Source organism: Cricetulus griseus, chromosome 3 (genome assembly GCF_003668045.3).
Source record: "Cricetulus griseus strain 17A/GY chromosome 3, alternate assembly CriGri-PICRH-1.0, whole genome shotgun sequence".
In the NCBI taxonomy this organism is placed as follows: domain Eukaryota; kingdom Metazoa; phylum Chordata; class Mammalia; order Rodentia; family Cricetidae; genus Cricetulus; species Cricetulus griseus.
Window position 1 is genome coordinate 261,401,647 of NC_048596.1, and position 144,179 is coordinate 261,545,825.

Genomic DNA, 144,179 nt, shown 5'->3' on the forward strand with positions numbered 1-144,179 from the left:
AGATTACTACCATTGCTCCTGGTTACCCCAGAACTTGACAGTAAGACTCTATTGCTGAAGTCAGGTGGTGGTGGCTCATGCCTTTAATGGCAGCCCTTGGCAGGCAGAGGAAGCTGACTTCTGAGTTCAGGCAAGCCAGGTCTACAGAGTGAGTTCCAGGACTACCATGACTACATAGAGAAACCCTGTCTCAAACAAAAGAAACAGACAGACAAACAAAAAGACTATTGCTGAAAATCATTTGTAGTTTTCATGAAACTTTGAGCTCCATGAAGGGCACATATGAAAGCTTGCCGTCGAATCACAAAAAGCTCAGAAGGAGATTTCATTAGAATCAAACACAGCTAAGTCGGTAGATAAAATAGGCTTTAAAAAGTCATAGATTTGGCTTTTCAAAGTCACTAGTTAAAATTTAGGATCCTCTTTGCCAACTCTCTGTGAACCATGTGATTTTGCAGTTGTCCTTTCTGTTTCTAGAAACTGACCCCAAAGTTCAAATCAATTTATTCAGATGTTAAGCATCATCTCATGGAGACAAATGTGGGTGATTAAATGTTGAAGGATATGTTTGTAATGACTGATAACATAAAAATTTATAGTGAATCCTATGGCTGCTTTTGTCTACAAAGTGAACCACTCCTTCAGTCTGGGAATCAAAGTATGTACTTTGAACTTCTGTAACAGATAGGTGCATATTTCCAAACTAGGCAACTTCTGTTATCCTTCTGCTTATAGCAGCTCTGGTGCGCTCATTGGCTACATACTTAATGTCTTCCATTACCTGGTATGTGATTACTATGGAAACTGAGATGGTCACTGTCCCTGTCCCTGTAAATTTCCTGTAGGATGTGAAACAATATACAAACACATAGTCATGTAATTGTCAACTGTAGGAAGAAGAAACTGTAGGGATGGCAGGGTCTGCCGGGGTGATGAGGTCTACAAGGATGGTAGGGTTTGTGGGGGGATGAGGTCTACAAGGATGGCAGGGTCTGCTGGGGTGATGAGGTCTACAAGGATGGCAGGGTTTGTGGGGGGATGAGGTCTTCAAGGATGGCAGGGTATAAAAGTAGAGCAGTGACTCCAGGGAGATGTGCAGAACAGTAGAGCCACTAAGTCATTACCATGGTGACAATGTGAATATACAGGTGTGATGACATGGGACTCTATATTCACTTTGCAACATCGAATACCTGGCTTTGATATCTGTGGTGGTTTGAATAGGAATGGCCCCCATAGGCTCATGTATTTAAGTGCTTGCCCATTAGGGAGTGGAACTACTTGAGAGGTATTAGGAGGTGAGGCCTTATTGGAGGAAGAATGTCACCGAGAGTGGGATTTGAAGTTTCAAAGGCTCAAACCAGGCCCAGTGGCTTTCTATCTCTTCCTGCTGCCTGCAGATGCAGATGTAGAACTCTCAGCTCCTTCCCAGCACCATGTCTGCCTGTGTGCTGCCATGCTTCCTACCGTGCTAATAATGAACTAAACCTCTGAACTGTAAGAGAACTCCAATTAAATGCTTTCCTTTATAAGAGTTGCCATGGTCATGATGTCTCTTCATAGCAATAGAACAATGACTAAGGCAACATCCTACTGTAATGATGATGGGGGTGAGGGGCTAGCTAGATTCAGGACATGAAGATCCTCTCTGTACTGTCTTTGTAATGTCCCAAAGATCTGTAATGACTTCTAAACAGAAAGTATTTTAGAAAGGCCATTCTGGACTTAGGAACAGAAAGAGGCTGGAGGGAGGCAGGAAGACACGTGTGTTAAGGCAATGACAGGAATCAGAGAGACTCTATCCTCAGGGTTACATCTTTCACTGCAAGAAAGCGTAATGCATATAGAAACAGAAAGTATTCCCTATCTTTCTTTCTATCTATCTATCTATCTATCTATCTATCTATCTATCTATCTATCTATCTATGTGCATTGCTGTTTACCTTGCATAAGTAAGGTATCCTCCAGAACTGGAGTTACAGACAATTGTGCCATGTGGGTGCTGGGAATTGAACCTGGGTGCTCTTCACTACTGAACCATCTCTCTCCCCAGCCCTGGTATTTCTTTGGTAATGGTGGATATATCAGTTGCATTTTTATTTGTCAGAATCCTTACCTGACAAGAGGCACTTTAGAGAAGAAGGCTGTATTATTTTGTCTCACAGTTGTGGGTGGAAAAAAAATCACAGGGCAGGAGTGTGAGCAGCTATCCTATTGCTCCCACAGTCCAGTAGCAGAGAGGGGTGGTGCTCAACTCATTCTTTCCTTTTTATTTGTCAGTCCAAGCCCCTAACCCATGGACTGGAGCCTGTATTTAAGGATGATTTTCCACCTCAATTAATTGTTCCTGGAAATACCTTGCCTTGTAGTTGATTCCTGATCTAACCAATTCGACCATCAACTATTGGGGAGTTGGAACAGGATAAGGGATAGAGATAATTATAATATATTCTGTACATGTGTAACATTCTCAAAGAATAAATTACAAATATTTTTAAATTATCATCGCAGTTATATGTGGGGAAAAGGGAAAATTGCCAGGAATAACTCAATTTTAAGAAGGTCATCTGGAGCTGGAGAGATAGCTCAGAGGTTAAGAGCACCGATTGCTCTTCCAAAGGTCCTGAGTTCAATTCCCAGCAACCACATGGTGGCTCACAACCATCCGTTATGAGATCTGGTGCCCTCTTCTGATGTGCAGATATACATGGAAGCAGAATGTTGTATACATAATAAATAAAATAAAATCTTTAAAAAAAAAGGTCATCTGGAAGCATGGTGGCACCACTCCACACGCTGGAGAACCAGGTTAAATAGCAAGACAGAAAGGATAAGGATTTGGAGGTGGAGAGTGGACTTCTTTTAAACACATTGAATTTTAGATGCTATGTTGGTTTGAACCTGAGATAATCCCCACAGGATCATGTTTTGAATGCTTGGTCCCTGGTTTGTGGTTCCATTTGGAATGCTGTGCAGTAGCAGCCAGAGCCTCTCTGTCAGAAGTATGTCACTACGATGAGCCTTTGAAGATCATTCCAGATCTTGGTTCCGGTCTAGCTCACTGTGCTCCCTGTCTGTCACCATGGGAACAGACACCACTCCTACTGCCATGGGCTGAGCCCTCCCACCACTATGCCTTCTATTCCATGGAGTCCATGATCTAAAAGAAGCCCCTCCTTCCTTAAGCTGTTTCTGCTGTATATTTAGGTCAGAGAGGTACAAACTAAGACAGGTGCTTTGGGGCTGGCTAAACACAGCTGGTGAACTGACAGCCCAAAGCTCAGACTTCAAAATTGAAAGTACAGAAAACACATGCTTAAAGCCATTGGAGGAGCCTGAGTGAGGAGAAGAGCTGGGGCCCTAGGATCTAGTATGAACAACTCCCTACACTTACTAGCTGGGAAGGAGAGGACCAGTAGTGAACATCCAGGAGGAGTTGTCAGAGAACCCTGAGAGAAGCTGGGTGTGCATCGTATCAGAGGAAAGAAGCATTTGGAGGGAAGTGTGGCTCCAGACCTAGATGTCTAAGGCCAATGGCAACCGAAAATGACTGTTGGGTGTAGCTCTATAAAGTTATTGGTGGCCTCGTGTGTCTCTCCATACCCCATGCAATGGTGCAAGAGATTAGAGGGACACCAGAAGAGAAGACAAAGAGAGAAAACAAATGCATCAAATTTCTCCCGACATTTGGATATGAAGGGATAGAGGAAGCTGTTCCTCTTGTTTGTTGTCCTTAACTAAAAAAGGCATCAATATGAGGGAAAAAAAAAAAAAAAACACCAAAGGAAAGGCTGTCCTACTGTAACTGAGAAGCAAAGAGGCCACAAGGTTCAGAGCACACAGACAAGAGACACGGCAGGTGATTTTTCTCCAACTGGAGAGAAAAGTGCCTCTCATCTGGCAATGCCCCAATTTTTGTTGCAATGGTAATTTGCGGCAATTGCTTTTAGTCTGTGTTCTTCATGTGAATAACTTCTGTCACTGAATTACAGCTTGTTAAAGTTATCCGAGATGTTGGAATTGCTTATCTCATCTGTCTACTGCAAATTACAAAAGCAGGGGCTGGAGAGGATGGGGCTGCATTTGTTATGGACTTGGATGCCTGGGCCCCTTTCATCAGCGGATCACCAAGCATCCTTGAGCCTAAGTTTCTACATGTAAAAGGTGCGCCATAGTTATCAAGGAAAAGAATTGCCTACTTTTATTATTGTTGGCACTGAACCTCTCTGGCCACCCACTTTTCGGCCTACAGCTTACAACAAGGCAAATAATTTGCTTTATTTATGTTACAGCAGTTGAGGCACCAATGCTGTATTTAAAAATATATGCATATAGAGGGCTTTTAGATGGCCATTTTTAAAAGGCAGACCAGGGACTGGGGAGATGGCTCAGTGGTCAAGAATGCTTGCTGTGCAAGTATGAAGTGAAGACTTGAGTTCAAATCCCAGAACCTATGGAAAATGCTAGACATGGTGGTATGTACCTGTAACTTCGGCTCTTGGAGGCAGGGCAAAGACAAAAGGATAGCTAAGACTTACTAGCCTAGACAAAACAAATGGAGTTCTGGGTTCTATGAGAGACCCTGACTCAAGAGTATAGAGTGGAGAGTGTTAGAAGCTGAGACCTTCCATCTGCATGGGCATGCGCATCTGCTCTCTCGTGTATACAGACACCATGCACCATGCACACAGACACATAGGCACAGACAGACAGACAGACATTGCAGACCACAGCCTGGATATCCAAATATAGATCTTCCCCTAATTGGCTCCATGAGCCCAGGGCCTCTGAGTCCCTGTGTAGGTCAATGCACGTTCTGTGCTTGCTGCTGTACCATTCACCAAGTGGTGACAGATTCTAGCTCATTATATAAAGGAGAAACTGGTTTCCATGAGGAACCATAGGTCAACAAATCGATGCTATTTTCTTTTTGCGATATAAATCATCTCCTCTTTTAATTGGCTTACCTATTTTCTGCTTACTTATTGTATAGTATAGATGTTTTAAACATTTGTTATAAGATAATTTCAGTGGCTTGGAGACCTTCTATATAGCAAGGCATACTACCCTCATCCTAACTTCCACAAAGAAACCACCTCAAAACAACAGACTGCTTTCAAACATGGCCAGGTATTCTTCCTGTAGTTTAGGATCCAAATCAGTCCTGGGGCTCACATTTAGTTGGGACTCGAACCTGGGAATCACTCTTTCTTTTCCTTAGTCAGTTTGCACTTGTCTATCCTGCTTCATAGCTGAATTCAGCTTACACGTCCCTTCTTTTGTAAACATTGTGTCTTGGGAGTTTGGGAGCTGCATTCTCACCACCAGCCTGGATTCTTTTTGCAAAGCATATTTCTTTACAGAAGAAAACCTGCTCCTTGCCCATTCCTGAAGTGGTAACATGTCCTTTAAGCGACTAATGCAATGTTAGGATTCTGCTTCAGGGCTCTCATGGAATGATTTTATAACACGGTGGACTTAAGTATTATATTATTTAAGATACAGTCCTAAACTGCTATGTACCTACAAGTGTCAGGCCTAAGTTCTTCTCATCTGTCATTGTTAATTAACTAGGAACAGACCTACACCATCAAAAGTTCATTGTTAGATCAAGTACTGAATCAATCATAATTCCTCAAGACTAGAGTCACCCATAAATAACTTCACCATATAACATTTCCATATGGCAAATGACTGAGCAGTCGATTTACTCCTCAGAAGACAGCAGAGCGAGGACCATCACTAACACCCACAACAGGCAGCACAAACCATCACCCCTCAAAATGTCTCTTCTAGCTTTGATTCGTAGCCACATGGAGACTCTAACTGGCATCAGAAACATGACTTCAATCTCCCAATGTGTCACATATTACAGCATCACCGTCATTGGGGGACTTACCTGCTCATTTGTTTATTTATCCATTTATAGGATGTATTCTAAGAGATCAAAAGAATGTCACATGCAGGGTATTTTATAGTGAGTCAAAGTAGGTGCTGTTTGCTGTAGGTCAGAAGAAAAACATGACTAAGAGTCATCAGACAGAGGAGCAGGGAGAAAGAGAGAGAGAGAGAGAGAGAGAGAGAGAGAGAGAGAGAGAGAGAGAGAGAGAGAGACCCTGTGGCTTCATGGGAGAAAAGGGATAAGTAGAATGGAAACGACGCAGGAAAGTGTCCATGGTGAGCCTACTGGTATGTTCCAGAGAATGCCACTAAACACAAGGGAGAGAACATCAAATTGCAGCTTCACAGCAACAAAGAGATGCCTTGGAGGTAGACATACCATTTTCTCAGGCCAGGTTGAAACAAGACTGACCTAGCATGGTGCGGTAGAGACACTGGGACACTGGAAGAAGGAAGAACATATTAGAGGAGGCGGCTGGCAGTGTTCGCATAGGAGCTGGTTCAGACTGCCAGTTTTCACCCTTTTAGCCTAACTGTAAAAGGTGTTTTTTCTCCTCAGTGTACCTCATTTCCTCACCTTTAAAATGTGATAGAATAATGAATCCCATCTCATGGGGCTGTTAAAACGACTATGATGGGTTCATAGAACTGAAGTACTTAGAGAAGTACTTGGGGGAGTGAGACCAGACAGTTGTGAGTTGCCATGTTGATACTGGGAATTGAACCTGGGTCTTCTAGAAGAATAGCCAGTGCTTTTAACCACTGAGCCACCTTAGGCCCCAACAAAAATATTTCTAACACTATATCTGCTGTAAGTCCTCTTATCTTCTTCAGTCCAGGAGTGTTGAGCGCCACTTGACAGGCAGAAATTCTACCACCTATTTGAACAACTTATTGAGGGTGGTCACAAATCCCGGGACGAGCCCCCAAATGTAAGTCTGAGACTTTCTGCCCAGGGATGTTTTCTAAGATGTCCCATGTAGTTCTTAATGGTAACCATTGTTCTCTCACTTAAAGGTGATTCTTGTAGAGTGAACTAGTGTCTTAGTTTGGGCTCCCCTCAAAGCAGTTGCAAAGATTCAGTGTTGAGTTCAATAAATTTGTCTGAGAGTTTCTTTCCTCTGACAGTGAAAACTGTCTTCTGGATTCAGTAATGGCTGTTATTGTTGCACAATTGGTCAGGAAAGAAATGCTCTATTGCCAAACAATAATTATTTGTAGCATATTAAACAGAAATAATAAATTTTCAGTGTGAATGCTTCTCTTAGAAAATTGCCCCCAAGCGTACAATGAAAGCAGTGGGAAAGCGAGGATGAAAAACAAGTGAACCCAACCCAAAGGGGGTTATCCAGTGAGCTCCTGCCTCCCAGGTCCTGTAACCGGCACCTTGGACCTGTCCCAGGAGCTGGATGTGATGTCCTGTGCCTACAATCCCCACAATTGGGAGACTGTGGTGGGAAGATTGCCACAAGTTGAGACCACAAGTTGACTGGTCTAGACTACACAGTGAGTTCTAGACCAGTCAATCCTATGGGATGAGACCCGATGTCAAATAAGAAAATATAACAACCACAGCAATAAACTGTCCCAGAAAAGACAAGGCAAGGGAGAATGCATCCTAGGGCTCCCATCTCTCATCCCTTGTCCCTGGTACTTTCAGGCTCCTCTGAACAGGGGTGAGGGCCAGACACAATGCAAAGTCCTTCTTTAAGATTAGAAGACACACCTTTAATCCCAACACTCGGGAGGCAGAGGCAGGTGGATCTCTGTGAGTTCGAGGCCAGCCTGGTCTCCATAGAGAGTGCCAGGATAGGCTCCAAAGCTACACAGAGAAACCGTGTCTCTAAAAAAAAACCAAAAAAAAAAAAAAAAAAAAAAAAAAAAAAAAGATTAGAAGACACAGGGCTGGAGAAATGGCTTGTTGGGTAAAGCACTTATAGGTGAGCATGGAGATTTAAGTTAAAATCCCCAGCATGTACATAGAGCCTGCTGTGGTAGACACATCTCTAATCCCTGTTTTCCTACACAGAGAGGCAGAGATCAGAGGCTCGCTGAAGCTTTCAGACCAGCCAACCCAACATGCACAGTTGCAAACAAAGGAAGCCTGTCTCAAATAATGTGGGAGATGAGGACCAACATCTGAGGTTATCTGCTAACCTATACCTCAGTGCCATGGCAAGGGTGTGCCCGGAAATAGATCATATGCATACACACATCACACACACATACCACCACCGCCACCACCAAGATCTGAAGAAAAATAAAGTCTAGATGACAGGGTGAGCCCTTAGGTGGGACACTAGGGCATATAGGAGCCCAGCAGTCAGCAGTATCTGTCACCACTGGAAAGACAGACACACTTGTCAATTTTGCTATTGGTAATTTTTAATTTCATCACACTATGAGGTACATTTTCACTGAAACTTCAGAGCTGCAGGTTTTCTTTACTTACTTGTAAAACTACCCTTTCTCTATAGAAAAACTCTTGCCTTTGTCAAATATATCAACAACGAAACCGCTTTCAAACAAAATAGCCCAACTTCATTTTTAATTCAAATAAATATGTTAATGCAAGATTAAGAAATGTCATCAAGTATCTCTTGAATTTAATTTGCATTTAATATTGAATAAATATCAAACATTACTAAAACTACTGAGAAATACATGTGAGAATGTATATTGCAAAGAAATTTAAATTATGTATTCCAATAGAATGAATGTATTCACTTTTTAATAAGTTATAAAAGAAGAAAGTAGGTCATGTGACTTTATATTATCTAATTTATAAAAGAAGAGGTGCAATTTAGCTGAAATTTAAAGCTATCGCTGATGTGAGGTCTGTGATGGAAACCATGGTATTTCTTTGGTGAATGTGTGTGTGTATTGATTATGCTCTGCCTTGGGACAAAATAAATTAGAACCAAGTGTAAATATAATCAATAATGTACTATTTTCTCATCCTCAGCATAAAACTGTCCCCTGTTGTTTAAAGAGAAGGCCATGGAATGCTAAAATTGATCACTATAAATGCATGCCTGTATTTGTACTTTTTTGTTGTTGTTGTCCCTAGGACTAGAAAGCATTGAGCATGTTACAAATAAAATCAGATGATGACTAATTTCAATGAGGTTATTCACAATGCACTTTATTAATGAGCATTTTCAGTCTTTTTTTAAAGGTCACAAAACAAGTTAGAGAGAAACTATAAAGAAATCTCTGTCGTAGATTTTTGTCAAACTTTAGGAAGCTGGACAGCCCTGGATACCATTTCAATGGTGTGCAGAAAGACTGCCAGTGATGCTGCTTCAAGCCACTAGTATCTTCCAGGCACAACACTAAGAAGACTCTAGAGGAGACCCACAGGTACCTTCAAAACCCACAGCTAGATTCACTCTTATGAGCTCCGCCTCCTGTCTCCTGACTATTAGAGTGTTACTTCATCTGCCTCTCTTTGCAGTACAGCTCAATATCCCAGTGTGCAGCTTGGAAAGAACTAGAAGACTAAGGGCTTCCTTCATCCCAAACAGTCACTGAGGGAGGTGCTTCTCTTGTCATTAGCTAGAGGGTTTTCAAACTCAGAAACAATATTGTGGTGATATATTATTTATGGTTTACTAAAGCTTGCCTGAGGGTACAGAAAGCAAAGCCAGCCACACTTGTTAGCTATAGCAGCCAGGTGGTGGTGGTACACACCTTTAATCCCACCATTTGGGAGGTTGATGTGGGGGGATGTCCTTCTGTATGTACGTTGGTTGATGAATAAAACACTGATTGTCCAGTAGAGGCAGGAAGATAGGCAGGGCTAGGAGACCAAGACAATTCTGGGGAGAGAAGGCAGAAAGAGGCCGTGGAAGGAGATGCCATGTAGAGACCTGAAAGATAGGATGTACCAGGCATTCTCTGGTAAGATAAGGCCATGTAGAAATACATAGATTAGTAGTTTTGGGTTAATAATTAGACAGAGCTAGCCAATAAGAAGCCCTAGCCATTGGCCAACAATTTTATAATTAATATAGTGTCCGTGTGTTTATTTGGGGCTGAAGGGTAGTGGGACCTGGCAGGACAGAAACCTCTATCTTCAAATGGTGCCACCAATGTGGGTTGCAAGAATTTCCACGTAAAACCTGACAAAAGCTTAAAAAGGGATTCTAAAAACAAAAGAACAAAGTCAAACATGGCTTCTTGGTAGCAGCATTTTCTCAGATGGGCTCTGTTTGGATGATCACTGGCAGTACAGAGAAAGACTCACTACGAACACTACACTCTAGTTCCAGAATACTTATTCTTACTGCTACAGAGCCTTATAACTTATAATTTTAGTACAATATGAATCAAATTGCAATTTTTAAAAACTTCATTTGGTTACATAATAGTACAAGGCACTGAGTTTTATAACTAAAATCTATGGTCCACATCACTTTAGTTGTTGACATTAAGTTCCAATGGTGGATTCTGTAAGACTAGTTTGTTAAAAATAAAAATAAGATAACCCCAAACAGAGAGAAAACCCACAGTCTCTACCCTCAAGACGCTTACAATGCAGCAAAGAAGGTACAGAGCCACACTGCTGTCTGATAAGCATGATGACCAGTGTGATAAGATTCAACCAAGGATATTGACAAAGTCTATAGAAAGGCTCCCTGACCCACAGTTTTATGAGAAGATATAGACTGTCATTTCACAGGAATTGTAGTTTTTACTTAGAACCTTTAGTCACGAAAAATGGCCAACTTTCATCACCATGTGTGTCAATCCTCGTCCTCCTGCATGTTAGTTTCAATCCAGGGCTTCTAACTAGTCTCTTCCGTCTTCCTGCTGAGAATTTGGGCCCCTGGCTTTACCCCTTGGATGCTTTTGCATTCTGACACTTACCGTTTGCTTAACACCGTATGGCTGTTCATTATTAGATGGGGTGGGCTGGGTGGCATGGGGTAGGGATGGTGTGGGGTGGGAGCTAAATGGTAACTGTTAGTTCTTTTCTTTTTCTCCTTGTTATTTTCTTCTCCAACAAAAGCTGTGTAATGTTCTTCAAGAAATAAATGAAGCTTTAAGATGCTGCTTTGTGTCGAAAATGACAAGATGTTGCATAGCTGCTTTCACCTTACTGTCTTTCTCTTGAAAATTAAAAAATAATGCCATGGGTCAAGAGAAGGTAATGCTGGCCACTAAATGAAAGATTCTTTCACCTCTCAGTGCTTTAGAGGGAAGAAAGACTAGGAAATGCAGGTGATTGTCTTGCTTTCAATGCTTGTGATACAGCCAGGAGAAAAACCTCAGTGACAGTGACCTCACACTGAGAAAGCGTGGTCTTATCTGGATTTTTCCCATGATGTCATTCCATACTGGTTATTTTTAAGCATGTGGATGAAAACATTTACTTCTTGGCTGCTAGCGTTCTGTCTCACCTCAGTTGCTATTTTAGCAATTGTCCTATAAATGGACAGTGCTGTGATCTCATGGTGCCGGAAGGACAGAGAAGAGAGACCAGAGATACACCTGACTGATGACATGGGAAGGGGACAGAGCCTACCAGCACGCTGCTTGCAGGACAGGGACAGAGGCAAACTAGTGAAAACATTGGACTATTTGCCATAACATTCTCACCAAGGAGCTTATTTTTCTGTATGTTGCTTTTAGTTAATTCCTGAAATATCCCACATTACCAGTTCCAAGAAGTCACTGTAATGAATGGCTGTAGACCCCTCTGGTTAGGCTTACTGTATGTACTCTGGAGTCCCTTCCTCAAGGAATTCTAATCTCTTCAACCAAAGGGGTCCGGGTCTATGAATTAACTGAGCCATTCATTATATAAAGATTTGGGTCTAACTCTCAGACCTGGAGTTTGTTTCTTGGATTGGAAATTGGGGACATCATAGTCTATGGCCTTTTCTTTTCTTTTCTACCCTTTTTTAAAGTTTTTTTTTTTTTAAATTTCATTTTGCATTCCAAACACAGTTCTCCTTTCCACCCCTCTTTCCAGCCCCCTACCCCTCCACCTTCAGCCCACCCCGACCCATTCTTCCCATATAGTAAGGGCTCCCATGGGGAGTAGGCAAAGTCTGGCCCATTAAGTTGAGATAGGACCAAGCTCCTCTCCCTTGCATTAAGGCTGAGCATGGCATCCCACCCTAGGGAATGGGCTCTAACAAGCTAGCTCACATACCAGGGGTAGATCCTGGTTCTGTGGTCAGGGCCCCCTCAGGTATATCTAGCCACACAATTGTTGCCACATGTAGAGGGCCTAGTTCAGTCCCATGGAAGCTCCATGGCTGTCAGTCTAGAGTTCGTGAGTTCCCATGAGTTTGGTTCAGCTGTCTCTATAGATTTCTCAAGGCCATTACTATCTACCATCTGTCTGTGAACTAACTATCTATGGCTTGTATATGCTTAGTGATTGGGAAAACCCAAAAAGAAAACTGGATGGCAAATGAAAATGTTATGAACAATAATCCACAAAGTTTTATTAGAGAACTTCATAGTCAGTGTGTTTGGTCTATGTGATTTCATGACACCATAACATCACTGAGTGGATTAACAGAGATCAGACACAGTGTTTTATACTTACAAGGTAAGTATACAAGCTGAACATGTTGCAAATTATGGGAATACATCCATGCTATACCTGCAACTCAACAGAGTTTTTAGTATCATACATATCCCTATATTGTATTTTTACTGATACTTAATATATTCATGTCATGAGGAGAAAACAGGATAAAAGTGGAATTTGTGTATATGTCTTTAAGGCATGACAAAGGACATGTGAAAAACTCAGATCCTCAGGTGTATGACCTTGTCATGTTTTCAGGTCATTAGGCCAACTTGGCCATTAGCAATTTTCTGCTCTAACCTTCTAGTCTGGGGTGAGATGAGGTGGTAGCTCAGCAGGTGTCAGTGTCTTCTACTCATGTGTAGAAGGGGGAGCTTCTAAAGTCAGCTGGACATAAGCTGACTTTAGGGACTTTTCTTCTGAAAATTAACCGCTGGGTTTATTTATTACAGAACATATTATATTTTTTATCAGATGAGATGATGCAAGACTCCATTAATTATGCAAGGACACTGTAGCTTCCAAGCGGCTCATTTGCCAGCCAAGCAAGCAAGAACATCCACATACTGGTGGTGAATTAATTAAATCATGCTTGATCTTAGCAGTTAAAGGAAGGTTTCTTGAGAAATAAACTTAAGATTATTAGCATTTTAGCAGGAAGACTTTTTTTTCAACAGTTCAGAACACTGAGAACAAAATCAATAGTCAATTTAAAAACAAGGCAAGTGATTTTGAGTGGTTTTCTTTGGCTCTGGATGAGCTGACAAATGTTTATGGTACTGTTCAATTTTTTCTTCAGGGAGTCAATTCTTGACTGGTTTGAAATGACAAAAGATACAGTCTGTGGTTCAATATGGAACAATTGCAGGTCAGCATATGCTCAGAGAAGGTGAGAAATCACTAATTCAATATTACGAAGTAGAATCTGCTATGGTGTGTTGCAACTGAGACTAGTTAAAATACACACAGAGGTGAAAAGCCTTAGACAAATTTACAATGCATGTGAAAGCCTAAAACATTTAAACTTTCCTTGTTGCATTATCCCTCAGTAGGTTCTCTGCAGAATATTTGAGTTTGTCATTTGCTAGCAAACCAGGGAAAGCAACAAATTCCATATCGTAGACTCACCTGCTGGCAGCTTAATGAATTTCTCTGTCAAAAATACAGATATCTGTGAACATTTTTGTTGCTAAGAATCCCTCCCTTGAGATGTAAATAATGTCTACCTCTCCTCCCTCGATTCCAACAACAAAGCAAGGTGCAATTCCACCAAAGTTCATTTTGGGGAACCTGTGAGTTTCTTAGGCTTACAGAGCGTGGGTGAGCGGTTCAGGTCAGAAGTGTGGGTGGCTGTAAAGCAGCCATAGTGGAAGATCTACGACCAATGTGGATGATGGCTCTCCACTGGCTGCGCAGGGCTCCCTCCCCCTAATCCTTCTCCACTTACATCTTCTGAGTATAGCCCTTCCCAGAGCCCCTGAAGCCATGTGCAATTAGAGCAGAATTTCATACATCTGGTTGGGAGGAGTGGCTGGATACTCAGGTGAGGGTCCCTTCCTCCTCTCTCTTTCCAAGTCAACAGCCGATAAAGCCAGCTATGATGATCATCAGCAAGCAGGTGCCGCCAAATTCCTGAAGAGGGCTATAGCGTCTCTGAGGATTATACCGAAGCTGCGAAAGCTAGTGATGCTGTAGCCATGGTGACATCATAGCACAAAGCATTCCTGACACATCTGTGGTGATGCTGGTGTGGAGAAACCTGCTGTGTTAAAGCAGATCGCACACAGTTATGAACAGTGCGTAATGTGGTTGTGGAAAAAAAAAACAATATCAAATGTCCTTTTTATACGTATTAAAATAAACCATTTGCTATAAAAAATACTGTGTCATGCTTACGGCAACCTCATCATCTCCTCTTTGCTGTGTCTCTTGATTACACGAATAGGCTACATCAGTGTGTACTGTGCACTCTGGATTTACACAACTACAAAAGTGTCTAGTAGCACATTGCTCAAAACATGTCCTTGCTACGACACCATGAGTGGTTGGCTATATAAGAGAAGAAGCTGAGTTATATAAATAACTTCTGAGTAATGAATATGCTTAGAATGATATGTTCCTGGTCTCAATGCTAATATTTGGCAATACTTACCTTTGTGAAAAAAGGTTTCCAATATTAGGTTACATCACAAAGTTTATTAAAAATCAGCTTTAACAGGTAACGTTGGCAAGCAGTTTTGGTGATAGAAAGCACTAACTCAGAGCCTGAATTAAGTGAGATGTCATACTCTCCCTTTTGTTCTGCTCACCTGCAGGCAGAGTTTTCCATCTAGATTGCTGATCAGCTCTGTCCCGCCAGCTGCTGCCCAGTAACCACACAGAGACTCAATGTTAATTATACATGCTCTGCCAATGCTTAGGTTTGATTTTAGTTAGTTCTTATAACTTAAATTAACCCATTTCTATGCTTCTATGTGCTGCCCTGAGGCTCCTTTACCTCATATGCATACTTTCCATCCTGCTCTCTCTGCATTTCATTGAGTCTCCCTTGACTCCATCCCTCTTCTCCCCAGCATTCTCTCTGCCCCCAAAATACCACCTACCCATTGGCCAATCAGCTTTTTATTAACAATGAGAGCAACACATCTTCACAGTGTACAGAAGCATTATTCTACAGCATTTCCACCTTTTTGTCTAATTAAAAAGAAAGGTTTTAACTTCAATATAGTAAAACTATATGCAACAAAAGAGTTATCAAGTAAGAATTACAATTACAATATCCAGTCAATTTGAATTTGGCAAAATCAGAGAAAATACTCTATTATTTATCTTATTTTGTGGGTTTAAAGCTTTATATCTAATTTACCTTTTATCACAAATAAGGAAAACTTTAAGTCTAATTGTTTGGTCTTTAACTTCATCAAACACCCCAGAATGGGGTAATGTTGCCTAATGGCCAGGACTTCTGGCTGCCTGAACAGTCACTCAAAGTTCTTCTGTAACATTAGGACATCCATCTTTGGCCTATACACCTAGTATATTTGACAGACTTCTGAGAAGCAGGAGATTTTGAATGACTCTCCTTCCTTGACTTGGCAAAGTTTGGCAGTCACTTTCTTTTGTGTCCTGCTTGTCCAGTTTGGACAGTGTACTATCAGCAATTGAGGGAAGGGCAGTTATTTGCACAAATGGTTAGCTTTTGCCATAAAGACAGCAAATTCCATATGGAGGTTCTTCGAGGCCCATCATCTTCTTTTGAAATAAATTGTTGCTGTCTAGCAGATGGGTTTCACAAAAGCCTTATGTTATTCAACATATTAAGTGCCATATTCTGTAGGTCTTTGAAGACCATCAATCTGTATAAATTTATCTGTTTAACCTTGAAAGCATACTTAATATGACAACAAGTTGGATTATTATAGATGACTAACTACTAACCTGTATTTTAAAATTATATATTACATTTTTAATAAGTTGCATAAGCACAATACCCCAAACAAGAGTAGAAACATAGATATTGTATAAAAAAAACCCTTGTATTTGAATCAATAAACCAAAAATCCATACCAATGTAAAACATTTTGAGATTAATAGTTGTTTTTTGAATTAAAGTAGATTCAATATCCTACTCCTTTTTCCTATCATTCCAATATCATATCCCCCGTTTTTCCTTTAGAAAGAGACCTTTGAATTTAACACTTTATTTAGCTTTTTTCCTATGACCAATAACAACTTGTAACCCACCTCCCTTAAATGATGACAAACATCCATAATCCAGCTTTTGAGAATGTGGGTGTTATTTCTTCTAGACTGCTTTCTGTTGTCTGGGGGTGCTGGAATTTTGGGGGGAACCTTGAGAAAATCAGGATAATTGTTAAGTATTGGCTGGATTAGTTTGTGAGGGTAGGGCTATCTCAGCCTTTAAGCTTTTGGATGCAGAATTCTGAGGAGACTGTCACAGAGGCATTTTGAGATTCTAGATCACCTGGGCCATTTGTTTTCATTGGTGTCTGGTTCCCTTGCTCTGAAAACACATAAGCTTTTAGAGGCAACATACATTCTGTATTAACACAAGTATAGACTGTGTGTTGTACACAGGTTAGCCAAATATGAATTTTTGTTTTATGTTTGAGCAGGCAAAATATATGTTATATTTTGTAGTTTTTCCATGTTTAATTCTTTGTGTCTATAGGCAAGATTTTCAGGGGGTCTTCCCTGATCAAACATGATCTATATCAGCCTGGAATGAATTAACAGCCTCTTATTTCCTGTGGAAATAAAAGAATAACCTCTTCCCCAAAACAACACATATTTTGACTTCCACTTTGAAGTCAAGATATTTTTAACATATATAGGTTGGTTAATCCAGCAGTTTTCACAATCCAATGTGTTTTAGTGGCTATCACTTGTTCATCAGCAGTTAGAAAATTCAAAGACAACACAGTAACATACAGAATCCAGACTCTTTGTGTACGTCCCATCTTTACATGGCTTATTGTTTTTTTCATTACTTTATTCCTTTTCTAAGGACTTTAATTTTTTTTTTTTTTGGTTTTTCGAGACAGGGTTTCTCTGTGTAGCTTTGGAGCCTATCCTGGCACTTACTCTGGAGACCAGGCTGGCCTCAAACTCACAGAGATCCACCTGCCTCTGCCTCCCGAATGCTGGGATTAAAGGCATGCGCCACCAACGCCCAGCTGGACAAATATTTTAAACTATTGTTTATTCTATGACTGTATATACCCTTTCTCTCCCAAGCCTATGTATATTTTTAAACACACTGTAATCTGTTTAGAGGGTGTTTTTCCCATCTGTATCTGTCTTTACTGAGCATGTATATTGTTTGTTGATCACATGATGCAAATTTTAAATTGTTATGTCAGCTGCCTACACTGCTCAGCTTAGTGAATGGCGCTAGTGCATGGTGGTTGGTGACTGACTCTACCCCTCAGGCAGTTGCTGGAAGATACATCTCTGTTCTGTGGCCCACATGAGAAACACAAGACTAGGATGACACATTTGTCTCTGTTTTGTGTGTTTAGAACCTTTGAAAAGCTTTCTCGGGTCTTCTGTGGATGTAGGTGTCCCATGTTGAAACATCTGTAGGTGGACCTTCTCTGTGTCCTGGCAGTCAGCTCTGCCCCATCAGATGCTCCCAAACAACCACACAGAGATTTAATATTACTTATAAATATTCACCTGATAGCTTATGCTTGTTTTTTTAGCTAGCTTTATAAGTTAAATTAACCCATTTCTATTAATCTATGTGGCAGCCGGAGCCTCATTTACCTCATATATGTACTTTCCAACCTTCTCTCTCTGCATCTCATTGAGTCTCCCTTGACTCCACCCTTCTCCCCAGCATTCTCTCTGCCCCCAAAATGCTGCCTACCCATTGGAAAATAAGCTTTTTTATTAACAGTGAGAGCAACATATCTTCACAGTATCCAAAACGATTACTCCACAGCACTCACCAGACTATATTTATTACAAGGAAATTACCCTCAGTTCATAGTGCTTTACTTTTACTTTTCCATTTCACCAACAAACACTTATTCTTTGAAGTTTTGTTATCTCTTTTATGTAACCTCTGGAAAATCTTCCTTTTTGCCTCTTGGCTTGCAAAGGTCAAGATATTCCTGTATCTATCTTTATAGGGAAAGTTAGCAAACCCCAGCAGAGGCCCAGCAGGAAGTCCATGGGTAGCCCATGATAGGGACACTTGGACTGTAAATTAGAAATGTTTTAATGACTGCCTCACCTCTTTGTGCTTCTCTATGAATACACTTCATATTGTTAGCAATCAACACCCCAAATTACCTGTGCTATGCTAGGCCCTCATAGTCTCACTAAATCCTTAATGGCAGGATTAGTCTACAGAGGACAATCGTCACAGTACTGCTCAAGGATGCTGATGCCTCCATCACCAATGAATGTCTCAGTGCTTTTATAAGACAAGTGTCCTCCATTGGTATGGGAATGTAGACTATAGGCAATAAATTCAGGTAGCACATTGTGAATATGTTCCAACATTCAACAGCCTTGTATTCCTAAGAAGAATTAGACAGATTCCTCATACTTTACCATGGCCAAAGACATCTTTATTTCAGTAAACATGAGCCATGGTTTTAAAGCTGCCAGAAAACTATTAAAGCCAAATCTAGTTACAGGAGATATAGCTTCAAATCCAGACTATGTTAACTTCATGCATTTCGCTATGTTCAATAAAATCCAGTCTGTTCTACATCCTATTCATTTTGTCCTTGATTTGATATTTCAGGAAGAAGCCCTCACATTTATTTTTCAGATTCTGCCATTGCACATTTAATTTACACTATATTACAGTTATCTTGGTGTGTACTCAATTTTCTTCTGGGTCATTTAGTACTTGCCTACAATAGGAAGTGCCAGATCTTGTGATAGTTTGGTTTGAAAGTGATGTCCTCCATAGTCTCAGGAATTTGAACATTTGGTCCCCAATTGATACTGTTGGGGATGTTTGGGAGGTGTAGCCTGTTGGAGGAAGTATGTCACTGAAGTTAGACTCAGAGAATTTAAAGACAAGTCTCTCTCTGTTCTGTGCTTGTGGTTTGTTCAAAAGTTTGCTGTCCCGAGCTATGGCCTCGCCAGCAAGAACCACACAGGACATTCGGATCCTTCTGCAGGAAAGCTTTAATGCGTCTTGAGAGGAGAGCATAAGCTTACCAGAGCGGAGACCCCGAGCCAAGAATCCCGTCCCCTAATAAAGGCTGGCAGCCGCCGCCTGGGACGTGTCACCCTATGATTGGCTGCAGCTCCTCAGGCCATATGACGCCACGGAATAGGCAGAGATCAAGGAAATGGAAAATTACCCAGTGCCTGCAGGCGCCATCATTGTAATGGAGAATGCAGGGACGGCTCCCTACAGTTTGCCATCCTTAAGCTTCCTGTTCAAGTCACCATGCTCAATGCCTGCTGCCTCCACTCAGCCCTTCATGGACTTTAACCATAAGCCATAAGCCCAAATAAATTCTCTCTTCTATAACTTACGTTGGTCACAATGTTTTATCACAGCAATAGAAAAGAAACTAATACAGATCAGGTCCAAAGTATGGGTGTTGCAGCAAAGGAACCAATGGGAAAGGTCTTAAGGGGAAGAAGTATTTTATAGCAAAGGCTCTGCCCAGTTACTAAAATTGATGTCAGCAGAGAGGCCAGGATTTCCAGTAATACAGGAAACTTGACTGGCAAGGGGGGATCCTGGGCCCCCTCTGAACCTAATTCTAATTAGGTTCATTTTAATCCCAAGGCACTTCTGAGACTAGAAACCATCACCTGAGAACTTGTGAATTTGACCTCAGTTTTCATTCTGCAATCTGCACTTTGGTGACTTATTTTCAGCAAGAAAATAAGCAAGTCTCTTACAGAAAACTTGGAAGCTTCCTGACTTTCAGTGGTTTGATCTGGGAATCTACAGAAAATAACTTGTCTCCTGTAAGTGTCCCCTGCATTCAGGAGAAGCCAACCCAAGTTGTAGTCAATGAAGTCATCTATTCTTATGTCATTGACAAGTGCAGTGGGTCTGTGCTCCTCCCAAGGCTCTTGTTTTAGTATTACACTCAATAAAAGGTATAATATCATTAACTGTGTGCTGTTCTATGCCATTAGTCATTAGAAGTCTAGTGACCAATGAGAGGGAGCACACCCCTATACTGTAAAGCTAGGAGGCAACCAAAATAATCCCCAGATTCCATTGTTAAAGGAATTGAGCAGTGTGTTTCCTTGGATATGTTCTGGTATAAATATCTATGTAAGTCAGGGTCCAATTAAGACTGAAAACAAGGACTGGGACATAACTCTATTGGTAAAATGACTTCTATGCAATCATGAGGACCTGCTTCGAGCCCAATAACCTATGTGAAAAGCCAGGCATGTAGGACACAGTTGTAGGCATAGCCGTAGGAAGATTGAGAAAGGCAAAGCCCTGGAGATTGATGGTCAGTGAGCGTAGCCTAGTCAGTGAGACCCAGGTACCAGTAAGAGATCCTGCAGCAGCAGGCAAAGTCGATGCCTCCTGAGGAAAGACATCCTAGGTTAACCTCTGACTTCCACATGCTTCCACACACATGCACATACATGTATCACACACACACACACACACACACACACACACACACACACACACACACACACGCACGCACTCACGCAGGCGCTCGGGGTGGGGGATATTCTATTAATACAGGCCATCAGGGTACGTAACTATTAACTTAAGAATATGAAATCCCAGAAGCAGAACTGCATGGAGCAGCTCCATTTCCTAACATTTTGAGAAAGAAAGATCAGGTAGGAATTTTTTAAGCTTTTAAGTTTGGGGAAAGTTCCCTCAGACCTCTGAGATGGAACTTCCTTGTCTGGCACTGTTGCCTTTGGACTTGTAGGAAGGGCCCCACCGATCTGGGTTCTACACCCCCAAGACAAAAACATCATGTAGCTGGTATTTCTGAGGGGTAAATTTACAATCTGTGTCACTTTTACCCACTGCCACTGCCAAGGCGGACAAGTGCTTCACGCACCATAGACAACAATGACAAGCAAAGGGGGAGACATGGCTGTCTCCTTAGAGGCTGTGTCTTCCCTCTTCCTCATCACTGGCTAGTGGAAGAGGCAGACTTGGAAGGAGCTGTCTGAGCCATGATGGGGCTTGCGCTGCTATCTCCCCACCCCACGCCTATTCAAGAAGGCAATGCAGAAGCAGGAGTTCGAAGCTGAGAACACAGCTTAACTGCAGGCCCACTAACAAAGCCCATGGGGATTTTGTGTTTGCCACATTTTCACTTAGTAAATTTCAAAGCTATGATCAGAGTCAGGACAGTCATTAAGAAGAGGGAGAAGAACCTGTATTTTTCCCTAGTGAATGCAACATTATTGGTTTCGTGTTAAAGCAGCCCCCATGAGGACAGTCGTTTATGCTGTGAACTCCATTTATTTAACATATGTCAGGATGTACCTTCTAGGCCCCCAACATTGCTGCCTAGGGATTCTTTAGATGGAAGAGCAAGCTCATTTAAAGAGAAGTTGGGTTTTTCCACCATACCAGAAGCAAATTTATCTGAAGCCAGCCAGGGTCCTAGACAATTTTATGTTACCACAGGCTGTACTTATTATTGGAAAACTGTGTTACAGAGACTGGGGAAGGAGGCAGAGGCAGACATAAGTTAAAAGTATCAAAGCATCTTCCTGTATCTAATCCATCTTCACAATCTTCCAGGGATTTGGGGAAGAGGGAAGAATCAGCGTCCCTCTCCTCAGGCATTGTTTCTATATAGTGAGGGAAATTTTGTTACGTGATGAACGGGATCCATGTCCTTGCTTTGCCACCTCTTTCTGCCACACTTAGCATATTTGCACTTTGCTGGGCTCACAGAGGAAGGAACTGGGCAGGGGAGGAGTGGGTAGCAGAGAATTTTACCATTCCAAACTTCTTGGAAACATCACAGAATGGTGACTGGGGAAATGATATGGCCAGCTTAAGGCATGTTCCTGATTTTTCTGTAACAGAAAAGGAAAGTGAGGGGTGGGGAGGGAGAAGGGAGCTGGCAACACCAGTCATATGGAGATGAACTGATACTCTCAAAGTGTTTAAGATATCAGGGAACAGAAACAGACCAAATGGAGCCTATAAATGGAGGGTCTCCTAGCCTTAAGTATAATTAAATGATTCCCCAGGGGAGCAATATGGCAGGAAAGAGGTGCTTTAAAAAATAAATGAAGGAAATAACAGATCCAGTTTGGTCATTAGGAGATGGCTATTGGATCTAGTGTTGGTGGCCATGGCTAAGGCCAACTGTGTGTGTGGTGGGCAGGAATGGTGTTTTTCCCATTCCCCTATCCTCTGATGCTGTTCCCCTTTGCCACTTAGGTTAGTATGCCTTGTGTGAGTGTGTGTGTGTGTGTGTGTGTGTGTGTGTGTGTGTGTGTGTGTGTATGTTTCACACTGATGTCTCTAGGCAGCTATTTCTCTGAATATGAGACATAGATACACATTATGCTAATACTATAAATAGACCTGTCTTATTTCTTGAGATGGGGTCTTTAATTGGTCTGAAGATTGCTGATTAGGTTAGTCTGACTGGCCGGCAACCCCCAGAGATCTACTTGTCTCTGGCTCCCTGGTGCTGGAATTGCTATCATGTACCACGTGTCTCGCTTGTTTCAGGAATTGAATTCAGCTCCTCTTGCTTGCTCAGCAAACATTTTGCTGATTCAGCTCTCTGAAAGGATGGACACACAATTTCAGAAACTTAGAGGTTAAGTTCAAGGCACAGTGACAGGAGGGGCCAATGCTTAGTAGAAGATAGCGACTGATACGGCTTTTAGATACTATGCGACTATGGCATGGCCTTTTCATGTCACATGAAACAGCCTCCCTGAGCTCCTGACTGTGCATGCATGCTCCAATCACTACGGGAATGCTGGGAACTATGTACTCCTTTGCAGCTCACATATTCCTAATCCAGGTATCCAGGATGGCTTCTTTTATTTGCCACTAAGAACGTGGACTACTGTAGATCAGATATGGGAGCGTGTTTTGTAACTTGTGACAGGTACTATAAGCATAGTGTATCGTTTCACTTTGCTTTCACTCTGCTTCACTACATATCCTCATGTCCATCCCTAGATCCTTCTTCCCTAGCTGTTCATTCCCAGTGTCACTGTCCATGCTGGCACTCCTAGATAAATGTGTATATGTAAACAAATAGAAACAGCTTGCAGATCTGTGTGAAAGTGAAAACTCATTAGTGACCAGATGAGTCAGAACGTTTAGAGCTCAGCGGAGGACTCATTTCCTGGAACACTAAAGGGCATATTATATTCAAAATGCTTGTCTTTTTAGTTGAACTCATAGGTCAAATGGAGAAACCCCTGTGACACTTCCAACTCACACATCTGCTCCCGGGTGTCTCTCTCCAGGGACGATGGCTCTCTGACCACTCTTTGTGACGAACTGGAGTCCCAGGGATGTGCATTCTGATACTTGAAGAGTCACATCTTCACCTGGAATAATCATGCACCGAGGTCAGCATGTGTATTCACAGACTCCTGCATTGCTGCTGTGGAAGGCACAGGCTGGGGATGAGCAGCAAGGGAAGCATTGTCAAGCATTGCTTTTTAAGAATCCCATTGTGTTTGTCTGAACCATCACAGGGATTAAGTGGGGGGAAGGGTATAGAGCTTTAGACAAGTAACCATGCCCAGTACTCATTGTTATGCTCCTAGATTTTTATGTTGAGGTTTTATAAACATAAAAGTTTGGCAGCAGATCTATTGGTTTTGCTTTGAATCAATGAGACCTTGTAACTTTTGTAACTTCCAATAAAAAAACGAGGCTTCTGGTGAAGGATTATGTAATTTCAGTATTTAGGGGCATAAATGATAACAAAAGGTAGCTAAGCAGAGTTCAAATTCTCCTCTCTTGTTAATGTAAAAATGATATGACTACATGTAAGGCTTACAAAAGTTGATCAGTTTATAAAAGTGGTTTATTAATTCATGGCACTGGAAAGCCAATGCTATAATGTCTAAACTGGAGTTTTAAGGTTACAAGTGGGGGAACGGATGCTAGCATTTGACTTATTGCTGGAACCTAAAGGGATTGCTGCCAGGGGTTTCTGTGATGGACATTGCCGTGGCTTTACTCAAATGTGGTTGAGAGAAGGATCCTGAAGTCTGATGAAGGAGAATCACTCATCTTACCCAGAGGTTACCAGTAAACCAGGGTGCTGGCTACTGATCATTGCCAACTTGAAACACCAGGGAGACTAGCCTCTGGGCAGACTGTCGGGAATTATCTTAATTTAGGAAGGGAGGTGGGAAGACCTCCCCATCCCATCCTATCTGGGACCCTGGACCACACAAGCGGAGAAAGAGCCGCGTGCACGCATCGCCCTCTGCTTCCTGACTGTGGATGCAATGTGACCGACTGTCTCAGGCTCCTGTCTCTTTCACTTCCTCACCTTCAGAGACTGAGTCTTGAACCGTGAGGCAGAATAAACTCTTTTTCCCTTAAGTTGCTTTTGCCAGAGTACTTTATCATAGCAACAGGGAGAGAAGCTCAGACAGCCAGGAATGAAAAAACAAACAAGCACCAAGTCTTGACTGCAGTGACTCTGTATTGAACTTTGGTTTACTGCTCACGACTCAGTAGATTTTCATCCTCAGAATAACGTAGAAGAGCACTCCACTGCCCACGTTCATAGTAAACTACTCAAGGCCACACATAAGTGGCCAAATGATAATTGATGCTAACTGATGGTGTTGATGATGATGGTGGTGATAGCGATGACCACACTCACGAGATACCACCTTGAACCAGGCTTTTCTGTTAACAGAATAAATTAAAACCAATAACTACATATGTGAGAGATGTGAGTACTGCTATTGCTGCTTTCATCCTTGGTGTGGGGAAACTTGGAGTGAAAACTGCATTCAAAAGTAACGCTTATTAAAATAAAACCTCCAAGTTCCTTCTCCATATCCACTATATAGGTACACCAGCTTTTACTTAGTATGCGTTTGTGTGCACCATGTGTTCAGGAGCCCCTGGAGGCTGGTGAAGGGCATTGGATTTCCTGGGGCTGGAGTTGCAGGCAGTTATGAGATGCTGTATGGGTGATAGGAGTCAAGCACTGTCCTCTGCAAGAGTAGTAAACACTTTTAGACACTGTGTTATCTTTCTGGATGCATCAAGACCTTTAAAAACCTACACTGTACTTATCTGCTTTAAGACATTGTCATATATTGATAACTCAGGATACAAGGAATGAATGCAGTGATCATTAAAATAGTTCCATACTATTAGGATTCTATAAATACTAGCCAATCTTAGTATTATTGTAAGAGTTCACATTTTCTTAAGCATTTTCCTGTTCTTATATTATTTTTATTTTATATCATATTGTATTATATGAGACAACTTAGGTACTACAGGCTGACTTCACACTCTTAATAGTGTGTACCGCAAGGCCTGGCCTTTCATAACAACTTTATATAATTGTAAAAATTAGCATGTTTTCTTGAAGTATTACCAGATATAACCAAGAACAAACTGAATCAAACATGTATTGTATGCTTTTTCCTTTAAAAATATTTATCCTAACTATAGTGGCTTAACTCATGTATACTGTTGCTTTTGTGTTCATTTTACTATGTAAGACATCAGAAATGAACTGATGACCCACACCTGGTCCTTATTTCCAAATACTGACAGTCCAATGGGTTACCACTTACGTGGATGATTCAATATTGTGGTAAGTGTAATTTGACCCATTGTTTCATCTCCAGGTACATCTAGGAAAAAAATCCATCTGCGAGGCACAGAAAAGTTCACAGCAACATTATTTATAATAGGCTGAACTGAAATTGACCCGAATATCTACCAAGAACATAGTTTGTGATGTACTCGTAATAAAAATGATGGCATGTGGATGGGTGAACATCGGGAACATCAGGCCTGTTCCAAGACAAAGAAACCAGAAAGCCCATGTGCATCTGCAGTGATGTAACTCATATCTGTCCCCATCTGCAGGAAAGCAAATCAGAACAAAGTCTGCCTGGGGCTGGAGGTGAGCCCTACGAGGAGCATGAGGAGGCCTTCTGGAGTAGCGTACTGTAGATGACTGAAGGTTTTATGTCTTGACTAGGAAGAGGAGATGGGGTTAGAACATAGGGCATATGCTGTTGCAGATCATCAAACTGAACATTCAAGATCTAGGCATTTATTGCATATAAATTCTATCACAAAAATGCTAAGGATTTTGTGTTTTTATACTATTACAAATTGCTTTTAATAATTTTATCTTTTAGATGTTTATATTAACATACAACAATACATTTGATTTTAAGTATTGACTATGCATTTCTAACACTGATAAGTTCACTAATCAGTGAACACACACATGGTTCTAAACACATGTACCCCCTCAGTTTTCTATTTTAATTATATTTTCTACCTTTGGTCTCCTCTCTCTGTCCATCCTGCAGTTGGAATCATTCCTTTGGCTCAGTCTTTTAGTTCTCAATGATTTTATCTGTTCTCCCCTTACAAACACCTGCAGGGCTTTTAACTGTTGTTTCTTTTAGTTCTGATTCTAGAAGTGCCACTCTGTTATTTTTTATTCCAGCAAGGTCTTTTCTTCTTTTTCTCCTTTCCTGTTCATTGAGACAGTTTTCAGTCTTTGTTTCTATAAAGGCAGTTTTCTGGATCTCATCAGTTTACCTCCATACTGAAGTCTTCAGGGTCTGTTTGTGGTATCTGTTATTGCTTTTGTTTCTCTGTCCCAATCACTCACTTCCTTACAGCAGTATGATTGTGTGCTAACCACATACTGCTCACTCTCTGTGAAGCATGCATTTGGTGAAGCCTTGTGGGAAGGTGTCCCTCTCTAGATAACTGTCCTTGCCAGATATTTAAAGTCATTACTTTTTTGTAATCAGTTTAATTACAGAATTTAATAAATTTAATACCTGGCTTAGAGTTTTCTGGACCTTCTCTGGCTTTTTTCAACTCAGGCTGTAATTCTATAGAAAGGTTAATTGCTAAGTAAAAGTATTTAGGGGTAGGTGTGTGTGTGTGTGTGTTCATTTTGTCCCTTTACTCAGTATCAAAACACCTCTATCTTGAGCCCATTTTATTAGGGAATTAGCACTTTCCCCTTTGTGATTCTATTTCAATGCAAAGGGAATCTAACATTGCCCTACCAACCTGCCTGTACTCTGAGCCTGACTTCTGTTCCTCTTACTTGTAGCACTTTCGAAACTATTAACACTCTTGTCTCTTCATACACCCTCACTACAAAAGCTCCCATTGCTTTTCTTGCCTTTCTGAGACCCTGGAGCCTCTGGGAACATGCTTCAGTAATTTAGATATAAATTCAACACAAACCTAGACTCACCTTGGAAAGGGAATGTCAACTAAAGAATTGTCTAGGTCAGACTGACCTGTAGTCATGTCTATGAGGCATTTTCTTGATTGCTAATTGAAGTAAGAAGGTCTAGCCTACTGTGGGTGGTTCAGTCCCTAGGCAGTTGTGTCTGGGCTGTGTAAGAATGACAGTTGAGCTGGCCAGAGGGAGTAAGCAGAAAGCAGCATCCCTCTGTAGTTTCTGTTTCAAGGCCCTACCCTAGCTTCCCTCAGTGATTGAATATATAATCTGTAAGATGAATAAGTCCCTTTTCTCCTCCAACTTGGTATTGTTTAGTATTTTATCACAGCAACAAAAGACAAACAAGAGTACATACTATCTTGTCTTATGATTTTTTCCTATTATTTTTAGTTTATTTTTTAGCAGGAACGTTGTCTCAATTGGCCTGATCCTTTATTCTTGGAAGTGGGGAAATTTTGGAATAGTTTTTACAAGTATTATTTTCATCATTTCTAAGTAGAAGGATAATCCCAAATTGATGTTTTATTATATACAAAGTAAATAAAGGTCTTTGGGGCAGGCAAGGAAGGAAAAAGAAGAAATATGTACAAAGGAAACCAGTAATCACTCAACAGAAAAAGTATTCCAAAGTTTCATCAGTAAGCTGAAGCGTAAGACAAAGGAGTCTATGCTGACATTAGCTGTTATGTATTGAGAACTCTATGCTGACATTGGCTGTTATATAAAAAAAACTAAGAACCATGAAACCTAGCAGTCAAGATCAGCACATGTTCTTATCTCACAGGACTGAGGGCTGGGAATCTGGATGCAGCATGGCTTGGACGGCTCTAGGTCTAGAGGTTGTGTAGAGACATGAGCCAGAGTCACAATGCCGAGGCTTGCCAGAGCCTAGAGGACCACTTCTGGGGTCATCTGTGTGAGTCGTGGCTGGAGGCCTCTGTCCATCACTGGAGACTTCAGTTACTTCTCATATGGCTCCTCATCTGTCTTCTGCTCAGGACCTGCCTACTGAGTCCCCAAAGCAGTGGGGCTGAAGACAGCCACCAAGACATAGCTGAACACTTTCTATAAGCTAATCTTGAAAGTTATATACTATCCTTCGTCTATGTTTTATTGGTTACACATCATGGTTTAATGTGGGAGTGTATTACATATGTGTGTCACTACCAGGATCTGGGGATCATCTGAGCTCATCTTGGATGCTACCTGATAGAAGATTCTGGAGGACATTGTGAGAGAGACAGAGGTGGGGGAGAGAGAGAATCATTTCTGTTGCTGCAATAAAACATCCTGGTCAAAAGTGACTTAGGGGATAAAAAGAATTGATTCAGCTTACAGTTCTAGACCCTAGTCTACCACTGTGGGGAATTTAGTCCACCAGGTAGAAATTTAAAGTATCATGTTCACAGTCAAGAGCAGATAGAGAATAAATACATGAATATTATCTTGCCTGCATAGTTCTCAGCTAGTCCTTTCTGTTCTGATACAGTCCAGAGGTCAGAGCCCAGCCATGAAATGGTGCAGGCTTGCATTCAGAGTGGATCTTCCCATCTCAATCAGCAATCAAGACAACTCCCTGCAGACATGCACACAGGACAATACAATCAAGATAATTTCCCATTAAGACTCTGTCCCCGGGTGACTCTGGGGTATGTTGAGTTTACTGTAGCGACTCTTCCATGCCCCACCAACCAGATCCCAAATCACAAGACACAGAGACTTATTAATTATGGAAACTTGGCCTATAGCTTAGGCTTGTTTCAAACTAGTTCTTAAATCTTAAATTAATCCATTTATATTAATTTGCATCCTGTCATGTGGCTTGTGGCTATTACCTCTCTTCCTGTGTGTCCTGCTTCCTCTGTGTCTGGCTGGCAACTCTCATCTTCCCAGTGTCTTCTCTGCCCTGAAAATCCTGCCTAGCTATTGGCCATTCAGCTTTTTATTAAACCAATCCCAGTGACACATCTTCACAATGTACAAAAAGATTATTTCACAACAGTTGACAGTTAAAACTAATGAGCTAGAGAAGGAGAGTGGGAGAATATAGAAAGTCTGTTTGTAGAAAATTTGTATATGTCTGGTGGTGTATGTAACTCAATGGCAGAGAACTTGCCTTGTATCTGTAAAGCCCTGGGTTACTTTTCCAACACTGCCAAAAATGATTATAAATAAATACGAAGATATAGCTTAATACTTTAAAAATGTTCTTATGTGATATTTAACTTCACCCAAAATAAGAATAATCTAACTTAAAACTCTATTGAGATTCCATTTCCTCCCATAGGATTGGGAGAGATAAAACACAAAGTTATAACTCACTATATTGCTGAAGATTTTGAAAAACAGAACCTCATATTCTGTCAGGGAGGATAGACTTTGATAAAGCCTCTCTGAAGGGTAATTTGGCAGTGACTGTCAAAAGCAAAAATATACATATCCCTCTGATCCAGTAATCCCACTTCTAGGAATTATTCTAAGTATATTCTGGCATGTGTACAAAATGATGTCTGGTATGAAGATATTCGCTGCAGTGCCAACTTGTAATAGTAAACTGAAGATGGTCTGAATTTCCATCAACAGGGAACTGATTAGATAAATTATGATAGTATATAATAGACTTCTCTGTATTTCTTTAAGGACAGAACAGCCTGCTTTACACTGAGTTGCAATTTTCAGCAATGTTCACTGAAAAAGTAAGAGCAACCAGACAGCACACTATTAGTTTTTAAGAGCCTACTCATATCTCCATAAGTACTATCAGGCAATGTGGACTTATACCTGCTTGGAAGAAGGGAACTGGGTGGACTAGGGTTTGGGGAGGTAAAGGCAACAAAAGCCTTTTGAATGCCGTCACTATTATGTATTCTGAGTCTGTAGGATGCACCTATATGTACAGTGGGACAATATTACCACTACCTGAGTCTGTTGTGGCGCTGTAGTAAATGTGCTGGGTGATTCCTGAGTGAAAGAATTTCCTTTGGGTTCATGGTTTGTTTTGGGGGGTGAAGAAGCATAGTGTCAGGGTCTGCTCAGCTTCCAGCCAGGCTATTTGCTGCATCACAATGTGGAAGAAGGGTGGCTAGGCAAGCAAGCCTGTGCCAAGAAGCCATGCCCGCAGGAAAGACCAGAAGGAGGCTGAGCACTTCAGACAGGAGCTAGTATAGTTCCCAAGAGAACTAACTCAGTCTCTACACAAGGACACCAATCCTTTTTTTGTTTTTGTTTCTATTTATTTATTTAGGTTTTTCAAGACAGGGTTTCTCTGTGTAGTTTTGGAGCCTATCCTGGCACTAGCTATGTAGATCAGGCTGGCCTTGAACTCACAGAGATACCAATCCATTTTTGAGCATCTTATTCCCATGGTTTCACTTCCCAGCAGGTCCCACATTTTTACAGCCCTGTTACATCTCAGTGTCATTGGACAAAGGACCACACTTCCGACACATGACTCTCAGGGAAAGTCTGTTGCAGATACTCAAAACTAATGTCAAAAGCCAGAAGTTTAAAGTGTATATTGGAAAGATCTGAAGTGATGGTGCCCTGAGTTAATTAAGCTTATGTCAACAGGAATTCAAGTAAGGGGAGTTAGTTATAAATTGTGTGTAATGAAATTGGAGAGTAGAATGATGGAAGGCAGGGAGCCTGGGAGCATACCTCTGATGAGAACATTTACTCATGACAGAAGAGGTTGATTTTATAGGGAAAACACATCTTTAAAAGCCATTCTTGCCAGGCATTGGTGGCACATGCCTTTAATCCCAGCACTCGGGAGGCAGAGGTAGGCAGATCTCTGTGAGTTTGAGGCCAGCCTGGTCTCCAGAGTGAGTGCCAGGATAGGCTCCAAAGCTACACAGAGAAACCCTGTCTCAAAAAACAAAACAAAACAACAACAACAAAAAGCCATTCTTTCTGTCCTATACCACAAGCTTCTCATGGTCAGAGGTGACTTATGAAAGACCCCCAGTGGCTCAGGCCCCCAGGATCTCTGCCCAGGACTGAGGCAACCCCAATCACCAGGCAGAGGCAAATGCTTGATGCAAACAGCACGAGGCTTTATTGCAGTTGTTTAATGAGCTAACCCCATGTTAGCTGGGGCCTTTCATCCACCCACCATGGCAGATGGCTGGGGAAAGACGCTGAGAAACCATGGGACAAAGATCTTATAGGGCAGTGTAAGGGGAGTATCTAGGGGTATGTACAGGCTTGGGATTGGTGTGCCTCCAGGCTTGGAGGACTTGCCCTGTGTTGATTGGCCAACTGGCCCATAGGCACTTGTCCATGAAGCACACCCAGAGCCATAAAGCATAGTACCACCAGCTAACTTCTGATTGGTTCCTTGCCACGAGGCAGACATCTGACCTCCTAGTGACCAAGGCAAGATCAGGCAAGCACGTGGTGTTAGGCTTTATGGCTGCCAAAATGGGAAGCTGGTCCCTTCACTTAAATTTCCTCATGTTTTTTCTTATACCTAGTATGGTATTAGACATTCTATAGATACCCAATCAATATTGTTAGATAAACATCTGGGAATTAAAATACTGAAGTGGTGTTTTTAGAAGGTGCCTTGACTATTTGCCTTAATGCAGAGGATGGGCACCAAAGAAATCGAAGGTGAGACACCACATTGCCTTTACAAAGTAGAAAGCTGCTAATCAAAACATGGCATAGGAATATCACATAAGATAATGTATTTCAATGTCTCTAAGAAATGGAGGGTTGCTAGGTATCTTAGCAGGGGTCATTCTTATGGATTCCTGAGAATTTCTCTAGCACCAGGTTTCTCCCTAACCCCATAATAGCTCCCTCTAGCAAGATATCTCTTTCATTGCTCCCCCTTCTGTCCTTCCCACAACTTGGTCTTCTTGATCCCTCATGTTCTCATCCCTCATTCCCTCCCTTTTACCTAGTTTACCCAGGAAATCTCAACTATTTTCCCTTCCTGGGGCCCTCCATGTGTGTCCCTCTTAGGGTCCCCCCTTTTACCTAGCTTCTCTGGGGCTGTGGATTGCATCCTGGTTATACTTTGCTTTACATCTACTATCCACTTAGGATTGAGTACATACCATGTTTGCCTTTCTAGGTTTGTGTTACCTCACTCAGGATAGTTTTTTCTAGTGCCATCAATTTGTCTGTGTATTTTTTTTTTTCTGTTGAGTAATGCTCCATTGTGTAAATGTACCACATTTTCTTTATCAGTTCTTTGGTTGATTGACATCTAGGTTGTTTTCAGGTTCTGGCTATTACAAATAATGCTGCTATGAACATGGTTTGAACAGATGTCTTTGTGGTATGATTGTGCACCCTTTGGGTATATGACCAAGAGGGGTATTGCTGGATCTTGAGGTAGATTGATTTCTGATTTTCTGAGAGACCACCATACTGATTTCCAAAGTGACTATACTGAGTTTGCACTCCCGCCAACAATGAAGGAGTGTTCCTCTTTCTTCACATCCTCTCCAGCATAAGCTGCCACCAGTGTTTTTGATCTTAGCCATCCTGACAGGTATAACATAGTGTCTCAGAGTCATTTTGAATGGAGAGGGTTATGAATGGGCCTTCCCCTTTAATCAGATTAGTGACTGCCTGTGGGGGACCCCTGAGAGTCTGCTTTTCTTCTCTTATCTGGGGTTGATCTGCAGTACCCTTGGGGAGCTACTGGCTGCCTCACTGCTAGGTGCTATTTCCTTATTTTCCCTCCTGCTGACAAGACCTGTTTCCAAATATGCAGATTATCTCCATATTGCCAGGGGCTTAAGAGCCTGGACTTTCATCTGAGTTACTTCCTAGGGCACTGCTGAAGGAAGTCAACTCCCCTCTAAATAAAATGGGCATTCTTCTTTCAAGAGTGACCGGCTGTCTAGTCTTTATTAATCCGCAGATCCCCCACTGGAACCCGTAAGAAGTAGTAGTGCTGGACACTACAACTGCCCTAATTGTCATCATAGAACCTACACCCAGTAACTGATAGAAGCAGATCCAGTGATCCACAGCCAAGCACTAGGCTGAGCTCCTGGAATTCAGTTGAAGAGAGGGAGAAGGGATCATATGAGCAAGAGGAGTCAAGGCCATGATGGGGAAAATCAGAGACAGCTGGCCCTACCTAGTGGGAGCTCATGGACTCTGGACAGACAGTTGGGGAACTTGCATGGACCAAACTAGACCCTCTGAATGTGCGTGACAGTCATGTGACTTGATCTATTGCTGGGGCTGGCAGTGGTACCAGGACCTAACCCAAGGGCATGAACTGGGTTTTTGGAGCCCATCCCCTATGGTGGGATACCTTGTTCAGCCTTGATACAGGGTAGGGGTGGAGGGCTTGGTCCTGCCTTAACTTGGTATGCCAGACTTACTGTGGACTCCCCAAGGAAGGCCTTATCCCCTCTGAGGAGAGGATGGGGGTGAAAAGGGGAAGGTAAGGAGGTAGGGAAGGGGTGGGAGGGGGAACTGGGGTTGGTATGTAAAATGAATAAATGGACCCCAGGAATGGGAAGTGGCATGAACTCCTGAGCTAATTGGGAGCATGAGGGTAGGGGAGAGGGTGCTGCCACAATAAGAGCACAAGAAGAGGAGTAGAGGAGAGGAAATGGAGGAGCAGAGATATTGAGTAGGGGGAAGAATAGAGGAGAGAGAGCAGGATGAGAGATACCATATTAGAGGGAGCCACTATAGGTCTGAGAAGAGATCTGGAACTAGGGAGATCTCCAGAGACCTACAAGGATGACACGATCTGACAATCCAGGCAATGGTGGAGAGGATAACCTAAAAGCCCTTCCCCTAAAATGAGATTGATGACTACTCTTTATGCCATCCTAGAGCCCTCATCCAGTGGCTGATGGAAGCAGAGACAGACATCCACAGATATACACTGAGCTGAAATTGGGAATTTAGTTGAAGAGGGGGAGGAATGAAGATCAAAGGGGTCTGTACCAGGTTGGAAAAACCCACAGAAAGAGTTGGCCTGAACAAGGGAGAGCACATCGACCCCAGATGCTGTCTGGGAGGCCAGTACAGGACTGATCCAGACCCCTGAACATGGATGCCAAAAAGGAGGCCTCTGCACTCCAGGGTGCCTCTGGAAGTGGATTAGCATTTTTCCCTGGTGCTTTGAGAGCCCATCCCACGTGAAGGGATGAACTCTTGCCCTGGACACATGGGGAAGGGCCCAGGCCCAGCACTTTGCAAAGCCCCTGTGGAGGGCCCTACCCTGCCTGGGGAGTGGTGGGTGGATGGGGTGGGGGGTAGGTTGGGGGTGGGGGAGGAGGGATGGGTGAGAGGAGGGAGAAGGAGAAGGGACTTACATGTGAAACAAGCCTAATTCAAGCCTAACTTGAATTAAAAAAAAAAAAAAAAAAAAAAGGAATGAAGAGTTAATTCAGCCACCAGAGGGCTCTCATCTTCTCATTTAATGGTAGGCTTAAACCTAAATGAAGAGACAAATACAACTGAAGCCCAGAAGGGCGCGCGCACACACACACACACACACACACACACACACACACACACACACACACACACACACACACACACACACGGGGAGGGGGGTAACTTCTCTCCTCACTGTTAAATTTATGCAACCATTGTAAAGACATCTTGCCAAGCCATCTTAATATAAAATGAGAGATTAAAGCTGAACAAATGTGCTCTAAATGCTCCACCTCCCAATGCTGGGGACGGCCTCTCCCTTGTACGTTGTTATTGCCGTTTGCGTTTATTTCTGGTGCACTGGGAAGCTGGAGCTGCCTGGAAACTTTGTCCATCTGTTGGGTGGGAAGAGGGAGGATGTGGCAATGAGCTGCTTCCCTTTAGGTGACTCAATTGAAGCTGTGTTAATTACTGGACATTTAGTGCTCCATGAAAACCCACTAAAATCTAAGATTGCTCGAGTTCATCGTATTCATAGTATTTGTTGTCTTCATCAGTCCTTTTTCTTATTCTATTTGGATATATAATGTGGTGTGATTTGGGAGCCTCTTACTGATTTGGTGAATGTGTGCTGATACTAAGTGAGTTTTCCTCCCACCCACATCTTACTCCTGAGTCAACATTGCTCCTTTGTGTGCCAGGATACACCAAATCCACCAGGCTTGCAAATTATAACACACACACACACACACACACACACACACACACACACACACACACACTCCTCATTGGATTGATGGAGCCCTGGGGTCGGGGGAACAGAGAAGGAAATGAATGTTATTGAGTGAGTGCTGAGAGTGGGTTCATTATTGCTGTTATCTATCCTCACTGTAACCAGCAGAAAGCAGGCATCACTCTCTGAATTTGCATAAAAGGAAACCAAGCTCTGCAAGGTTGAGTCACCCATGACTGTAAGTGCTGTAGAGACGGGACTAATTGAATTTTGAGTACCCAGAGAGTCTACATTCTTTCACCTTGATGTTTTAGGAGCCTGCATAAAGTGAAATTAACAATTCTACCTCTCATTCTTTTTGAACATCAGTCTTCCCTCAAGCCATTCAGGGTGTCTGGGACAGTGGCTCCTCAGAAGAGCCCCCAAGGCACATTGCAGCATGTTAATAACTACTGGGAATGTGCTTCTTTGATGGTTGCTGCACTATAAGGGCTCCTCCTGATATTTGAGAGGAAGAGGAGTATGGGGGTGGCAATGAAAAGCTTGGCCACCTTTTGTAGTAACTGCAGTGTTCTGGCCATAGCAACTCTTCTTCCTCCACCTACTAGTGAGTGGCCTCTGAGCTGAGCTGCCTGATGATAAACACAGATGAGGTTCACAGAGCCCCAGAGACAATTGTACTCCTTGCTGCGGATGCTATGAAGTGCTCTCAGTGAGCTTATCATAAGACCCAGATCCCAAGGCAAAGCCTGCATGATGGTGACCCACCATTAAGAGGATGTGCCTTTCTTAGGAATTTTCCCTGAGTCTTTCAGGCCTACTCACCCACAAATAAACAGTGCTATGAGCAGGATGGTAACAGAAGCTTGTTTTTGCAGCCCATCATTGGTCAGAACAATGGCTTTTAGCACCCATTCAGGAAGCAATGCCCAGCACCATAGCCTTATGAGAGCCATTAGCCATTTGAGTAGATAAGATTAACACAAGGCTTGTGAAGCAAGCAGTCCCTTGTGGCTTCTGAGAACATCAAATTCTCTTGTGGTCATATGTAGAACAGTCTCAGAAATTAATTTTCAACTAGAACTCATCTATTCACTTTCTCCTTGCTAACTCCGTTCCACTGATTGGGTTCATTCTAGGAAGGACAGGCTGTTGTTCCCTTGATTGGATGATGTGGGATTTGGGGAGACTCTTGAATGAAGACAGGAGCTAGAGAACCTGGCAAACAGAAGCCGGAAGATTATTATAGACCTATGAGTCACAGGGACTGCAGGCAAATGATACTGAGTGGGATGAGGGAGGGAGTGTGAACACAGAGCTGGGTTGAGGCAGACTGAGAGAAAGGAGCAAAGCTACAGGAGTGTGTTAGTCAGGGCTCTGCAGAGAAACTGGACCAATCAGATTCGTCTGCATGCTGAGCAGATTTCATTCAAGGAATAGGCTCATGTGATGATGGCGTCTGGCAAATCTCAAATGTGCAGGCTGGAGGCCCAGGGAAGTGCTGATGCTGAATGCCAGAAGTGTTCCCACAGGTGCCACAACCATGGCACCCTCAGCCTGGCACTCACTGCTAGGAAAGCACATTGGCTCATGTCTATTAGGAGGTATGAGATGTCTTGACCAGGAATCTCTATAGAGGCTTCCAAACCCTGCCAGAGCTTGGCCCCATACTCTGCCTCAAATTCACCTCTGCTGTGTACCCAGCTAGGCCACAAGTCACTTATCTGACTTGGCACTAGCCCCTTGAGGCAACTAGGAAAGCAGTCAGTGGCATGATGACTGAGTTGTCTTTCCATAGACAGTTAAAGCAGGATTCTCATACATCAAGGGGATTCCAATCTTGACTGTGTATTAGAACACTCTAGAAGGGTTTAAAACACTTAGTGCAGGATTCATATTGCAGACAAATTCTGAATCTCTGGAGAGGCATCTGGCAATTGTATTCTTGTAAGCTCCTTAGCGACTGCTCCTATGCATGGAAGGCAGGATGGAAGTTTGCACTACACAGCTGTCATAATAGAACAACAAAGTGGATCGATAGAAAGGAGAAGAACTTATTTGGCTCAAGGTTCTAGAGTCTGGGAAGTCTAGAAATGTGGTGTTGGTACCTGGTCAGCCTCTGGGGAAGGTCCTGTCCTATATCTTAATATGGTGGAGGACATCAAATAGTGAGTCCACAGGCATGGAATCTTCAGTTTTCATCCTTCTAGAAAGTTACATGAAGGCCTCTACCTCATGACCTCATCCAGCCTAGTTACCTCCCAAAGGACTTCTATCAACATGTGAATTTGGGGATTCATTTTCTCACACACGAACTCTTGAGGGATACAATCAAACCATAGCCACCTTCAACAGCTCTCTGTGTTTCCCTTTCCACACTGTCCTCTGTGTCTGTTTAGCCCATCTTTTCTCTTTGATGATGGTGAGGTCTTATCCATGTACACACACAAGCGTGTGCCTTGTGGAGTTGTATCACTGGCCTTAACTCACTTTGGGCTTATACCTTAACAAGCTTGAGTTCAGAAAAGTGGATGTTTCCCCAGTCACACCAATTTATCTAACCCGCATCCATCACATACTGGCTTAAAAGACTTGGAAGGAAAAATGTCTAATGTGGTATCCTTGAAGACACAGAGGAAGGGTTAGATTTTCCAGTCATCATGAAGGAGGCAGAAACAGGATTTGGTAAAAAAAAATCATATGGTGCCCAGGAAAGCTTTATCTGCCATTTTTCTTGGGTAATTCTTCATTGAGAAAAATCCATAGATGCTACTGAGTGTAAGGGATTTTTTTTTGCTGCCAGCATAATGATGTCTGTCTGTGCTCTGGTGCAGAATTTTGGGCACAATGAATAGCAAATGCCCCCTTGAAGGTGAGCACACACAACATATTTTGAATCATCACTAGGACATACCAATGAGAAGAGTTAGAGGTAGTGTTTGGTTTCTACCACTTCTGAATCTTAATTCTCTCATTTATCACGTCAAAATAATTTGTGGATATCACCAGAATGTTTAGGGTACAACCCTGAGGCCTTGTAACTCTAACAGGAAAAGCATCTCCACTCGCCTTCAATAAACCAATGCAACAGATATACTAGCGAAGAGCAGGGAGGGAAATATATTAAGTGTGGCTCCTGGTTCCTGCTATCCAGAAAAATGGTCAACATGATGAAAAACAAAAATCTCTTTCTGGAAGACAAGCTCCCCTTGTACCTGGCATTAGGGCCTCAGTCTTTGCTCACCTCCCCCTTTCTTCTCCTGTGGAAATTCCAATTCCGTGAGGCCCATTGTCTCGATAGTCTGATAGCTGAAGGGAGAAGTACACCTACCTGACAGTCTTTAGGATGTCTGCCTCCTGCTGAGGTGATTATGTCAAGGTGAATAACATCCTCTGAGTTCACAGTCTTCTAGACCATCAGACAGGGAACTAAGTTGAAACCAGGACCTTCACAATTGTGAAGTGCTAACCATCTGGAAATGAATTCCAATGGGCTTGGCGTGGACACTCCATCCATCCAATGACAGGGTCTTACGAGGCTCCCCAGTGGACTGAGAGTTATCTATATGTTCCAACGCCATTTTGTGTAGTATATTCTTTTACATTGTGTGAATATGTGTCACTGTCATTGGTTTAATAAAGAAAGGACTGGCTAATAGCTGGTAGAATCAGACTAAGGACACTGGGAAGAAGGGCAGAGTCAGGAGTCTCAAAGCAGATGCAGAGAGAAGCAGGATGGACATGCTGTACTAAGAAGAGGTACCAAGCCATAAGGCAAAAATATGAGTTAATTGAAAATGTAAGAATTATCTACTAACAAGCCTGAGCTATTGGCCAAGCATTTGTAATTAAGTATCCATGTTGGTTATTTGGAAATTGGCAGGTGGGAAAAAAAGTCTGTGTACAGTTTTGCCATGGTTCTTTCCTTTCTCTTGATTTGATGATTACATGGCAATGAATACTTCTAAGTGGGGAAAACTATGACAGTCTTGGTGGCCAATGATTCTCTTGGCCTCTTCCTTTTCAGTCTGATGACATATAGGGACAGTCAAAGGTCGCAGTGGTAGAAAGCACATGGCAGAGACAAACACCAATGTAATCTATTGTACAACAAAGAGAATTCGATTTAACTAAGTGATTTTGTAAATTGGCCAAGCTAAGTTAATGCTATATATAAAAATGACAGCATAATTGCCTTTTAGGTATACTTAGAACTTTTCACATGCAAAAGCACATCTCAATTGTTGTTTTTCTTTCCCTTAGACTTATGTAGCAGATTCCCAACCAGGTAAAACCCCAGGCAGTTTGTTTTCCTAACTCAACATCATGCAATTTCATCATTCAATTCTTAGCAAAATTTAGCGCTGAATGTGAACAAATCCCTGAAGTGTAACCATATCTGTCTGCTCAGGCCAAGCCAAGGCTTGGCGGACAGGCCGGAGGTGCTTGTGTGGAAGCAGTCAGGGAGAGTCTGTCGACATCTGGAAGGTGCAGGAGAGGTGGCACAGCTGCAAGTTCGAGGTGGGAAACCCAACATGTGCTCTACATTTCCTAAGGGGCCACTGGAGGAAATGATGAGAACATTCCACCCTATTGCAAAAGGCCCGACAATGAGAGGCAGACATCCATGGCCATACATAGAATAGGCACTTCATAATTATTTGTTGAATGAATGAGTAGAAGAGATAGTAGTAGAGCACTGAACCAAATTGAACCCTATCATTACTGTTATTATTAGATTACAAGATACATTGTTTCCATAACACTGATTGGTTTAGAGAATTGGTAATAGTTACAGAGTTTACATGGCAGAAGATATAAGACTGATGGAAAATAAAGGGAACTCACATATATTTTAAAGTGAATACGGTTTTATGAAAGTTTTATTTCAGTTATGCCCAGAAGTGTACACTTTTGTTGCATGTGTATTACTTGATGAAAAAATTATTTCTGAGAGCAACTGTCAGGTGAAATTGAAGGATGTTGGTGTCGAGGAGACTACTGGAGCACGTGGGCCAGATGGAACTGGAATTGAATTTTCGTGCCTCCATGAGTCATTGAGCCTGCTACTTAAATCTGACTGGGGACTAAACATGTATTTGATGTGTGCCATACATGAGGTTCTGTGCTGTAAAGGGGGGTGTGGTGATAAAAATGACATCTTGCTGCCCATCCCCATGGGAAGTGCAGTGTCCATCCTTCAAGCACGCGAGGACCTCTGACTGGTGGAGATTTGGGAAGAAGAACCTTAGGAAAGCCCAGTGCTGTCTCAGCAACCACAGAAACCCATGGGATCCAGCTTTATTTTGTCTGTCTCTCCTCCCTAAGAATGGTGATAACCCAACACCGATCCTTTCTCCAGGCATGATGCACGTTTAAATTTCCTGTAGTCTAAGCCAGACCATCAAGACTGGAGACTCCAACAGCCTAAGACAGCTTTGTCTTCTCCATCTATACTTCTTCGGGCATGCACCATTCTGTTGACCTGGCTGCCAAGGTTGCTATCAGCTCCATTTTGGGTACTGTAAATAACACTCAGCTCTTTTAGGGAGGGGATGCACATACTCCACCATATCTTGGCAATTTCTACGGTGGAAAGTTGTACTTAGGTGAGGTTTGCCCTTGGAATCTGCAGCTTATTTCTTCCATATCCCATCCCCCTACCCCACCTCACAAATGGCCATTTTCATTCTCTGAAGCTTGGCTTCTCCATGCTAAAACTTACTTGTAAGCCACCGAACAATTAAACATGCATGGTTTTAAATCAATAGGGCATAGTTATAAACTCAAATGGATTCTCTCCAAAGAATGGAAGGCTTTATTCTTGGTAAAAGCTCTTATCTTCCTCCCTTAACATTAGCAAGATACATGGTCTGACAGTAAGAACAGAGGCCTTTTACCCTCGACTCCTGTAGAATCAGACCAATGGGGCTAGTTGAGGAGATCATGATGGAAATGATGTAATTGAATCAGACTAGATAAGGCCTCAACATTAGCAGACAGCCACCTACATACAGTGAAATGAGCTTTTTTGTGTGTTTGCCTGTATATGTGTATCTGTGTGCATGTGTGTGAAGTATTGTGTGTGTATATATGTGTATGTGTGTGCATGTGTGTGGAGTGTTTGTGTGTGTATATATGTGTATGTGTGTGCATGTGTGTGGAGTGTTTGTATGTGTATATATGTGTATTTGTGTGTATGTGTGTGTGTACATATGTGTGTCTGTTTGCATGTGTGTGGAGTATTTGTGTGTGTGTGTGTGTGTGTGCATATGTGGAGTGTTTGTGTGTGTATATGTGTATATCAGTGTGCATGTATGTGGAGTGTTTGTGTGTGTATATGTGTATATCAGTGTGCATGTGTGTGGAGTGTTTGTGTGTGTATATGTGTGTATGTGTGTGCATGTGTGTGGAGTATGTGTGTGTGTGTGTGTATATATGTGTATCTGTGTGCCTGTGTGTGGAGTATTTGTGTGTATATATGTGTGTGCATATGTGTGGTGTGTGGAGTGTTTGTGTGTATGTGTGTGTGTGATGTGTGTGTGTGTGTGTGCATATGTGGAGTGTTTGTGTGTATATATATGTGTGTGTGCATGTGTGTGTGTGTATATGTGGAGTGTTTGTGTGTATATATATGTGTGTGTGCGTGTGTGTGTGTGCATATGTGGAGTGTTTGTGTGTATATATATGTGTGTGTGCATATGTGGAGTGATTGTGTGTGTATATGTGTGTGTGTGTGTGTGTGTGTGTGTGTGTGTGTGCATATGTGGAGTGATTGTGTGTGTGTATGTGTGTATCTGTGTGCATGTGTATGGAGGCCAGAGGTTGACATGAAGGGTCTCCCTCAATCACTCTCTGCCTTCTTTTGAGACAGTCTCTCACTGACTGTGGAACTGTGGATTTGGCTAGCTGGATTGGCCAGCATGCTCTGGGATCTTCCTGTTTCCCTGTCCCCTGGGCTGTGACTCCAGACTTGTGCTGTCCATGCCCTCTCCCACTTGTAGCCAGGTCACAAGAAATTATAATTTACCCATGGATTTGCAAGGAATTCTGGGAGGTTACTGGTGAAAAGTATCTTACATAGGGTAATTCATCTGTATGTCAGGAAGTGGTCTCAGCTTTTGGGGAAGAGTTGGGTAGAGAAGACAATGAGATGAAGAAACTGTATAACCCTCAATCTGTTTACATTTTTTTCTATTTTCTTTTTTTACATTCCAATCCCAGTTCCCCCTCCCTCCTCTCCCCCTCCCACCACTCCCCTCCTCCTCCCATCTGCTCCTCAGAGAGGGTAAGGCCTCCCCTAAGAAGTCTACTAAGTCTGTCCCATCATCTTATTGAGGCAGGTGTGGCCCATGTTTTATACTAGTATACAACTAGGCTTTGTTGGGGACAAAGGTAGACATGAGCCTTTGCCTTGGGTATTTGCAATCAGCAGGGCAGGATGGGGCTTTGGAGATCAGGTACTTGGACCCACTATTAAAAGCTAACTAATCAGGGTGTGTGTGTGTGTGTGTGTGTGTGTGTGTGTGTGTGTGTGTGTGTGTGTGTGTGTGTGTGTGTGTGTTTAAAGTTTTTGAGAGAGGGTCTCACTATGTCGCCCCAGATGGCCAGGAACTCCCTATGTAGATCAGGCTAACCTCGAACTCACAGAGACCTGCCTATTTATATCTCCAGTGCTGGGATTAAAGGTGTGTGAGAGATATTACAACTTTATTTTATCTAATCTTGGAAGGCATTACAATCTTAACTGCACAGACAAGGAATAAAGGCTCTGAAAAGCAAACTACTTTCCTCAGCTTCAATATAGACTGTGATCATGTAGTCAGAATCTAAACTCAGTTCTTGTCAGGGCCTGAGGTTGTATTCAGTACCCTCTCCTTTTGTGGAAACCCAAGCCGACACATGCAGAGAGCTATAGAACATGGAATGTTACTGATTGGGACTATGGGTTTTCAGAGGACCAGAAGCCCTGAGGTGTTAATCCAAAAAGACTTTTCAGGAGCGAGCTTGGAAGTGGTCCTCTGAGAGAGCAATGGTGGCTCCAGATAAACTAGCTAAAGTGAAGGTCTGGGAAGAGACAACTGGAGACTCCAGGCTGAAGAGAAGGAGGTAGCTGTGACCAAACACCAGGCAAAAATTTGACTTCACGGAGGGAGGTTTATTTTGTCTCAGAGGATAAGAAGGTATACAGTTCATTATGTCGGGGAAATGACTGTGACCAGAGCGTGGTGGTGTATCTGCAGTTGAGAAACTGATTTCCAACCGGAAGTGGGACCAGGCCACCAAACTCCAAAGTCTCCCCCTAATGACTCACTTCCTCCAGTAACACCCCCCCCCCCGCCGTGTATAGATTTCACAGCCTTCCAAAACAGAACCAGCACATGGGGTCAAGTATTGAACTGTTCAAATGCAGGAGCTTATGGGGACAGTACACATGCAAACCAAACAGAAGTGGTCTCTTTGGGCTCTCTTGGACTTCATCACTGTTTCGGTCATTGTCAGAGAGAGTCAAATGCAGGACAAGGCTCCCTAAAGGGACAGGAGTAAACCCAGTCTCCCCACAGTCTTCAGGGATTGGTTGCTCCCTGGTCCAGGGGTCTTTCCTCAGAAATCCCCAGTAACACAGCTGCTTGCAGGCCTCTGGGGCCTGAGGGAAGCCCTGGAGCCAGGTGGCTCTCTCTTCCCAGTTTTAGAATCCTGGCCAGCTTCAATTTACATAACACAGCTTAATCCCCGAAACAGGAGCTGCAAGGCAGGTTCTCTCTCTCTCTCTCTTCCTCTCCAAGACACGGAAACCTTTATTTTCTCCGTACACCACAAACCGGTGCTGTTAAATAATATTGGATAATTGCACCTGTCGTACCTCCCGTATTGTGCCGAGGAAAAATAATTGCTGGTTTTCTGCTTTGCCGTTTAGCTGTGACTCCGTCATTTGACTTGGAGCATGTCATTTTCTCCCATTTTAGACTGTACAGTCAAACTGTGTGAAAGGACTCACAGATAGGGGCCCTGCGTGTGTGAGTGGGCGCGGGCCTCATTCAGCAATGATTTCTAATTTATACAGCATTGAAAATCTGCAGCTATAAATAAACAGCTGACTGGCTTAGCTGCCTACTCAAAATCCTTTATTAAAAAAAAAAAAAAAAAAGGCACCACCGACTACATGAGGAAGGAAAACAAGGCTGCCTGACTATGGGATAAATTGGGTTTCTGAGTCTCTAGGCCTGGGAGGGAGGTTGATAGAGCCTGGAATGGGACCAGAGCTCAGGTCTCAGGGTTTGGGGGAGGGGCGACCTCATCCCCACTTCTCCCTCAGCCCACTCAAGCTCCCCACATGCACCTCAACGTGTCTGAGGAATACTGTATATGAAACTGGCTTCCTGTTATGACAAATACTTCAGGCGAGTAGGTGCAGAGTTGCCTAAAATAGCCTGTGGAACGTATGAGCCTTTGGTTGGAAGAAAAGGTGAATGTCTTGCTTTTGACTGCAGGGGAAGTATTTACTCAAAACTGGTTTCACTTGTGAGAGTGACCTGGGGTATGGGGATGAGAGGCATTGCTGCTTCCCCAGCCTGGGTAAGGGCCTGCAACCACTCAGGGGCGCTTGACCACTTTATCCTGTATAGCATTGCAAGATGGGATCAGTTTTGTTAACAGCGTTGCCATTTTGCTCTGCGATAAAAAGGGAAGGAAATGGGCTGGGGAATCAATTATCTGTGTGAACTTGGACCTGTCATCCACCCCGCCTGTCCTACCCAACCCCCCCTTGATCCAGCAGTCTGCTACAAACAGGCTCTCTGGGACCAAAGGGTTGGGCATATCTCTTGCCAATTCTAGTAGCATCTTGATAGCTTATAAACGATCGGGGAAGGGGTTTACACCATGGAAAGGAGCCAACAGCATGAATCAGGAACTTAATTTGTTAGTCATTAAACATTCACCAGCACACCACTATCAGAAGGTCGGTCTAAGTCACTGTAAAACGGGAACCCAATTCAGTTTCCACACACCTACTATTGTGAGGCTAAAATGGGAGTGATTAGGAATTACACTATTCCAATATGACTGCTGGCATCATCATTTGGCTCCTTTTATTATCATATTCTTACCACGAAGGCCCCTAACACAGCTCATGCAGGCAGCAAATGCTGTATGTTTTCATGAATGTGTAATCAGCATTCATTATAAGTGTCTTGTTGCTTCTAATTTAACTACACCCGCCCCAAGAAGCACCTGTCTGCTTATTACGCATGTGCCCAGTGGGACAGAACAGAATTGCACAGTGGCCAGCCACGCTGACATCAAGGTTTAATTTGGTGTCAGGATAGTAAAGCCACAAATAGAAATGGGGCTCATCTGGGACCGGAGTGTACTATGCCTATGAGAAGAATGCAGCACAGGTCATCTTCAGGGTGTGGAAAATTGGGGTGATCCCCTGTGAGCTTCACATTCGGGGAGTTTCCACGCTGACAACTGCTTCTGGGCCTCTACTGAGACCAGGTGCTCCAGGCAGTTAGGAGCAGCAGCAGGTGTGTGTGTGTGGGGGGGGGGGGCTCCTGGTTCAATGGAAAAAAAATCTGGAGGCTCATATTCCCACTGCTGTTAGGAGAAAACAAAACAAAACAAAACCAAAAAAACAAAACAGGACTCTTGGTACTTGCCCTAGTCTGGTAGTCTTTCCTTGGGATGTGTGTGCAAAATATCAGACTATTTCACTCTTCTATACATTTATAACTCCTTAAGGATCTTTTTTTGGTGTCCACTTTTACCCAGCCTCTCCTTTATAACATTAGATTGGGAAGCCAGGGTAACTCCACCGTGGTGCCCACTCCACCACGGTGACCACCCCACTGTGGTGCCCACTCACTCCACCGTCGTGTCCATTCCACCATGGTGTCTACTCCACCATGGTGCCCATCTGTCATGGTGTCCACATCCCAACCCACATGAGCCTAGAGGACTCAATCATTCTTTCCCATCACCAGGCACTGGTCGCTGTGTTCTCAGGAAGTGACCCTAGTAGGACTGTGGCAGACAATACTCACAGCTGGAAACTTCAGCAGTTCAATGGGGGATAATGGAGAGAGCAAACATGGAATGAGACGGGTGCTGTCAGGAAAAACTCAAAAGCACGAATTTCAGCAATGATGAAAGAAACCAGAATGGAGGGAGAGAACCCAGCATCTGTTCGGGAGGACTCTCCTCCAAGTGTGAGGGCAACACACAGCGTGGTGACCATGGCTTGAAACAGAGAGGACAGCCAGGAGATGGCTCAGTGGTTAAGAACATGTACTCCCTCGCAGAGGACTCGGGTTCAGTCTGCAGTACCCAAGTTAGGTGACTTATAACCACCTGTAACTCCAGGAAAGTTCACATCCTCTTCAGGCCTCCCTCTGTTGGCACTTAACTGACTCTCTCTCTCTCTCTCTCTCTCTCTCTCTCTCTCTCTCTCTCTCTCTCTGCATTAAAAAGAGAGAACCTCTGAAATTCTGAAATTCCTACCACACTATCTACAACAGCTAATTTAAAGACATGGGGGAAAATAGTTGCTGACAAAACCATCTCTTGGTAACCAAACAGGAGCTGAGGCAAAAAGCCATTTTAAAAAGAGTTACTTGGCAGCTAGAGGCAAAGGTCCCTTCCTGCATGCCTCACCCTGGGAAACCCAAAGCAAGTATCACAGATCTACTGTGACCCGGCCTTCAGGATACCTATGCAGAAGACTGCTTGAGGCAGAAATCTTTTCTTGGCCATAGTATGGAACAGTCTGCATAGAGACAAGCCTACACCTTCAGCCTACTCACAAAAGGGATAGTAGCACCCACATACCCACAAAAGACAGCACAGAGGCAGGTTTTGCACCCACTCCCTGCCCTCCTGATGGATTTCAGTGGCAGACTCGACACATTTTCTTGATTGGTTGTTGTTGGATTTTCCTATAACCTTGTCTGTCAGTTGCGGCTACTTCTTCTACTGGTGTCTTAGTTGGGTTTCTATTGCTGTGATAAAACACCATGACCAAAAGCAACTTGGGGAGGAAAGGGTTATTTTGCTTATACTTCTAGGTAACAGTCCATTACTGAGGGAAATCAGGGTAGAATTCAAGGCAGGGCAGGAACCTGGAAGCAGGAACTCAAGAAAAGGCCATGGAGGCATGCTGTTTATGGGTTTCTTCTCCATAGATTGCTCAACCTGCTTTCTTACACAGCCCAGGACAACTACCCATGGATGGCACCATTCACAATGGACTGTGCCCTCCCACATCAATCCCTAATTAAGAAAATGCCTGTAGGTCTTCCCAGATATGTATAGGTTTGTGTTGAGAAAAAAAAAGTTGAAAAAGTCAACCATCATAGCCAGGGATAGAACTTGACGCCCCAAGCACAGGGCTGATGGCCTAACTACTAAGATTAGTGAGAAAGAACAGCACTGCCATGCGAGCAGAACTTAGTCCCACCTGAGCATAACAAATACGTCCGCTTAAAGAGTGTGGGTGATTAAAGCCAAATTCAACCAAGGGCCTCAATCCCAGATGTGCAAACCGTAAAACAGAAACACAAGCAACATGAGACATCTTTATATAAATACAGTTTAATTTACTCATGAAGAATGAAATTATGTCCTTTGCTGGAAAATGGATGTACGTTGGAGATCATCAAATTAAGGAAATAAGCCAATTTTTTTCTCATATGTGGATCCTAAATTTTATATAGATAGGTAGAACTATGCATTTACATATGTGTATGTTGGGGAGGGCATGACCTGAAAAGGGAAGCTAAGGGAAGGAGCAGGAGTTGGGCAAGAGAGAGAATGGGGAGATTCTTAAAATGCATGTCATACTCTTTCCTTTCCGTTTGTCTTTTTGAGACCGGGGTTCTCTGTGTAGTCTTGCTGTCCAGGAACTCATTCTGTAGACCAGGCTAGCCTCAAACTCACAGAGATCCACCTGCCTCTGCCTTCTGAGTGCTGGGATTAAAGGCATGAGGCACTAACAGCCTGGACACGGCATACTCTTAAAAGGAATTTTTTTTTTTATAAGACCCAGTTCTATGTACAATGAGTATACAGCAATGAGAAAAATGGACCTAAAACCCTAGAGGAAAATTAGAGGGTTCATAAGCCCTTGTGAGTCATCTGATCAGCCCATAGTTTGTATGGATACAGTCTCAGCCCTTCGTATTTACCCTTCTTCCCAGCTAGATTCTTTGCATATGTTACACACATAGATTTCGAGACAACTTACCCACGCCTCCATTCAAATCAGTATTCAAATGGAAGAGCCATTTGACAGAGCCTTACATTCCGTGTTAATTCCTGCCCCAAATGTGTGCTCTAAAGAGGGGCGGGCTTCTCGCCATTTGTTACAAATTATTCTCATTGCTCCAGTGAATTTACCATCACACTAGGCAGACAGACACCTTCAGCTTTTATGTCCTTACACTTCTAAGTCAAGGGAAAACAGACCAGAAATCACTGAAAAACAATTAGCTTTTAAAATACTTAGTATTTAGAGAAATTGGGATTATTGAAAAACAGCCCAGCCTGGGTATTGGGAGATCTAGGAGAAGAAGCCATTGACTTCATTATAACCATAATTTCTTTTTCTTTCTTTTCCTTCCTTCCTTCCTTCCTTCCTTCCTTCCTTCCTTCCTTCCTTCCTTCCTTCTTCCTTCCTTCCTTCCTTCCTTTTAATCTTTTTGGTCTTTTAAAGACAAGGTATGTTTTAGGGTTTATATTGCTGTGAACAGATACCATGACCACAGCAACTCTTCTAAGGGAAAAACATTTAATTGGGGTGGCTTACATTTCAGAGGTTTAGCCTATTATCATCATTGTGTGACATGGTGGCATGGAGGCAGACATGGTGCTGGAGTTGAGAGGAAGTAGTCTATCTCACTGGGCATGCCTTGAGCATATATGACACCTCAAAGCCTGCCTCCACAGTGACACACTTCCTCTAACAAGATCACACCTTCTAGTAGTGCACTTCCTTTGCGGGGCGTTTTCTTTCAAACCACCACAGGGTCTTAACCCAGCAGTCTAGGAAGTCTTGAATTCAGCTCCACCCATGTGCCCTGCTACTCCAGTGTGACAATTTTGATGGATGTAACAACTTGTCATCTGGATCCTCATTATCCCCTTTGAAGGTAAAGCTATTGGATGACTCTAAGTTCCTCTCTCCACACCCTTCTTCTAAACAGCCCACCAGCAAGTTTACACAGGCTTTTTTAGTCTTTTTAGCCAGAAACAATCCTCCATGAAGGCCAGACAAAAGCAATAGATTCTGAGACACAAGGAATTGTCTATCGGCCTGTCAGAAAACCAAGAGATCTCAAGCAAAGCTCCCTTCATACCCTTTATTAAACTTAGGTGTCATTCTCTGTCCTTTGTATCTCCCCGTGCTATTCCACCACTGGTATCAAAAGAAGTATTATTAATGAGAATAATAGATAGATGACCAGTTTTTATGTTTCTTCTTCCATGGCTCTTGGAAAGCAGTGTGTAGTCACTTCTTCTTCATCAATGGCTTCACTCTGGCACCTGCACAAACAGACACAGAGATACTTCAGACAGTGTTCCCTAAAAGGTATTCTTGAGTGGGTGGAGACTCACCCTGATGGGGCAGTGGGAAGTCAAAACCCCCTTTTTCTTAACGAAAGAACTCTGATAAACAGCCACTATTGCTACAAGGACAAGAAGTAATCTATCTCCTGCCTTGAGGCTCAGCATGAGGTTAGCCAGATACTCAGTGATGCTATTGGTCTACAGAGCATTCTCATATAGCTTCCAATTGTTGGTGCTTTGCATGAACAATGTGTACTGCACATGTCCATAGGAACATGCAGAGACTTGAAGACAGAGACAAAGAGACTGCATGAAATTGACAGGAACTAGAAGAATGGAAGTCCACCTAATTGGGGTCCTCCCTGGCTTCCAAACTAATTTATTTGAGGACTGACACAGGATTTGTTTTGGGTAAGCACAGTAAAGGGTCATTCTTTGGAAACCATGCTTGACATTTCTAGAATTTTCCATTCAACCAAGTTGTTATCTTATATTTCCTGATCACTAATGTTGGCACAAGTTTTGAAATTGATAACCTCTCCATAGCTTGTTATTTCTCCTGTCTATCTCCAAATACTATCAGCTCTACTTTGAATTTTTTTTTTTTTTCTCAGCTCAGTCTCGTCCTCTTTGTGGGAATCAGAGCTGTGGTCTCTCTGGTCTGGTATTACTGCAGTGTTTTCATGCTCACAGTGGTTTCACACTCCAGATTCCAGGCTGAAAGCTGCACAGCAGCAGGGAGCAAGAGAGTGAACAGACAGCCTACTGAACAGGAGAGAAACATGGCCAGTCATGCGTCAGTTGGGGATTGGTATCTCGAATACATAAAGAACTCAGAAAATTAACCCCACAAGTACCAAACAGATGGTTCTCAAAAGAAGAAACACAATCAATAAATATTTTTTTAAAATGCTCAACATCCTTAGCCATCAAGGAAAGGCAAAATAAAAGTAAAATTCCATTTCACCCCAGTTGAAATAGCTATGACCAAGGAAACAAATGACAGAAAATTCTGTTGAGGATGTGTAGAAAGAGGGGCCCTTGTTCATTTCTAATGGAAGTATGAAGTGGTGTCACCAAGATGAAGTCAGTATGGTGGTTTCTCAACAACAACCAAACAATTTTAAAAATATAACTACCACCTGGCACACCTCTACCATTTTTGGGCATACACAAAAAAGACTGTATTCTATCATAGAAATACTTGTTCATCCGTGTTAATTGCTGTTCTAATCACAAGTTAGAAAACAGGGGCATTTAGATGTTCATCCACAGGAAAAAAGAAAGGATGAAAGAAAGAAAGAAAGAAAGAAAGAAGAAAAAGAAAGACATTTGCCAGGAAATAGGATCTGGAAATTATTCTATTTAGTGACTCACACTCAGAAAGACAAACACAAGTTTTCCTACGTAGATCCCAGCTTCTAATTTTACCTGTGTGTATAAGTAGGTTGTTGAGTGAAGGTGTAGGTCTCGAAGTCAGAAAAGGGACCAAGAGAGGGACAATGGAGTTGGTTTTAAGAGAGAAGAGGGTAAGAGAATTCATGTGACATGGAAGTGCAAAGTGGAATGCTACCACTGGAAGGACACAGCTGGGGTGACAGAAGGGTGGGAAAGAAATGGCAGGGGTGGGATGAGATCAACAACAAGAAATGTACAAAAATTCCACAGTGGCACATAGTGTATTGTATGCTAATGTCAAAGCAAACAACACATAAAGAATCCCAGGCTGTATTCATGCTTCGGACTGCCACACAACACTTCTACTTTGAAAAAATCCACCTTATAGCTGAGAATATAGTTCAGAGGTAGGGTGTGCAAATCCCTGGGTTCAATTACAACACTGAAAAAAGTACAATCAAACAAATACATGAAAAACAGTATATATTACAAATCTTCTATTTGCTAGTCTTCAGAGGTTGTGTAACTTTTTGTTTTGGGATTTTTTTTTTTTTAGATTTTATTTATTCTTATTTTATATGGTTGCCTGAATGCATATCTGTGTACCAAATATGTACAGTGCCCTCAGAAGCCAGAAGAGGGTGCTGGGAATTAAACCTAGGTCCTCTGGAAGATCAGTCATTGTTCTTAACCACTGAATCATCTCTCCAGGGCTGGGACTGGTATCTTAAAGTTCTGCTTGTGACTTTTCAGTCACCTTGATTTCTTTTAAAATACCCTCTGCTGATCCCAAGATCCTTTTGACCATCCTTGCATTTAGCCCTCTGGGAGGCTCAGATTGCTGCCATCACTTCAGTAAAGCTTTGCTATCTACTGAGCCCTGCAGACATCATATTACATTCATTAATTCTTCTATCCTTTTTCATTTGTATGTGAGTCATTCCAACTCCCAATAAGTCTTCTCAGGTTCCTTCCCTTCTTCTTTCCTCTTTCTTTCTTTCTTTCTTTCTTTCTTTCTTTCTTTCTTTCCTTTCTCTTTCTTTCCTTATATCTTTTTTTCTCTCTTTCTTTCCTCTCTCTCATCTTCTGTCTCTGTCTCTGTCTCTGTCTCTGTCTCTCTCTTTGAGATAGGGTCTCACAATGTAGCCTTATATAGCCTTGGCAGGTCTAGAATCACCCTGTAGACCCTGCTGGCCTTGAACTTACAGACACCTGCTTATTTATGCCCCACTTTTGGCATTAAAGGTGTAAATGACCACACCTGTCCCAGTAAGTCTTCTCTATGCTCTAAGTTCAATCACAGCTCCTTCTCTTTGCTACAGTGTGTACTTTAGCTCTTTAAGTATCATCTATTGACTAAATAGCAAGTTGCTTCCTTCACACTCAAAGGCTTGATCAATATGCACTTATCAAATATGTTTACTCTGCACTTACTCCCAGGGTTCCTAGCATCCTCTCTACCCATGTGTTTTCCAAGCCTCACCTCTTGCATCTGACTGTAATCATAGCCTCTCTCCTCCGGCCCAGCACAGAATACAAAGACACAGAAAGAAGCAGAGACGATGGCTTAAGCTTTGTTGGGAGAGGAGAGAGTCTCCTCCATCCAAACTCAAGTAGCTAGGTGGAATGCTAGGAAATGCTCACACACCCACTGAGCTGGCATGGGTGGTGATCTGAGTTAGCTCCAAGCATCCACTGGGATTAAAGTCTTGGCCTCAGGGTGGTCCTGTTGGGAGGTTATGGAACTTTTGGGAGGTAGAGCATAGTGGAAGATCTTTAGGTTGTTGGGATTATGGAGAAATCCTTATAGGACTGGTAGTTGCCCTGGTTTTTACCCATTGATTACTCTCTTTAGAGTGTGAGATGTATCAACTTGCTTGATTTAAAAAAACAAACAAACAAACAAAAAAAAAACACTGTCTATGATCTGTAGCCTAGATGCTACCTTTACCTGAAGCCAAATCAATAGAATTCACTCCAAAACTGTGAGGTACATATAGAACTTTCTGCTTCTTAACATTAGCTGTCTTAGGTGCTTTATTGCAGCAATAAAAGGCTGACTAATATACTCACCAACATGGAGAAGACACCTTTTCACACAATTCTATGTGTGGAGATTAGAGTCACTTTATTCTGTTTACGTGTTTTGAATTCCTCAGAAATAGTGTTTTTCTTTTTGTTTCTAGCACACAGAGGCATGAGATGGATGCTTTAGTTTCTCATTCTCTCAGAGCCGAGCAATTTGCAGGTTCCCTTGTGTCTTCAAAATTTATCTCTCACCATGTTTCTGTATTGCATGGAAACTGCCAACTTATTAATAGGCCATCTATCTTCTGTAAATGACATTTACAAAGTGGATTTCAAACTCTGAACGGGAAATAATGTAGTTTACTAGAGTACTTTTTGATTGCAGGGAATGTTTCACAGTGGAAAGGCTGCTAGTTGACAGCCAGAGAGTTAGAGCCACCCCTGACCTCTCTTGTCTTTTCTTCCTCCTCCATGACTCCAGTAGTCAGAACACAAGACAAAATTTTTTTTAAACGGGTTCCTAAATATTGACGGTTGTATATCTATAGCCTCATTCATCTGAGATGTATTGAAAATGTAAAGACCATTTTCTGGTTTCAGTGGAGTCCCTTGGAGAAGCACAATGCAGACGGTTATTTCAGTGGTCTCAGCGGCTTTATATTGCCTGCTTTGACATGCACCTCTTTCTTCAACAGCTCTTCAGTGGGCATACCACATCTCCACCTGCCTAGGCCCAATGTCCTAATCTATGACCATTAGAGGTTCCCTCTTGACTGCTATTTCCAGAAAACCTTTGTAAGAATTCTTTCCTCCTACCTAGAGAGAAAAGCTCCCTGCCCGCCTTTGAACTATCTGCTCTGATGGAGTCATTGGGAAAGGTAGCAAAAATAGAGATTCAAATATGGCTAAGGCATCTTAACCTTCAAGAAGCTCAAGGCCTCCTGCTAAGACAAAGCCCTAAAGCCATAGCAAGAGCAGTCATGCTAAAGTGATAGGTCTGGTGTTTAAAACCTACAGGAAGAGCCACAGGACAACTGGAAAGGACATTGGCTCCAACCTGGGCAGATCAGGGCAGGCATCCTAGAGAAGGCAAGTTGAAATAAATGAGTGCATATGATCCAGGCAAAGTCTGGGAATAGGGTGGGGGCATAGACCCAGGAGGGCCAGAGAGTGGAGGAAGGGAAAGAAAGGAACCTTAGAAAAGGAGAGAAAGCACCAAGATAGGAACTGAGTCATGGAGTATGTTTTGAGGACTGGGGCTTTCTTCTGTAAGCCAGGGGAAGACTAAAATATTGTTAGTGGAGAGGAAGGGTGTAGGTTCACAGGGACAGTTCTGTCTCATTTTAGTCATTTAAAAGTATTAGCTGCCAATGAATTTTGACAGATCTATGTTCTCTTCTAATGCTTTCCTCCTCTTTGAGACAGCAGCTTAGATTGGCCCTTGAACTTGTGAGTGATCTTCCCACCTTAGCCTCTCAGACAGGGGCATTAGGGTGTGTGGCTCACCCTCCCTGCATTTTCTCCTTAATCATTTGGTTCTCTGCAATGAATGATACAAAGGATGTAACTCTTATTCTATTCTGAGGCAGTGCAAGACTTTTCATCTGTTTTCTTTTGCTTTTGTTTATTTCTTATGGACACAGAGCTAGAGGAGAGGCACAGCATCGTCCGCACTCATCTCCATCTTGGGCATCACGTGACTGTTCTTGGTAAGTGATGTTTGCTATAAGCAAAACTGAACACGATGCTCAGCAGTGGGGTGCATTAGGAGCTTGCTGCTATGGGGATTTGAAGGATAACAGACACAGTGAGATTTTACTTTAGAAAAATACATTGGTTATCCCAGCACTCGGGAGGCAGAGGCAGGCAGATCTCTGTGAGTTTTAGGCCAGACTGGTCTAAACAGCTAGTTCTGGGACAGGCAAGGCTACACAACAAAAAAAACCTGTCTCTAAAAAAAACCAACAAGCTGGGCGTTGGTGGTGCATGCCTTTAATCCCAACACTTGGGAGGCAGAGGCAGGTGGATCTCTGTAAGTTCGAGACCAGCCTGGCCTACAAGAGCTAGTTCTAGGACAGCCTCCAAAGCCACAGAGAAACCCTGTCTCAAAAAACAAGCAAGGGACGGGTAGGGGAGGACTGGTGGGAGAAGGGAAATGGGATTGTCATGTAAAACAATTCTGTTTCTAATTCAAACAAAAAAAAGTTGGAAAAAAAAAGCAAAGCAAAACAAAACAAAACAAAACAAACAAAACCACCACCAACAACAAAAAATGTATTTATTTTTATGTGTGTGTGTGTGTGTGTGTGTGTGTGTGTGTGTGTGTAACTTTATATACACCATGTGTGTGCGAATGCTCTCAGAGGCCAGAGGGTGTTGGGAGCCCCTAGAAATCAGGGTGATGGTTTATGTTTTAATATGTTTAGCAAACACTCTTATAAAGAAATAATTCAAAGCATTAATCATCTTAACACTCAATACAAATGACTAAAACCCCACTGTTCTTAGTAACTGGGCTTTCTCTATCTGCATTTCTTTCCTTCCGATTCCAAATGGATTAGCCCTCTCTCCCTCACTTCCTCCCTCCTGTTTTCTTTTTTACAATTAAAGCTCTTTGAAAGTCGTCAGAAATCTTTACCCAGAAATTCAAGTACCACCAAATTCCTGGAATTAGATGCCTGTACATTTGAAATCCCAATCACTACCCCCAGTGATTTCCCTGCAAACTAGAACTCTGGGTTTGAAATACTTGTTTGAGGATTTTGTTTTTATTTTTGCATTTGAGTTGGCTTTGTTTGCTTGTTTGTAGCATCTCACTTTGAATGTTTACTTTCATAGCAAACACCCCATTTAGTCGCTTTCCGATCAGAAATGGAGGAGGAGTGGATTGGGTTGGGGCAGAGAGAAGGTAGCGGAGGGAATGAGAGGAGAGGAGGAAGGGGAAACTTCTATCAAAATGTAAAATAAATCAATAAATTATTTAAAAGAACATAAACTAAATCTTCCAAGAGAAGCAAATGCAACAAATCCAAGTTGAATATCTCTTTCTCTGAGGCCTCAGCCTGTGACCAGAAGTGGCTCACTCTAGCCCCTTGGGAACTGCCTGCTCTTTGCATCCACAAACTCAGAGAAGGGGTGGGCGATGCCATTTCTGTTTGATGGACCAGAACTGCTGGTAGCTGAATGGGTTGGGGGTGGTGACTACAGGGGATTTTTTTTTTTCACTTTGTTATATACAAACCAAGGTGAATTTCTACATGTCTCCTTGTAGAATTAAAGCAAAAAACATCACCCACAAATTCCAGGAATGTTGTAACAAAATTATCCTGAGATATCTTTACTCCCTTCAATAGCTATTTGTTGCTTATCTCTACATCTGGCCTACCATCTCTTTTGACTGTCACATAAAACCTTTGGAATGAATTAACTTGACAGACTACTGACTTCCACTCTCCCCCAAACTAACAGTCACCAGATAATATGTGAAACCTATAGCAGAGTTTTCCCCATGTTGCTGAAGTCCACAGACCCACTTACCTGCTGTCCCCATCAATGTGCCATGTTTGGTTTAATGCATTCTTTTGTGACTGTCCTTTGTTTTGGGACTGCTTAAGTTCATGTGCCTTCTTCAGTGAAGGAGTAGAATGTCATTCAGGCCAACCCGAATCCTCATTTACCGGGCCATGCTCACTCACATTTGGCTCACAATAAGCTATCTCTTACAGTTTAAAGTGAGAGTCACATTTTTCTAGGACAAAAGAAGCTCACATTTAAGAGTTCGTGTCCTTCAGGCCCTCACTGGGGTGAATGAAGACCCTTATAGGATTTTCCCCCTCATGGCTGGGGTGATAACTCCTTGTTCTTTGGGTCCTAAAGTTTCGAAAGAAGAGTCGGTCTTTGAGTTAAACAAGATATTATTTGATGGAAGAAGGAGACACATGGAGTCTCCAAGGGAATGCCAACTTGCACAAGGCTTTTTTTCTTCTAGCGTTCATAGGACCCACTGAACTCTGTGAACAAAGGCACCTAGCAGTGTGGTCTTCTGGTTTGGATTAAGTTTTCCTTTGGTTTGGGTAGAGGGTAGAGCATGGATAAGAAAGAAGTGTCTGTGGGGACTGTAGATGAGAGGAAAGCACTGACCCCATTTCCAGTGATTAATCTTCTCTCCAAGCAGGTAGATGATGGCACTCAAGATATAAGTGACTGAGAAGAAGATGACAATACCCAGTGGGTTGAGGGAGGCAAACACAGGGTACACCCAGTTTCCGGTCTGAAAGTAGCGCCACAGGACCCTGCATGAACAAGAAGTCAAAATGATCAGGATCACAGAGGCCAGCAAGTTATTTGCACCTCAGGTTCAGTGGGACACTAGAAGACAGCAGGTGAAAACCAGCCTGGCAAATGTTTGTCAGCACCCAAAGTATTCCGGAAGATCTATATAGAAGGAGTCGGTCATCTCTTAGTGCTTTTACATGTTTTAATAAAACATTTTTTTTTCATGGAATGAGTCAACCTTTCCCTTATCTAATACTTTGTGATTCGTCTTGGTGAAAGGATAGAAGGATATAACAGCTTATAACAGATCATCAGCAAAGGAGGGTATGTGAGCACGTGACTTCATTTGCTTTCCTTGAGATGGACAGCTGACTGAGAATTAGACCTGTAAAGATGGTGTCAGTTTTGTTGCCGGCAGCTGAAGGATTGATATATGCTGCTGCTGATTTTGGTACCTAAGAGGACTGTGCAGCTTCTCTTAGCTCTCCAAGTCTTGTTGACACAGGCTGGGTAGCGCTGGTGCATCATCGCTCTAAAACAGGATGCCTGGAGATTATATGTTATCCCTGACTTTAGCTCACAGGAATCCTTAGGGATCCAGCACTAGGTAGGGATGGATGAGTTGGTAGGGAGGCTCAGAATTTACTCATGTGAGGATAGAATATAAGTGGTTTCTGTGAGCCAAAGGAAAGAAAAGAAATGCTGGGAGAGAAGCCATGATGTCTCAGTGAAGACTAAAAATGCTGGGAGCCAACTGCACTGAAGATGCCAAAGTCTAAAATAACTTAAGACACAAAATATGTGTTAAGGGATGATGTCGCCTCAGCTGCAGCTTACAATTGTTAAGTGTATAGAATCTGGAAGAGGATTCTGTGACTGAAATGTTCAGTCTGCCACCTATTAGCTACATTACCTCCAACAATTTATTAACTCTGCTGGTGTAGACCTGGGATCCAGGCAGTATACACCTCAGCAGGAGGCTGCAAGAATGACCGGAATGAAACACCTGTTTGCGACCTATGTATTTCATGTGTAATACATAAGGTAGTGCCTGGCATGTGAGAGTTTGACAGGAGTTCCTAAGCAGCCATGGACAGCACAGCGCTGTTCTCTTGTAAGAGGAAAGATAGGCCAGGCCTGAGAAACAGAAGAGTTCGGAAAAATTAAGCTTTGTGCTTAGTTAAGCCTTCAAAACCCTCAATGTACTCTCTGTTGTTTCAAATACATTCAGTTTGGTGTGCGTTTTGTGAACAAGGGATATTATTTGGGATCAGAACCAGGGTAGGGCAAAGGGGATCTGGGGTGTGGAATTCATAGGTTCATCTCTATCATCAAAGGATACTGTCAACTGTTGCAAGATATTTGATCACACTGTGAACCCCAAGATTGTGCTATTTACTGGAAAAACCTGTTCTTAGTCATGGTGTGGCTCAGCCCTAGCACACACCTTTAATTCAAGAGCTTTCGGCTTGAATATTGTAAACAGGATGAAATAAAGTCAACCATAGGTCAAGAAACAGAGCAAGCAGTCAGTTGACACAAAGAAACCATAGAGAGTCAGGAGGATGGACAGAGATGCACAGGAAGTAGAAGGAATGGACATTCAGTTTAAGGAGTTTTGATTGAGCTGGTGTAGGAGAAAGCTCTTCCTGGGACATCAGTGGAGGAGGAAGGTCAGCTGGCTGCTTTCTCTGACTCTGAGTCTTTATTGGTAAAATGATTAAGATTTAGTCAAAAACAACTGTCACCAGTGTAGATGGGCTGTGTATGGGATACAGAAAGATATGTGCAAATCCTATTATATATGCATATATATATGCATATATATATACATATATATATATATATATATATTCTAACATGTAGGATATATAAATAATTTGCCTAATTCAAAAACAATCCAATTAGAAGCAGACAGGTGACTTAGATAGACATTCCACATAAAATATAAACAAGGAAGATGTCAGATGTCACTAACATCTGGAGAATGCAGTTCAAAGCCACGAGCCGTCACATCATTTACACAGAATGGCTACTATTAAAACTAAACCCCAAACAAATTAAACCACAGAACCTACGTTGTTTGTGAGGCTATGGAGAAATTGGATTCCTTCTATGCCAGGGAATAGGGAAAGTGTAAGGAGGTCCTTCGGAGCGTTAAGACAGCTATCATCTGCCTTATATACTCATTACCACTCGGTAATATACTTGAAATCAGAGACCCAAAGATATCTGTGCATTAGAGTCTACAGCCAAAGGTGGAAACAGCCCAGGAGGCCATTGATGGATGAATGGAGGAGTAAAGCATGATGTAAAAAAAGAAAAGCATTTGAACATAGGTTACAACATAGGTGTGAACCTTGAAGGTGATATGGTGAGAAAAAGACTCACGTGATTCCATTTGTAGGAGGAGGCGTCAGATTCACAGAGACAGAAAGGCTGACACTAAGTGTGAGGGGTGGGCAGAGAAGGGATGGGAGGGGGTTGTTTAGTGGGTTCAGAGTTGTGGATGGGGGTTGCTGATATTAGCTGTGTAATGTGAATGTACTTAATGCCACTGAAGCACACACTTCAAATGGGTAAAATGGTTGATTTTATGCTATGTTCCCTTTGTTACAATTAAAATCAGTTTAGGGTGCTATGCTAGCTAGTTTCATTTGAACCTGACACAAGCTAGAGTCATTTTGAAGAGGGAACCTCAATAGAGACAATCCCCCGCCTAAATTGGGCTGTAGGCAAGCCTGTAGTCCATTTCTTGACCAATTGATGCAGTCAAGCCTAGCTCATTTCGAGTGACCCTGGGTTCTATAAGAAGCAGGCTGAGAAAAACAGTGAGCAATTTCAGTAGCATTCCCCATGGCTTCTGCTTCACGCTCCACCTTCAGGTTCCTGCCCTGCTTGACTTCCTGCCTTGATTTCCCTCAGTGACAGAGTGTGACCTAGGAATTGTAGGCTGAAATAAACCCTTTCCCCACCCTTGCTTTGGCCATAGTGTTTTATTAAAGCAAGAGAAATCCTAGGACAGATAGCATCAGTCTTGGGGTCATGCAAGTGTGTGACCAAGTTAGATGTTTCGTCCCTGGTCCTATCCTGCTGGGATCTTTATTCTCCCAAATCATTCAGCTGCTCCCCGTTACATGGATGATGTGATAATTATAACTGAATGATACCATTCTTTGTAGCAAATACTAGGATTAAGATGTGCATGGCAGAGAAGCATTGCAGAATGCTTTTCATGGTGCTTCTTGCCTGCATGGTTGTTTCTTAGAACAGAGCAGGAACAAGGGACAGAAAACAAATGTCTCAAGCAGATAGGAATGGATCCCGGAGCACACTCTAACAGATTGTATTAATTAGTTCGCATGGCTTACTCTAGATACATGAAACTAGGGCTGCCTAACTGCCATGTCCTTTTATGTAAGGTAGTTCACAAACAAGGACATTTCCCCTAGGGACATGGAAAGTTTCTGTTAACTTTTGTTTCCTTTCATCATGAAGACAAGATTCCAAGGTTGGTAAACCAATGGTGCGTTTTCACAGAGAACGTGCCAGAGGAGTGATAGCTATTAGGTGGCAGTAGGGAAAGTAGAAGAAAGTGGAGACAGAGGTAAGCTTGCATAGTTGTTAAAGGATATTCAGCAGGCGGTGAGTGAAGAGAGTCCCTGTGGCAGCTGGAATCATTTCTCTGTGGCTTGCTTGAATATAGAAAGAAAAGGAGGGAGGAGGAGGGGCAGGAAAGGGAAGTAGTGAGGGGGGTGGTGACAGTATACCTTGCCTGCATCTCATCTCCATCTCCTGCATGGACTGAGCTTAGAAACTCATCCTCACCTGCCTGATACATCATCTTTGGGTGTGAGGCTTCCTCCCTGTTAAAGACCATGGGGACTCCTGTCTGCCTGATCTCAAATGTCCATACCTCAGCTGCCCTCCTGCCCCATCTATCGCAAAGACAAGAGAATTGCCCTCAGCAGTTTGTTCCTGATTCTTTTCCTGTGACTCCAGAAATCTCATCCCACCCGAGGGGTCAACTACGGGTATCTCCCTGAACCCATTTCCCTTTAGAAAGCATTCGATGGGATTCCTCTTGGTGGGTGACTCTCAATCTTTTCTGTAGAGAGAAACTGCTGTGGTGTGTGTGTGTGTGCGTGCGTGCGTGCGTGCGTGTGTGTGTGTGTGTGTGTGTGTGTGTGTGTGTGTGTGTTACTTTCTTAACACCGTGTATGTATCCTAAACAAATAGAATGAGCATTAGATTTTTTTGTGGGGAGAGGTGTTTGAGACAGTGTCTCTCTGGACAGACTTCTCCATCATGGAACTCACTTTGTGGACTAGGCTGGTCTTGAACTCAAGAGATCACCTGCCTCTGCCTCCTGAGTGCTGGGACTAAAGGCGTGCCCCACCACAAACCAGCCAAGCATAAGATTTTAATAGAACCTGAATATGGGACTTTCAACTGGCTATTAAAAAAAAATATATTCCTAACTATTTCTTTCACAATTCATCCTCATCTCTATTGGTGAAACCACGGTCTTTCCTGGCCACTATCTGAAAATTCTTAAAACATATTCTTAACGTGTCCTTTGCATTCACCCATTACATGCCAATCAATTCATAAACCTGTTTTATTCATTATCAATTCATAAGCCTATTCCACTCCTTCAACAATATTTCTGGTAAATTCTTCATTTCAAAGGAATCTGGGACCTTCTGTATGCTGTTGTTATTGCTAGTTTCTGTTACAAGCATTGCAGTTAGTTTTTAATTTGTTCCCCAGAGCCCCCACACACAAATGCTGATAATAGGAATGCATTGTGTGATATTCTGATAGTTATTTTCATACATCAGCATGATAGCTGGTTGAGTATCACTGTGGAAAATGGGACTGGGATTCTAACCCTTGCTAAGATTTGAGTTTAAAAACTATGTTGTGGGTGAATTGTTCACACTGTCACTCCTCAGTGCCAATAAAGCCACCTTGAGTCGAGGATGGAGTCAGCAGTTGGCTGATTGGAATTAGCCATAGAGAGGCTAGAGGACTGAGGAACTTGGATAGAGAGGGACAGGAAGAGAGGAGGCGCTGAGGGGATTTCGGGGGCTTTTTGGATGGGAAGGGAGTGAGGATAGTTACGTCACCTGATGGTTCCTCCATTGCCCCCTGGACTTACCAGGTTTTCAAACTCAATTTCTGACTCTCTAATTTTTATTAATACTAGAACAATTTAGGTGAGCGCTATAAAACCATGTTTGACTATGATGATTCTAGATGAAGGTTGCATTTCAGAAATAGCAAACAGTGGCTCTTGGAAAGATTTCACCATGATGCAATAGTTGGAAAAGGAGAGGATTCTAAGTTTGGCCAGCTGATCTGGACTCAGCTTGGCTCGGCCCTTAGCAACTTGTAATATAGTTTTGGAATACAATTTATAGTTGTGTGCCTAAGTGAGGAATGGGCTTAAATATTGTTATTCTTGAGGAGTGTGGTAGTTAATGTTGACTGCTAACCTTACAGGAACTGTTTGAGTCATGCAGGAGACAAGCCCCTGGACACATGTGATGGACTATTCTGATTTGGTTAGCCTTTGGGGCGTGGCTATGAGGGAGCATCTTGATTAGGTTGCCTGAGGTCGAGAGGCCGCCCTAAGAGTGGTACCATTTACTAGTCTGGGATCCTGCACTGTACATAAAGGAGAAATTCAGCTGACTCACAAGAATTTATGGCCCTCCTCTTGCTGACTGTCATGCAGGGGGAACAGCTTGTTGCAGTCCTAACCCTGTGTGGTCTTTGGGGTCTCAGATCCCCTATGCAGCCTTCCCTACCCCTCCTCCCTTCTCTGTGTTCTTGCAGCTCCTTGTGCTTTTATTACATTTTACCACGTTCCAGCCCAGGCTCCTGTAGTTTGTATGCATGGCTCATTTCCACTTATTAAGTATCAGTCCCCTGCAGGCTGAAGCCTGGCCTCATATGACCTCGCCTTTCCTAGCACGGGCAGCTCTGTATTAGGGGAAATATGTGTTCAAATCCCCTTTTTAAAAAGGAATAAGGACAGCAGCAGGAACATTCCTTTCTCCACCCATCACCACTGCCTCAGAAAGAGTGAGGCGATGTGTTTTGGGCCTGAGCGAGCAGGGAGGCATAAGCAAGACACCAGATTTATAGGTGACTAAAGCTTTCCAAAGGAAATGAAAGGTTTTTAGTCATTACTCCTCTGCAGGGCTTTGTTTTCCCTCTGCAGGGCCAAAGCTCCAATTTCCCAGCCTGAAAAGTAACAGAAAGTGAACAGCTCAGGGGAGGCAGTCCTCAGGGGATCCACACGGCTATTTTTAGGCCATTGTACTATGGTTTTTATCAGAATGATGTCTCTGGTGCAGATAGCAGCTCTTTGCAGACTCATGTTTGTTTGTTATGCTCCCTGTGGCCCTGCCCATGTTAGGGACCTCAGTCTTGCTATGCTATCCCCCCTTTTGATCATCTCAATTGTCACACCCTAAGTGCTCACCTATAGCACTTCTCCATGGGTGTCTACCACCATGGAACTTGGTGTGGCCACATGTGCTCATGAGGGTCTGAAGGTGCGTTTTGTTTAATGGGACAGGGCTAGCAGGCAGCAAAGAGTCTCATGTCTTCCGGACTGGGGACTGGATTAAACTATGGAAGTGTTTACTCTGGGACAATGACAACAAAATGCCCTCAGGTATATTTGTATTCCATTTATTGTGGTACAAAGCTGGGTCTAAAGCCACCTTAAACTGGGGGTCTCTTGTTTGCAAAACTAGTTCTTTTGTTTTGTTTTGTTTTTTATTGTTTTGTTTTTCGAGACAGGGTTTCTCGGTGTAGCTTTGGAGCCTACCCTGGCACTCGCTCTGGAGACCAGGCTGGCCTCGAACTCACAGAGATCCGCCTGCCTCTGCCTCTTGAGTGCTGGGATTAAAGGCGTGCGCCACCAATGCCCCGCTACAATCCTAGTTCTTTATCCACAGAGTACATTCTGCCAAGAGCCTGCTCAACTCCCAGTGTGTATAAAACCTACCATACAGGAGGCTGGGTGGGTAGGTGGGCATGAAGCTCACTTTCGTCTCAGCACTTTCAAATCTTTTGTAAGACTTTATGCTTATACTTGTTCCTTCCCCCATTAGACCCGTCTGCCTTATGACCTCATGACCTTGAGCATGCCATCTAAGCCATTGGAACCCTAGTGTTGAGAGGCCGCTTATAACTAAGTTACCACCCTCCATTCATGCTCTGGGATTAATTATGGTTTGTGAGCATTTGACTGACATTGACGCTCCTGAGTTTCTACCTCTCTTCTTCCTCAGGTCCCTTTCCACACTTCAGCCATGACCTCCTTACCTACCTTTGTACTTAACTCACAGTACTTACCAGTAGACTCTGTGACCCTGTTTAAATCTCTTTTAAACCAAGAAAGCACTCTGTTTGTAAATGCCAGGTCAGTGAAATGTATCCATGACCTAACCTTTTTCTGTCCTCCAATCAGCTGTGCGCTTGCCTTCTTTGGCGTTTCATAGCGGTATTCCTTCAGCCTGACTACTATTTTCTTCTGCTTCTTCTGAGTTCTTACTCTTTCTCTAGATCTCAGCTGAAATGATTCTTCCCTTTAGAAGCCAGCTCTGACCATTGGCCGCAGCACCCTGGTCTCCTCACCACCAGTTTCATTACTGTGTCTTCCTTCTCGTTCCCAGACAGTCTCCAAGAGCTACAGGCTTCTTATATCACTTTGTGTCCTCAGGATCTAAATCATACAATATGGCTTCAGCATCCTTCTTAGCACAATGATTCTGGTGTCAACTACAAGTGGTCCCCAGCTAGAGCTTTGTTTTCTTAGGGTGTCCCTTTGTTAAACTTCAAAGACCTCAAAATGTGGAGAAAAGCACAGAACACTTAATCCTCAGAGAAATGATATTATTCAAGAACTTTCTTCAAGAGAAACGCAAGAAAGCCCTTAGCCCTCTGGGGGGGGGGGTGAGGAAGGGTGGGGAGATATAAGATTATGGGAAGGAAAGAAAGGTTGTGGTGTTCTGGATACCAAGCTGGTAACTTCCATGAAAATTCGATGCTAAGGGATCTGGGGTGTCATCTCCAGTCTTGGTCAGAGTTTCTATTGTCGTGAAGAGACACCATGACCACAGCAAGTCTTATGAAGGAAAACATTTCATTGGGTGGCTTACGGTTTCCGAGGTTTAGCTCATTATCATTGTGGCAGGATATGGTGGCATGCCAACAGACATGGTGCTGGAGAAAGAGTTGAGAGTTCTACATCTTGCAAGAAGTGAACTATGATACTGGGCACGGTGTGAGCATCTACAAGACCTCAAAGCTCACCTCCACAGCAATACACTTCCTCCAACAAAGCACCTCCCAGAAGTGCCATTCCCTGACAGCTTATGGCGGTTAATCACATTCAAACTACCATGCCTCCTCATGTCCTTTGAAATATCATCCTGTGCTCTGCTCTCATGACTAACAGAGCACTGTACTAAGTGGCTTCCCATATAGAGACTGGGGGATGATCCCGACTGCCATGTGTTCAGTATTCCGGGCCTGTGCATGGATGGTATGGCCCTTTCAGGCATGAAATGGTGTCATATGAGAAGAGTGTGGAAAGTAGGGCTGGAGGTATAGCTCATTGGTAGAGTGTTCGCCAACTATGCATGACACCCTCAGTCCAGTCCCAGCACCATAAAGTTGGGCAAGGTAATTGTGGTGGTTTGAATGAAAATGGCCACCATAGGCTCCTAGGGGTGGCACTATTAGGAGATGTGGTTTTGTTGGAGTAGTTATGGCCTTGTTGAAGAAAGTCACTAGGGGTGGGTTTTGAGGGTTCAGATGCTCAAGCCAGGCCCAATGTCGCTCTCTTCCTGCTTCCTGACAACCCGGATGCAGAACTCTCAGCTCCTTCTCCAGCACCATGTGTGCCTGGGTGCTGCCATGCTTCCTGCCATGATGATAATGAACTAAATCTCAGAACCTGTAAGCCAGCCTTAATTAAATGTTTTCCTTATAAGTGCTGCCATGGTCATGGTATCTCTTCACAGCAATAGAAACCCTAACTAAGATAGTGAGTGATGCACTGCTGTAATTCCATCACACAGAAAATAGAGACAGGAAGACCAAAAGTCAAGATTATGGGGTTATTCTCAGCCACACAGAGGCCACCGTGAGCGACATAAGATGTTGTCTCAGAATAAACAAATAAGCAAATAAAGAGAAGAAAAGAAAAGAAGCTGTGGAAGGGACCTGGGCATCCTCAAGTTCCAGACAGAAGGACACATGCATGTATTGATGGCAGACCATTGGGCAGCATTACAAAGAGTGAGGCTCATCAGGCGATTGAATGATCAAATCAAGGCCAGTTACTTGATTCACTTCCCATGTTCTTCAGGTCTCTGGCAAGTGTCCTCTAGGTGCTCATGCCTAAGGCCTAAGATGATGCAGGCAGTAGCATTTGGCTCCACCTGTCAAATGCCTTTTTATATGGAGTACATAGGGATGCCTTGGACCATTCATTCATTCAAATATTGTAATTGCAAATGAAACTGAAATCAATATATTCTTAGAAATGCATGATTGTGTGCTTGGCAATAATTGCTTTTCCTGAGGGGAGAACAAGGAAGTTGTGGCTTGCTGTGTGTGTGTGTGTGTGTGTGTGTGTGTGTGTGTCCCCTTTGAATATGAGCTTTTCATGAGAATTAAAATTAGACAGTAAGAACCCTTTCCCTCTGGAAATTTAAAGATAAGTTAGATCACCAACTAAACCAACAATAATACTGATTTAATGGTATACTTTTATGGAATTGTCACTTGGGTCCCCAGTGGCAAGTTTCAGTCACCACTTTCTGCACAGTTCTTACCTGGTAATGTAGGCAAGATTGCAAGCACCCAGCAAGGTGAGTCCTAGCTTCTTCGATGGATAGTGGTGTGGTCTGAGAATGGTTTCCACCAGTGCAAAGAGCAATATGTAGGTATGCTGTAGAAGAGAGTAAGACAAACTGAGGTAGGACTCTCCAGCTTCAGCCAGTGCACATAATCCCCTGGTCCCTGTCCAGTCTGTCCACGGTACACTTCCAGGCAGACCTTTGCAACACTTGAGTTAGGGCATTCTCCTTGGGTGCCCAAGGCCCTTCTGTGGCTTCCAGTTACCTGCTATGTTGGCCAACATGTTCTAAGGCTCTTTGACATGTGCTACCATCCTCTTTGGCCTTTCGTGCTGCCCCCCCCACCCCCCACACACACTTTCCCTTATGTATTCACCCACAAATGCCTTCTTTTCCCACTTGGACAGGGCAGTGTCCCTTAGAGTCTTTTGCACTCTACATGCTGTTCTCAATCCAAAAGCCTCATCGGGCTTCCTCTCCGTGAGTGGACTGCGTCTTTTCCCTCTGTGAGCTTGCGCAGCTCCTCTAGACTCCTGACAACAAATGCAATCTTCTGTGGTGCTCTCTGTGAATTTTCCCTCTTGCTATTTTCTCTTGGTTCTCTGCTCTTATAAACGGTGCCATGTAGTCTCGTACTAATGTTGTGTATCCATAAGCATGGGGGGTGGGGCAGAAAAACACCTCCCGAATTCTCTATGTTCCCCCACTGCAGTCAGCCCTGAGTTCACTCCTGCTGGGGATGGTAGGTGCTGTGGAGTGTGCCTAAGGCTCCTTCTGAAACGCCCTAAGCCCATCTTCTTCCCCCTATTTTTCCCCCTTTATAACCTTCTGCTTTGTCGTATCTTTCAGATACTTAAAACTCCATTTACAAAACACAGTCAAGGAAGTGCACCTTTAGGGGCGAGGTTGTTGGTAAAAACTGCCAGGGCTGATCCCTTCTGAGTTTTGGAAGCTGATCTTGGTTCAGTCCCTGGGGGTCTATACACAATGCTCCCTTCATCACTGAAGACATTACAGAGCCCTCTGTCACTTTGCACCCTGGTTTACACCGTTCTTTGCAGCCCCTTGCATGCAAAGCCTCCTGAAGCTGAGTCTGGGTGGCTGTCAGCACCCATCATGGAGTCCTCAGGGCTTGGGAGGGTCTGTGTGCTCCTACCTGGCCTATGGAGCTGGAGCTCAGGTCTCTGGCTCAGGGCATGCCTCTCTGTCAGTCCCATAAGACTTGTGCTCAGGAGGAGTCCCTAAGAGTCGGGAGCTTCTTTTGTCCCTTGCAGCTAGGGCCCAATGAGGAGATCAAGATGAGCTTCAGGAGACCAGTTTTGTGACAAGTAAGACTGGGGTAATAAGGAGCAAATGTTAAGGACCGAGGTGAGGGCATCATTGGTTGGTGTCCCAGCCAGGGTCACAAGTGGGTGACACTGAACAGCTGAGCATCCTAAGGGCCTGGGATCCTGTGCTTTAGCCACAAGGCATGGAGGATAGCATCACTTTTTTGCACTTTGCTTGAACCTGGTCCTGCACGTGCTGACTGGCTAGATGGAGGTACCATGGAGAAAGTTCCAGATTCTCTCATTCCCTATACCTTTTCATAAGTTGGACTGCTGTTTGCTGCTTTTGTGTATTCCTCAAATGAAGAAGCATGGTGTTTGTGGGCATACCTTCCTCTGGGCTTGGACTTTCCTGCTCACAAATGTGGATGATACGTGAGCACTTTCAGTAAGTTCATGAGAATAACTTAGTCCTAGGTCCTTGGTAGCATCTGGTGACCACCCACCATGATGGCTGTCGTTATCATTATTGTGAATTCCATCCTTGTTATGGGTGGAGAAGGGTCTGGGGTATTCATAGCATGGATGCTTCTGGCCTGTGCTTTGCAAACAGCTACAGCGTGCATTCTAGCAGATGGGAGCGGAGCCATCTTGGGTCATCCTGGGGACTCCCTCCCCTGCCCACCACAGGTACCAAAGCTCCCAGACACAGCAGACTCTGATTCCTGATCATACTCAGTGACTGATCTCAGTGCTATCTCTATCTAGAAGCCACGACGGGAGCTAAGGGACAGAGCTGTCTGCCCTGCACAGACACCTGCCTCTCTTTTCCTGTCTTTGCGCTGCAGCAGTGGGAAGGAGGACCCAGTTTCTATTAGGAGTCATTAACAGGTCCATTATGCTGGCCATTGAGCTGACAGATTTTATTAACCTCACCCACAACCAGAAGCTCCCTGTTGTCTGCACTAATGATCATTGGGAAGGGAATTCCTGTGGAATAATGCAGTGTGTTTGCATTAGGAGTAAATGAGTTCATGGTGATTAATGCTTTTACAACCAACAACTAAGGATGCATGACGGGCCACCTCTACTAGGTGCCTGCCCTTTGCTAGTGACATTCAATTGGATTTCCAAATGAACTCTCCCTGATGGCTTCTGGGAAATTCACTTCCGTGATACCATTAGTGATGGTCCATAGACAACGGCTTCTCACCAGTGAAAAGGTCTTTAAAGTATCACATTTTCTTACAGGGGCTTGGAGTAGGCAGGAGCAAGGCAGGAAGACTGAATCTACAGGGTTTGTAAATACTGAGCTACTGAGCAGAGCCAAGCATGATGCAATAAACCTCTTGGTGTCTCAGATGTATCTGTGTTTCACCTCACACTGACATAAATTACATAACCTTTGCCAGAGAGCACATATTTCAAAGGGAAAAAAGGGGGGGGAGTTCAATAAGAGAAAAAATCAAATATGCTTTCTGTCTCCAACAAAATCTAATAATTAGGCTGGGATTGACACAAATTAGAACGCTGCCAAAAATTACCGAAAACAGTGACTCATTCTGTATTTCAATTAACAGTTTCTCAGTTTCCCTTATAAACCGTGAAGCTGACAAAAATTAATTATCTCAGAGGGGGTAAAATATTTCCTTCTGAAGTAAACAAAACATCACAGGCTGAAACAATGGCATATGTAAACACAGTGGGTGGGGTGCAGCTATCTATCTCTCTTAGTCCATGAAGTTGTCATTTGGGTGGATTCTCCTTTCAACGTGTCTTTCTGGCTGTGGGGAGAGTGCTGCTGTCCCTTTTGTCCATCCTGGTTATCCCTTCTTCTCCGCCATTCTTTCTATAATGCCAACTTCCATCACCATCACATGGGAAATATTAAAATTAGGTATTAGTCAATAATTGCACTTGGAGTGCAATTGGAAAAATGATGATGGCTTGCGCTTGCATTCCCAATTCCCCTCCTACTTGCAGAAAAACAGCTGTTAGGATGGCCCTGATTCCAAAAGAACTAAACCTACAATGGATACCTTCTCTGCCTGACTCTCAAGAAGCAATCCTCCAGCACTTAAGTAACCAGTGGAGCCCGGAGGCATCTTGGGTTTTGTTTTGGTTTTGGTTTGCAGTATGGGATCTGCCTTCCACTATTTCGGCTTTTGCCTGCTCACAGTCAGAAGTCCCAAATACTGCAGGATAGCTAGTCACCTAAGACTCTAGAGGCGGGATGGGGGTTGGGGGAGAGCATTTAGTTAGCTCTAAGGAAAAAAATACTAGGGAGACTATTAAAAATCAGATGGTAACTCTAAAATGTGTGATCTTTGCTTCTTTCCTCTATTTCACTTCCTTGCTGGAATCTGTCTTGTGTTGAGGTCACTTGATCAAAACTGACAAGCCACCTTTTGTGCTTGAAGAGCAGCCATCGGGCAGTTTCTCCTTTCTTACCCCAGCTGATGGTGCACTGCTGTTTCAGAGACACCTCGGTGCCCTCATCTCCTCGGTCAAGACAGCGCTTGTATCTAAGAATCAACTCCTGGTGTTGACTTTTCCCACACATGCACCGTGTCAGTGAGTGAGCTTCTGCATTAGGTTAGTTGAGGGGGAAGACCTACCCCAAATGTGGGAGGCACCATTCCATGGACCAAAAAGTCTTACACTGAATAAAAACGAAATGGAGCTTGGCACTCACAGTGTTACTCTCTATCCTGACTGAACACAACGTGACTCGTGACTCAAGCTCTGAGTCACAATAGGCTCAATGGTCAATGGACTGTCCCTCCACTGTGAGCCAAAATGAACCCTTCCTTCCTAGGTGGCTCTTGTCAGGTATTTGGTTATAGCAATGAGAAAAGTGACTGATATAATATCTTCATGGTGCTAATGAGTGAATGTTTTTAAAATGAACTTTAGTGTGCTACAAGACCTCACTCCGGGACGCATAAAGATGGATCTCCTGGGGGCTGGAGAGATGGCTCAGAGGTTAAGAGCACCGGCTGCTCTTCCAGAGGTCCTGAGTTCAATTCCCAGCAACCACATGGTGGCTTATAGCCATCCGTTATGAGATCTGGTGCCCTCTTCTGGTGTACAGATACACATAGAAGAGAATGTTGGATACATAATAAATAAATAAAAATCTTTAAAAAAGCGAAAAAAAAAAGATGGATCTCCTGATAAACCAGACACACCAAAACAAAAGGAACCTACACAAAAGCTCCTTGGGGATGAACATGTCAGAAACATCAATCAAAATTTAAATGGAAATGCAAGAGGTGGAAGAATGGGGGCCAAGCAAACCTTCTTGAAGTATTGTTACTCCCAGGCTTGTCATGTGGTTCGCAATTATGCCCATGTCCATTTCCATTCAGTGACAGCTGTTTGTTAACATCATAGTTTGTTCCCCAGCTAATAGCTTTGACCCTCTTCTTCCCCAACTTCCCTGGCTGACTCTGCCTCACGTCCCCACAGGACAACAGTGGACAAGCAGCTGGGAGTGTTTTATAGTCCCAAACTGAAGCCATCTCTGTGTAGACTCCCTTCCATTGTCAAAAAGGTGCAGCTTTGCTTGAAGTAAATCTAATAGAGTAAATCAGAAGTGTACACACAGGTCATTCAGTTTTTACCTCTAGGGAATCTTGGCTTTTAACTCTTGTGCCTCTACTGTCATCAAGACCCTTTCTCTAGCCGAACTGTTACAGTTTTAAAAGGGGACTGTACTTACAAAACAAAATTCTCTTTTACTTTCTAGGAACTCACTGGCAGGACTCCACTGTAATTACAGAGTCCATGTGAAATTGCCTTGGGCAAGGGGTGGAGGATGGAGGGACACAAACCACCCACAGACAGAACTACAAGCTCGGGGTTTATCTCTGAGATCCACCTAAGTAGGCTGACACAGGGTGCCCACATGCAAAAGAAGTTAAAAACCAATTGTCTCATTTATGAGGAAGGATCTTCACAGTTTTCCCATTTTACTCTGAAATGCACCTGGATCACTGAACTAATGCATGGAGAGATGGACAGATTTATGCTAAACGCAAAACAGTGAACCAGCAAGGGCAGAACCAACGGTTACTGTGGAATCCCTTCATCGTTATGCTGGAAAAATTTCATAATAAGACACTGAGGGGGTTGAAAAGCCTTCACTGATCTGGAAATAAATGGCCCTACGGGGCAAAGAAGGAAGTGCACTAGTATTTCTTATGGATGTGTTTTTGAATGCGTACCTGAACGACAACATCTCAAACTTTCTGAAAGCTTTATAAGCCATCTTTCACATACAGACTAGCATCCTTTGGGGTAACCTGTAGTTAACCCAAGCATCATTCTCCTACCTGGAGAAACTAGTTCATTTTAGAAAAGCTCAACCTGGAAAAGTAGTGAGGATTTGGAGTCGATCTACTTAGGGTCTGCTAAAGCAGACATCTGAGACCCTGGAATACCTACTGTCTTATCAGCGTATTCTGCCCCTGCCCGTGCCTTCCTCTGCTGTCCGCAACACTCATTCTCGTAACCTCTGACTTGCTTCTTTAGACCTTATGTCCAAACTCTGTATTCCCTACAGCTGCTTAGCTTTTAAATCTCAAGCTTCAACTTGCTGACTTTTCCCCCATGTGGCGGTTTGAATAAGAAATGTTCCCCCATAGACTCATGTATTTGAAGACTTGGTCCCCAGTTAGTGGTGCTGTGTAGGGAAGGTTACAGGACATTTGGGAAGAAGAGCCTTGCTGGAGGAAGTATGCCACTGAGCACAGACTTGAGGTTTTACAGCCTTCCCTCACCTCCTTACATCCTGCTTACCTCCCTGCCCCCCAACTCTCACTCTGTTCTCCTTGCTTTCAGTGTGGTTAGGGATGTGAGCTCCCTGCTTCCTGGCTGTCAGGCCAACCCCCTGCTCCTCCTGTCACGCCTTCCTGCCACAATGGACTAGAATCCATCTGGAACTGTAAGCAAAACTGAATCAAATCTTTTTCTCAGCTAAGCTGTTTTTGGTCATGCTGTTTTGTCATAGCAACATAAAAAGTAAGGTGTGGGGGGCTGGAGAGATGGCTCAGAGGTTAAGAGCACTGGCTGTTCTTCCAGGGGTCCTGAGTTCAATTCCCAGCACCCATATGGTGGCTCACAACCATCCATAATGAGATCTTGTGCCTATAGGGATACATGCAGGAGGAACGATGTATACAAAATAAATAAATAAATAAATAAATAAATAAATAAATAAATAAATAAATATTTTTAAAAAGTAAGGTGTACGCCTATCAGGAGCATATTTAGCTACACTGTAATCTGGCCAACCTTCTAAATCCAGTCTCATATGACTGCTTCCTGTGGTTCTCCCTTTCTGTCCCTCTTCTCAAATCCCATCCTTGTTCTCCAAGGCGTGTCGGCAGGCTGTCTTCAAGACTCAAATCAGGCTCTCCGTCGATTTTTACTTCTGTTTGTCTTTTCCTATGACTCTTTACTTTGTTTTAAATTAGTTCTCCATTTTTTCTCTCTTAACTAGCCCTATGTACCTTTGAGATACCTTTCATCTCCAGTCCACTCATTAGCATTGGAAGACATCAGAAAAAATAGAACTCAAGAGAACAGACACAATAAAGCAGCCAGAAAGCTTACTGCTCTACTGCCAAGACTAACAGTTCTCCACAGCAAGTCTCCAGATAGCTGACATGACAAAGAGGGGACTGGCATGGCCTGCTTTAGGTTCCTTTTGGTGACAATAAAGGTTTTCCTCTTGTGAGAAAACTGAAAAGAAATTGTTACCAGTGCACTCCATTTAGGGGACCATAAGTGATCTATCGATTTAAACAGTGTCCCCATAGCAAATAGTTCAGAGTTCTAGAATCTATGAACTGATACCCTTGGAAGGCAATGTAACAAAGCAGGAGTTGAGAGACCCTGCCTTGCATATCATTGTGCAGCACGCTGTGGTCTCAGCAGACCGGAAGTGCCATTTCCTCATGAATGTTTTCATTTTAACTTCACTCTGGATGTCAGCCTCTTTGTACAAATCCCGGGGTGCAAGAGATACCGACGAGGTGGTGACTCAGAAGCAAAAACTTGGAGGAGGTTTTTAATGGCTGTGGTAATACAGCTGCCCTGGTATTGCAAATAAGTCTTCCCAAGCATACCAGTCTCCCTCTTTCTCTTCTGCAAAGCACACCCCTTCCCTGGCCCGCCCTTCCTGAAATGCCCTTCCTCAGCACTATTCAGTGTGCTTGTTTGTGGTGCTGCAGCTCTGTTTTTCCACTCCTATTCGCAATGAGATTACAAATGCTTTGGGGGCAAAGATCTAATTTACTTTTTTCTATGCTCACCTCCAGTCGGATAAATATTTGACTGATCATCTTGTTATAGAGGAAAGTAGGTCCTTAATGTGGCTTGGTCACCTCCATGCCCAAGTTCCTCTCCATCCCCTTCTGGTCACTCTGCTTCCCCACCTGAAGATCTCTGTGCCATCTTTTAGCACTGATCCATCATCCATTTGTCCCTCCATTTCCTCACCCCCTTCACCTCCTTCCCATTATTGGGGGCTTGGTGGCTTCCTGGGGGATCCAAGCATTCCAGTTGATATTTTTCATGGCCTGCTTGGAACCCTCTGTGTTCATTCCCATCACAGTATCCTACAAGCCCAGAGCATCTTCCTCACACTGAATCAGCAACCCAAGGCTTAGGCCACTTAATATTGGTGACATTAATGAGTGAGGCCAAGAACCCAGAGTGTCATTCATCCACAGACATGGCTTCCATATATCAGGGTGCATGTATGAGGGAAGAATGACATACTCAGCCTCGTAACTAGATAGTGGCAACATCATCATGGCTGGAGAGGCCATGCTAGGTCTTAAAATTATGTCTTGGATACTGCAAGGAAGCCTATGAGCAAGTGAGACTCCAGGGAACAATCAACAGGTGCCCACACCATGAAGACTGCACTCCAGGCTCAACCAGTGGTACTGGCATTTAGAGCCAACATCCCTGCAGGAAACTGGTTAGACTCAAAGGCAGCATATACAGCCCTTTGTCTGTCCCAGGACTTCCTGGACCTCCTCCATCCTGAGGTTGGGACATGTGGAATCCTCTCTCCTGTAGCTTTGTTGAATAGCTTCTCTATCCCCCTTTTCTTCATCAGCCCTCCTCCTACATTCCTGTATGACCTCTCGTCTGTCTTCACCAGGCACACAGATGTATATGGAGACAGACAGATGGGGAACTCTCTAGATGGCTGCTCAAGGTTGATGAGAGATTGTTCTCAACACAAAGAGGCTTTAGGAAGCATTGGGGTTTGGCTTGCTTTGTAGGCACTGTGTCTCCCCAGGCAATGTCATCTCCTCTCCAGTATCCTATTACCACCTCAGCAAGGAACTCAGGACGAGAAGACAGCTGCTTTCCTTGGGAGACAACAGTGATTCATGAAAGCACCCCGTGAGCTCAAGTTCTGGGACACAGTTCTGAGCCCTCCTCAAGGCAGATCCCATGAGGGAATCACTTCCCTTTCTTTCTCCATCTTTTCTTCATGCTGACCCATCATCCTGTTCTGATCCTGCACAAATGGCTGTTGCTCATTGGTGATTTTCCTAAATGCATACAAATCAGTTGATTTAGGTTTAGTGTCTCTGTGTGTATTTCTGTTGAGTTCTTATAGGTGGCTGAAAGTGAGGGTTGAGAAATATCCTTACCATATCCATGTAATATCCCAAAAGACACATTTTAAGCAACTGAAAAATAACATTAATGATTTTAAACTTGGATTTATTTCAAACCTACTCTGTCACCCAAGGGCCAGACTACTTTTAAACTATCACGTAGCAGAGGATCTGAAAACATTAGATAGTGGTAGGTAGCATGGGGTTGAGCACTGAGGGACCACAACAGATAAACACACCTTTGCTTAATTCAAAGAACTATGCTTCTCATGTGAGGCTCACTAGGTCAAAATCTTTCTGTCTTAAAAACTTGGGGATCTTTTTTCAATAGTTTTGGACTCCTAGTCAGGTCTGATCAGTTCATAATGGTTACCAAGTGGTGTGCTGTTGTTTTAAAATGGTTATTTTAGATACCTACTTATCTGAAACTACTTTTAAAACTGTAAACTCCTTTCTCTTTGAAAAAAAAAACTCAAAACAAAAATGGCTGTGCATAGGATATCAAGCTGAAGCTATCCAATCTGATATTGAGCACTCAAGACATATTTACATAAGGACAAAGAACTGGGAGTTATAAGAGCATTTAAAAAAAAAAAAACTCTTTTAAAGTCTAGGTAGAGAGGACACGATAGAGAAAGAAGAGATGAATCAGTGTCTGGAAGAACCACTGTGGCACAGCCACAGTGAAGTCAACACTTCTCAAGCCCCACACTGCTGACATTTTAGAAAAGATCACCCTTGTGTTGAGGGTTCCCCTGTGTATCACAGGATGTCAAGTGCCATCCTTGGTTTGCATACATCAGATGTCAGTAGCACAGGCCCTACTCATGTGTGACAATCAAAGTTGCCTCCAGACATTGCTATACAACCTCTGGAGAGCAAAGTCGAGAGAATCAGTAAGTTGAGCGCGATGGATTTGAGAGTCAGACGGAGTTGGGGGACAGATGACAGAACTGGGGGTCAGATGGAGTCTGGGGGCGCTGTCAGATGATAGAGTTGAAGGGCAGATGGAGTTGAGGGTCCCTGGCTAAAATGATGGTCTAAAGACTGTTTTGCAAAGGAGATGGACAGAAATGGTCAGTTTGGAGATCGTATAAAGAAAAAACTTGGCGATTTCAGTAATGAGGTGGCCATGTGTCCAAACTTGAGGAGAGATATTACAACATAGCACCAGGGGCTAAGGAGATATCTCAATTGGTGAATTTCTTGTCATACAAGCATTAGAACCTTGGTTTTGTTCCCCAGCATCCATGTAAAATGTAGGGTACAGGAGCATATGCCCATGGTCCCAGGGCTGGGTGGAGACAGGACGATCCTTGAGACTTCCCAGCCAGTCAGTCTTAAAAATGAGAAAGCTCTAGGTTCAGTCCAGACCTTGTCTGAAAAAATAATGCATAGAGTGATTGAGGAAGAAGCCCTCTCGTCTTCACACACACATGTACACATTTGCATGTACACACTCAAATGTGTATGTACACACATGCAAAGACACAGCACCATATTGACTAAGTGCAGAGGCAAGAAGACTATTGTGAGCTCCTCACTGCATTCCCACACTCATCATCCTTCCACAGTGAGTCCTGCACTCCTCACCCAGGAGACCACTGGCTATCAGCCTCCTGTTTATGGTGTTCTTAGACACAGGCCCTGGAGAGACTTGGAAGGTTAGCCTGGAGACACTACCACATTGCCATTTCCAGCTGTCTCACAAACCTGGAGACTCACTGAAATCTCACTTGTGAATATAAAATCTGGGGATCCATGTGCAGGTTAAGTTGGTGACAAGGTCACTTTCAGAACCCTCCACACTCCTGAGAAAGCATGCCTGGGTTATTGAAACTAGCTTCCCATTACCGAGAAAGTTGATTTGCTTCCTTCTCCTGGTTTTCTCAGAGAAAACAAAATCAAAAGGGCTCTAAAGGTCATGAAACATCTTCTCAACAAAGAACAGTAAAATGTGGCTTTTAGGAGCCTGAATATGTGTCTGGAGATGATACGCCTAAAACACACTTGGTAAAGTGCCTGGAATACCCCTCTGAAATGATTCTGCACTTTTTGGTTTCCAAATGCAGGCAACACAATACAACAAAAACTCCCCTGCAGTCCTCTGCCTGTTGATGTGGTTTAGCTTTCAAATCTGAATTCTTGCTGGTAGCATCTGTTCCTTGTAAGGGAAGTAAGGAAAGGCTGAACTCTTTTGAGGCTTTTCTTAAAAGTCTGTTCTTAAAATAAAAAGTCTTTGATTAGCAGTTGAAATGTTTGGTTCTATGGAGGTCACTAAAGAATTGCTTCTTCCTTGTGAAGCTCCATATTTTAAGGGTTCAAAATGACTCTCTGAGTCACCCATCTGTAGGAAACCTTACTTGTGTATGGACTACACCTCTCAGCATCAGTGCCCACCGAGACATTGCCCAAGAGAGGGAAATGGGCCTTTGACGAGTGTTTGTTCATAAAGAAAGGATGTTTCTATTTCAACCATGTCTCTTCCCTTTCTTTTGACCACATCTCATTAATCTAGTGACTTCCATGACTGTGCATCTATTTCTCCTCTTTCATCCTCAGCCACAATTCTTCCCTGCTTCAGTGGCTGTTTGAACTCTCCTTGGCTGCTTGGATGTTGTTGCCCAATGCACACCTGGCAATGATGATGACCAAGGAAAGTGGAGATCAGCAAAAATGTCCCCACGACAAGGTCTACCTTTGAGCCATGACCCAAACCAGAATAGGCGCTATTCAACAAAATGGATGCTGTAACCATGGTACTGTTCTTGTCTTAAACATGAACCAGCTTCACTCAGGTAGAACCAAAATTTCCATAGGTATTTCTAGGTACTAGGGAACTTGGTAGAATTTCATTTCAACTTTATGTACAAAAGAACAACGCCCCCCCCCCAAATTTCAAAAGTGCCAACTGCCTGCACAGTGAAACTTCTCTTCTGTCTCCAGTGCCAATTGATCTTATCAAACCCTACTGTGCCCCCAAAGAGGAAGAATCTTGGGGTCAGTCAAGATTATAATGAGGCTAAGCAGTGACACCTTTATCCTTTCCTGTAATAACCTCCATTGTCTGTTATGTACTACATCATCTGTATGGCACTTGAGATAAAAGACAAACATCTCTACTCTTGCAGAATTTACTGATAAGCAAAATTTTCTGTAATCAAGAAAACACAATACCAACATACTGAGTGCTGTGAAGGAAGACTGAGAAACTATGCATGGGAACACAGGTGCAGTGTAGACAGAGTCATGGGCAGCCATTCAGAGGTCAGGTTTAATAATGTTTTGAAACATAAAGGGAGCCATTTGAGAGCCAATGGGGGAGATTCCAGGTAAGAAGGATTGCATGGGAAACGGTCCTGGTGAAGGAAAGACTTCAAGATTTATAGGAAAAGAGAAATGGAGAGAACACCTAAAACTCACCAGGCATTGATGGCACACACCTTTAATCCCAACACTCAGGGGCAGAGGCAGCCAGATTTCTTGTGTTTTTGAGGCCAGCCAGGACTATAAGTAAGACCTTAAATAAACATAAATAAACAAGGGGATGGAGAGATGGCTCAGAGATTAAGAGCACTGGCTGCTTTTCCAGAGGTCCCGATTTCAATTCCCAGCAACCACATGGTGGCTAACAACCATCCCTAATGAGATCTGGCACCCTCTTCTGGTGTGCAGGCATACATGCAGACAGAACACTGTATACATAATAAGTAAACGTAAATAAACAAATAAATAAATATAAATTAATAAATCCCAGTACACCAAGAAGAGAGAGGTCTCATCTGAGCTGGCAGTGGTGAGTCTGATGACCATAGATTAAATGAACTAAGAAGCCATGGGGGAGGACTGGGAGAGTGGAGGAGGACTGAAAGAGTGGAGGAGGACTAAAGTGGTATTTTCCAATCCCTTTGGCTGTCACATGGATACTGTTGAGAATGGCAACAGTTATGACTAGTTTAGATCTCTGGTATGAATTATGTAGGAAGTGGTTGTAGCCCCCAGCTCATCAGTGGTGGGGTCTAGAAAGTGGCCACAAATGCTACCTACTTGGTGGAATAGATAAGATATCTAAGAAGTCAGCAAGGTCAATACTGGCTTTTTGGTTTGTTTGGTATTTTTTATTGGTTTATATTCACCAAGCATAGTTCTGGATTTCATAAAGACAACTTCTTTTAAATATGTCATATGATTTGACCATATTCCTCCCCACCACCCTCTGTGTTTCCTCTCCTCTCTCACAATGGGTCATCTTCCTTTCCCAAGTCTCCTCTTCGGCTTTCATGTCATATATGTACATAGTTTTTATCTACAAAATCTAGGATCCACCAACGAAAGAAAGTATGCAACACCTGTCTTTCTGAGTCACTTATTTTACAAAACATGATGACATCAAACTGCATCCATTTTCCAGATAGAATGCTAGTCTATATCCCTGGATTGTCTGGGACTCACTACATAGCAAGACTTATCTTAAATAGACAGAAACCCTCCTGCTTCAGTCTCCTGAGTGCTGGGGTTACCGGTATGAGTCTCTATACCCAGCTTATTTTTTTCTATGAGACAGAGTCTCACAATATAGCTCCAAAGAGCCTTAAAACCACAATTCCAATTCTGGCTTTTATCTTAAGCAATTAGGAAAACATGGCTCCAATTCCCAAGTTGGAAAAGTCCAGACTAGGCTTGGAAATGAAAATAAAATGTCCAGTTCTGGACATGTCAACTCAAAGGAAAAGAGACTAGTGGCCATTTAGGCAGTATTGAAGTAAAGACACTTGAACGAACCCTACTCAGTGAAGAGAAATGAACACCCATGAGGTCACAGGGAAGCAAAACTCTGTCCCAGAACAGTAAACACAGAGCGAAATTCAGGAAAGCCCCAAATATTACAAAACGAACAAATGACAGGAATGAATGCATGGGTTTCAATAATAACTCTGAATGTAATGGTCTCAATTCTCCCATCAAAAGACACAGACTAGCAGTCTGGTTTTAAAAGCAGGTACCTCTGTTTGTTGCCTACAAGAAACAGCCTTCATTTTAAGACAAACATAACCTCGTGGTCAGAGGAGGCTGGAAAAATGCACTCTCAAGAAAATGCAACCACAGAAAGCAAGCAGACAAAGTATAAGCATCAGACAAAATAGATTTCACAGCAAAATGAGAAAATATGAACAGAGTCACTTCGTACTGATGATAGGGACAACCATCAAGAGGCTTTCTGATCCAAAGCACACCTAAGTGGAACAGGGATGCAACTAATTTCACCCAACAAACTCTACTTGATGTAAAAGCACAGACTGGCATCATCCAAGAACAGTGAGTCGCATCAAGGCCTCACTCACCAGTACTAAAAGCATCTAGACAAAACATCAACAAAGGAACATCAGAGTCAGATCACACAGATCAAAGAGATTTACCAGAATGGTCCATCTAAATGCTGGTACATTCTTCTCAGCAGCCTCTGGAGCTTTCTGAAATCTTCCTTCTGAGAGCTCATTCTCTTTTCATTAGGTCACCCTTTGGTGAGGGTGTGTGAATACTAAAATCTGTGTTAGTACTGCACTCCTGTTTTTAAAAGATACTCTCACTGACTGAACACATTTTCAGGGCCTTGTTTGTTTGCTAGTTTTGTGTTCTTTTACTTTTGAGACAAGGACTCAACAATCCTCCTGACTCAGCCTTCCAAGTTCTAAGGTTACCATCATGTGCCATTTTAGCGGGGGTCCCAAAATGGGCTCACAGGCTCAAGCCCTGGGGGTAAAGAGACACCTGTGATCCAAGCTGTCAGAGAAGTGGCAGCCTGGGGTAAAGAACTAAAGCCAGACAGGGAGATCCCCAGTGTAAAGGGGGGGAGAGGGCAGGATACAGCCTGCTTCCCTAACATGGGAACCTTAGCTCCCAGGAAGGAATGCATCAGGTACCCTAGGTGCAAAGTTGATCCGAGAGTCACAGACTTAACCCTAAACCTACAAAAACTGCTTTTCAAAGCCATGTACCTACTACCTGACCACAGCAGGAACACAAGACTAGACCCAGACCTGACTGGGTGTTGCTCTCCTCCTCCCTCTTCTTTTCTTTCAGGTTAGACAACTCTTCCTTTATTGGTCCTATTTTTTTCACCTTATTTGCATGCAATCCTAGTCATCTAATCAGAATCCACATGGTTCTATAGAGCTTGACCCAGGAGTCTTAGAGAGGCAGTCTCATTGATATAGACATGAGAGGAGGATGGGAAGAGTTTAGACCCCACTTCCCGGTGGAGTCCAGTCCTCCGCTGAATCCTGGCTTTGTCTGAGGGCCAGGATCCTGGAGTCTTGACTTCCAGAGGCTCTATAGAGAAGGAAGACTGACTTCAAGGCTCCAAGCTCTGGTTGTGGAAGGGAATTTATTCCTGCAACTGTCTTCAGCCTTGAAGATCTGTCACAGATGGAAGGCCTACAAAACTCCTGTCACTTCTTTGGCTCACCTGCTTCCGGCAGATCTGCTCTGGGTTGGATCTCTCTAACTGTAACTCTTGCCAACAGTCTCTGTTGGCACCTTGAAGGTCACTGAGAGCACAAAGCTATGACACTTGCCATCTCTTTTGATTGGCACCCAAAGCCTGCTGACAGAACAAGGGCTATGATACCAATGGGCTCTCTTGGTTGTACCCTCCTGCAGCTAAAAGACTTAGAGTCCCCTCTATGGTCTGCCCACTACATTCTTAGAGGGAGGGCAAGGCAAGACAGGAGACTCAACCCTCTCAGTACCACATTGTCTTAAATCAATTTTTTTCCCCTTACCTTTTCCTTCTCAGGACCTTGAAGACATTACTCCATCTTTGCTGCTGAATCCATCACCAAATCTGACAGTTTGCTGGTCTCTCAGTGTCCACAAGGGCCTGGTTACAGGATCCCTTTGACTACCAAAATATTTGGATACTCAAGTTCTTTGTCTAAAGCAGTGGTTCTCAAGCTTCCTAATGCTGTGACCCTTTAATGCGGTTCCTCATGTTGTGGTGACCCCGAAATATAAAATTATTTTGCTGCTGCTTCATAACTAATTTTGCTACTGTTATCAATCATAATGCAAATATCTGATATAAGGGGATACCTGATATGCAGCCCTGTAGGGGAAGCTGTAGCCACGCCTACTTAGGGGCTGGCTACAGGTGTGCCTGACCACGCTTGTGAGGGCGTGGTCAGGGTGATATAGAGCGATACTGGGATGGGACTGCGTGCTCTCTTTCAGTTTCTTTTTTGGGCTTGCATACAGATTGCTGCCACACCGGCTGGCTAGGTCGCTCTGTAAGTAAGGCTTTCCCCTGTTAAATACCCTTATATTTCTACCTGACTCTATATTGATAATTTCCCACTATACAACCGCTCTAGGGGTCATGACCCACAGTTTAGAAACACTGGTCTAAAATATGGTAACATTTTCTTTTCTTTTACCCTGTATTTATTTATCTGTGTGGAGGGGGTGTGCACCCACGCATGAACAATGGTGAGCGTGTGGCGGTCACAGGACAAACTGTGGGAGTCAGTCTTCTACTTTACCATGTGGCACTCACCTTTATTCTGAGCCATCTGTATGGCTCTGAAAACATGACATTTACTTAGAACCTGTGTACACCATCCTCTATACTTTATGTCACCCTTAGAGTATTAATAGTGGCCAACACAATGTAAGTTCTATGCAAATAATTGCTGTACTGATTGTTTAGAGGATAAAAATAAAAGTCTGAACATGTTTGGTACAGAAGAATTTTTCCAGTTAGTTCTAGTCTTCATTAATTGAATCTGTAAGATTCCAAACCAGAGTAAGTTTGGAAATGTGTCCTACTAATGAGTGCCCTCAGGATTTTCTTTCATCTCGGTGTCTGCAGCATCAGGCATGTGGCCTAGTAAGAGTGTTTTTTTGTCTGCCTTCTTATCCTGTATGGAACTCTTTTTCTCTACTTCTTCAATATGATGATTCATTGTTCTTAAACTCTAAAAAACAGTAATTATCTCTTCAAATATTTCCTTTATCTCGAATTTTTTATTATCTCTCCACTTTATTTTAACTTTGGGACATTTCCATTACTTTCTTGTATGTAAGCCAAGCATTTAAAAAGATTTAAAAAAAATGTTTTATTCAACAGTTGAGGTGCCTTTTTTTAAAATGAGAGTTCTTCCTTTTCGGGCCACATTTCTATGACATGGCAGAGATGAAAGTCACTTTGGATTTGGATTCTTTTGACTACGGATATCTTTCTCCATATGTCAATAAAACCCATTATTTTGTAGGTTAACTCTAAAAATGTAAAGTAATAGTGGAGAGAAATGGTTCAGTGGGAAAGTGCTTGGCTTTAAAGCCTGAGGACTTGAGTTCAGATCCCCAGAAGCTAGACATGGTAGCAGGTGTCTGCAATCCCCAAACTCCCACAGGGAAATAGAAAGTGGAAAGGAGTGTGGAGGTCTTCCCGCCAGCTAACCCGGTGTACACAGTGATGAACAACCGGTGCTGTCTCAAGCAAGGTAGAAGGGGAAGTCCAAACTTAAGGTTGTCGTCTCCACACACACCATAGAACTTGTGTAACCATACTCATATACATTGGTATATACATACACACACATACACACACACACACACACACACACACACACACACAGAGAGAGAGAGAGAGAGAGAGAGAGAGAGAGAGAAAGAGAAATTTTGAAAAGTCTAAAAGAGTTAAAACCATCATGAACATGATTCAGAAAGAAGTGTAGATTTTATGATCATGTGGTGTCGGAATTCACTGAGAAAAATGGAAAGTTACTCAAGGAATCCAAGCCTACAGGCCTGGCAGTTCAGGTAATTATTTTAAACACAGAATGGTGAAATCGGGGAAACTCCCATGGAAGAGTGAACTCTTCACATCAGATGCTGTGAATGAGAGCCAAGGTCTCCATGAGCAGTCACTATGGCCTCAGTTGCTCACTGTGTCTCCATGAGCTGCCACCATGGCCTCCTTGTTGAAGTTGCTCCTTGTGTGAAGTATGTGACCCCTATGTGTTCATTCAGGAGCTACTGCTAACTCCAGGTCTGCAGTCTTCCCAACATACCTGTTGTCCACTTCCTCTAGACAATAGTGACCTCTACTGCTCTTTGGGTCTTATGAGAAGGCCTCTTGCATAGACCCCTTGGAGGCAGGGATGCTTGGAATTGTGTGCTTTCTGACTCTCTGTGCAATATAGAGAACAGGGAAGAAAGCTTGGCAATTATAAATTTGCCTCAGTTTGACTTAATTCATTACATAACTACAATTCAAATGCTACACATATAACACATTGTGTGTGCTGGGGGGCATTTGTATATGTATACAGGCTCGACCATATCTATACAAGTACAGCCAGAGCTTAACACAGCCATCTTCCTCTATCACTCTCTCCATCTCTCTCTCTCTCTCTCTCTCTCTCTCTCTCTCTCTCTCTCTCTCTCTCTCTCTCTCTCTCATTGAGACAAGGCCTCTCATTTCAGTTAGAGTGGCTGGCCAGTGAGCCCAATGGATCTGCCTGTCTCTGTCCCTTTCCCACCACTGGGGTTACAGAAGTGTGCTACCTGGATTTTCACATGGATGCTAGGGGATTTGATCTCAGGTCCTCATGCTTGCACAATACCTTACCCATTGAGCCATTTCTCCATTCTCATATATAACATTTTAATTTACTCCCCATAACATTTCTGAGGCTTAAAAGGGGTCAACATACTTTTCCTGTTCTAAGGAATCCAATAGACAAATTTAACAACTTCCTCAAAACCAGACAAGACAATGAATGGCAGAAATACCACCACGGGGTGGATTGTAAAAATCTTTACCCCGTAGGCTCATCCATGTGCTTCAACACTTGGTCCTTAGATGGTAACCTTATTTGGGAAGGTTCTGGAACCTTTAGGAGGTGGAGCCTTGCTGGAAGAAGGGGGCCATAGAGAAGAAAGCTTGGGTATCTCTGCCCATCTTCCACGTTCTGCCCACTGTTCGCTCCCTGACTGTCAGTGCAGGTTGACCAGCTATCCTACTGCTCCTACCCACCTGCCTTCCCCACAATCATGGCATATGTCTCCTCAAACTGTGAGTCCTTATACACCTCTCCTCCCTTATATCGGTTCCCGTCAGGTTTTTTGGTTACAGCAACTAAGAAAAGTGACTAATACAGATCAAATCAAGGTTTCCTGGGACTTGTCAATTTTTTTTTTCATGAAATCAAATATAAACTTGTGTATGCTTGAGATCGCTTATTTCTCTGTGGCTTAGACAGAGAGGCATTGCTTTCATTGACTTCGATGTGACCTTTAGGGAATGACTGAGCTGTGTTTCCATCCCTAGTTTACCCTTTTTAATCTTTTAGCCCAAATAGACCTTTAACACATGTAGAGGGACAGTCGTGGAGATGAAAATTATTTCATCATGTAACACATTTCCCAATGACTTGTATATAATGATGTCCCCGTATTTACCTCATATTCTAGAAACCAGCATCTAAATGCAAAAAGGAAAAAAAAAGCTACTAGATCCAATGGCCACCTTCTGTTGGCCCCATTACAGATACCAATATTCTTTGACAAATATTTCTCAAGCAGCTTTTCTTGCCAAGCTCATACCTCTGTGCTCACAATGACAATTTAATGCTACCAACTCTGACACTGGATTATGAAGTATTATTTTAAAATATGTCAGTATAACTACGCATATTAATTAAAATGTTCCCACATACAAGCCTTGAACTCGACTCCCTGTGCTGATTGGAGACAAAAGACCTTTATTATATGCTATTTGACAGGCTAAGTGTTTTAATATCACTGCCAATCATTCCTACCAAGGCATATTCATTGTTGAGCATAAAATAGATAAAAAAGAAAAAATGGTGCGATCATCTGCTAGAGTCACATGACCCAAGGAAAAAAGACAAGCAATAATGGTATCTACAAGCAGAGGTCCCTGTCTGTCTACCTTCCCTGGTGAGACTGTGAGCATCACTGTTTCCTTTGAGTTATGACCATTGCAGCTTGATAACTAACTCTTTGCGGGGAGCGTTTACCACATGCCTGTGGATTTTACATTAGTGGAGGTTTTCACTATCCATGTCTGGAGTTCACAGCTTTTCAAAGACTATGGTTGTACAAATGGCACCCCGAAGTCTACAGGTGTACACATGGCTCCCACAGATCACAGGTGTACACATGGCACCCCAAAGATCACAGGTGTACACATGGCACCACAAAGACCACAGGTATACACATGACACCCCACAGATCACAGGTGTACACATGGCACTCCAAAGACCACAGGTGTATACATGGCACTCCACAGATGACAGGTGTGCACATGGCACTCCACAGATCACAGGTGTAAACATGGCACCACAAAGATCACAGGTATACACAGGGCACTCCACAGATCACAGGTGTGCACACGGCACTCCACGGATCACAGGTGTAAATATGGCACCACAAAAATCACAGGTATACACACTCCACTCCACAGATGACAGGTGTACACACTCCACTCCACAGATCACAGGTGTGAACATGGCACTCCAGAATCCCTGACCTTAAGGAGAGAATGCCAAACTAGAGCGGGCATTGCCCACTCTTTAGACTCTGGCCCACACTCATGTCTCTCACATGGTTTATAATGCTTATGCGTCCCAGAGAAGCTTCTTGCCTATGCCCCTCTCTTTACTTCTCTTTAGTTTTGCTTGAACAAAGTAATTTAGAAGTGAATGGATCCAAATATGTGAGGACGGTGGGAGAGTCATCTCAGCCTGTTTAGTGTCTTTGGAACATAATACCAGAGGCTGCGTAACTTATAAAGAAGCTTATTTCCTTTAGTGTTCGAGTCTGGAGAGTCTAGTATTGAAGGCCCTGCATCTGCCGAGGGTCTTCTTGCTGTACCGTCCTATGAAAAGGAGATGGAGGGGGGGTGAAGGAACATAGTACAGACAGAGAAGGGAAGTCAAACTCATCTTTTTATTAGGGACCCATCCTCACAGAGCACTTAACTGTGCTCTTATTAAATGCAGTCAGTGCATTTGTCAAAAGTGGCATTCTCATGACCCAGTCACCACTAAGGTCCTTCCTTTGGATACTGCTGCACTGGCGACTGTTTCCAACAGGGACTTAGAGGAAACATTCGAACCACAGCACCAGTGGCAGGAAGGTTGGCGGTGTTTTAAAAAGACTTGGTGAGATTCAGGCAGGGGATGGCAAAGCAAGGCCTTTTATGCAAATGTGAGATTTGGAGAACTGATGGAGAGGATGGAGTTGGAAGTTGGGAACCCAAAGCATGGACACAAAGCCTGGAGCACTGAGAACCCATGCGAGCAACCATGGAACATCCATGCAGCACTGGAATCCTCCGGTAATTCTTTTAGACCATCCAGAGGGCAACTGGGTAATGCCCAACAGGATTATTCTACTGGCTGGTAATCCACCCAGAGGAAGGGGAGGAAGAGAGGAGGGGAGGAGAGGGAAGAGGCAAAGGACAAGTTCAGTGGGGACTGGGTGAGGGGTGGCAGCAGCTATGAGCAAGGCTGGGCCTCCACTGCAGCCACTGGAGTGGCCTCCTGTGGGGTTTTTAAGCAATGAGAGTGAATAGATGGCTTTTCTGTACTGGCTGCTTCATCAGGAAGGGGGCGGGGCACCTATTCAAGTCTGGCTGGGGAGTCTGCCCAGCCCACACACGGGGGGCTGCCTGTACCAGGCATTCACTTCTTTCCAGATTATGGGACTTTTGGTCTCTCCTACCTACTTAGCTTTTTATTTTTGTCTCTTGGTATTTCAGAGAGGTCCAGGTTCTTCTGTTTCAAGTGTCTGCCTCCTGGTAGACTCCAGCAAAGTCATTCTTCCTTTTGAGGGATTATACATGGTTGCCATGGAAGTAAGGCTTGGTTGAATCACACAGGAGGGGGCCCCCTTGCAAGCCCTCCAACACACTGGACGATTCCAATTACTTAAATTCCTGCAGTTTCTCAGAAGACATCTCCATATTTTTGATGACTTTTGAAAACCTTTGACCTTGATTTAGGAATTTTAAAAGTCTGTGATCTGTCTAAAAGTAGCCTGTTAATAAGCAACAGAGAATTAATGGAACTTTGAAAGCAGGGCACTCCAGCACGAATTGGAACGTCTCTGAATTGGGATTGAAAGAAACAAAACAGGCAAGCTGATGCCATCCTGGTTTCTGCTCTCCAGGGAGGAAGAAAACAGGCCCAGTGAATGCCTGATTGATTCTAGCTACAAAAAGCCAGCAGTGGATGGTAATTCTGAGGCAGGTCATTCTTAGATGCTGCTTGCATGTATGGTTCTTGTCATGCAAGCAACTGCCCACAATGTCAAGTTTAGCTTCTGGTGTACTCATCTGACTTCTCACAGTCTCTCAGGTGAATGCTGGAACACTGTCTAACACACCTTAGGTTAAGAAGTGAGCAAAATGGAAGGAAGGATGATGAGAAATGTTTCTAAGCAACCCATAATCACGCCCCTGTGATCAAGCCTGACATCCCAGCCCAAGAACTGTCAGGGTGTGGTTAACAGCCGGGGCTCCCTAAACACCCCAGCTTCAGGCTCTTCTGTGTGGAGGGGCCACAGGAGTGTCCACCCACAGCCTTCACCAGTGCCATTCTCCCTGGAATCACAAGAGAAGATTCCCAGCACTAATTATGGCTCACAGTTTAAGTCATAGTTTCTTTTTCCAATGTAAACACCATTACTATGCTTGGAATATGCCTCCTTACTGCCAAAATTCCTACTGAAACTTGATTGCCAACCTAGCGGTGTTGGGGCCCTTGAGAAGGATTTGTATCTTCCTCAAGTGACTGGACCGGCTCTTGAAAAAGTGGATTGACTGTTCTGAGTCCACTGTTAAAAAGTGTCTGTCCCCCTGCCTCTCTCTCTTTATGTTAGGCTGCCAGTTTCTCATGCAGATCCATCATGGATGCCATGGACATATTACAGCATTAGGCCTTCACCAAGTACAGCCACCTAATCTTGAACTTCCCAGTCTCCAAGACTGTGAGCTGAATACCCACCCCCTTTTATAAATGTCTTAGTCTCCAATATTCTGTTATAATGGGAGAAATGGACCAAAACACTAATCTAGAGTAAAAAATAGCCAGAAAACATTTTAGGATTTAATGATACAACAGATTGGGATCAGAGGTGATGTAAAATGGTTGCCTCTTGACTTTATGACTCAAAGGTATTTCATAGCTTCTTCAGTAGGTAGCACATTAAAAATGCATGGGGACAGGGTGACTGAAGAGATGGCTCTGTGGGTAAGTACCTACTGCTCAAGTGTGAGTCTCCAGAATATACACGCAAGCTAGGCATGGTATACTATACCTGCAATCCTAGCATGTTCACGAGAGAACACACATGCAAGCTAGGCATGGTATAGCATATTTGTAATCCTAGCATGTTCATGAGAGAACACACACGCAAGCTAGGCATGGTATACTATACCTGTAAGCCTAGCATGTTCATGAAATGGGAGGTAGGGGCAAGAGAACCCTGTCTGCAGAACCCACCAGCTTCCTACATGCAGAGTTAAATAGCAAGACCCTACCTCAAGCACAGTAGACACTGAGAACTAACACCAAAGGTGGTTCTTTGACCTTCACATGCAAATCACAGCACACATGGCCACAGGAATTCACAGGAACACACACACACACACACACACACACACACACACACACACACACACACAAAATCACCAATACCCCTGGTGGAAATGGGAAAAGGCCACAGAGGATTTGTAGAATTTCTCATGTTTGTAAGCAAATCTGTAACTATCTAAAAGTAGTTTAATTAAGAGCAAATCAAGGAGCAAAGGGAAAACATGTATACAGCAGGTGTTGCATGTTCACATATAAAGATTGTACAGGGCAGGAAAACAATTCTCTGTCTAGTGATTGATGTGCCTTGAGGAAAAGATATATTAAGTATAAAAATGTCCAGGAAAACATGTTTAAGGTTCAGGGTCATGAGCTAGATCTAGCTTGTCACAATTGAGCTTTGGCTTCCTCTTCTGTTCCCTTTCAGAGGTGTTCAGCATGGAGGTGTGGAGGCGTTTTAGTTCTGATTCTACACCGCATTTATATCTCCAGGAAGCAACACAGGAGATGATGAATCATCACTACTTGGTAGCAGCTAACAATGTGAGGTCACCAGCAGAATATAAGCAAATGTTCACAAACGCCATATTCGTTTAAGAATAGAATCAAAATTGCTATTATAAGAATGTTATAGAAATAGAATTTAATTTCTTGTTCTTTTCTCTGGAAAACAAGGTTTAATACAAGACAAAAATAATGTAGTGTCTCATCCCAGAATTCCTACTAGAAAGAGCAATAAATGTGGAACCTGAGATTTGGGGAGAGCTACTGAGTTTCCTAGCTAGTCAGGGTGAGATTTCCCCTTCAAAGCACCTCTAAATACCCCAACTCTTTTTTTAAAAAAACTCTGTAGTTATTGACATTCATGGACACAGACAGTCCCAAGCTCAAAACCTGCTATCAATCTCCTTTGACTACTGGATGACCAACCAACAACCAACACCACCACCATCCACAAAACAAGTTCTTGGCATTAAAGTTCTTCAGCATTATTGCCTATGTCTCTAGACCCCCCAACCCCAACTTCAAGCATCCCACGTGTTAGGTAAGTGATCTACCCATGAGGTATCCCCCCTCTTTCTTTACTTGATTGATCACTCTGTTCTTGTCAATCCAGCTGTACTAAGTCAAACAGTATCTCTACTTGGAGTCTCAGGACACTATTAAGCCAATCTGATCAGTGCCCTTATAGAGGAGGAGATACAGAGGCACATCCACCCGATGAGTGTGATGTGGAAAGAGGCAGCTGCTCCTGCCCTAGTGACATGCTGTGAGAGGCTTCTGTTGGGCTTTCTGGGTGGCTGACAAACAAGGTTCATTTTAGTGAGCCAGGGATGGCAGGGGAAGCTGAAGGAAAGAGGGAGTAGAAGCTTCTGGAAAAACTTAAACTAGGAACAGACATTGTCAACATATGAGAATGTCATCTCACCCTTATCAGTATCTTTCAAGATTCAATTTTCTCCTTCCCAGGCCTGTTGTCATTTTCTTGTGTTGGATATCGTTTGAATGTGTCCCTCAAGGTTCTCATGTTTGAAGTTTGGTCCCATGAAGTTTTAGTGACATGGAAACTGGAGGGACCTTTCAGAAGTGAGGGCTAGAAGATGGAGGTTCTTATGTCATTGGGGTTCTGCTCCAGGGAGGAATAACAGGAGATGTCTCCAGAGCATGAGACTGCTGCCTTTCTCTGTGGCTTTCTGGTAGATGACACAATCTACTTCGGCACACATGCCCATCATTTTCCATGGAGCCTTCTCCCAAAGGATCTGCTATGCTGTTTGGAATTCCAGCCTCTCAAATCTCTCCTTAAAAAGCAGCCCCCATTCAGTTTTTTCAGCCCCTTCTTACGTGAAAAATAAATGTCTTGCCTGCCAATCCATTTGTGATCTGGAGGGTATGGAATTGTTAGATACAATGTCTATATGTTAAATTCATCAATATTAACAGCTTTGCCTCATATTTCTCACACTATCCCATTAAGATTAAAAAAACAGTGCTAAGCATACAATTTTGATTTTTTAAATGAATATCTCTTGATTTTTGTCTTTATGTTTTGAGCTACATATTTGGACATCACACAAGGCCCCATTTCTAGAACATGTTCATATTGGATATTTTTATCCTGAGATCAGCATCTACTGGAATATTGAGGGTCTAAGACCTTCTGAAATAGTGCATTCATTTAAAGGATAATGTGTGTTATCCCTGAGACATGGCTTGAAGACTCTCAGATTCACAGGGGATGTCTCTGAAAGCCTCAGAGAGATCGAGACATATCTAGGCTGTGGGTGACCTGTGTCCAAGGAGGGTGATGGAGGAGGAATCAGGAAGGGAGAGAGAGGAATTTATAGAGCCTAGAAACCAAGGGCAGTCATCTGTGGCTGACATGCCCGTGATGGATCTACTTTACTCCTCAGGAGTCACTAACTGGTACTTAGTAGCCCAAATATCTCCCACTGAGCTTATGGGTGGGAGAGGAAAATATGAGACAAAGGCCTCTAGGTTATCTGTGCCCAAGTCATAACTGCCAGTCAATAATTATATACCAATACATGTCAACATCTAAACTAGTGTATTGTGTTAACACATACTGTGTGTGTGTGTGTGTGTGTGTGTGTGTGTGTGTGTGTGTGTGTGTGTGTGTGTGTGTGTGTGTTGCAGTAGGACCAATCAGGATTCCAAATCACTAGATGCCAAAACCCTTGTCAAATGTTGCTCACAACATCTGTGTTACATAAATTCCTTCACTACAACAAAATGCGGGCGATCGACAATTTAAAGGAGGAAAGACTGGTTTGGGCTCATGTTTTTAGTCCATGGTGGTGAGGCAGAATATCATGGTGGAAGGTTGGGGACAGGGTAGAACAAAGCTGCTTTCCTCATAGCAGCCAGGAAACAGGGAAACCAAAAGCAGTGTCCTGTGACAGGAGATATTCTTTAAAGCCACACTTCACTGGCCCACTTCCTCTAAGTTAGCCCATCTCCTAAAAGTCTGCTCAACCACAAATTCAGGAATTGTGTGATCCAGTCACCCCTCAGCAGCACCATAATCGAGAGCTGGTTCATCTGCCTGTCAACACGTGTCCTCCAGAGGGACACGGTATTCTAACTTTAATAGCACTATGAGCGTAACAGTGCTTAATAATTATTTTCAGATGAACAAATGACAATATATCCAGGAACTAAGAAGCCATACTTGTTCCTCTAATACAAAGAGCCAGAGAACAGGCTTTCTCTTAGTGGAGGTTGTTTCTAAGCTCCATTCATACCTACTGGGCCTTATGGGTCTCAGAGACTGTGGTTGTGGATAGAGTAGTTTGATGGGTCCTGGCTGGGATTCTCGTATTTTACATGATAATGACTTCCATTTCTGCAGTCTTTGGCTGTTTGGAAAGTGCTTGGGCACATTTTAGATAATTATGCATGGTTTTCAAATGCAGCAGAGCTTAGGGGGAACTCTGATCTCTTTCACTCCTCTTTCCAACTTGAACAATTCAGGTTGATTTCAGGAGAAATGCGTCCCCCAGCTCCCCTCCAATGCAGGATGGGGGTCCCTATTTCTCAGTTACTGAGTCCTCTTCCTGCTATTTAAATCTGTCTGCTCTGTGTCTATCTTTAGTAGGCATTTAGATAAGACCTGAGGAGTTAATGCTTGCCTGGCAAACCCTGAAGGAATACTTTGCTGTTCTTTTCCTTCTTTTATGAAGGCCAGGGAAATGCTCAGCAATAACACAATCATCTTGATCGGCTTCACCCAAGGCAGCCAGGCTGTCACCAGCTCAGGCAGCTTGTCTGTGTGGATGCAAACATCCCTCTGAGGTCACTATTTGGACTGAAAATGTAACAGGGACAGGGAAATGTCTATTGAACACAACAGTGACAGTCAACTATGAAGGGTCCTACAGGAATGACAAATTTCCAGTCAGCCAGAAACACTTGGCAGGAAGATCGCAAAGACCCAGTCTAGAAGCATCTGGAAATATAGTGTCAGAGGGGAGTGCCACAAAACTGGGGACACGGATAACGACAAGAAAACTGTTCCAAAAAGAAAGCTAGCATCAAGTCAGCATAAGGGATGCTGTAAAGGAAACTTTCAGTAGCACAAGGCTCTGGCAATATCAGTTATTATATGGCAGAGAGGAAGGAGAGAATACTCCAGGGAGCAGGTTGACCCCATACAGAAGCACTTAGGACAAATGTCCAGGAGATTGCCTGTCATCTCTCTGGTCCCAGCTTCCTGGGCACTGAATCGTCTTCTTCAGGTTGTCTTAGAAGGGCACTGGTAAAATGGGAAGTTGTGACAAATTGACCCAGTAAGCTAGCCAGCTTCCCATTGCTGTACCAAATACCCGAGATGACAGCTTATGAAGATAAAAATGTTCCTTTTGATGGCCATTTCACTGAATTGCATTTTGGACCCATAGAAAAGCAGCATAGCATGCCAGGAAGCATGAGGAGACAAAATATCTCTTACCTCTACCCCATGACCAGAAGAAAGAGACCAGAAGCTAGTGCTGCAAAATCCCTTATAAGAAGAGCATGCTCACCAATGACCCCAAGGCCTCCTTCTAGGACCCATCTCTTCAGTGTTTCATCCTTTGCCAACAGAAAGGCCCCAGGGACCCAGGCATCAACACTCGGGTCTTTGGAGACTGTTCCACATATGAACTATAGCACCAAATAACTACCTCTGTCTCTCCTATGCCTATTGCTGTCACAATCATTCTTTCATTTTCTCTCTGCATGGCTGGCATGCATGTGTGTGTGCGTGTGTGTGTGCGTGTGCGTGTGCGTGTGTGTGTGTGTGTGTGTGTGTGTGTGTGTGTATGCACCTATCAGTACATGCAAGCCAGAGGTCAATATAGTATTGCCTTCCTTGATTGTTCTCCACTTTAGTTTTTTGTATTGGGGTCTCTCAGAGCTCACTGGTTGGCTAGGCCGGCTGGTCAACAAGCTCTAGGAATCTTCCAGTCATTGTCTTTCCATCCCTGGGATTATAGACACATGCCACTGCATCCAGGTTTTATTACATGGGTCTGGGGATCTGACTAGATCTTCATGCTTGTGTGGCAAACACTTTACTGACTAAGCTACTTCTCCACATTTATGTAATATTTTGATTTTTTTTTTAGTGTGGAGAGTCTATGTGTACATAGACATAATACACATTTCCTATACATGTGTACATAAGAGCATACATGTGTGCAAATATATGCATATGGAAGCAAGAAGTCCATATTAGGCATCTTTCTCATTTGCCCCCCCCCCACTTGTCTTAGAGTTACCATTGCTATGATGAAACACCTTGACCAAAACCAGCTTGGGGAGGGAAGAGTTTATTTGGCTTATGCTTCCTTATCACTGTTCATAACTGAAAGAAGTCAGGGCAGGAAATCAAGGAAAGGCAGGAACCTGGAGGCAGGAGCTGATGCAGAGGCCATGGAGACGTGCTGCTTACTAGGCTCCTCATGGCTTGCTCAGCTTGCATATCTATAGAAAGCAGGACCACCAGCCCAGGAGTGCTACCACCTACAAAGGGCTAGGCTCTCCCAATCAATCACTAATCAAGGAAATGGTCCATAGGCTTGCCTCCATTCCAATGGAGGCATTTTCTCAGTCAAGTTTCCCTCCTCTCAGATGACCAAAGCTCCTGTCAAGTTGACATAAAACTAGCCAGCACAGCACTTCATTTAATTTGACATACACTGTATCACTGAACCTGGATCTCGTCTCATCAGCAAAGCCGGTTGGCAATGAGTTCCAGGAATCCACCTGTTTCTAACTCCCCAACACCAATATCACAGGAGCATCCACTGTGCCCTTCTTCTACATGGGAGCAAGGGATAGAACTCAGGTCCTCATTCTTGTCCAGCAAAAACTTTACTGACTGATCATCAATCTCTCTAGCCCTTAACTACAATTGTATGACTAGAAGGATTGAATAGTAAGGACAAAAAATATCTGGAGTAAGCAGCAGCCTGGAGTAAAGGGAAGAGATGCAGCCACAAACACTCAATTTGGAGCCAACATTGAAGAGAAGCAGGATATTTGGAGATAGTTTCATTAGTAAACTCAGAGTGGGTTAGCTGATAGTGGTTTTTTGCTTTTTGTTTTGTTTTGTTTTGTTTTTTTGAGATGGCTCCAATTAAGTGAAGAGAAATATGGAAGCATCAGAGTCTAGCCCAAGGCAGGCTACCTCCTTGATTTCTCCCATAATCCAGCCAGTCTATCTCCTTTGACTTTTGCCTGATCTCCCTAAGGGATGGAGATGACGGCAATCAAAGAGCAAGGGGCAGAATCACTAATGCCCTCTTCCAGGTTGTGCAGGCATAAAAATACTTTTGAATCTCCAAGCTTCAGTGTCTGCCTTACTGTTTATTAATAATTGGCTCATGGATATGATGTACATTATTATCCAGCTCTTCACTTCCCAAATGATCAACCATCCATATGGCTGTTTACTTATCAAGGTCACTAGGATTGGGCATCACCATCACAACTCATTGGAAGATATCCAAGCATGAGCATAGAGAGTGGGACTCAAGGAGGGAGGGAGCTGGTAGTCCTTGTAGGAAAAGCAGCTGAGCTCAGGAGTGTGTGCTTGGGAAGTGTGTTCGGCTCCAGACAGAAAGAGCTTTCACGACTTTGCTTCTTAAACTATGGCAGTAGCATCCAGCCTCAGTGGGTGTATGTTTCCTGCCCCCTTACCTTCTCTAAGTTTTAGCTTATTGGCAAAAGATGGGAGTCTGGATTTTTTTCAAAGTGAAATTCTCACTTTGCCATATTAAATTATTCCTTTTGATCTTTCTGGTGAAATGTAAGGCTGCATGAAAGCACAAGTTCTGGTGAAAGGCAGCAATTTGCCTCGGATTCCAGGGTTACCACTCTAGATGATGCTGACCCCAGGCAGGTGACACAACTTTTCAGCTATTTTATTTATTTTTTTTTTTTCATTTGTAAAACTCAAAGTTGCAGTACTTATCCAAAGAATGGTTGTGAATTAAATCAGCTCATATCCGAGGAATATGGTTTTTTTTCTTTTGGTTTTTCGAGACAGGGTTTCCCTGTGTCTTTGGAGGCTGTCCTGGAACTAGCTCTTGTAGACCAGGCTGGTCTCGAACTCACAGAGTTCCACCTGCCTCTGCCTCCCGAGTGCTGGGATTAAAGGCATGCACCACCACTGCCCGGCTTGAGGAATATGTTTTACACAGTTGTAATGTGACATAAAATAAAATTGAGGAGTGGGAATGGCTCAGTTGGTAAAGAGCTTGCTCTACAAGCATGAGGATCTAAGCCTGGCTCCTAGGCACACACATGATAGCTGGACAAGGTGGCTGTAACCTCACAGGGGGTGTGAGTGGGGGGTTCCTGGAAACTCATTGGCCAGTCAGCCCAACTAAATCAGTGATTTCCAGGTTCCATGAGAGACTCTGTCTCAAAAAATAAAATAGAGAGTGATGACAGAGACACTCAGAATCAATCTCTGGCCACTACACACATACACACACACACACACACACACACACACACACACCCCTGCATGCAGATACATATAAATGAACACATACACAGCACCCACCCACACTGGGAGTACCGTCTCTGAAGGCATCCCAGATGAATACTAACAAAAACTAGGGAGACACTGGACACAGGGGATTATTTAACATGTCGAAGTGGATCTTGAGGAAACCGGAGCACGAACTCAACCAATGGTTAGTATCTCTCTAAGCAAAATATTGAAACTGTTTTCTAGGCATGGGTTTGTGGGGTAGCATTAGCAGGCAGTGAAGCTTTTCTACATTGATTGTCATGAATTTTGAGACAATGGGAGCTTTGAAGGGCAGAAGAAAGTCTTTGGGTAAACTTGGGAGTTTTAAGCCCTTATGAGTTCTCCCGATTTGTATGTCTTGCTTCCTGGAACCTGAGATCTTCCTATCTAAACTGCCCGGTAATGTGGAAACACACCTTGTAAGTGTGCAGAAGCTGAGCTAGGAATGCCCAGGGAGACTACACTCACAGTTCTAATGACTCAGGCTATGCAGTGGAGACCCGGACACTTTGCTCAGCCCTGCTCATCTGGCTCACAGCCGACTCTTCAGCCTCCAGTGACCCAAACATCTGAGAGCAGGTCCTGTTTTCTGTTAAACTTCTCAAAACAGAAGCCATTGAAAACTCCTGGATAAGCCACACGGAAACATTTAAATATTAATCCTGTTTGTGACGCACAGTCCTGGAGGAATCTTTGTGGCTGGCCACTGCGTTGCCCTTTGGAGTAACATTATTTGGATGTGGGGATAGATTTTGTTTAAATCTTCTTTTATTCCATTCTTGGAAATGAATTTCATTATTAGTCATGGGCAAAAGTCACTACTTTTTCAGAACTTGCCTTTCCTGGTAGCATAACTTTTAATTAATTTTCCTAAGCAACATGACAACTATTTAGCTCTTCGTCTTTGCTTTCAGTAGACTTCCTTTGATGCAATACTGGCTTTTGTTCATTTACATCTTTAGTATGCTTTAAAACAGAGATTTTCTTGTTTTTATTTTGAGTATATGAGTGTTTGCCTGCATATATGTATGAGTACCACATTTATTCCTGGTGCCCACGGAGGTTAGAAGATGGCATCCGATCCCTTGGAATTGTAGTTATAGATGGTTGTGAGCCACCATGTTGGTTCTGGGAACTGAACCCCAGGCCTCTGGTACCTTTAACCACTGAAGCATCTATCTCTCTAGCACCCCTCAGGATGCTTTGTAATAGTGGCAGGATGGAGAGACAGGAGTGAACTGGAGGGCATTGAAGAACAGTTTAGAGACATCCACAGGCACTTTAGTGTTCAGTATAGAAGCCACTGGTGTTTGTGTTTGTTCATTTTCTCTACTCACCATTGCGTGATTAAGCCATGCTGGAAAGAAATCATCCAGACCCTTGGGGTAAATGAGACTTCGATCATAGTGAAAGAGGGTCCAGAATACCAAGAATATAAACTGGAAGGGAAACACAAAAATACTACTATTAGAATTGTTTTTCATCAGAGGTTTCTAGGCTAACAAGGAAACAGCAGCATAAAAATTGATGACAGTATGAAGGATATCGTATACACAATTTAGGGACATGAAACAAAAGGGGAAATCTCATTGTTTAACAGCTGTATCCTGGCTCTCTGGGGATTCTTCAATGAGGGCAATGTGTTAGAAAGCAACTGTGGCCATTGTGGCATGCAAGGAGGACACGGTTACAAAAGATGCATAGACCACAAGTCCTTTATTGTCACCAATGATCTCTCTCTCATCTGAGTGTATACCCAGAATACTGAGAATGAGCATATGGAATGGCTTGCCATATATTTGTTGCCCCCTCCTCCCTCTAAGTAGTCATGGCAAAGGACAACAGGAAGGCTTGGAGTAGGGCTCAGCACCAGATCATCTGTAAGCTACAGAGTGAGAGTTGGATCTCTCCATTGCTCAGAACTTTGGATTTATCTGTGTCTACTGTACCCCTTGTATGTCCTATCCCAGCACCTGCCCTCTGTGTGTGCTAAGATGATGGGGTGGGCTATTACTTTTCCCATCACACTACCTTTTGAATACATAGGCTCAATTTGCAAGAAAAATGAACATTGTTCCCTTGTTCCTTTTAACATCTTGAACTTCAGAAGATTTTCTGAATTCCACAAAACCTGGAATTCTACCTTAAGTGTCTGTGCCATCTGAAAACTCACTGGAGGTGCAAAGTTTCACTCAGCAAAGTTTTGAAGTCTCCATGCCATGGAAAGCAGGGCTGTGGTGTGGGGAATGAGGCAGTGATTTCTACCCCCAGGCCCTGCTGCACAGCCAGCATGTAGGCTCTTAGTCTGTTTCCATTTCGGCTAAGGAGTGGAAGAACAGACAATGTAATGGAAATGTGGGCAGTGCGAACAAACAAGCTCACTTCTGCTTGTTCACAGCTTGCTTTTCCTAGTATTCTATCCATCAGAAACAGTGAATGAAGCATCTACCCTGTGCCCTGCATAACATGCTGTGGGCCAACTTTGAAGGTCTGATGTCTTTTATTTTTTTTATTTTTTTTATAAATTTTGTATTTGATAGCTTTCTGGATGTATAGATGGGGAATCATCTTCTCCACCTAGGACTCTCCTTCCCACCATCATGATGGAAGCCAGACTGTCCCACTGACACTGTCATCCCTTAGCACTCATGAGGCTACTCCAATCCACAGATGCTCGAGTCCTGTATATGTAATGGGATCACACTTGCCTAGGACCCATGTATGCCCTCTTGTGTGTGTATTAAATCACCTAGAGTCTGCTTATAATATCCAGCACAGTGTAAATGTTACGTGGTTGTTAAAAGTATTTTTGTTTGATTTTTATCCATTTGTCAAATATAATGGATCCTTAGTTGAATTTGTGGGTGCAAAACCCACAAACATGGAGACTTTTTAAAATTGTATTTTGCTTAAACTTTCCCCATCAGGCAGCAACAAGGACCATGCACAAAACCTTCACAAAGACAGAAAGTTAATGATAAGCTCATCTGTCATGTACCCTACTTCCTGAAGACACCGGTCAATGCAGTCAGTCTGCAGACAGGACATTTATGGAAATTGAGATGTTCTGGTTGTAATAACAAGTCCCCAGACAACCTTGCTGCTCCAGAAGTGTCCATCCCTTGTACATGCCTGTGACGTTAGATACGCATTTTGCCACTTACAGCGGATATTGGAAAAACCAATGTGGTAAAAAGCAGGTCTCTGATGGAAGTGATGATCGTGATGTCTTTCCTTCCTATGATTCTTTTCAGCACATCATCCAGGCAGGCGACCCCAAAGAAAACAGCCTGCAAGAGCTAAATTCATTACAACAAATGAGCATTTGCATTGGCTTTAATTAATACATTCTTCAGTGGTATAAAACTGCAACCCTCTGGGAGCTATGCTGATTTGAGAAGGAGGGGATGGGGTGTTGTTTGGGTGGAGAGTCAATGCAAGGGCTAGGATTCCAGCTCATTGGGCCTTGACCTTACACAACACATTCAGCAAGTTCATTTACGGGATAATAATGTGTACAGTATTTAGTCTAATGGCTTTCAGCTAAAATGGAAACAGAATAGAGTTTCGAGGGAGGATGTAATGAGGTGTATACCATGGCCACACAGAGGTAAGAATCAAACATACGGCTCAGGGGGAAAGGCCAAGCACAGTGGTGGCACAGTCAGGCCTGTCCCAGGAAAGACAATTAAGGAAGGGAAAAGCCTAAGGTGCTGGTTGTACAACTCAAGTCAATGGAGTGGCTGCCTTACACCATGAGGACCTGAGTTCAGATCCCTAGTATTTGTGTAAAAGCAGGATACGGTGCAGCATGTGTCTGTAACCCCAGCACTGTGGGGTGAGGACAGACTGGTGGACCCCTGAAATCCCTGGCCTGTCAGCATAGTCAGTTGGTGAGTTCTGGGTTCAGTGAGAGACACAAAATAAAGTTGACCTGTGGCTTCCACACATATGTACATGCATGCACACACCCACATACATGCATAAGCATGTTCTCTCTCTCTCTCTCTCTCTCTCTCTCTCTCTCTCTCTCTCTCTCTCTCACACACACACACACACACACACACACACACACACACACACACAGCCCTCTCACTAAGAATGCCATAATGAGGGCCATGGGCCCAAGGGGAGAGCCCTGTGCATTTCCAAGAAAATGGAGATAGTGTGAAGCCAGTGCAGCCCCCCCCAACTACAGTGCCCACCTGACCACCTTAGAAAGGCAATCTGACAATTGAAGGGATTTAATTTAACTCACAGGATATAGGAAGCAAGGCCCAGAGCTCTAGCAGTTGCTGAGTTCTGTGAGGCCCATGAGGCAAGGCAAGAGAGAATCAAGGTCTCTTTCACTCAAGTAAGCTTGAAGGCCCCTCATCCTAAATGATTGGTAATGGAAGTATTTTGGATTGATGATTTCTTTGTCCAGATTTTAGAATATTGACAGATAATGGTGATAAGACTCAAGCGAACAAACAAAAATCATTTATTCTTTATTTTTACTTCTTAAAAATAGCTTGAAGGTAACCCTGTACTATATTTTTTAAAAAGAATTTTGTATATGAAATTAATTCATATGATGTGAATTTTCCCATTTGTGGTGTCATACTTGTGACCAAGAAGCTTTTAGAGCCTTTCAAGGGTCAGGTCTTTGGATTTGGGATGCTAAACCCTTAGTATGGCCCTATAGGTAAACCTTATGTGGTCTTGGTATTTTGTACAATGTTATGGCTGCTAATTTTAAGGTCTGGTGGGTACTGACTATCCTGAGATTGGGTTGAATTTGAAATCATCTCAGAGTTGGGCAGTGGTGGTGCAAGCCTTTAATCCCAGCACTAGGAAGGCAGAGGCAGGTGGTTCTCTGTGAGTTCAAGGCCAGCCTGGTTTACAGGGAGAGTTCCAGGACAGGCACCAAAGCTACACAGAGAAACCCTGTCTCCATAAACAAAAGTCATCTCAGTCCGTGGAAGCTCTGCTTTGGCATGTGAGGGGCAGTTGGATTCTAGCCTAGAGTATGAAAGTTACAGAGCCCAGGGTGCTAGGTTAATAATTGAACCAAGTTGGCTGTTGCGGAACAGTGACTGAAGCCTACCTAGACTTGAGCAAAGATCTAAAGTTGGCTTCAGGACACTCCCTGTGCTGAGGCATGAGTAGGGAGAGAAGCAGGTGTGGATTCATCCATGACTCACCGCTGAGTCCTCAGATCAGCTTCAAGTGCCCTGCCTGGAGCTTCTCAGAGAACCAGGCTCTTCTCTATTTGCAGACTTAGGATCACAGAGGCTAGAAAGGAGGCCCAGTGGTGATTTTTAAGCCAGCACTCTAGGGGAATCTTTATGGATTAGACATCATCGTTCAGGGGTCTTACTGACGACTCAGAACTGCAGTAGCTGACTTTTAGTCGTGGCTTGTTACATTCCAGACTCAAGACTCGATATTAATTCTCAAACGTCCTTGGGATGTGCTAAAATTAAGCTAGCAGGCCCATCTTAAGGACAAGGAAAAGTGGCCATTAGTGGTGGTGCACGCCTTTAACCCAGCACTCAGGAGACAGACAGGTGGATTTCTGAGTTTGAGGCCAGCCTGGTCTACAGAGGGAGTTCTAGAACAGCCAGGGTGACACAGAGAAACACTGTCTTGGGTGGGCGAGGGTGGGCAGGGGGATGAGGAAAATGGGATAAAAAGAGATTAACAAGCTTGGCTCCAAGCTCCATGGCTTCATTGTCTAGTTTTGAGCCAGACTTAAAAACATCAGATTTCTCAAGCAGTCCACACAAAGTTCTGTGGGAGGTCAGAAGAGAAACAATTCCGAGTGAGAGGATAAAATACAACTTTAAAAAAACAACAAAGTCCACTTTCTACCCTGGAAATTCCCTTTTAATGGGTCTGGGGTGGGGGTGGGGGAGCCTGGTCTGGGGAAGGGATGGGGATTAATAAACCTTCCCATGTCTGCCTGATCTTTCTGGTGTGTGTTGGTGAGATGGAGGAAGGTTTAGCCATGGATCCACCTTGGGCACTGTTCCTTAGGAGCCATCTTCCACCCTGGTTTTTGAGGCAGAGTCTGTCCCTGAGAGCTGGGGGCTCTCTGCTTCAGCGAGGCTGGTCAGCAAGCCAAGCCCCAGACATCTCTCTCTCTACCTTCTCTGTGCTGGGATTACAAGTTCAGGCCGCCATGCCTGGCCTCTTAAGGAGGTGATGGGAATAATAGTTCGGTCCTGAAGCTTGTGCCCAGGCACTTACTTGGCCAGCTAAGCCTTCTCTTTCAAACCATATTTCTGGGATATTCTCATTCTAGGTAGCTGAGACTGAGGCCCATTTATCTAAGCAAGCCTCCTCCTAGAATTACAGACCAGATGGTCTCAGGAAGATGGGAGTGGGAGAAGACCTAGGTAGCCAGTCCTTCAGTGTGGAATGGAATGGCTAAGGCAGTCATGAGAAGGGGACAAATGCTGGAACTCTCCGCTTGTGCAGCACAGAATGAGGCCAGGGTTATTCAAGGCAGCCAAGGCCGACTCAGAGGCAGAAAACACAGTCTGGGTGAGAGTCACAAATTGCCTAGGGAAGCAGGAGGCTTCCCAATGGCAGAGGGTGTGTGTGGGAGGGAGGGAAAGGGCCACAGCTCTAAATGCTATGCAGTGGTTCCCTCCAGAAGGCTTACACCTACTGTGGGTGCCTTTGGAACCAAGCCCGAGAGCTGCTGCGGAATTCTGAGTGTGCACACAGTCGTTTGCACATGGATGTCAGAAGTTGCATCTTCTCCCTCCTCCTCCCCCCACCCACATAGCTCTCAGACCTAGTTTCACTTCCAGATACTCTGGCAGCAGCAACCTCTTCCTGCCTTAGTTTGCAGAAGCAATCGGGGGTCTGAGCTCTGTTGATCAAGACACCAATTCATCACACACTGGACCGTCCCCTTAATCTGGCCTCTTTGGGAGAAAGGCTGCTCCCACCCAGAATGAGAGTTATACTACCCGGTGTTGAGTCATCGGGAGTCAAGCCCATCCTCCCCTTGCCATCGCAGTCACGGAGTGTGGAAACCAGATTAAGGAAGACAGTAAATTACTCAGCTCCTCCGAGGTTTCTCTCCATCAGTATGAATTAGCTCCCCAGTATAAATGTGCCAATCACCTCTCCCCCTCCATCCCCAGCTCACACATCGTCTTGCAAGACATATGCCACACTGGCATCTCCAGATGCCAACTCAGTATGAGGCAGCCTTGCTGCCATTGATCTGAGTACTGACATGCCACATCAGTATCAACAACGAATATTTGGGTAGCAGCAGGTCCCACATGGGTGTTGGAGAGGAAGGCATGAGGGTGCTGCCAAGGCATTGACAGGCTAGAGTTGGGAGTGTAAAGGGACTCCTGAGCAGAGTTGGAGGATAAATGTGAGAAGTCAGGGGTCCTAGGACATCTTGAGGAGGGTCAAGAGCACACTTGGACTAATTTAGGTTATTCAGATGAGTAGTGATCTGCTTATCTACCAACGAAAAATAAGACCATGTTTATAAACACACACACACACACACATACACACACACACACACACACACACACACACACACACACACACACACGGTGATAGCACTCTTGAAAGAGAAGAGTTATCAGGAGAAAATACCAGCCGCTATGGACTCCTTTGCATCCCCTCCAGAAATGTATATGTTGGTGTTCAAACACCTACAGAATTCTCAGAAAGTAACTATATTTGGAAGTAGGGTCTTTAAGGACTTAGGTTATAATGAGCACACACAAGAAGGTCCATGCAATCTAACTAGTGTTCTCTAGGACACAGATATACACATGCTTAAGCGTGTATGTGGGTTTGTGCATGCATGCACATATGTGTGGAGGCCACAGCAAGGGCTAGGGTGTAAAGGAACTACCGAGCAGATTGAAGGATGAGGGGTGTGGGAAGTCAGGGACTCTAAGGAGTCTTGAGGGAGGCTGAGGGAACATCGGAATCATCTCAGGTCATGTAGACGTACAGTGATCTGCTCATCCACCATCCTGGGACACTGGCTCCCAGGAAAGCAGGCTTCATGGTGTCCTGATGACCAAAGCCTTTTCCTAGCTGACGTTTTCTGATTCATCTTTTCTACCAGCCATTCCAGTCTATTCCAGTGGAATGTTCTGGGTCTTTTCCTGAAATGCTACTGCTCTAAATTTGTTGGTTGTCTTTTTGTTTCTGTTGCTACCTAGCAAACTTATGACCAGTGACAGAGCTGAATTTACACACACACACACACACACACACACACACACACACACACACACACACACACAACCTAATGTGATTTAAGAAACTGTAGCTGAAGGATATTTAGTTTGCACATTCCATGTCTTCACAAATCCATGAGGATCTTAAAATCATGGAAACTTACCCTTTCTAAGTCATCAAGTTTATTTCCTTACCCTAAAGCCAAAACCCTTTTAAACAACCCCAGGAAATGAAAATTTCTTCCATTAAAAAAATAATTCCAGAGAGGGAGATTCCACTAGTCCCCTGAACAAGACATTATGACTCCTGTTGGATGAGTCAAACAACCTGGTGCCAAGCCCAAGACTCCAGGCCTAACTCGGCCACACTGGGACTTTCCTTGCCCTTCCCTCGACCTGATGTAACCCTTGTAGTGGGAGACTACCCCCAAATTAAAGAGAATGTAAGGACACTAATTGGGATAGGCATTTTGTCTGGTGATAGTGGGGAGGGTGCAGTTGACTGGCAGGATTTTTGGCAGGAACGACAGGATCCTTAGCCAAGGTGATCTGGGCAGGTGTGAAGTGCGCAATTCCCACTCACCATTCCTGTGTGTCTAAATTAAGAAAGACTCCGAAGCTTCTCCCGTGTAATTTCAACAATACGGTCTAAATAAAAACCATGTAAAGATACCACCAGCTGGCACGCCATTGTGAGTGTGGGAAATTTCACAAGGCCTCATTCACCCGCAGGTTTTACTTAGCATTTGTTTATACTATGAAAATGTATCTTTGCCAGGGCACCTTCTGATTGGTTTAATAAAGAGCTGAATGGCCAATAGCTAGGCAGGAAGAGGTTAGGCAGGACTTCTAGGGACAGAGAGGACTCTGGGAAGAAGAAAGGCAGAGTCCCATCCAGACATGCAGAGGAAATAGGAGTTGCAAGACAAGAGAGAGGTAACACCATGTGGTAACACGTAGATTAATATAAGTGGGTTAATGTCAGTTATAAGAGCTAGTGAGAACAGCCTGATGGGCAAGCTTTTATAATTAATAAGACGTCTCCATGTTGTTATTTGTGAGCTGGCGGCCTACAAAAAGAAGCATGCTGTGCTAGGTGAAGAGCCACAAGCAATCCATCAAAGGCTGCTGAGGGAGGGAGCATCAGGGTTCTCTAGGGATGAGCCTCCTGATAGGTTATTCCAATGCCGCGGGGGGGGGGTCAGTCCTCAGCAGATAGTCACAGGGGCTTATCAATATTGTAGATTGTGTATGTGGAAGACAGTGATAACTGAAGAAGTCACAAATTTGCGAGGGAGTGACAGTGGACATGGGGACCTTGGAAGAGGACAGGGAGTGGTAAAATTATGCGAATGCACTATTCATATATGAAATTCCCAAAAAACTTAAATTAAAAAAAAATAGATCGGGTTAAAACACAAAAGAAGCCGAGATAAACAAGAGAGTTTAACAAACAAAACCAGCAGGACAAATAATGTAAAGGACATAACTTGGAATAATGAGAAAAATAGAGAGACCATGGGTTTTGTGTAATGTGTTGTTTAGGAGTGTGAGACGCTTTGGCCAAGGCTGTGTAGCTAGTGACAGTGGCTTTCAGATAGCAGTAGGATTTTCTGGGATAGAGCAACCTCTGCGAGGGAAGGGGTTTCCTGACATGTGGCTCATACCAATTAGAACTGTGTTCTGGTTATCAATGCATTCAGCCAACATTCCTGAAGTGCCAGTTAGGAACCCAGAATTGTATTAGAGATAATACAGGCCAGCATTGGCTCGATGTCAGTTTGCCTTTACTGGGAATAAAGGAAGGGAAAGAGAAAAAAGGAAGAGGAGGAAGAAGGAACATTTTCTGTAAGTTACTCATGGGATGAAAGCCAGGATGAGTGGGAAAGAGCCTGAGGTTCTGAGACGTGCCTGTAGGGAACTCACTGAGGACAACACCCTCAGGGGACCTATGGAGGAGGGGTGGTGATTTGGGGGCAGACAGATTCTTAGTGTTGTGCAGCCCTGCAGAGCTCCCCTGAAGTGGGTCGTTGGCGACCCCAGGGAGGGAGCTAAACTCTGGTGGAGGCAGCTTCCTCCTGCCGAGGGTGCTGCTGGGAGGAGAGATCACCTGTGAACCATCAGAAGCCCACACACCATCTGGGAGCTGTGGAATGAATCTCTCTCAGCTCTGGGGAGGTGGGAGGATATGCTTTCCTCCGTGCTACACAGGAACAAACTGAGCTGTGGAAAAGTTAGGTAACTCACTTAAAATTACACAGTAAGGAAGTAGACAGCAGTGCTCCGGCTCCAGAAGCAAGGCCTCTCATCACAGATCGCCCCACAAAACGCTGTCCATCCTGGCTACTCAATCGATTTAAATTGCTTTGTTTGGGTACTGGCGATATCCATTCACTCTGTGCTAGCAGCTCTAATCTCTTCAGTTACCCGAAGAGCTGCCGCCTTAAGTATCTTTGTGAGCAACATCAGTTGTGTGTGTCTTTTGGACTCTGGAAAGCTTTGACCTTCACAGATTAAAACCTTGATGTAGCTATGGAAAGCAAGGATTTACCTCTAGGGACCAAGTGGGCACTGTAGTAATAAGCGGAGCTAGAACAAGCAGACAAAATTGTGCATAGCTTGGTCTCTATACTCAACTGTTGGGGCTTGCACACTTGGTGGGACTCACTGATCTCTGCTTGAACCAGAAACTATACCTCTCCAAGAGTCTCAATGTCAAGGATGTCTATCCTAGCAGCAATGGCAGGGAGAAGGATGTCTCAGTAGACATCCTCTTCTAGCTAAATGACAGAATGTGCATTGGGGAGGCATCCACAGGAGCTACCAGGGTAGTAATTGACTTTCATCTATCTACCATCCACTAAGAACTTATCAAGGAGACCTATGATCAGCTAAGTCACCACATCCCACACTGTCCATCTCTGTCAAACACAAGATAACTCCAAGCTCCGCATCTCACTTCCATCTTCTCTCCCTTTTCTGCTTACACCATGTTGATGGCCTTCTCAGGTTCTGGCCATGCTTCTAGCTTCTGTTTTTGTTCCTATTTAACAAATGTGGAAATGAACAGCATACAGTCTTTAGCCTTGGGTCACGGATGGTAGGTAGTGGGACAGAGGAACCATACTGAGAACACAACCACCAGAGCACACACCCTCTCCCTGGTAAGCTCTCTGTCTTGTCCACGGTGACTTTCTTGTCCCTCACCCTTCTCATCTTAGCTTCCAGCTCTCCACCAGCCACCGACTCTCTGGCAGCTTCTGTGGCTTCTTTCGGGACTTCTGGGGGCAGTTTCAGGAGGAAAATGGTGCAATGCTCTAAAATCTGACTTGTGATAAGGCAGACTTTGCCATTCAACAGGAACACAGAAGTAATTGCACCCAGCCAATTAGAGATTAAGGGTGTCTGAGCGGAAAGGTGTGCCAGACTCAGAAAGACAAATGCCACATGTTTTCCTTCACAAGTAGGTTCTAGATGTGTGGGTCGGAGTTTCTAAGTCATGAAACTGGAGAGGGAACTATGAGAGGGAGGAGAAGAGATCACGGGGAGGAAGAAGAAGAAGAAGAAGAAGAAGAAGAAGAAGAAGAAGAAGAAGAAGAAGAAGAAGAAGAAGAAGAAGAAGAAGGTGGTACTGGATGTATGTGACACAAAAGGAGAACGAGGCTACTGGGGACAAAAGGGATGGGCTAGGAGGCCAGAGGAGGGAAGTGTGGGTGAGGACCAATAAAAACAAAACCTGTATAGAAATTCCATGACACCCATTTTCGTTTGTATGCTAACATGAAAAAACACACAGAAGACTAACTAACATGACTAAGGGCATAATTACAAAGGCATTAAAATAGTTATGTTTGTTTAACAATAAATATAAATAAAGAGAGGAGGTATACAATCTCTGCTAAGTTGATGGGTTACAGACTTGGACCAGGAGCTGGGCGGTGGTGGCACACGCCTTTAATCCCAGCACTAGGGAGGCAGAGGCAGAGGCAAAGGCAGAGGCATAGGCAGGCAGAGCTCTGTGAGTTTGAGACCAGTCTGGTCTATAAGAGCTAGTTCTAGGGCAGCCTCCAAAGCCACAGAGAAACCCTGTCTCAAAAAACCAAAACCAAAACCAAAACCAAAACCAAAACCAAAACCAAAAAACGAAAAACAAAAACAAAACAAAACAAAAAAACAGAGTTGGCTCAGTGATTAAAGAGCATTTACTGCTCTTACAGTGGACTAGGGTTTGGTTCTTCCCAGCTGCATGATGGTTCAAATCTACCTGCAGCTTCTGGCTCTGGATCTTACACCGTCTTCTGGTCTCTACAGGTACTGCACACACATGGGGTATACAAATATGAAGGCAAAAAACTTAACACATGTAAAATAAAATATAATACAATTTACAATTCCTGCTAGGTTGGATTGTATACTAATTTCACCAGGTTGAAGTCAAATAAACACGAATATTAGAGTGAGTTAGGAGACCTCTAAAGTCTGATCAATTTATTCCATATAAAATATAAATTCGTTAAAAACTAATAGCCATAAATTAACTGGTGAGACCTCAAGAGGTAGAAATTTTGAGGCTCAAACATTTATTATAACCATGCTACTTGAAACTATCCTTGAATGGGTCCCCTAAAATATACTTAACCCATCTGTGTCAGGTGGGGAACACCCTGTGAAATCATACTTTCACGAGTGTAGAAAGCAAATCATTACAGATAATGTCTCCTTTGCTCGCATGCCAGGGCCGGAAACAGCCAGAGGAGACATCACTGAGGAAAGCAGAACACATAGCCACGCCCACAACAGACCAAGTGAGCAGAGTTCTAGTATATGAGTGCCCTATGCCCTGCCCTCCTGGTAAACACAATGGAAAACTGTAAATGGCTTGGGTTGGTAGGGGCCTATGAGATAGAACTGGTTTTGAGTTAGTAAGAATTCAAATGTTAGCTGGGTGGTGGTGGTGCACGCCTTTAATCCCAGCACTCGTAAGGCTGAGGCAGGTGGATCTCTGTGACTTCAAGGCCAGCTCCAGTACAGGCTCTAAAACTACAGAGAAACCCTGACGCAAAGCACCAAAAAAAAAAAAAAAAAAAAAAAAAAAAAAAAAGTTTTGTATATTCACAGAAAAAGGAGGGAAAGGTCTAGAAAACAGTACTGTACATGGGATTTCAGATGGGCTCTGGAAGCCTATGGCAGAAGCAAACTAATGAACAGAGGCCAGTAGGCTATGAGCAGAGAAAGGAGGAAGGAAACCCATGGACACAACTAGCGAGACAGTGGCCTTTCTCTTAGAGACCCAACTTTCCTGGGAAGAAGGGGACCTGAGAGTTGAGTTTGTTTTTTTTGTTTTTCCAAATGAGGCCATCGTGTTAAAAGGAATTCAAGAAAAATAAAAAAGGGCTTCAGAAGATTAATCTGGAATCTGAGAATTGGAGGGCCAGGTACTTCAGGTAGGGAAGGAGAATGCAGAGCTAATGTGGTCTCTGGGGCAAATTTGGAATGAGAGAGGCAGGAAGTTTGGGGAGAGTAAGGTGGGTCCAACAAAAAAGAAAAACAAATGGGATTTGATTTTGTGGCTAACCAGCAGCCAGGCAGGAAATTCGATCAAACTAGAATACGATTTGGGTCTGTGGGAGACTCTTTAACATACTTTCTGCCCAGCGATGACGACCTGCGTTCAATCCTAAGGGCCAAATGGTGGAAGCAGAGCTGGCTCCTGAAAGTTGTCCCTTGACTCCTACTGGTGCATTGTGGTGTATATGACCCCAACACATGCACACATACATGCACACAAAATAAATAAGACATTATGATTTTTTTGAAAGCATCAAACTAAGGTATGTCAGTAGACAGAAAATAAGGGGAAAACATGGCATTGAAAGCCACAAGAGGTCAGGGAGGTGTCTAACGAAGTTACATGCTAAGTCTGTCCCACTACTCTGTGACTCTGTGCGGTGGAATGGCCGTACTACGCACACCCCCCCCCCCTTACACCCCGCATTGATTAACAGAGATACAAACTTCATTGTTTTCTGACTATTCAACTTTCTCCATCATAAAATCTCAAGACTGAAGCAAACAACCACCTTGACACTTTCTGGCACAAGAGAGCTAAGTCCAGAACTCAAAATATTCAGGCCAATATGTTACCAAGAGGTGAACACAAGGCCAGAAGGGAGGGGACAGTGCCTCAAAGTCCTCTTCAGTCTGAACTCAACATTTCTGCCTCCTCAGCACTCCAGTGTGCCTCTTTCTGGCCATGTTAAGGGTTATCACATTCTGATCAGAGAGAGTTCATCAGTTAAGGAAACCCGCTGCTGCTCCTCCAGAGAACCCAGGATCGGTTCCCAGCACCCACAGCCATCCGTAACTCTAGTTCCAGGGATCTAATGCCCTCCTCTGATCTCCACAGACACCAGAAATATATGTGGCACATATGCATACATGTAGACAATGCATGTAAAACACTTACAATATAAAAGATAAATCTTGAAAATAAGAATATTCTTTCCAGATCCCTGAAACCAGATGCTTTTATAGAACTGTGTATTTTAGCAACAACAACAAAGACTTAAATGTCAATTCCCATGTCTGTAGGATGCTCCAACTTTATATATATATATATATATATGTATATATATATATATATATATATTTCTCCCTAAAATCCTTCTTACATGGCAGTTTTTCTTCCACTCATTCAGACTTTCTTCAGTAGCATGTGACCAGCCACGTTAAAAAGACAAGAAGGTATTAAGCTTCGAGTTTGGTTTTAAAACAGTTGAAACTGTGTACGTACTGATTGCTGGCTCGGGTGATCTCTCCTTTCAAATGGAACTTGAGCCTATAAAAAATTGTAGTGGGAGAGAAGGTGGCAAAATGTGTTTGCTTTTCTTGGATAAATCTGTGAATCGGTGTGTGCTGTCAAAGGACATTATTCCTCCATTGGAAGTCACACTTCCCACACAACAAGCGACACTCTGCCTTCTCACAGACTCCCAGGCAGGGTTCGAAATCTCTCCTATGTTTTGTACTTCAAGCCTGTGCACCCCCATTTTGGCTCTCTTTGTAAGAGAGCATTTAACAATCAGGAGCCCCAGTAGCTATGGAGAGTTTCCAGACTGAGTTCCTCAGAGCAAATTGCTAAATAATAGGGGAAGCCCAAGACTCACCAACCGTGAAGAAGGAAGACATACAGGGGACTCAAAAAGTGGTTAGAAAAGTGGTGTATGGAAAAGCTCTCACATTCCTGATAACTTGGTTCCAGACACACGCATACTTACCAGATTAAGAAGCGTCAAGTACTTTGAACGTCCACCATCATGGAATTCCTTTAACTTCTCTTCATCCTTTCCAATAAGTGGGATGTAATAATTGAGGAAGATGTACCAGTTCCAAACAAGGAAGTGATATATGCAAGTGGTTGTCTTCGTCATGGCTTCCGTGAATGGGAGCAGTGACCTTGCTCTCTGCTTTGCCTGAGTCCTGGGAGTCACAACTGCTCTCTCTGATCAGGCTGGAGAGCTGTAGAAACAGAGCCCCCCTGGGAATGAGTTTCAAGGCAGGCTGGAGTTTGAGTCTCTCTTAGGCACCTTTTCTTATAAGCTCGGGAGGAAAGCTTTCAGATAGCTGCTTTTAGAAAACCTGACCGCTTGTACATATTTCAAAACAAGGCTTTGAGGCAAGCAACAAACAAGAGCTGCACTTTGAACAGGGCACAGTCGCCGAATAACCTGTTATAAATGCCGCCTCAGTAAAAGGTCATGCCTCTGTTCTTCCTTTCCATTTGGTCAGAAAGGTCAGGGGTGGTAATGGTGGCTCTTCGAAGAATGTGAGGTTTTCTTAAAGCAGGAAGTAGAGACTTGGGTGTGTTTATGGCTCCAGGAAAGATAAGGGAGTCAAATGTAGTCATTCTACTTGTGAAACCTCTGAGGTATTGTCAAGCTTGAAACAGCCTTTCATCCCCGAGGGACAGACTCAAGGGAGTCTCAATCTCCCTGCCCTTATGCTGGAGAACAAAAGATGTCTAGACATTCCATCTGAATAGCATTTTTGTGCCCAGAGGGAAGAAGCCTAGGGAGATAGCTGGGGCCAGCATACCTGAGCGTAGACATGGCTGCGGGTGGGGGAGGGGAGAAGCAAGGGCTTCTGCTCTGCCCTGGGGCATATAAGACATTAGTGGCTGGGGAGAGCAATGGACAGGACCCTACCTCAGCCGGTGCAGAAGGGGACTGAAGGAGAACTGCAAGTGTCATGCCTTGTGACATCATCATCTTGTTTCCCTAGGCAACTGCCTTGGAGGGTTAAGCAAATTCCTTTCGAAATGCCCCTGGCACCATTAGGGAAGTCTGCAGTTGATATTATTGGTGACTTCACCAGGCTTTCCAAGAACTGAGAAAAAGAACTTCAAGGAGCTATGGGAACCCAAAGAAATCTAGAGCTAATCTATGAAAAGTCAACCAGGCCAAACATTAGCACTCATAGGCAGGGAGAGAGGGGTCCTGAGCCAGTATGTCTGTAGGGTAACCATTTCTCAGTCTGTTGGAAATGCTATAAAGAAGTATTATGAAGTTGTAGGCTTATAAACAAATTTCTTTCTCCTATTTTTAGAGGCGAGCATTATAAGACAGGCACTGGCAGCTTCAGTGTCTGGTACAAGTTCATTTTCTAGTTAACACATGTAATCCTCTCACCATGACCTCTCAAGGGAAAGGGGCAAAGCAACTCCCCTGGATGTCTTTGGGGCCAGAATCCTATGCAGAAAGGCTGTCTTACTGTTCTCGTAACTTGTCTATAGCCTGCCCCTCTTAGTACCATCACTTTGAGAGTTGGGATTTCCCCAATGCATCTGAGTAAGGCCTGAACATTTAAAACAGAAAACCATTCACTGTGGAGAGAGCAATCCAGGGCAGGGGGACGGTGCTCTGCAAAATTCCACCACCTAGGCTAAAACTGGGCATCACGATGGTATCCCCTGCTTCCATAGCGTCTCTTGCTTAACCGTGGCTCCAAGGGCTTTATGCAGTTCTCTGAACACCTGAATACCATAATGAAATGCTAAAACGATGGGCTGCGGGCAAGCAGTGAGGGGTCAGAGTGAGTCCACACTGGTGGGTCTCAGGGGCACAGAGAAACCTTCGCTCCTCATACCCGCTGGCTCCCTTTTCAGTCCTCTTCCTCTCCCTTAAGAGACTTTTACCCATTTATCTTCTTAAATTCTCTCAGTCTCCAGGGAAGACCCGGGTTCAGTAAAGATTAAGGCAAAGATGGGGGGGGGGAGAAGATTAAAAACTCAAATCTCTGATGTGTGCTCGGATCCAGAGATGGACCTCTGACTGCTAAACGCTGGTCAGTGAGGCCTCTCATAAATACCGATGGATTTAAATGTCTTTGTACTGTGTTTGATATTTGTTTTGACAATCCAACTAATTGTCAACATTGAAAACAAATAGAAATGTGTAGTATATGTATGTAAAAACTACGTAACTTCTAAATTTTCGTGTTTTCTAGTAAACACTAGACTGGCTGGAACCTGTCGCCCAAAGGAAATCTACATTGAAACCACATCTGCATTGCAATGTAATAGCCCTAGATGGATGCCCAGGTCCACTTTGGTGGAGCGGTCTGACAGCTGTCCCCAGATATGATATCAGGTAGAGTTTTGACACTTTTTTTTCTGTTGTCCTTGGTATGTCTGATTTTTGTTGCTGTTTGTTTTGTTTGTGAGACAGAGCCCAGGTTGGCCTGGAACTCTATATGTAGCTGAAGGGACCAGCCATAATGGCCGAACACGTGCTTCTATGACCTTGTCCCAGACACTAGAAAGTCAGATGCCTGCCTCGTGACAAGGAACCCATCAGAAGTTAGCTGGTGGCGCTATGCTTTACGACCCTGGGTGTGCTTTACGGACAAGCACACAGCAATGACGTAGAGAGCATAGCAACCACCCTGGGAGGACCTATGGGCCATAACAACCAGTTGACCAATCAACACAGGGCAAGCCCTCCAAGCCTGGAGGCACACCAATCCTGAGCCTGTACGTACCCCCTAGACACTCCCCTTACGCAGTCCTATAAGATCTCTTGGGAGACCCTAGGAGCGGTCTTTTCTAGCCATCTGCCATGGCGGGTGGGTGAAAGACCCGAGCTAACATGGGGTTAGCTCGTTAAATTACAATAAAGCCTCGTGCAGTTTGCAGCAAGCTCTCGAATCCGCCTGGTGATTGGGGTGACCGAGAACGTGGCCTGGGACCCCGGATACTTGAGTTTTTCGGGGGTCTAACATAGCTAAGGCTAACAGCGGGCATTTTAAATTTATGTTGAGTGTTGGGGGGAATGGTTGGGGGGGTACCCTTGGCTACACAGGAGTATTTCTGTTTGTACACATGGGTGTTGGAGACCAGAGGACAATCTTAAGTGCCATCCTTTAGAAACATATATAGCTCATTTGAGTCAATGTCTCTCATTGGCCTGAAAGTCACCTATTAGGCTAGACTAGGTGGTCAGTGAATTTCCCAGAGTCCTCTTGTCCTCACTGAATGAAAAAAGGAGAACATGGATACTCCTAAGGGTTGAGGTTTCTATTACAGATATAAGGGAGAATACAGGCAGAGCCAGAGGCATTCGGGAGAGTCCAGAGTGAACATAACCGGCAAATTGAGCTGGACCACATGAGGAGAGGACAGAGCCAGGAGCCAACAGGCAGGAGAACAGAAACCAAGAGAGGCCACCAAGTGACACAGAGGCCAAGATAGCTGATAGCCCAAATGGCTGAGGTTATAGGGAAGAGCAGCTGGCAAAGGGCAGTCCAGTCCAATCCCTTGACTGGAGAAGCTTAGAGTAGGGGGAGGAGGTATGCCAGCCAGGAGGACCCTGTAATAGGTAGGGACTGAAGGATGCTGGGAGAACCTGGCTGCCGGCATCAGATCAGATATATTAATAGGCACCTCAGGGAGCCTTTGCCCTGGGTTAGAGAACTGACATCCATATCCCAGTTCTAGGATGACAGCATGTACCACCATGCCTAACATTTCTATGTGGGTGCTAGGGATTAATCTCTTGGGTCCTTGTGGTTTTCCAGCAAGCACATTACCTACTGAGCCATCTCCCAGGCTGACCTTGAGCACCTGCCTCTACCTCCCAAGTGCTGGGATTCCAGGCTACCACACCCAATTTTTCTCAGTGTTAGTGGTCAAACCCAGGGCCTCATGCATGCTGGGCAAAGACTCTGATTAACTAGTGCCCACATATACTCTAAAGAGCAATAAACAGGTGAATTTATTTCTGATGATACAGAATTAACTTTGCTACTTAGACAATGACAAGAAATAATCAGGAATAGGAATCATCCCAGGCCTGGTCTGCACTTTGCCCACATTCCTCTTTTCTCCAAGAATTAGAAGCTGCATTTTATATAGAGGAGAAAGGGAATAATTAAAATTTATTTCTAGGAACTGGCAGGATTTAAATTTTTAAGAGAAAATAATAAAGATACCTGTTTCAGACTTCAAACATTGCACAGACAACTAGAGTCACAAAAGTGCCTCTCTTGTAGGTCTGTACTCTCAGGAGACAGAGTTTTTTTAACTTAAATTCATATTGGTATTGAGCAACTACCTATCAAGCAAGTACGATTTGCCAGGAATTGACTAGGCCCTGGCCATTCCTTTCTTAGTTTTTGTTAGTTTAGTAATTTTTTGAGAACTTCATACATGCACACCACATCTACTTCATTCTGACTCCTCCACCTCCAGCTCTGTGTCCCCTTCCCAAATTTATCCTGTCTCTCTCCTTCTCTCCTCCTCCCTTCCTCTCCTCCCCACCCTCAGGTTTCCAAGACAGGCTTTCTCTGTGTAGCCATGGCTGTTCTGGAACTCTAACTCACGGAGGTCTGCCTGCCTCTGCCTCCCAAGTGCTAGAATTAAAGACCTGTGCTGCCACTACCTAGCCATCATCTCTTTTTAAATTATTATTGTTACCAGTATGACCTCCTGGGTCCATTTACCTTTGCTTGTATGTACAGGTGCTCAAGAATGACCCGTTCGGATTGGACAACCTGTGTGGGAGCATGCCTCTGGAGGACTGACTCTCCAACTGTCAGCAGGCATTGACCACTTGAAGCTCTTCATTTGGACCTTTTTTTAGAAATAAGATCCAACCCCTGGTCTCAGGAAGTGTATACACTAGAGAGCAATGTAGCATGAATTCTAATTGGTCTTAACAATAAAAACCCGGAGTCAGATATTATGGGATGAAAGCTGAAAGATCAGAGAAGCATAGTGGCCAGCCACTAGAGCTCTTACCTCTACAAACTCTTCAGACTGAAAAGGGGTTGAGCCCCTGCCTCCTCCTGCCTTAAATTCCTCTCTCCATCCAGCCATATCACTTCCTGTCTCCACCTCTCTAATGCTGGGATTAAAGGCATGAGATTCCAAGCGCTAGCGTCAAATGTGTGAGCTCTGTTTTTCTTTTAGACTGGTTAAATGTCATGTAGCCCAGTGTGGCCCTGAAATCCTGATCCTCCTGCTGCCACCTCCCAAATGCTGGGATTAAAGGTGCTTGACCTCTGATCTTCAGGAAAGCTTTATTTGTTAGAGCACAAACAAAATATCACCACGGAGCAGACACAGACTAAATGGGAACGAAAGCAGGCCATTCATCTCTTGAATCAGGCTCCAAGCAGCATGTCTCTTTCTACTCTTCCTGTAGATGCCCTAGCCCAGGTCTTCTCTTGCTGGGGAGAAGAATTGTCTCCTCGCTGATTTTTCCCTACTCTAGTTTTGTCCTTCAACACTTTCTTCACAAGGCCAAGGAGGGATATTTTGTGTAAAGTCACAGTCATTCTTGATGTACATCCCTTTCTGTATGAACGTCACTTATGACATGATATCCATGTTCATTCACTTTAGTGAACTGCACTCTATCTCGTGACTTTGGTTCTTTACCCAGCCTTGTCTTTTGTCTGCCATACAATGCTCCTCTAAGAACAACAAATGGACAGAACTTCCCACCTAAACCTGCCCAGGTTACAAGTGCTCTCATTCCTAGTCCCTGATGACGTCAGTCAGCGTGTCCCTCAATTCTGATTGGTTATCTCAGAATCACTCTCTGTGGCACAGCCTAGCAGTTTTCTTCTCTGGGAATTCTTCCCTGGCCTCCTCTTGAACCAGGCTGAATCTGACAACCTGAATCTCTGGAAATCACACGATGATCAGTAATGGAACTTGTTAAGGATGCTGTCATTTCTTGTGGTTCAGAGATTCTGTTTTAATTCTTGTAGCTTATAAAAGAGCTGAACACATAGTAAGTGTTTTTAAAATGTCTGTCAACCAAGTCCCTAAACCACTCACTTAAAATATATAAAGAGGCTGGGTTCGGTAGGTAGAGGCAGGTGGATCTCTGAGAGCTTGAGTCCACCTAGGTCTACATAGTGAGTTCCAGGTCTGCTAAGACTATGTAGTGAGAACTTGTTTCAGTAAGATAAAATATATAAAATAAATTAAGGAAAAGACTTGGAGAAATATTTCTCAAAAGAAGGTATTCATATGGCCAACAAGTACATGAACAAAATGTTCAATATTCCTAATCATCAGCAAATGCAAATTAATTGAGACAGCAACTTACTTCTATTACAATGGTTATTATAAAAAATAAAGTATTGGCAAGGATGTGGAGAAAAGGGATCCCTAGTACACACTGAGTGAGAATGCAAATTGATATAGCCACTATGGACTATGAAGATTCCATTAAAAATCAAAACAGCCCACAATATGCACCATATGATCCTACAATATCAACCCTGAGTATACATCCTTGAGGGATGAAGTCAGAATGTCAAATATACATCTGCTCCCTTGTGTTATTGCAGCACTATTCTCAGTACTTGTAGTGTGGGGTCTAAATATCCAGTAGCAAATGAAGGCATGCATGTCACGAGGCATATCATAGATACATGGCATGATACAGCCTTTGCATAGGGAGAATCTTGCCATTAGCAACATGGATGAACCTAGTAATGATATTTAAACAAAGTAACACTTACATGAAGAGTCTATAAGCAAGTTTAGAGGAACATGAGTAGAATGATGCTTTTGAATTGAATTATGAGTTATTGGGGGATGGAAGCAAGGATGGGAGTAGAAACTAATGAGTTTGTTAATAGCCAAAATTTCAGTTCCAAAGAAAATTAAATTCAAGAAGCCATTTGCATATCATGGTGACTACAGTGAGTAACAGTGCATTTTGCACTTAAAGATTTTCAAGAGGGAGCATGGCAGGAGAGAATTTCCATGGCATGGAAAGACTTCAAGAGCCAGAGATAGGAAGGAGAGATGTGAAGTGCTGACTGACTGTCTTCAGAGAATGGCACAACCATTGCAAACACAATCTCACAGTAACTGCAGTTACCTGCACAAGATAGGAACCGTCAATAGCCAATTGCAGATTGAAGAACTCGTGTGGCCTTGACCTTACCTGCTGAACTATTTGTAACACGAATAAATAAAAGACCCAGAGATTGATATTGGGGTTTAAACTTCAAGTTGAATATCAGAAAATCAAAGCTCTCATCTCAAGTTCAGGCTGAAAGGGCTGATCCATGCACCAGCTCTTCAACAAGTCTCAAACTGCTGCCTCTCCTCAATGTTGCTGGAGAATGAATCTTTCTCTGAGACCTTGCTTCTGTCTTATATACTTCCCAAATATTGGGATTAAAGGTGTGAGGTATAATTTCCTTTTAGGCTGATTCACTCTTGTGTACATCTGGGTGTCTGTGGACTCACAGAGATCCAACTATCTCTTAATTCTGAGTCCTAGGATTAAAGGCATATACCACCATCTCCTAGATTCTGACTGCTGGGATTAAAGGTGTGTGCTTGTCTTCTATGGCCTGTGGCTGACTTTGCTTTCTAAATCCTCAGGCAAGCTTTAATAAATCACAAACAGTATCTCACCACAACTATTGGCTAGTTGATGAGGGATGTCCTTCTGTATATATGTTTCTCTTATTGGTTGATGAATAAAACACTGTTTGGCTAATAGAGGCAGGAAGATAGGCGAGGCTAGGAGATGAGAATTCTGGGAAAGGTAGGCAGAGAAGGGCTGGAAAGAGTTTCCATGTAGGGACTGGGAGAAAGGACATGCCAGGTGTTCTCCGCTAAGATAAGACCACCTGGAAGTACTTACATTAATAGAAATGGGTTAATAGTTAAGACAGAGCTAGCCAATAAGAAGCACTAGTCAACAGCCAATAGTTTATAATTAATATATGTCTTTGTGTGCTTATTTGGGGCTGAGAAGGGTGTCGGGACCTGGTGGGACAAGAAAAATCCAGCAATAGCTAGAGATGGATTTGGGGGGAGGAGCAGTCATTACCTTCAGTTGCATACCAAAGGTAAGCACAAAATACTCTAATACAGCAGTTCTCAACCTGTGGGTCACGACTCTTAGGGTGGTCTTTCATACTGGTTGCTAAGACCACTGGAAAACACAAATATTTACATTACAATTCATAACAGTAGCAAAATTACAGTTATGAAGTAACAACAAAAATAATTTTTGATTGGAGAGTCACCACAACATGAGGAACTGTGTTAAAAAGGTTTCAGTGTTAGGAAGGTTGAGAACCACTGCTCTGATGGAAAGGTCCAGACTTGGCCACACAGATGGTGCTGATTAAAATCAAAACAAAGTGGTCTGAAAATGGGAAAGGGACCGTTAGGAAGGATAGGGTGGGTAACAACAGGGAAGAAGAGAGGAGAGGGCAGGAGTTAAAGTAAACAGAACACTTTATGTACATGTGTGAAATTGTCAAAGAATAAATATAATCAGTAAGAAGAGACTTGCCAAAAGATTTTAAGCATTCTTACCACAAAAGGTAGGTCAAATAACACATATGTTAATTAGCTTGATCTAACTATTTATACATATGCATACTTTAGAAATTCATCCTATATACAACAAATGTATACATTTTTGACTTTTTTCTCAAAAAACAAATAATTCCAGTATCTGTTCAACGATGTTCATAGCAGCACTATTTGCAATAGCCGGAATCTGGAAGCAACCTAGATGCCACTCAACTGAAGAATGGATAGAGAAAATGTGGTACACCTACACAATGGAGTACTACTCAGCAGAAAAAACAATAGAATCTCGAAATTTGCAGGAAAATGGATGGAACTAGAAGAAACCATTCTGATTGAGGTAACCCAATCACAAAAAGATAAACATGGTATGTACTCACTCATATGTGGATTTTAGACATAGAGTAAAGGATTACCAGCCTATAATCCACACTGCCAGAAAAGCAAGTAAACAAGGAGGACCCTAAGAGAGACTTACATGGTCCCCTGAAGAAGGGGAAAGGGACAAGATCTCCTGAGTAAATTGGGAGCATGAGAGGAGAGGGGAGGGAGCTAGAGAATGAGAAGGGGAGAAGAGGGGTGAGGAGGACATGAGGGAGCAGAAAGAATAGAAGAAAACAAGAAAGGAGATACCATAACAGAGGGAGACATTTTAGGTTTAAAGAGAAATCAGGCACTAGGGAAATGTCTGGAGATCTACAAAGATGACACCAACTAACAATCCAAGCAACAGAGGAGAGGCTACCTTAAATATCCTCCCCTGATAATGAGATTGATGACTGACTTATATGCCATCCTATAGCCTTCATCCAGCAGCTGGTGGAAGTAGAAGCAGACACCTATAACTAATCACTGAACTGAATTAGAATCCAGTTGCAGAGAAGGACGAGTGATGAGCAAAGAGGTCCAGACCAGGCTGGTGAAACCCACAGAAACAGCTGACCTGAACAAAGGGGAGCTCTTGGTCCCCAGACTGATAGCTGGGAAACCAGCATGGGACTGATCTAGACACCAGGAACATGGGCTTCAGTGAGGAGACCTTGGAATCTATGGGACCTCCTGTTGTAGATCAGTACTTATCCCTAGCATAGGTGTGGACTTTGAGAGCCCATTCCACATAGAGGGATACTCCCTGAGCCAAGACACACTGGGGTGGGCCTAGGCCCTATCCCAAAGGCTAGGATAGACTCTGATGACCCCCTATGGAAGGGCTCACCCTCCCTGGGGAGCAGAAAGGATATGTGATAGGTAGGGTTTTAGGTGTGTGTGTGGGAGGGGGTTGTTAGGGGAGGAGGGGAGGGAGAGGGAACATGAGATTGACATATAAAACAATCTTGTTTTTAATTCAAATAAAAAGATCTGCAAAAACACAAAAAAAGAAAAAAAAAGTGATACAATGGAAATTAAAAATGAAAATCATTAGGCCAAAAAAATCTATGGATAAATGTATATATGCAGAGCAGGTGTATTTGGCTGTTGTGTCTCTCAAAGCTCACTCATTTATTAAAAACCTACTGTGTTCAGAGTCTTAAGCTATTGTGCACAGAGGAAGAGGCAGAATCCAAGATGAATTAAATCATAGCCTAAGTCCTGGAGGAGCTGAAAGCCAAGTGGCAGAGACAGATATGTAAACAAAAAATTACAGCAAGATGTGATAAGTGCTATAATGGGGATATGCACAAAATAGTAATGGAGTTTAAATTAGCCTGCATATTATTCTGTCATTTTAAATATACAGAAGGGTGAATGCATTGAGGAAATCATCGAAAATGCAGTCGCTATAGAGAAGAAAAAGATGAAAGTAACCCCACAGCCAGCCACATGAGAACATTTCCTATCCCAGCCTCATTCAGCCTTTACATGAGGGAGCGGCCTCGGGAACACAACTGAAACAGCCAATGGGATGCTGAGCCACTGTGGGGGAGCTTGACCCATCCAGTGTCTTCCACAGGACTCATGGCAATGGGTAAATTACAGGTAAGAGCAACAGTTCTTCTTGTTGAACACAGGACCGATTTCTTTTCTTTTCCTTTCCTTTCTTTTCCTTTCCTTTTCTTCTCTTTTCTCTTTTCTTTTCTTTTGTTTTTTTGAGACGTGGTTTCTCTTTGTTGCTTTGGAGCCTGTCCTGGAACTTGCTCTGTAGAGCAGGCTGGCCTTGAACTCACAGAGATCCACCTGCCTCTGCCTCCAGAGTGCTGGGATTAAAGGCCTGCGGCCACGTCTATCCAGTTCTTGGAGAGCCCTTTCGTTCCACTGTGGCACCCTCAGGATGCAGAGGTAAGCAGATCTCCGTGAGTTTGAGGCCAACCTGGCATGCAGAGAGAGTTCCAGGACAGCCTCCAAAAGCTACAGAGAAACCCTGTCTCAGGGATGGGGAGGGCTCTCGGTGGTGGTGGTGGGGGATGGTTCCCTTGAAAGCTGATCCAGGGCCTCAAGAACCGATTACCTCTGCCCACCCAGGGTAACTGGTCTCACTTTAGCCTCTCCAGAAAGATGAGACATCCTGAGACAATGAACTTCCAACTCTTCCAGTGATGTCTGACAAACCTCTATACCCGCACCTAGGCAGGCAGCAGGTGATACCAGGTGTTCACAATGAATCAGGCATCATGGTGCTTTGATGATGGACAAGGGGGGCATTGGGCTGCCAGCTCCCATGTCTGGTGGTTTACATAGTCTCCCAAACCCCTGGGGCCTCTGAACCTGTGTCACCCTATCTTCTGTAATTCCTCTCTCTGAAAGGGGGTGATCCTAGAGACTGTGCGTGTGTGTGTGTGTGTGTGTGTGTGTGTGAGAGAGAGAGAGAGAGAGAGAGAGAGAGAGAGAGAGAGAGAGAGAGAGAGAGAGAGAGAGAGTGCAGCTTAAAAGTCAGAGTACAGGGAGAACCAGTATCTCCCACAGGGATTTCCCAACCCTAAGAGCTCTTGTCCATTGCTAAGAAATGAGTTGGCATGGCATGCTAGCTCACTGAGCTGTGTTCTCACCACAACCAATGGTACTTGTTTCTCTGGGTACTTGTTGCTTCAGGTAACCTTTGAAAGTCTGTTTGGAAAGAACATGTATGGGTTTCTAGCCACCAGACTAAGCTGGTGGTGAAAGAAATAGGAGCTTCTTTCTTGGTTTTCTTCCGTTTTAAAGTTACTAATTTCTTCAGCTCCTCCTCTGCCTGCTGTACTGGTTCAGATGCGTCTCCCTCGATGCTCAACAGCTTGGCTTGGGTGGAATGCAGTGCTTTGGGTGCTCCTAGGTCCCTGAGGTTACACGAGGACTCCAGATCACTGCCAGGAGTCTCTCAGGTGCACTTTCAGCTGAAGATCCAAAGTTCTTGCATATAAGCATCAGACTGACTCTCATGAAGAGTGTAGACCAGGAAAATCACTTTTGATATCAGTTAGTGATATCAAATATATCAAAGATAGGAACCTCTATCTTTCAAATTAGAAAATTAAAGCTCAGAGAGACTAAGGAACTTGCCCAACATCACACAGCGATTAATTCAGGGACAGTGGCAAAACATTTTAACGGCTACTTATTATGAAGTCTTTATTCCTAGTATTTCCAGTCTACCTACTTGTAGAAATTAAGGTAAGCTTCTTGTAGATAGTACATGACTGGGCAATGTTTTGGTTTGTTTATTTCTTTGTTGGAGACAAGGTATCCCAGGCTGGATCCTTCTATATCAGCCTCCTAAATGCTAGAATTACAAGTGTGCACTACCAAGGCCTGCTCTTGGCTTAGTTCTTGGACATTGTGCCAACATATGCCTTATAATTGTTGTATTTATACCATTTGTGTTTCAAGGTAGTTGCTACCTGTTAATTACATGGCTACCATTTGATTTTTGTTGTTGTTGTTTTCAGTCTGTTTCTGCGGTCTTATACCTCTGATCCTGCTTCTGTAGATAATGCTGCTGAATTAGCAGCTGTATGCAGTCCACTCCTTGTCCACAGGACTTGAGTTTCCCACACATCAGAGAGCTGGGCACTGAGTAGGAAACTCAGCATCCAGTACCCCTTCTACTTCTATCAGCTATTTCTGATTTTCATACATCTCATTTGTTGTCTTCCTGATGCTTTGAATTTCCCCTTTATCATTGTCTTTCAGTTAGATTTACTTCATTTTTAATACAGATTTTATTACGTGTGTGTGTGTGTGTGTGTGTGTGTGTGTGTGTGTGTGTGTGTGTGTGTGTTAGTGTGTGTGTGTGTGTGCACCCTTGCTTGACTTCTGCAGGCTATTGTTCTGATGACAACATCATTTTCTTTGGCAATTTTCCACTCTCCTTCCAAGTCTGTTGCATTACATTTTAATTATTTATTTCCTTGTCATGCTTTCTGGTCGATTTGGGTGCATCCATGGTCACTAAACATTTCCTCTAGGATGCTCATAGTTTGAGGATACTCAGCGAGATTCCAATTTAGTTCCTAGGTGCCAAAAATAAATTAGATAAAATCAAATCCAACTCTCCTTATTACTTCTGACAGAAGCAGGCTCCTTTGAAAGTTGGCCTCCCGGGGATGAAGATGTTTTACAGACTATGAATTCCTTGGACAGAATTGTAGCTGGTTCTTAGATGTTCAGAGCCACAGGTGCTCTGCAACTCCAGCCAAGCCCTGGCATTCTTTGCCTTAAACGATGTCAAAATCTCTGCCATGACCTCCTGCATTCCCTTCTCTGTCCATTTCTTAAGGTTCAAAGGGAGTCTTGGCAAAAGGGATATGAAAGAGGTGCAAATGGGGAGTAGGTGAAGCTTAGCTCCATGTCTTTTAGTTGTCTTCCATAAAGGCCACTTTTCTTATGTACTTGCTTGAATAGCCAGGGTGTTGATTTCTTTAATGTTCTGAGAGACAAGAGTGTCTCCACTGTGTTCAGTGACGACATCTTAGGGTTCTGTTGCCAAAGACATTCTTGCCACCACAGTCTTAGCAGGAAGTAGATTTTATATTCTCTTCTGGATTTTTGTTGGAGTTGGCATGAGCATCCATGTTATTATGAGCCTGCCTATCTTTTCAAAGTAGATTCTGATTGGGAGCTAAGAGAGAACACCCTGGGTCCTACCACCAAAGAACCAATCAGGCAACTCTAATCCTCAGCCCCTGTTCTGCTGCTCAAAGCTCTATGTTTACAACCAGGGATATTGCTGCTAAGATTCTAAGGGTGAGACAAGACCAGGGAAAAGCTTGCATGCAGCCAGACCACACCACTCTGTTAGGGCATTGGATTCTGAAAAAGTGTGGACTCCAAAGAGAAAAACACTTTCTCAACTGGTCAACAGTCTGTACTCCAAAGTCAAGTTCCTGACTTCAAATTGTGGGTTGGTTCTTCCCACTTGTTTTTCCCATGTGTGAGGCAGTGAAACTTCATATCCATTTCCTTAACTGTGAAAGGAAGGTGGTAATAGAACTCCCTACTCACAGCATTGCTGGGCTCATTAGATGAGACAATCCACATGGGTTCTGTACACAGGCCCTAGGGCTGTAAGTGTTCAACATGTACCAGGTTTTATGATAAGAAGATCATCTAGAATGTTAGCCCTTGTAGCTGCCACCTGAAGGAATCGTTTTCATGGCCTACAAGACATGCATGGCATTGGGAGGAGCATCTATGGGAATATCTTGGCGATACATTTTCTGTTAAAAGTAGAAGTAGGGGGCTGAAGAGATGGCTCGGAGGTTAAGAGCACCGACTGCTCTTCCAGAGGTCCTGAGTTCAATTGCCAGCAACCACATGGTGGCTCACAACCATCCATTATGAGATCTGGTGCCCTCTTCTGGTGTGCAGATATACATGGAAGAAGAATGTTGTATACATAATAAATAAATAAATAAAATCTTTTAAAAAATGTAGGCTACATTAAAAAAAAAGGAGAAGTACCAATGGTAGCAGTACCAATTCTGCCATGAGACTATGAACCATTAACATTCTGAATTCTTCCAAGAAAATATTCAGAGGGAACAATTTCCCAGAATATTTCACAGTTGTCTTAAGGCCAACATTAGCGTTCAAAATGAAGAAAAGCCTTTAGTCTTAATTTGGGGCTTTCCGTTAGGACCATGATGAGCCAGAATTTCCCACTAGCCCTTGCTACATTTCTCAGGAATTGAAAAGGGCAACCGAAATTGACCTGAAGTCCGAGGTTGGCAAAATATCATCAAGTCTGAGAGATAGAATGAGCCAGCATGCTAGTTACAGTCATAAAGATAAGGGTTAGGGTATGAAGAACAGCAAGCAGGGTTGAGCTGGCATCTCAGTTTTTGGTAAAGCAGAGGTAAAATTATAATTAGAAGGATTTTCAGAGGAACAGAAAGAAGTGTGAAAAATTAAAACGTATTCAGCAACCATTCCAATTCTGAGGACCAATTTTGAATATATAGCCCAAATATGATCAGTTAAAAGACTTTTCTTCCTTTGAGGTAACCACACTTGCGCTCTTGTGTATTTTGCTTTCTTCCCAGTTTGTAAGAAAACAGGTAGTAGGCATGATGTTAAATCAATGATGAAGGGAATACACATTACGTAGATCCCATAAAAGGTTGGAAAACCTGTTTTTGTTGTTACTGTTGCTGTTGGGTTTTTTTCTTATTTAAAGATGGAAATGGTCCATATGACTTTGGTAAACTGAGAAACTAAGAAAAATGGCTACTGTGGTATTCTAGTTTCTCTACCACACCAACCTTTTCTGTAGCTCAGAAGTAGACAAGAGGAAACTGAATGGTGGGTCATTCAGTACTCCATATAAGAGGAAGTCACTGTTCCCATGCTCTGAACAACTAAGACAGTGCTACACAATCCTCCTTCCCTTGCCAGTGAGTCCCCAAACAGAACAGACCAGAGCATTCCATCTTACCACTCACTCTGCATGAGTACCCTGGACTCTCTGTGTCCCTTGTCCCCAAATCCATATGTTGGAACTTCACTGACCACTGAGATGGTACTTGGAGATGGGGTCTTTGGGGAACCCTCCTGATAGGATTGATGGCCTTGTAAGAAGAGACCATGGAAAGCTTTATCCTCTCTCCCCACCACGTGGGAGTGTGGTCAGGGTTAGCATTCTCACAAGTAAAGGACTGGACAGGCAGCTTGATCTTGGACTTCCCATCACCCATGACTATATAGAAATAAGTTTCTGGTAGACCAAATAAACTACTAGGTCCACAATATGTTTTGTTAAGCCATCCTGAATAACAGAGACCAGCTTCCCTCTGTCTCTTTAAATAGGAAAAAGGCTATTAATGACACAAGACAAAAGGATAGTGGATCCATGTGACTTGGTGTGAACTCCAAGAGTTCCTTCTGCCTAACAAAAGAATGGATTAAAGAAGAAAGGGGGAATTATAGTAACCATTAGTAGAAAGTATCCATTTACTATTACAGATATTTTCATAAAATTATTAAAGTAGATATGCCATTCACATAAATAAAAAGATGTGTTTATTAAGCACACCAATGGTCCAAGCAAGCTGAGCACTTTGTACATAGTCTCACATGTCTTTCTTTCCCTAAGGCACACATTATTGTGTCATTTGACAATTGAAGAAGCCCATCCAAATAAACACAGGAGCAGTTAACTTATCCAAGCACACAGGGTGAACAATTGGCAGAAATGTCAGTTGAAACCATTTTTATCTCAAGTCAGAGCCCCATTATACCACTGGAACTCTGTGTACTATAAGTTTTGTTGTTCAAAATCCTAAGATTTTCCAAATTGAAATGATCATTTTAAAAAGTAAAATAAAATCCAGCATCTACATTATTGTAAGATTCTTTCTCCACAAATAACTTGTGAGAGTTTATCTCTGCTTAAATGATAGTTTTATTAGAAATATTCAGAAGTAGAACATCACCTTTTCACCCAAGCTCCTTTCAGCATTCTTATTCCCCAAGTCTTGCCTCACTTTCCCACGTAAAGCATGTAGATTGGAACCTGCCCTTTGGGAAGCTCCCAATAAGCACTAGGTTTTGTCATAACCACCATCATCACCATCACCATAGCCTTCACAAATCTTCCATGTACATTGCACTTTTAAAATCAGTAAGTGTGTTAGGCTCTCTAGAATCTCTCTTACACACACACACACACACACACACACACACACACACACACACACACACACACACACGCCTGGTCTGAATGATACAGGACTGGAGTAATAGTCAATAGTATAACATTTTTTTTTTTTTTTTGAAATGAGCAAACCCCTGTGCTCACACTGAGATCCTTCAGCAGTTGATCTTCAAACACACAGGCAGTTTGTCTCTGTTTCTGATTCTAATTTGCCTTTGCCCTCGGGAAGAGGGCTGGCCCCTCTGACTCACGACCACCACATAGCTGCCAGCCAACTGATGCTTGGGGCAGGGTTGCAACGGAGGTACAAGTTACCTCATTGCAAAAGGCAGTTTCCCTCATGCATGCCCTCCCTCAGCTGTAAGTTACAGCAGCCATGACCCCTGCAGTGCAGCACATCAAGGGAGGTACTATAAATGGAAGAAAATGAATGTGACTCTCATACTTCGTGGACAAATTTAAAAAGGGTCAAGTGGTTTTGTTTTGCTGATACATTAAATATTTGTTATGTCATGCCCCTACTTCCACTAAGTGCCAGCAGGTGTGCATACACTCATTCCTGGGAGCTAAGCAGATTGAGGGCACAGAGACAAAAGCCCAATAGAAACTCTGAAAAACAGTTCACTGCAGGTCTCCTGGTACAGCAGGCTCTGTGTGCTCACTGAGGTGGTATCCTCATCATATGACAGGGCTCAATCCTTGATTAGTGTGCTGTTTTAAAGGATGCTAGCTGTAGGAAACTGCAAGGAATGACCTCCAAGCTCAGCACCACCCTGAAGAACTTTCTGAAATGCTCAAGATTTCTATATTTGCATTGACCAACGGGCACTTGAAATGTGACCAGTGCCATAGAGAAAGTAAATTTTTCATTGTATTCTACTTAAAACGATTTTTATTTGAATAGTTCCATGTGTCTGGTCTTATTGGCCAGTACAACTCATCGGTGACTGAACAATTCTAGTTTACCTAGAATTTAGCACATATGAAGCCATGTCAGGCATCTAGACCAGTTGCGTAAACTGGTAGCCTATCTTGTTTGTCAACTTGTTAGATGAAAAGATGTCCAGGACATTAGTGAACATACCTTCAGACCTTCTATGATGATTTATCCAGGGGAAGAAAAGACCTCAGGGCTCCAACTTGAGTGATCAGAATAATCTCCTGATAAACTCACAAGATAGTGAGATCATTGGGAGGTGGCAAAAGACGGGCGGGGCAGGGCCTCTAGATGCTGTAGAAAGTAGGGCACTGTGGGCTTCTCCTTGGTACCTGCATCCTACACCACAGTCCTCTAATTGTCCTTTTCTTGTGTCTACTGACTTTCTGCTTGGAAATGAGGAGCCTGCCCTGTAGGGGAAGCTGTAGCCACGCCTTCTTAGGGGCTGGCTACAAGAGTACCTGAGGGCTTGTGAGGGCGTGGTCAGAGTGAGTAGGGGGATTGAGTTTTCGGTTTCGGTTTCTCTTTGCTTCTTGCTGTACAGACTACCACCGGCTGGCTGGTTCGCTCTGTAAGTAAGGCTTTTCCCTATTAAATACCCTTATATTTCTACCTGACTCCGTACTGGTAATTTCTTACTATACTGCCCCATCACGTGATTCTACCATCATGATGGTCAAGCATGTTGAACCTGTAGCCACAGAGTGAACTCTCATGAAATTACAAGCTAAAAATGGATTTTTCTTCAAATTTATTATGTCATAGCAATGTCAAAGTCACACAAGCATCATCCTAAAGTGGATCCCATTTTTAGAGATGTTTGGCTACTGTGAAGATAGAATTAGCCATGCATGAAACGTGGTGTGGTGTAGAATGGAAGGGAGAGGGTGCAGAGATTGTCACGGAACTGACTTTTCCCGTGCAAGCAAAATGCAAAGGAAATGTCACTACAGGTATGGACTCTTAGAACTGATTAAGTCTGTAAAACTCAGCAGAAAATATAAACAAAACACACCAGTAAACCACGCAGAACTTGACGGTAACTAACTTAAATATATTTTTCAGTGCATTGGGGAGTAAAAGGCTTTTGGTTGCTTCATTAAAATGTTCTAACTGCCTTGTGTTCCTGACTCTAGGCAATTTATGATTCACTCCAAGTTTTTTTTTTTAAATTGAATTTCATTTTTCTGCAATAGGCTTGTGCATCCCAGGAGCCCACCTACCTCTCAACTTCAGCCTGAACCCTCTCATTAGAAATGGAGACCTTTCAGTATCTTTGTCATTTAAATCACAAAAGAGGGGGTCACACATGACTATGAACTGGTAACATATTGTAATTTTTGCTTTAATTGATCTCCACTATCAGTGTCCTGGAAGGAATAGAATCAACTTTTCCAGACTCTTTTGATTTTGCATCCTATCACTACAAAAGTTAGATGTGTTCTGCTCCTCGGATGTGTATATTGATTGGTAACTATGGCCAATCCATATTTTAATAAACCATTCTTTACTTATTTTGAAGGAGAACACACTACTTTGAAAATTTCCCAGTGTTGCTTTGTTAACTGCTCTGAAATGCTTTAGACTGGTAGTGTTTCAGATTCATTCCAGTTTAGGAATGTTACATAGACATCACTGGCAAGATACTTCTACCGTGACAATCTGAAACCAGAAACTTTCTGAACATAATACCTGTGTACTCAAAAACATGTCACATTTTACAGCATTTCTAATTGAAAACAATGTTTGTCACCTGACTAGCAGTGGCCCTATAAGTAGTGAAGTGTTGGGTCTCTTTTAGCCACTGAGGAGAGATGGGTAACATTTTGTTTAAAAGCCCTTATTGCTTAGATATTTACCTCTTGCCTCGTGTGTTTGTACATTTCTGGTCACTGGAGGGTGGTAGTGGAGACCAGAGTCACAGTCACTGACATGATCACAAGTGTAAAGTCTGGGTTTGTTGTTTCCTTCCGAGGAAGGGTCTCTCTATGCAGCCTGCTGGCTTTCAGGTCTATATTGGCCTCACATTGACAATGCTCCTCCCTTGCCTCAGCCTCTTTTACACCTGTGATTACAGGCATGCTTCACCGTGTGTGGTGGATCTATATTTTTTGTCTTAACAAATTTCCTTCTTTCTGTTTTAAACAATGGTTAACAAAATTCATCAAATGGTGCATACGAAATATACAGGAATGTTGTCTTAAAATAGGAATCCCAACCTCACACCAAGAGACTGCTTAATTTGTGTGAGGAAGGCTGGAGAATCAGCCTTTGTCTTGAGACTTTGCCCTCACCCCGCTCAGGCTGTACTCATATACCCAGCACTGGATAAATCAATCGGGACTTCACAACACCGCATGAACTTTGTCCCAGAATTGATAGGACCGAGTGAGGTCATTGGTGTGAAGTGTAAATGCATGTTTCCATTCATGAAACTGAACAGTGACAATTGATTTTCCTTTTCTCTCTCCAAGAATAGTGCTTTGGATATGTGTATTTAAAATAAACTAAAACAGCCCTTTAAAATTATCATTTAAATCTTATACCTACAAAGGAGTCTTTCTGAATCCATCTCTAATTACCAAGTGTTCTATTTTTTGCCTTTTCCATAAAGGAATATTCCAATTGAACTGATTGTCTGTCGAGCACACGTTTAATCCCAGCAATTCGGGGAGCAGAGGCAGGCAGATCTCTTAGTTTGAGGCCAGCCTGGTCTACAAAGCGAGTTTCAGGACAGCCAGGGCCACAGAGGGAAACCCTGTCTCAAAACATCAGAGAGAGAGAGAGAGAGACAGAGAGAGACAGAGAGAGACAGAGACAGAGAGACAGAGAGAGACACAGAGACACAGAGACACAGAGACAAAGACAGAAAGATGTTTCAGTTGGACATTTTGGTTCATGGCTAAGGAAACCTAGGTCAAGTGTGAATTTTAATCCCAAGACACATTTCATTACTGAAGCTCCAAACCAAGAGTAGAAATACAATATGATATCTAAATGTGCTAATTGCTTCAAGTGAGTCATTTAAGGGGACAGAGGCTTGGTTAACTTATTTTTGTAAAAGCTTTTAAGGCTTAGCAATAGACCCCACACAGATGATCCTACTCCCCAGTCTTAAGTATATCCAGGGCAGCCTGGGCTGCAGAGAGTTCGTTTGTCTTGAAACAAACAAATCAATATATTTTTTTTCCTTGGGTATGGACCCAAGAAATGTTTAATTCTTAAAAATATGCAAAGGAATTTACATTAAAACTAAACTTCCCTTCTAATCCATCAGCTCAGCATTTGAACTTACCTCCCCTGGGCTGGAGAGATGGCTCAGTGGGTAAGAGGACTAACTGTTCTTCTAGAGGACCTGGGTTCAATTCTGAGCACCCACAAATCACAACGCCCAACTTACAACTGTCTGTAACTCCAGTTCCAGGTGACCCAACACCCATGGCAAAACACTGATGCACATTAAAAAAAAAAGAAGTTAAAGTTCCCTCCCCAAAGGCAAACATTGTAGCTAATATTGTGAATATTCTTTAAGATATTGTACATATATATATATATATATATTATATATATATATATGAGATTAACAAAGATGTTTTAATATAGAGACATTTACAATGACACCAGAGAGCACAATCATGGCTTTCTCCAGAGACTCTCCCAGAAATAATTTTTTAAATACTTTGTTTATTTTCACAAAGGCTTGCTGATTCCTTTCCAGATAACAACTTGAATAATTAGTGGGACGGATAATGCTGTTGTGTTGAAATCACAGTTTGCAAAGTGCTAACTCTGTTGATTCCCACAGCCAGGTCTCTTTGAGACAAACTAGACTAGTCTACAGACACAGATGAGGACATACTTCTGCCTACGTTCCAGCATGAACATGGGCTTTTGAAAGTAGGGCCCTGGCTAGTGTACTGATGAAGCAAAAAAAAATTATGAAATAAAAACAAAATAATATTTCAGATGTATTTTCTTCACGAAGATCTAGTGTCATTTTTAAATGCCTACCGTCTTCATTTGTTTTGAGAAATGATCAAGAGAGGAATGATCTTTTACAACTTTAATAAGCATAATTGGTCAGCAAGTTTGAGTTCTCTGTCTTTGTTCATAGTCATTTGTATGACGTAGCTAATAGAGTGAGCATGTTCTGACCACATTCTGAATATCTAACAGACATACAACTGTGCGTGGTTTCCCTTCCACTTGCTGCCTGCAGCCTGTGCTGTGCGGTTTCATTAATTTAAAAATGAGGCTTTGTGATGCTCATTTCATGTTAAAAAAAAGATTATTTTTTTTATCTATTTCAATAGTTCATAGCCTCAGGTGTAAATCTACACTTTCTTCTTATTGAAACCTGGTATAGAATCCTGGAGGTAATTCTAACCCAGATCCCCCAGCATCTCTGAGGTCTGCTACCTACCATCTATAAGAAAACCTAAAAACAAGGGCAATCTTGAACATCGTGTCATCGGGGTGTCTCTTCCTATTGCACTTGGCCACTCTACTTTCCCATGCCCCTTGCTATCTCACTCGTCTGAGGCTAGCATGTACTCCCATTCAAACACATCCTCCATCTCTGTTGGGCTCTGCAGGTTGTCTATCAGCTAACGTCATCCCTGGGGGAGAACCCAAAGACTTGCTATGGGTGTAGCAGGATAGACATTATGCATGTCTGTCGTGATACAGCCAATAGCAGTTTCCCATTCGTTTGTAGTATTTGTGTGTGTGTGTGTGTGTGTGTGTATGTGTGTGTGTGTGTGTGTGTGTGTGTGTGTGTGTGTGTGTGTGTGTGAGAGAGAGAGAGAGAGAGAGAGAGAGAGAGAGAGAGAGAGAGGATGTCACAGGATCTGAGATCTTGGAAATCAGGCAGACTGGTCTGCACTAAAGGTCTCTTCATTTTACTCTTTCTCAGACTTTCCCCATTGCGACGAAGGGAATACATTACAGTTACATCTCTAGGCTTTGCATAGGAGAGAGACAGGGAAAAGGGCACTTTCTGCACTCCAAAACACCTAACTTTGTGTGGGTAACATCCCGTGTGTCTGGTTGGGCACAGCTCGTGTGGGTGTGCACTGAGGCTGCAGGCAGCAGGACACACCTAGGTACTTTGATCAGTATGGGTTAGGTCTTCCAGAGTGTTTGGTCACTCTGCAGCTGAGCCTGTTATACAAGTTATGTTTTTCTAGGGCCCTTCTCAGTACCACGAGTTCAGGGTTTGTTGGCTAATAAGCTACTACAACTGAGAGTTGGAGAAAGTTTAGGCAGAATTAGGGAAGGAGTGGTGCCCATGCAAATCACTGGAGAAGCTTTTGAAATCACCTGTGACTCTGCAGTTTTTATCTGTGGCTTGTGAGTCCCTGTCTGCCCTGGCTCTTTCTTAAAGGAACCAGAGAGCATTATCTAGCTAGCTGATTATTGCTGGGTGCCCATTGCCAGTTGGGGAATCTTTGGGGTAACTAGCAAGGAAGCTTCCTTATGGGCTGTTTAACTGAAGATAGGGACACAGATGAAAAGATATTCTGCCCCTACACCCAACTTATCTAGTAGGCAGGAACACTTTCCAACACCTCTTCCCATCATTCCCGAAGCAGTTAATAGCATTGCACTTGTCATGGAATCTCACATGAACTGTATTTGAGCAGACATCTGGTAGTGATTTATTGGCTCATAGAAACGTTCAATATATATATATATATATATATATATATATATATATATATATATATATATATATCAACATATAGTCCTAGGAAGCGACACCAAATCTACCTCCCTCCCCACCCATTTCCAAGTCTCACTCTCCCAATGACATCACGGGCTGCTGAACCTCATACACAGCAATGACATGTAGAACTCACCTTGGTTACCTGGATCTTCTACCAAGGAAAAATGCAGCTCGCTTGAGATCAAGCCTGACTGCCAGTGGCCGGGGAATTTTCTACCCTACTAAGATGAACTCTGTCGGGAAGATAATAAATGTTCTGTGGGAGTGGGCACTCCAGGGGCCCCTCCCCTCATCTCACTCATCCTTCTCTGTCCTGGCCAGCAGCCAGGCAGGGAGGAGGGACACTCACCTGCAGACTATTTCTCTTGGAACTTGGCTTCGCCTTGTCAGGGTTCCTCGGGATGGCAATTCCTGGATTTCAGCCCCATGACTAGCGATGATGAAAAGCTAAGGCCTCCCCGGAGGCTGGTGGTAACTCATTTTGCTAATGGGAAGAATGAGACAGGAAACTTTGGTTCGGAGAATTGTTTGGGTGCTGAGAAGCCTTCTAAAGGTGGGTAGGCAGCATACCTGACAGATGATCGTGGCAGCTGGGACTGACGGGAAGTGTGGGTGCGGCCACTTTTTTTTTTTTTTCCCTAGTGAGTGGGAGTTTAGAGGCAACTCCTCCTAAATCTGGCATTGTCCTGGACCAGAAACGGGCATGAATTGGGGCTAAAGATAGGACATGGGAGTGTGTGAATACATGTGTGCACACGTGCAGCTGTGGATATGCACAAATGCCACGTCTGTCTCGAAGCTTAAACTGGATGTCCTTTACTAAAACTTCTTTGTAAGGAGAAGTTACAAGAGCTTTGGGGTTTTTCTACAAAGTGACAGGAGTTCATTGTGATTTTTCAAACACTTTAAGAAGCACTATCATCCCCGTTTCTTTTCTCTCCACCAAAATCTGACTCCAGGGTCCTAAATTATAAAAGAAATGAAAACAAAGCCTCTGCGGTTGGCATGTGTGATGGCTCCAGAGACCTGGCCCCTCCTGTGACCCTTCTCCCTGGGAGCGGAAAGGCTTCACAGGCACATGAAGGCATCTAGAGCCCAAGAACAACAGCTTACAAACTGGATGGACTGGTTGAGTTGTCTAGTTGGATAGTCTTGGGTTTGGATCCTGAGTCTGCTGCTATGGGGAGCAAGATCTCAGGACATTCACTCAAGTATTTGCTCCTCATTCCCCCATCTAGCAAACAGAAATAGTAGCACTTTCAAGGCAGGGGCACCCTCACAGATAGGAGAAAACAGGCAGAGGACACATGGGTCTGAGATGAGAATCTTCACGCAACGTATGTGGCTGCAGTTATCGCAGGAAACTTGGGTGTGGGCTGCCTATAAGTGAAGTGATGCAAGGAGATGTCTCTGCTTAAAACTCGCTTGAGTAGAACCTGAGTGCTTTGTTCATCATCTACCCTTTAAAAAGCAACAATGTGTTGCTGGGAGGTGGTGGCACATGTGTTTAGTCCCAGCACTCAGTGGTAGGCAGAGGCAGGCAGATCTCTGTGAGTTTGAGGTCAGCCTGGTCCTACAGAGTGAGTTGCAGGACAGCCAGGGCTGTTACACAGAAAAACCCTGTCTCAAACCCACCTCCAGGTGGAAAAGAATGTAGGGGCTGGAGAGGCAGCTCAGCAGTTAAGCACATTTTTTTTTTTCTTGCAGAGTTTCCTGTGCCCACATGGTGGAATTCCAGTTCCAGGGCATTACAGCATCCTTTTCAGGTCTCCAGGGATACCAGACAAACTGGCAGTGGAAGCAAGGCATGCATCCAAACAAACAAACAAACAAATAAGAATTAATCTTTACTTAAAAAAAACAACCCGCATATCTGCCTATAATAAATAAACAATCCACAGACATAAAGGATATTTGTAAGTCATGTCCTGATAAGGGCCGAGTACACAGAATTCATAAATAACGAAAACTCAACAGCACAAAAGCAAAATAAGCAAAGGACTTGATAAGTCATTTCTGCAAAGAAAACATACTGATGGCCAACAGTCCATAACACAGACACTGAGGAAATGCAAATAAATGGGGTGATGAAACATAATTTCTCCACTGCAACGACAGCAGAGACGGCAAAGATGGAAATGAGCAGGTGTGTTTTTAAAAACTGGCACCGTCATATCCCAGTGCTGAGACTGCATCCACCTCTGTGGAAAACTGGAAAACAATTTGGCCATTTATTAATGTTAAACATAGAATTATCTTACAACTCAGCAGTTCCACTCTAGGAATGTCCAAAAGAGTTGAAGATAAGAACCAGACAGTAGCAAACGCCTTTTATCCCAGCACTCGGAGGCAGGGACCAGAGACAGGCAGATCTCTGTGAGCTCAAGGCCAGCCTGGTCTACAGAGCTAGTTCCAGGACAGCCTCCAAAGCTACAGAGAAATCCTGTCTCAAAAAAACAAAAAACAACAACAAAAAATTGAAAATAGGAATTCAAGCACAAATGCACAGAGAGATGCTCAGTAGTTAAGAGCACCAGCTGCTCTCCTGGAGGACCTGGGTTTGATTCCCAGCACCAACATGTGGCTCACAACTGTGTATAATGTTAGGGTTTAGGAGAAGTCCCCAAAAGACCACCAGTCATGTTCAATCAGCATGAGCGTTTAATATGCCATACACAAGTGGGGTGGAACCCCCATACAAAATGGCAACAGGAATTTTAAAAGCAGCGTGATCATTCTACTTATGATCGGCTTATGCAAGTGGCAATCCTGTTAGTATATTTCTAATTGGCTAGGGCTAGCAGGGGTGGTCCAAGGCTATAGTTTTTCCATTCTTGTGCAAGTCTGGACAAGTTCCAGGCTTTGTCCTTATTCGGTTATTGTGTGTGTGTGTGTGTGTGTGTGTGTGTGTGTGTGTGTGTGTGTGTGTGTGTGTCTGTCTGCCTGCCTGCCTGCCTGTCTATCTGTCTGTCTGTCTGGGGGTATGTGTCTGGGAGTGTTGGCCCAGGCTTATGTGCCTCATTCAGTGTCAGGGACATTGGTGATTGATTGCCCTATATTTGTGACCTGAGACCTAGTTCTTAACCAAGTTATTAGAGGCCTGTCATGATACTTGCCTGGCCGTCTCAAGTAACTCCAGTTCCAGGGGATCAGATGCCCTCTTCTGACCTCCAAGGATCCCAGGCACACATGTGGTACATAGACATACATTTGGGCAAAACACTTAAATGTAAAATAAAATAATTTTTTAAAAGTTCCACACAAGTGCTCATAAGAGTGCCATAGCACCAAGCCAACCCCAATATTCACTGACTGCTGCACATATACATAAAGCAGGATATGGACATGGGCTGGAATGAAGCATGGGTGACATTCTGAATTGTCAGTGATCTTGAAGACATGGTATTATGTGAATTAAGACAGGAAACAACACATACCTAGTATGAGTCCATATTGATGAAATGTCCAGCACAGACAAACAGATACAGAGAGCAGATGGGTCCTGGCTAGGGACTAGAGGCAGAGGGTTCTGGCTAGGGACCAGAAGGCAGCAAGGTAATGGCGAGTGACTGACTGTGCACAGTTTTCTTGTGGAATATTGAAATCATTCTGGAAAAAGACAGCCTTGACGGTTTATGATCTTACATATACATATGATGCCACTAAGCTGCACACTGAAAATGATTCAAATATGTTTTATGTATATTTTATATAATAAAAATGGAAAGTATCAATTCAGCTAAGATGTAGCCTGTGATTTTAGTTTCATTTGTTTTGGTTTTTGGGTTTTTTAATTTTGTAAGTCTTATGGAATAGTCTAGGCTGGCTTCAAACTCAATGACGTCCTTTCTGCTCCATCATCTGAAGTTCTTGGCTGTGTGTCACCACGATTGACATGAATGGGTTTGTTTGTTTTGATTTGGGACACGGTCTTACTGTGTAGCCTGGGATGACCTGGAATTTGTTCTATAGACAAGCCTGGACTTGAACTCAGATATGCCTGCCTCTGTCTTTCAAGAGCTGGGATTAAAGGTGTGTGCCATCACACCTGGTTATAATTAATACCAAGTGTGTATTTTTTTAAAGCGACTTGAAGCTTTGCTTGTCCTTTCCCTTTGATCTTTTTGAGGGTCCTGAGGACTCAGGACATTTGTACCAAGTGGCACACTGACCCCTGTAAAACTTAAAAACAACTGGACGTACAAGCTGCTCTTTTCCCTCACAAATACCTTTATAGGGAGCTATTCTATGAGCCCAGTCAAGAACCTCCTGGGGCCTGACTGTGCCCTCGAGCTTCTTCACTTTGACCTATCTACTCTTGGCTTAGGGGATCTGGACACATTTCAGGCCCAAACTTGCCCTGCTTGAATCTTAAGCCCAGAGCCTCTCTCCTGCTCCTCTCCTTAGAGGAGGGGTACCTGGAACTGATATAATGGATACTTGGGATTTTGAATGTGGCCAAGCTCTGGGGAAGGCTTGGAATCTTGTGGACTGTGTTGGATCCAAGTATTACCCCAAAGCTACCTTTGCTGTTGCTATTATTATTAATTGGTGGCCAATCTTTGTAACCCTTTGCACAGCTTTCAGATGGGAACTCGGAGGAGTTCTTGATCTCCATTCCAGGCCATCACTTCCCTTTTGGCAATGATTGCAGCCCAAACCAGGAAGGAGAAGCTGAATTGGGGAACACAAAGATCTGTTTTCAGGTAAGAGTAACACAGGCAGCCCTTGGGGAAAGAGGCTTGCTACTCACCTGGTTGACCTCACCTCTGCCCAACCCAGTTAAACACGGGTGTCTACCCTCAGCCTCAGACAAGCCCTCTTGGCTCCCAGGCCCTTCTCTTAGGATGACAGTTGGTTCTATTTCTTTCTTCCCACTCTATCACTGAACAGCCTAAATTTAGTTCATCACTCTGTTTCTACACGTAGTGCAGATTTCCAATGAGCCATCAGAGGCAGAAGTAACTGAGTGAGAGACAGTGGAGTTTCAGAGCCAGAAAGGATGGAAGATCTGTTCCGTTGGGTGATGGGGTTATGATGACTCCAGACTCCCTAGGGTCATATAGCAGCCTCTCCTAGCACAGAAGGCTCTGGTGCTATCAGAGGGGTTTCAGAGCTCTGTTGGCTCTATTGCCATGAGAGAGCCAATCCGCCCTCTTCCTTTTCTACGTCCATGCTGCAGTGTGGTTTGTTGGCACAATGCACAGCACTTGTTAACCACTCCAGGAAAAGAAAAGGCCACTCACTCTGATTAGCTGTCAAAAGTAATTTGAAGCCATGTTATTATATGGTAAGGAGAAGAACAGAAATCTACAGAAACTGTACTTAAGGCCAGCGCCTAATCAGATTTTTTTCCCCTTCATCTGTTCCACACAAAAGCTGCCTAGGGTTACTGGTGCGAGCCGTTTCATTCCCCTCCTCAAGTGTTAATTAAATGTGATATTTTAAAATATACACCCCTCTCTCCAGGTAGAACAGACTGAGACCTTTGTAAATTGCCGAATGCCCAATGGCTCCCCACACAGCTCTGCCTGTTCCCCTGTTAGGCCACAGCTCCGGCAGCAATAAGTAGATAGTAATTATTTCCACCACAAATATTCTCCCTAAAAAGGGTTTGCCTTGTTTTGGTGTATATCCATGTGTACTTGAATGAAGGGCATATTATATCGGTGCTCTTTGCTTTCTGGTTAATACCCATGGGTTCTCCAAGATGTCATCGGCAAGCATGATACTGTTCGATTTTGTTCCCTTTGTAAGTATTTTCTACTCAAACCCTTTTTCTTGTATAGGACTGCTGAGCATCTCACTGTGGAGAGCAGCTGCTATAAGACAGCAGACTGAACCAACTCAGCCAGTGTGCTTAAGTTAGGTCAGAATTACTAAGGGCTTAGCCTGACACTCTTCACATCCTGAGCACCTTGGACACTTTTGGAAGACCACTCAGATAGTAGACACACATTAGTAAGTCAGGGGCCAAGGGACATAATTAGTCATTCTTTAATAATTACTGAGTGCCTGTTATGTGTTCACCATTCAATCGAAGTATGGTGCTTACTGCAGTGAACTCCAGCAGGTAAACAACCAGGCTTCTAAAACATGATCTGGAAATTTAATTCCATTGGAAAACAATCATACAATTTATCTGTTGGTGCAGAGTAATCACCCCCTTAAATCCCAGAGGATTTGTACTAAGACACTCCTCCCCCCTGCAAGTCTGTGAAACCACAGCTTATATCACTTCTTACATACATGATTTTGCCTATACATACATATTTTTGCCTTTTTCTTGAAAGAAGTACTTAGAGGCCAGATAGAGTGGTATATAGTCCATAATCCCATCACAAGCTACACAGTGAAAATTCAGCACTAACTTGGCCTACATAGCAAGAAGGCACCTAAATAAATAAATTAAAATACCTTACAACTTCTTTTTTGCTGTATCCAAACTGTCAACAGCCCTGCTCTCATGCTTTCTGGAGCATCATTAAGAAATGTAAGAATTATTTGACACAACCCCTTTTATATTTCAGCAATTGATCTAACAACTGAGATGGCTACTCAGTACCTCATGAGTGGATAGCATATACAGCATGGATCTATGTCTCCTGCAGGACAGAACAGGACAGCATATGTTTTCATCATGTTACTATTGACCATGTTTAAC

General features: G+C 43.4%; 1 protein-coding gene across 1 annotated transcript; it reads right to left on the minus strand.

Moving 5' to 3' along the window:
• Nucleotides 1-49,936: 49,936 nt before the first annotated feature.
• Adtrp (androgen dependent TFPI regulating protein) lies at nt 49,937-114,359 on the minus strand. The gene is made up of 6 exons (XM_027410416.2): nt 114,207-114,359; nt 101,878-102,012; nt 100,051-100,152; nt 67,603-67,718; nt 57,602-57,753; nt 49,937-50,011 (listed from the first exon to the last, which is right to left on the minus strand). Exons 1-6 carry the CDS (start codon nt 114,357-114,359, stop codon nt 49,977-49,979), a joined length of 693 nt encoding a protein of 230 aa, XP_027266217.1. The 3' UTR covers nt 49,937-49,976.
• Between the last annotated feature and the right edge of the window lie 29,820 nt (nt 114,360-144,179).

Excerpts from the sequence above, each read along its gene's own strand:
- Adtrp (XM_027410416.2), bottom strand. The coding sequence starts at position 114,359 with ATGACGAAGACAACCACTTGCATATATCACTTCCTTGTTTGGAACTGG. Across the intron at positions 102,013-114,206 it reads ACTTGACGCTTCTTAATCTG|CTCTTGCAGGCTGTTTTCTT; the intron begins GTAAGTATGCGT and ends TAATGAATTTAG. Across the intron at positions 100,153-101,877 it reads TGGTTTTTCCAATATCCGCT|TTTATATTCTTGGTATTCTG; the intron begins GTAAGTGGCAAA and ends TTTCCCTTCCAG.